Source organism: Emys orbicularis, chromosome 1 (genome assembly GCF_028017835.1).
Source record: "Emys orbicularis isolate rEmyOrb1 chromosome 1, rEmyOrb1.hap1, whole genome shotgun sequence".
Classification (NCBI taxonomy): domain Eukaryota; kingdom Metazoa; phylum Chordata; order Testudines; family Emydidae; genus Emys; species Emys orbicularis.
In genome coordinates this window covers 206,719,984-206,864,162 of record NC_088683.1, presented here as the reverse complement: position 1 = coordinate 206,864,162, position 144,179 = coordinate 206,719,984, and the positions used below count along the sequence as shown (strand labels likewise).

At 44.8% G+C, this 144,179-nt stretch overlaps 2 protein-coding genes across 2 annotated transcripts; both read right to left on the bottom strand.

Annotated features, from left to right (window-relative positions):
* Positions 1 to 64,475: 64,475 nt before the first annotated feature.
* LOC135894293 (deoxyuridine 5'-triphosphate nucleotidohydrolase-like) lies at positions 64,476 to 65,045 on the bottom strand. Its single transcript, XM_065422392.1, has one exon. It carries the CDS (start codon positions 65,043 to 65,045, stop codon positions 64,476 to 64,478), a length of 570 nt encoding a protein of 189 aa, XP_065278464.1.
* Positions 65,046 to 82,270: 17,225 nt separating this feature from the next.
* On the bottom strand, positions 82,271 to 136,293 carry IGSF5 (immunoglobulin superfamily member 5). Its single transcript, XM_065397663.1, has 9 exons — positions 136,171 to 136,293; positions 117,758 to 117,836; positions 107,011 to 107,331; positions 105,644 to 105,952; positions 96,631 to 96,756; positions 96,050 to 96,074; positions 91,488 to 91,600; positions 89,004 to 89,080; positions 82,271 to 82,774 (listed from the first exon to the last, which is right to left on the bottom strand). The coding sequence occupies exons 1-9, from the start codon at positions 136,291 to 136,293 to the stop codon at positions 82,271 to 82,273; spliced, it is 1,677 nt and encodes a 558-aa protein (XP_065253735.1).
* Positions 136,294 to 144,179: the final 7,886 nt, after the last annotated feature.

Genomic DNA, 144,179 nt, shown 5'->3' with positions numbered 1-144,179 from the left:
AGCCCAGCAAGGCAAGAGGAGGCTGGTTAGTATAAAGCCAGGAAGTTGAGAGCAAAAATGGGTTGCAGGGAGGGAGTCTGGAGTCACTCTCTGGGAACAGAGAGGTGGTGAGGAGAACACCCAGGGTGGAAAATAAGCCCTGGGATTCTAGGTCTGAAAGAAGGGTCAATCCAGAGAAGTTAAGTGGAGGAAGCCCAGGGAAATAGCAGCAAGGAGTGGGATTGGGTAGATCTTGGCTGCCAGTCATAGGGTCCCTGGGCAATGCAAAGTGGTACAGGATCTGGATTTGGAACAGAAGACTGCCTGACATGGCATATGGACAGCTTGTCTGGTGGGACCTTTGTTATCCCAGAAGGAGGGGGAGTGCAACTATATAGTGACCTGACCAGAGGGCCAAGTAACAAAGAGAGCGCACCCCATGTCACGGAGAGAGAGAAGGGTCACAGACTCAGTGAGAGTAACCAACAGAAGGGGGCACCAGATGGGGCACGAGCTAATTCACAGACCTAGCCACAAGGAGGCACACCTGTTTCACATAAACCTTTCTAAGCATATGACACATCAGCAAATAGAACAGCAACAACATGCATACTGTTGTATACTTCTGCTATGGGCCCAAAATTCATTTCCCACAAACATTGCAAGAACAAAACTTCACCCGCACCAGTGTCTGCAAACAGGGATCTGAACATGATGAATCAAAATTCCACTTCTAATTCATCAGAATGCTTGAAAGTAATTATTTCTATGGTTCACCCAGCGCTAATCTCCAGTAGCTCTTCCTGGTCCTCTTAACAGTTAGATCATTGACTGGTGGAGGAAGAAGGGCAATGACCTAAGTTCCTCTAAGCTGCGCAGCTGCGCAGCAGGCTATAAAGGGCCGTGCAGGTGCGCAGCCACATGGGCCTGGAGAGAAGAGAAGTAGGGGTTGGGTGAGGAGGGGAGCAAGCGGGGGCGTGCTGGGCTGCCACGGGCCTGTCCCCGGAGCTCCTGCCACCGGAAAAAAGCACCTCTCCCCCAGAGCTGCTGCCGGCGGAGAGAGGGCTGGGGGGGAATCCTCTGGCCCCAGGGCAGCCTGTACCCCAAACTCCTCATCCCCAGCCCCACCCCAGAGCCTGCACCCCCAACCAGAGCCCTCACCACCACCACCTCCCACACCCTAACGCTCTGCGCCAGTCCTGAGCCACCTCCCATCTCCTGAACCCCTCATCCCTGGCCCCATCTCAGACCCTGCACCCCCAGCCAAAGCCCTCACCCCCTCCTGCACCACAAGACCAACCCTCTGCCCTTGCCCTGAGCCCCCAAACCCCTCATCCCTCATCCCCCAGCCAGAGCCCTCACCCTCACCCTCTCCCCAACACCCCAACCCTCTGCCCCAGCCCTGAGCCCCCTCCCAAACTCTGAACCTCTCGGCCCTAAACCCACCACACATCACCTCCATATTGGTGCACATAACAAAATTAATTCTGCACATGCATGGGAAAAATTAGAGGGAACATTGGCAATGACTAGTTTTTAAATGCCACTTTTTGTGCTGTTTTCTTAGCATGACTCTGCAGCTGGGCAGCCTTCAATAAAGAGAAGGGGTTTCTTCCTTTAAAATGGAAAGCATCATCCTGACCCTGGAGAGAGCATCAGCAGAGATAATGGGTGGCAGCAGCAGCAATGGAAACATGCTTAGGATGTTGACGTTTTCCAGACTTCCAGCCAAAATATGTTAAGGAGGCTGTATAGCATGTGTAGATATGTATACAATATACAATATATGCACATCTTCCAAAGGAATAATTCACATTTGCTTAATTAACTAGGAGTACCTACAATACACAGTTTATGGAGCAAGATCTAAAGTTGTGGGTCCAACTTTCCTTTTCATTTATTTGCTGCCTCATTTTTGTTTAAAATTGAATTCCAAATGGGTAATCAGATTGTCCCTGACCCTCATGCAAGGGTGTGGGGTTGAGATGGCACAAAGGACTTTCACCCATCTCCCTGGGAGCCCCTGAACTTTGTTTTATAGACAGGACACTCTTTGTTATCATTACATTACACAAAAAATGTTACTGACACCGAATTTGCTTACATTGTACATAATAGATAGTCAACACAATGCATAAAAATGTCTCGTTTAACTAAAGATCTAATTTACTTTTGAACAAACCCTGCAGTCCTTATTCAGACAAAATTCCTGTTGAGATCAAAGGACGGCAGGATTTGAGTCTCTGAGTCTGTATTAATTTAGGAGATTGGACAGTTTTATTCATGATGAAACACAAGGAAAACAATCTCGGTTCACAATGTGCAGCAACAGCAAAGAAAAAGACCTCTCCAATAACCTTACCAATAACTAAAATATTTTCTCTGACGTCCTTTTAGTTAACTTGAGGACATGAATGACTTTGCTGTGTGTGTGAACTTGTGCAATGAAACAAAATCTGTGCCTAATGAGTCAACGTGTTAAAAAACCCTAGTAAAATATGTATTTCTCTTTCTTCTTTAATTTTTGTTAACTGCATAGTTTTAGAATATTTGGAATCTAGTGTACTGATTTCATTTCACTATAACTTTATATAAACAACACTGATGGGAAAGTCATCTATCCTTAATAGGAAAGTAAAACAGAAATAACATCTCAGGATGAGTTCTCAAGAGGTACCGAGGTTCATTTCAGAATAACAAAATTGATAGGCATATCCAAACCTTATCTGAACAATCCAAATCTCTCAACTCTGGGGAAAAATGGGCCTGAAATCTTGTGAGAACAGGCTTGTTCATGCCTTTTTTTCAATTCTTCCTTCCTTCAGTTAGTTCAAAAGTGGGTGAGGTAATATCTTTTATTGGACCAACTTCTGTTGGTGAAAGAGACAAGCTTTTGAGCTTATACAGAGCTGCAGGAACAGTTTCTCTTTTGATTAGACTTGGGCAAAGAATTTGAAATGGACAATTTATTTGGTAAGTTTGGTCCTTTTCCTGTTCATGAATTGTCCATAAGCTTACAGTGGCCCCATTTCTCAGCTGCGTTAAAGCAAGGATTGGTTAAAAAATGTTCTTCAAAAGTGTTTATCGATGGATAATTGGGTTTTTGAATAAGCAAAATTTTTGCTTTCTGCGGAAAATTGAGTTTTCAGCCATAAACTTTCAGGGGGTTGTTTGGTTGGTGGGTTTTTGTTTTGTTTTGTTTTATGAAAAGTCAAGTTTTCCACAGGATAAAAAGAAAAACATTTCCCAACCACCTCTACTTATAGCAGTTTTGTGCTTGTGATGGGGTGTAAATCTCTTATTGGCACTGAAAGGGGTAAGGAGAGCTGGATATTCAATTACTGCAGCTGGAGTGGGGACCAGGCCCAATTAAATAGGAGTCTTAGCTGGGCGAGGAGCTGGGTGGTTACTATAAAGAGAGGAAGCCCAGAGTAGAAGGGGACTGCAAGGGGAGAGAGACAGAATTCGGCAATCCTGCTTGTAGCACTTTAGAATGGAGAGACTGGCAGACTGAAAGAAAAGGCCCAGGGGAGAGTCTGTAGAGAAGAATCAACATTTTTTAGGATTACCTCCGTAACTGATGGCTAAATTAAGCAGCACAAAAAGACACTTTATTTAGGCCTATACTTTCAACTTAGTTATTCTCATATTGGAAGATATCTGGAAATGAAAAACAAACACAAATACAAGTCTGGTTTTAGAAAATGAAAAGAAAAAGAGATTTTGTTGTTGCAAACTGCCTCCAGAGATCCTCTAAACTATTACATTGTAAACTTCCTGATCAACCCCTGCAGTCTGAAGTAGAAAGTCAAGAACTGCATCTCAGTTCAGCAAGCATGAATCTGTTGTTGTGTCACGATTAAGTCTGGAACACTATTAGTGCAGTACCACTGAAATTTTACCTGTAATGGTAGCTGACGATATTTCCAGAGAAACTTTGCTTGAAACCAGCACAGCTGAAGTCCCTGAAGATAAGCCACAAACCAACTAAGCCAAAGATCCCACAGATGATCTTAAAACAAAAACTCAAAGACCGATAGGTGATCAGGTCAAAGCAATCTTCCTGATGAAACACGTTTGAAGTTCCCATCTGATAAAAGTCACTTTCAAGATTCAGTTTTATCAACTGAGCAACTGCTTATGCTGATATGGACTGGTCCTTGACAGCCCACTAACAGTGATATGCCAAATGAACAGTTTAATTTCTTTTCCTACAACCCACCATTTTCCTTTTCATTTTACAGAATGAAAAATGCACTGCATGAAGATTTGCATATCAAGTGGCTAGCATACTCATATCTTTCAGATTCTGCATACTGTCACTGCGTTGGATGTTTGAGGATACAGAAACTCAAAATCAACTTGGATAACAGGTTCTAATTATTGGAAGAATATACTAAAGTCAATGTCTGTTCATGGAGGAGCAGGCAACATACTCAGTCACTTGTGGCAGCTCTACAGCTCATGAAGGGTCATAGTATCAATGTATGTTTTGATAAGGAAGCATATGAAAACATCAGGAAATGGTATGTACTAAAAATATTGCTTGACACAATCAAAGCTTTAGCTATTTTGGGTCTCCCCTTCCACAGCCACAGTGAAGTGCTGGAGAGTAATAATTGTGGGATTTACTTGAGCATCAATAAACTACTTGCCAGATGTAATACAACTTTTTCCCCAACATAGTGACACCAAGATAATCAAATACTTGAGCACAACAATTACTGATGAACTTAAGTCTTTTAACGTCAAAAGCCAGGAGGCATATACTTAATAGCTGCAAATCAGCTGTTTTTCACTGTCATTGTAGATGGAACCCTGGATATTAGCTATGTTGATCAAATGTCCATTTAGCTTCACTTTGTTAGTATTGATTACATTGAAGGAAAAAAGTAGATATAAAAGAGCATTTTGTAAGCTTTGGGGCAGTAAGTGAGACAGGCACTGCATCCTTGTGTGACTAGTTAAGTAATGTTTTATTCTGGAAGTGTGGATTAGACTCCAAATACCTATCTGGACAGGGTTACGATGGGGCCAGTACAATGAACCGGAGCTTGTGAAGGATTCCAAACAAAAATGAGAGAGTTTCTTTCAGTAAAGGGAGACAAAGTATATGCAACATACATCTATTGCCCACCACATTATTTTAACTTAGTTTTGGTACATGCTGATAAAGATAAGGCCAGTTTGGACCAGAAGGCTGTCTTTTCAGCTTTGCAGGAAATACATAAATATTTTGTAAAAAGCAACAGAGGGTCCTGTGGCACCTTTAAGACTAACAGAAGTATTGGGAGCATAAGCTTTTGTGGGTAAGAACCTCACTTCTTGCATCTGAAGAAGTGAGGTTCTTACCCACGAAAGCTTATGCTCCCAATACTTCTGTTAGTCTTAAAGGTGCCACAGGACCCTCTGTTGCTTTTTACAGATTCAGACTAACACGGCTACCCCTCTGATACTATAAATATTTTGCAAACTCTTCCTGTCAATGGGAAAAACTAATGCTTAAATCTAAAAATAATTTTTATCTTCAAATTCTTGCTCAAGAGAGCAGTTTTTCAAAGAGAAGAGGAACTTGATGATGCATTTTAGACCCTTGAAGAAGTTGACAGCATTGATGCAGAAGATGAAATTGGACAGGCTTCTGAAGAATGAAGGAGACTGTGATGGGGTATATTCCCCACAGTGGCCCTGAGAGAGTGAATCAGGCCAGGTAGGGCCAATTAAACAGCAAGTAGGGGAGAGATGTAGGCTACAAGAAGGCCACTAATTAGAAGCAGGCTCAACTGGGCAGGAACAGGAGGGGCCTGTATGGTTTGTTTTTTTTTTTAACTGTTTATGTTTTAAAAAGCCTAAAGTGACGTGGCAAGGTGGGTGGGGTAATATCTTTTATTAGACCAACTTCTGTTGGTGAGAGAGACAAGCTTTCAAAACTACACACAGCTCATCTTCAGGTCATGTGACATGATGTCACATAACCATTAGGCCGCATGCTGCATGTTTGCTGATCATGCGCTGACCCTTAAATCTGCCCCGGAAGAAGCCCATACAGATATCAGGGGTGGGTCTGAATAGACCTTGCCTGCTCACTACTGGGTCTTTGGGTTGGAACCCAGAGGAGAGAGTGGGCCTAGGCTCACCTGCCAGTCACACAGGAAGGTGGCATGGAGCCCCTTGATATAAGGGGATACGGACTTTTGAAAGCCCTGAGACAACAGGGTATAAGAATCATGGAGACTAGACAGGGCCTGAAGACCTGATGTAAAAACATTGGATTTTTGTTTCTTGGACTCTGTTACCCTGGGAGAGGTGGGACTATAAATGATTTACCTGGAGAACTGAGTCACAAGAAAAGGCAAACTGCCACAGGGCTGGAATGGCTGTTGGCAGGGAGTGACAGATGAGGAAAGCTTACAATGCCATGCCCTGCCACAAGGGGGCAAGCCAGCAGTGAGTCAACTCTTGTACAGCGGCATTCAAATGGCACAAACCTATCCCTTCTTGCCTCCTTTTCAGTGTCCAGCTCCCCAGAAGGGCATGAGAACCCGCAATTACATGCTCCCCAAAATAAAAGCACACAGAGACTATTGTTGATATGAGCAGTCCTGGAACAGCTGGCTTGTCTTTACGCACTCTGCTCAGTCATATAGCAGACACTGATGACCCAGTCCATAATACTGAATCAGCTCTAATCAGGGCTGGCCCACAACATTTTGGCACCTGAGGCAGGGAGCTCAAATGACGCCCCCATACCCCCTCGCTTGGGCCAAAACTTTGAAAGGTCTCAATTCTGCCTTCTTCCTGTTCTACTCCTCTCATCGTACTGCTCTGCTACCTACCCCAATAAAGGAGAATTAACAACTTAAAATGCCTTGTTCAAAAATTTTAAATAACACTTAACTTTCAAATGCCTGAACAGCAAATGTAACTTTTCTTGTCTGCATAGTAAACACTGGCATTTTTATCTGTTTGAATAATCCAAGTCGTGTTTTCCCTGCCTTCTTGGTTGCAAAGATTTGAACTGCTTCCTGCTGAAGGTCCACAGTCTGGGCCAGCTCATGCTCTATTGAGATGGTTGCAAGGCCGACCAGCCTCTCCTGTGTCATTGTGGAATGTAGATGTGTTTTTATTAACTTCAGCTTGGAGAAGCTTCGTTCTCCACTGACAACTGTTACAGGAAGTGTTAGAAGTAGGCGCAGAGCAACAAAAGCATTTGGAAAGAGGGTGGTCATCTTATTTGTGCACGTATATTCCAGAACAGCCTTTGGAGTTGATCCTGCTGAAATGTATCTTGAAAGGGCTTTCAGTTCATCACCTAAATCACTAGCATCAATATTGCGCATGTCATCGTGTGTCAACACTGTCTCTAGTGCCCTGCATTGCTGGCGTAGGTCTTCTTCAGGTATAGTGAGGAGTTTTGGAATATCAGACAACATCCCAAATATAGTGCTGTGTTCCTTGAGCTGCATGAAACGTTCTTCAACTGACTGTATTGCACAATCTAGCAACTTGTAACAGGGCGACGACTCACCCTGCGGCGCCTCCTGCTGGTCGTCCAGGGAATTAGCTCTCCAGCCTTTGGAGCACCCTCTGCAGGCCCGAGTCTCGCCTGTCGCTGGCCCCGTGTCCCTCCCGGACCCCTGTGCTCCTTTACCCTGGGGCTGCCCCCTGGCAGTACCCCTTCAGCTCTCTGGGTCTCCCCTCTCAGGGGAACCCCCAACCCCCTATCTCCACCTCGCCTCAGTCTCTGGCTACTGCCAGTCACCATCTAGCCCCCGCTCACTGGGGTGGACTGCAGTATAATTGCCACTCATCATCGGCAAGGAGGGTTTGGACCTGCTGCCTTTGCCTACCCTGGGCTGCCCCTCTGCAACCCCAGTACCCTTCCAGTCCTTATCAAGGCCTGCAGCCTGGGGAGTTTCCAGGCTGGAGCTCCCAACCTCCTCTAGCTTTTCCCCAGCCCTGCTCCACTCAGGTACCCTGCTCAGCTCCCAGCAGCCAGGCCCTCCTTTCTCAGCAAGCTAGAGAGAGACTCTGTCTGAGCTCCTGGCCCACTGCCATCTTATAAGGGCCAGCTGGGCCCTGATTGGGGCGTGGCCCCAGCTGTGGCTGTTTTCCCCTTCCAGCCCAGGCTTGCCGCTTACCCCAGTAGCAGCCCTCTCACAGCCTCAGCCCCTTCCCTGGGCTGGTTTAACCCCTTCAGGGCCGGAGCGGGGTGACTACCCCGCTACACACCTCGTTAAAGAATTCAACTTTGAATTGTTGTTTGGGGTCTCTTGTGGGATTATCCCGTGCCACGTAATCAAAATGTCTTCTTCTTCAGTGACTCTTGTATTCTTGAATGGGTGGGAAAATAGCTTCAGTGTGAAGTTCCTCTGCCAACTTCTGTGCACAGAACGTTTTCAAATCCCTCATCTGACCAGTAAGACTGTAGGTATGACTTTGCTTTGTCCAGTTGTTCCATTGCTCCAGATATATCAAGGTCAACATCTTGGAGTCTCTTGCTTACAACATTTATTTCAAACAGTATGTCATGCCACAACACTAAACCACACAGAAATTTGAAGTTATGTATATATTTCTGGTGATTCCATTTCCCTCTGTCACTGTTCTCCCACGAACAGTTTCTGTCATAGCATTATCCTCCATAATGGCAACCATGGCATCATCTATCTTCCCAGTTTGGTGTTTGATAGGCTTTATTGCCTCCACTCGACTTTCCCATCATGTGGCACTCAGTGGTTTCAGTGTCAGAGAGGATGTTCCCAGATGTTGCTTCAAAATTTGCCATCGATGAGTTGATGCAGAGAAAACTACATAGATGCTTTGAATTACATTAAAAAATTCAGCAGCCTCACTAGAAGCTGATGCTGCATCACTGACCACCAAGTTCAATGAATGAGAACTGCATGGGACAAAAAAAGCTCAAGGGATTAACTCTTGGATCCGTGTCTGCACTCCTCTGTTCTTTCCTCTCATGTTGGCACCATTATCGTAGCCCTGACCTCTCATATCGGCTATCGCAATTCCCGTATCTTCCAGCTTTTTAAGAAGCACATTTGTCATACCAGCTCCTGTAGTATCATCAATGTCAATAAATTCTAGAAAATGCTCTCTGACAGTCACCATTGCAGGGACATTTTCACTAGTTTCTGTTGTTGTTACAAAACACACCATTAAAGTCATTTGTTCCGTATGGCTGATCTCACGTGTGAAGTCCAGAATAGTACCTTGCTGACTTCATATCTGCCACAATCTTCTGTTTGACTTTTGTTGCCAGTAATTGTATGATATCATTCTGAATTGTTTTTCCAAGGTAGTGGTGTGTGTACATTTCTTGGATGGTGACTCTTCTTAGATGCTCCTGGAGTACAGAATCAAACTCAGCCATCAGCTCCACAATTTTAAAAAAGTTTCCATCGTTTGACACATACAGCTGATCTGAAGTGCCATGCAGTGCTAGGTTTTGGGTAGCAAGCATTCTCACAGTGTCAATGAGCCTTTTCAGAACATTTTGCCAATAAAGAGACTCTGATGCAATCTTCTCTTGATGCTGATCATCTAGGGTGGCTTTTAACCTTAGTCTCATCTCAAGCTCTTTCCACCTATGAAATGCTCTCTGGTGATTTGCTGCCTTCTCATGGCATGCCAGATTTGTAGCCAGATTTTTCCAGTCCTTTGTTCCCGTAGAGTCCATGGGGGAGGGATAGCTCAGTGGTTTGAGCATTGGCCTGCTAAACCCAGGGTAGTGAGTTTAATCCTTAAGGGGCCCACTTAGGGATCTGGGACAAAAACAGTACTTGGTCCTGCTACTGAAGGCAGGGGGCTGGACTTGATGACCTTTCAAGGTCCCTTCCAGTTCTAGGAGATAGGATATCTCCGTTAATTTATTAGACTGGAAGAGTTTGCAACAAAAACAGTATACAGCATTCTGGGTTTTTGAGTACATAAGCCATGGCCTCTCCACTTTGTCACCATTGGGGATTTCACACCAGTAATGTGTTGGATGGAAACTTCTATTTTCATTGGGGAACATGAAGTTTGGGGAACATGAAGTTTTTCATTTGCTGTGGCCCATGCAGTACAAGGAAGTCCCTCAGGCTACTGCTCAAGTGGGTCCACAGTCGTGGATCATCTAGACTTAAGGAACTAAACTCAGCAGCAGCTGTTTCTTGCCCCTCCACCACACTCTTCTCTGATCTACACTTTTCTTCAGGAATGTGCATGGTTACATCCATTTGAGATGCAGATGTGGATGCTGCAGTAGCTGCCAAGTCACCTGCACTCTGACTAACTGGAAGATCAGGCATCTCCTCGCCACTCACATCCTCACTGGGGCCGGAAGGCTCACCGTGAACATTTGTGTCTATGTATCTCAGGAGAGCTCCTTCCTGCTTAGATAGAAAAGCTTCCTTTGCTTTCTTTCCTTTTCTGAATGCTGCCCCAGAGGGGCGTTTTCACTCATGACTGCTGTTCTGTGCCAGCTAGGGTGGCTCTCAACACTCAGTTGAAGGGGATAAATAAGCAGGCTGGTAGCAGGGCCTGAGTGAGAGAAGATATCAGCATCTTAAGGGCCTAACTGGCTCCTACTACTTCAGTAGACTGCCTGTTCTCCTCGAGTAGGTTCAGGGAAGCAGCAGGAAACAGAAAGCTCCCTGAGAAGCTGGTGTTAATCAGTCCAGGCTCCTGGGGGTGCTAGAGAGGTACATAAGAGGCTCCTCCTCCTCTCTCTCCCTGCAGCTCCTGCTGCTTTCTGTTATTCCCTCTCACCTTTTCTCCTGCCTGCCTGTTTTGTCTCTTGTGCCCTCCTTCCTCCAGCACAGCACTCCACCATCTCTGTGCATCTAGAGCAGAGAGAATACATATGCACCAACAGCAGATACAATTTTCTACACTCTGGGTCCTAGTGGTGCCCCTCCACAGACTGGCACCTGAGGCGGCCGCCTCAGTTCTCCTCATGGTAATGTAAGGGGACTGTTGCCCCCTTACTAACATTCAGTGGGGGTGTTTTGATTGGCTTGCTCCCAGTACTAAAAGGGGAAGGGTCGATGGCAAATCAGGAGCCTGAGACTGACAGTCCCCAGGAACAATGGGGAGAGGCCAATGCTCCAGATCAGCCTGATTGACAGGGCGGGCAGGCTAATCAGAGGGTCAGGAGGCAAGGGAGGTCCCGTCCTCCGTGTGAGCTGGAATTGCCTGGGTCAGACTGAGTGGGGCCGAGCTAAGGAGAAAGCAGGGGCCCAAGCTGAGCTGGAGAGCAGAACCGTGCCAGATCCAGAGGAGCCAGAGGCGCAGCCACAGAGCCAGAGACAAAGCCCAGGGAGAGCAGATCCTGAGCTGGGAGCAGAGCTGCAGCCCCAAAGCCAGAGCACAGCCAGGACAGAGAGGGGCCTGAGCTAAGTTGCTGGGAGCAGAGCTGCAGCCCCAAAGCCAGAGCACAGCCAGGAGACAGCAGGGGCCTGAGCTAAGTTGCTGGGAGCAGAGCTGCAGCCCCAAAGCCAGAGCACAGCCAGGAGAGAGCAGGGGCCTGAGCTAAGTTGCTGGGAGCAGAGCTGCAGCCCCAAAGCCAGAGCACAGCCAGGAGAGAGCAGGGGCCTGAGCTAAGTTGCTGGGAGCAGAGCTGCAGCCCCAAAGCCAGAGCACAGCCAGGAGAGAGCAGGGGCCTGAGCTAAGTTGCTGGGAGCAGAGCTGCAGCCCCAAAGCAGAGTTACAGAAGCAGCCTGCAGAGCAGACCTGCCCTGGGAGGAGAGCTGCAGCAACCAGAGCCAGAGGGGCCAGAGAAGCAGCCCAGGGAGCTGGAGGCAGAGCAGCAGCAGCAGCCGTGCTGAGGCAGAGTGGGGCTGGAGCAGTCCGGAGCTGGGTGCGGTGAGCAGCTGGGGAGAGTGAGGGGGACCCTGGCAGTGGGCCCAGCGCAGGGAGATACCTCAGCCAAGAGGCCTTGCAGGCCAGACTTGGAGGGGGATCGTAACCCTGACAGGGCGGGGGCGACGCTGGGAAGAAGGGTCCTGCCACCTAGAGCCTGAGAGCGTGTGGCCACCGCCAGAGCAAGTGTCCAACCCACAGCGTCCCTGCAGCACAGCCAGGGCCTGAGAAGGAGGCCCGGGACCTACAAGGAACAGACTGTGAACTGCCCTGACGTTCCAGAGACACTGCTTGTGATATTCCCTGCCTCAGAGCAGGGCGATGTGTTTCCTTTAACCTTTTCCATTTTTCCTTATTCTTTTTTAAAAGTAATTGTTAATTAAATAACTTGTATTTGCTTTAAATTGTATAAAATGATCAGTGGGTCAGGGAGGTGCCCAGTGCAAAGAGAGTACCCCGGAGTGGGGACACCCTAGCCCCTGTCCTAGGTGACCACAGCAGGGTTGGGGGTCAAGCCCCCCAGGAATCCTGGGCCCAGCCTTGTCGGGGTTTACGAGGACTCTGCCAGACAGGAGAGTGGAAGGGGAGTCCTCAAGGGCAGGGAGGCCTCTGGGTAAAGGAAGTGGGAGCGAGGACTCGGATCCTTTCGTTAGCCCACTTCACCGGGGTAGTGCAGAAGCCAGGAAAGTTCCCCACAATAGCGGAACCATTCCCCCGCTTACATAATTGGCGTCACGAACAGGATCCTATCCACAGGGTCCATCCCATTGGTTTTCTGGTTAAGTTCTAGTAGCACGGTCCGGGCCTGGTTGAGCACCCTACCATGGCTGGAATTGAAGAACTACGGGCCCAGTTTGCTGAACTTCAGCGCAGATTATCAGACCAAGCTGAGGCATTACAGCAAGCTAGAACAGAACAGAGAGAAGCCTTATCGCTGGCCAAGGCAGTAATAGACCAACAGACAGCAGAAGCTAAGAAACCCCCTACTATTTATGTCCCACGGGAGCGGAAGGTCACGGAGTTTGGTGGCTTCCCGACTAGACCAGGAGACATTACAGTAGAGGAGTGGGTCAAGTCTGTGAAGGCGGCTCTGCGTGTGCTAAGAGTACCTGAAGAAGATCATGTGGACTTCATAGAGGAGCACCTCAAGGGCCAGGCCAAGGCCACAGTAAAGTTCATGGCAGTGGCAGACAAGAAAGATGTGGAAAAGGTATTTGAACTCCTCCTAAAAGTGTATGGAGACAAGGTACCTATTGGAACCCGACTAAAGGAGTTTTTTGAGAAAAAGCAGGAGCCTGGTGAAACTGTCCGGGCATACGCATATGACCTCCAGGAGAGAATGAGCAAAGTGGAGCGGCGAGACCCTCAGCGAGTTCCAGACCCAGATACGGTTCTGAAAGAGCAGTTGGTGCTGGGGCTCCGTGATGACTCCCTCCGACGTGAAATGAAAAGGAGGTTTAAAGAAGAGCCCAGTAAGAAGTTCCATGAACTCATGCAGGCTGCCATTATGTGGTCAGAAGAAGAGGAAGTTCCTGTGGCAGAGACGGCCAAGCCTAACCCCCATACACGAAGTGGGGGCCTAGTGAATGCAGCTGCTGGGAAAAAGGCCCTGCCCCAAACAGAGCTAACATTGGAAAGCTTAAGTGAAGCTGTCCAAAAACTGGCGGTCCAACAGGGGGAGATGCTGAAAGTGATGACCGAGTTGATGAAAGAAAAAAATCCCATTAGTATGCCAAAGTATCCAAGGGCACCGGGATCCCGAAGAGCCCCACTGAAGGACGAGCTGGGAAGATACATTTGTTACACTTGTGAAAGGCCAGGACATACTAGCCGAGAATGTCCACTGAGAAGGAGAACAGAGTCCCAGGCACTCGAAACCAATGGGGCACCAGGAGCAAGTGGTCCATCTACAGTAGAAGGCCAAGCAGTGGCAGAAGGATTCCTAGGCCTGTCCTTCGTGGAAAATCCCTCTGCATACAGTGTTGAGAGGAACGTGGGCAGTGCCAGCATATCTAGCGACTTCTGTAAGCGAGCATTTGGAGACTGTCTAACTGCTGAAGTATGTATAGCAGGGGTGAAGACCAGATGTTTGTTAGATACTGGCTCAGAAGTCACCACCATTACTGAGTCGCATTTTCAAAAATATTTGAAGGACAAGAACCTGACCATGCACAGCACACGGTTTGTACGTCTAACAGCTGTTAATGGACTGGCAATCCCAGTGGTGGGGTGCCTTGAAGCAGACATAGAGTATATGGGCCAGACACTGCCAGGAAAATGCATCTTCATCCTGAAAGACAAAGCCTCAAAAGGGAGCCATATAGGAGAAGGAGTCCCAGGGATTCTAGGGATGAACATCATTAGTGAGCTGAAGGAGCTACTCTTACCAGGAAAAGGGACCAGGAGGATGAACTGTCACGAGCACTCTACGAAGAATGCTGGGCTGAGTAAAGTACTGGCTCGAGCGGAGAGGCAGAGTCTTTCCCTGGGCCCCACAAGGCATATGGGAAATGTTAAAGTGGGCAGAAAACGGAAGACCATTATTCCTCCTTGGAGAGGGAAGATCCTTGACGAACACAGCTGTGTACCAGGAAATGAGCTGCAGGTGACGAGGGAGAAGGGAGGACGAGTTACCTTTCTTCAAGAAAGATGTGATGGGAGACTGCCAGTTCCAGTTCAAGCGGCACGCCAAGGGCTGATTCCTGCACGTGTGGCTAACATAAGGGCGTTGCCAGAGAAGCATCAAGAAGTCTTTTCTAAGGATGAGGTGACCAATTATGATGACCAGGTCAAAGGTCACCATGACAGGCTGAAGACAGCCTGGAAAGTTGCTCTCAGTACAACTAAAGACATAGCCCAAAGTAGGAAAAGGACTTATGATAGCAAGTCCAGTGGGGCTCTCATCAGATCTGGTGACTGTGTACCAGTTCGTAGCCATAGAGGCCGGAGATGTAATAAAATACAGGACAAATGGAAGCCAAATCCCCACACTGTGGTCACCCACAACAATCCCGAACTGCCAGTGTACGCTAACCAGCCTGAACGAGGAGGTCCTGAGAGAGTAGTACATAGGGACCAGTTGAAACATTGCACTCTTAGTCCAGATAGGGACCATAGGAGGCATAGATCAGTACACCCCGAGGAGGCTGAAACCAATTGGGAAATGGTTCTAGTCCCACAAACCGAATACAGAGGGGGACAGAGTGGGGCAAACCCAAACCCTAACGAGAATGGCCAGATCCTTCAAACTGACCCAGTATTACCTGAGGATAGGGAAACAGAAAATATGGGTAACGAACCACCAGTCTTAAGAAGGTCGCAGAGGGCTAATAAGGGTGTACTTCCTGTTAGACTTAGAGATAATTATGTTATTGGTTCTATGTAGTGTTTTAATGAATATTGTTATGTATGGTATTAAGAAGTAGATGTGGAATGTTAAATATGTTAAATGTTCTTTTGATAATTGTTAATGGGTTGTTGATATAAAATGATGTGGGTATATGTTGTTACTATGGGGCCCGGATGTACCGGTGTGAATATTGTGGATGTGGCAGTATTTTAGCAAGGGGGAATGTAAGGGGACTGTTGCCCCCTTACTAACATTCAGTGGGGGTGTTTTGATTGGCTTGCTCCCAGTACTAAAAGGGGAAGGGTCGATGGCAAATCAGGAGCCTGAGACTGACAGTCCCCAGGAACAATGGTGAGAGGCCAATGCTCCAGATCAGCCTGATTGACAGGGCGGGCAGGCTAATCAGAGGGTCAGGAGGCAAGGGAGGTCCCGTCCTCCGTGTGAGCTGGAATTGCCTGGGTCAGACTGAGTGGGGCCGAGCTAAGGAGAAAGCAGGGGCCCAAGCTGAGCTGGAGAGCAGAACCATGCCAGATCCAGAGGAGCCAGAGGCGCAGCCACAGAGCCAGAGACAAAGCCCAGGGAGAGCAGATCCTGAGCTGGGAGCAGAGCTGCAGCCCCAAAGCCAGAGCACAGCCAGGACAGAGAGGGGCCTGAGCTAAGTTGCTGGGAGCAGAGCTGCAGCCCCAAAGCCAGAGCACAGCCAGGAGAGAGCAGGGGCCTGAGCTAAGTTGCTGGGAGCAGAGCTGCAGCCCCAAAGCCAGAGCACAGCCAGGAGAGAGCAGGGGCCTGAGCTAAGTTGCTGGGAGCAGAGCTGCAGCCCCAAAGCCAGAGCACAGCCAGGAGAGAGCAGGGGCCTGAGCTAAGTTGCTGGGAGCAGAGCTGCAGCCCCAAAGCAGAGTTACAGAAGCAGCCTGCAGAGCAGACCTGCCCTGGGAGGAGAGCTGCAGCAACCAGAGCCAGAGGGGCCAGAGAAGCAGCCCAGGGAGCTGGAGGCAGAGCAGCAGCAGCAGCCGTGCTGAGGCAGAGTGGGGCTGGAGCAGTCCGGAGCTGGGTGCGGTGAGCAGCTGGGGAGAGTGAGGGGGACCCTGGCAGTGGGCCCAGCGCAGGGAGATACCTCAGCCAAGAGGCCTTGCAGGCCAGACTTGGAGGGGGATCGTAACCCTGACAGGGCGGGGGCGATGCTGGGAAGAAGGGTCCTGCCACCTAGAGCCTGAGAGCGTGTGGCCACCGCCAGAGCAAGTGTCCAACCCACAGCGTCCCTGCAGCACAGCCAGGGCCTGAGAAGGAGGCCCAGGACCTACAAGGAACAGACTGTGAACTGCCCTGACGTTCCAGAGACACTGCTTGTGATATTCCCTGCCTCAGAGCAGGGCGATGTGTTTCCTTTAACCTTTTCCATTTTTCCTTATTCTTTTTTAAAAGTAATTGTTAATTAAATAACTTGTATTTGCTTTAAATTGTATAAAATGATCAGTGGGTCAGGGAGGTGCCCAGTGCAAAGAGAGTACCCCGGAGTGGGGACACCCTAGCCCCTGTCCTAGGTGACCACAGCAGGGTTGGGGGTCAAGCCCCCCAGGAATCCTGGGCCCAGCCTTGTCGGGGTTTACGAGGACTCTGCCAGACAGGAGAGTGGAAGGGGAGTCCTCAAGGGCAGGGAGGCCTCTGGGTAAAGGAAGTGGGAGCGAGGACTCGGATCCTTTCGTTAGCCCACTTCACCGGGGTAGTGCAGAAGCCAGGAAAGTTCCCCACAATAGCGGAACCATTCCCCCGCTTACAGTAAGGCCAGCCCTGCCTCTAATCTCCTTGTCCATGATGCCAAATATTTTGGTACTTGATTCTATTTTCACTTGTACCAGTTTATACCCATATAACCCATTGACTGCTGTAGAGTTACTCCTGTTTGACACTACTGTAAGTTCAAAATGAGGGCTCTGGTGCTCACAGTTAAATGCTAAAAACATAAATGTGAAGACAGCAAACACAAGTTTTCAAACTGATGCAAAGGGAAAGGCTGATGTATGTCAATATTGTAAATGAAACATTTTGATACAAGAAAACAACTTGGCTTGATATTCTCCAAAATGAAATAAAATTTAGTCTTACCATTCTCACCAGGTGTCTTGTCTTTTCCATTTGTTGCTCCAGTACCTTGTCTCTGAGAGAGAAATAAAAAGGATGTTATTATATGAATTCCCTGGGTTTGCAGTCTTCCATTTGAATTGCTATTAGAGCCTGGTTCTCTTGACTGCCTCACATTTGTGAAGTCATTCACCCCAGTGCAAAGTGGATTTGAAATGCTACAAAATCAGAGGGGTGAATTTTACACCACCTGTGCAGAAAGGCAAATCTCCACACAAGGTCCAAGGGAGTAAAGAATAAGGACCTATGTTTGGAGGGAAGACTCCCCTGTCCCTCCTGGTTTAACCCCCTATGGAGACAGAACATTTCCCTCTGGTTTAAATTCAGTCAAAAATAGCAGAGACTATGAGAGTCCAGTGACCATGTGTGAAAGTCATTTCAAAATGCATTTGATAGTTTTGCCTTCCATGCCATACACATACTTTGATCTGAAGAAAGTGTATTGTCTTCCAGCTAATGGCAGTGGATTCAGGAGGAAAGGGAAAAATCAATTTTACCTTAACAGGGGCATTGAAACTCTTGTAAACAAGCAGTATGCACTGCCATCAACCCCCCTGCAAAGTATTTGGCCTTAATCTAGTTCAGTCAACAGTCCTGTTTTTTTAAAAAAAATTGTACTACGCTGGCATTATTAACTCTTGGAGTCTTTGTGTTCTTCTACACTCTTTAATGATGCCATCATGGTGTGCAACACAAGGGATAGCTTTTTAATAACACGATCAAAGTATGGAAGAACACACAGCTGGAAGTAGTTAGTGTAGATATTGTCACAAATTAGTAGAACATAGCCCTGGGAAAGTAATAGCATAAATTCTCCCTGTACACAGCAGAATCAATAAAATCAACAAACTAAATGAATCACAAATTATGTTGCAGATCACAACACTGTCTTTTCATATCTAGACAAGCCCTGAACTATATACCATATTTTAAGAGACAAAAGCAGTCTTCTATTCAACATGTCACTTTTGGCCAGTTTTACTATTTATTCCTTCTGGAATTTCCCCAGGATTTTCTAAGGCAAACACCAGATATCATCAGAGGATAGAGGCATTACATAAAATATTCAAGATAAAATGAATATAAGTGCAAAACCATAATGATTATACAGTAAAACAGGATAAACAGTTTTGTTGCTAGCATGCGTAGGAGGAAACATAGTTTATGAATGCTTGGGGCCATATGAATTTTTAACGCAGTGGTTCTGCAGAATATCAAAGGCACATCATTAAATGTTCCTCCAAAATCAAAGTCACTACTCATTTGTCTGAAGAGGGGGGAAAAGGGCTACAGAATATGCCAAATATTATAAGAAAGGAATGGGTTTACTTTTCTGCCCCTGATATTTTTCTACAGAATTCTCAGTGCAATACACAAAATATCTAGTTAATATGGCATTTAAAACAGTGATAATTTAATCCCCTATATGTAGAAAATAGGGTCAGAAGTGAATTTTCAGGCAGGAGTGAGTTTTTTTGAGACTTAAATTAAAATTATAATATGAACCTTTTCAATGTATTCTTCAGCCCCAAAAAGCTTCAAGGCTTCAATTTTGCCTCTGATCTCAGATTCTTTTCCTATCTTGTATTTTACTGACCTTTGCTATTATACTGTACCAATCAGCACTGCTATGGTTAGGGATTGTGGTCAGGTGTTAATAAACATTTCGGGGGAAAGGCTTTTTTATATCACTGAGCCATAGAAATTTCCTTTGAGCTAAAATTTGGCTGATGGAAGTCTCAGCCTGAAAACCATTTTTTAAATATTTTGTAAAATTATTTCCCCTTATTTGAGTTGAATATATATTTAAACAAATTAAATGTATTACTTTCTGATCTCTTCTGTATTTATAAAAGTAAAGAAATGAGGGGGAAAATACATTTACTGGTCTACTGAATGGGGGGGGAAGCAGTAGGTGTGATATATCTTGATTTTAGTAAGACTTTTGGCATAGTCCTACATCACAGTCTCATAAGCAAACTAGGGAAACATGGTCTAGGTTGAAGTTACAGCAAGGGGGGTGCACAACGGGTTGAAAAGCCATATTCAAAAAGTAGTTATCGATGGTTTACTGCCAAACTGGGAGGCTGTATCTAGTGGGGATCCACAAGGGTCAATCCTGGGTCCCATACTATTGAATATTTTCACTAATAACTTGGATAATGGAGTGGAAAGTATGCTTATAAAATGTATTGATGACACCAAGTTGGGAGGGGTTTGGAGGACAGGATTCGAATTCAAAACAACCTTGACAAACTGGAGAATTGGTCTGAAATCCACAAAATGAAATTAAATAAAAACAAGTGCAAAGTATTGCACTTAAGAAGGAAAAATCAAATGCACAAATACAAAATGGGGAATAACTGGCTAGGCAGTAATACTGCTGAAAAGGATCTGGGGGGTATAGTGTATCACCAATTCATGAGAGTCAACATTGTGATACAGTTGCAAAAAAGGCTAATATCATTCTGGGGTGTATTAAAAGGAATATCATATGTAAGACACGGTAGGTAATTGTCCCCCTGTATTCAGCACTGGTGAGGCCTCAGCTGGAATAGAGTGTCCAGTTTGGGGTTCCACACTTTAAGAAAGATGTAATATTGGAGAGAGTCCAGAGGAGAGCAATAAAAATTATAATAGGTTTAGAAAAAACCTCACCTATGAGGAAAGGTTAAAAAAAACTGATTGGGACCTGCTAACAGTTTTCAAACATGTTAAAGGCTGTTATAAAGAAGACTGTGATCAATTATTCTCCAAGGCTACTGGATATAGGACAAGAAGTAATGGGCTTATTCTGCAGCAAAGGAAATGTAGGTTAGCTATTAGGAAAACGTTCTAATTATAAGGGTAGTTAAGCTGTGGAAAAGGCTTCCAAGGAAGGCTGTGGAATCCCCCACTGCGGGAGGATTTTAAGAACAGGATGGACAAAAACCATGTCAGGGATGGTGTAGGTTTACTGGTCCTGCATCAGTACAGAGGGCTTGACTAGATAACCTCTTAAGGTCCCTTCCAGCCCTATATTTCTATAATTTTACAGTGGGTTACAAGAGAAATCCAGCTTTTAAGCCTTGCTTCCAGTATGTCCATTTGGGTACTCCAGTTGGTACCTGGGCACCTAAAATATGTATTTGGGTACTTAACTGCAAAACTGGGGACACTAGCTGAGGCACACAAATTGGAAAATGGGACCCCATGTGTGAGCTTGTTGGGTTTTTTGGTTTGTTTAACTGATTATTTGACTCGTAGACAGGTATACTGTTATGCAATTAGATAAAGGAAGAGAAGACAGGCAGAAGTGAAGGACAGGAGGTGTTCCATGGGGTGTTCAGTGGGTAAAGAACAGGTCAAGTGGAAGTGGGATACAGGCATTTATAGGGTATAACTGGCCACTCATTGATCATCCATGTCAACATCTTCCAAATTTTGAGTTTTTGGTGATTTTATTTGTCCAAAATTCTATTTTTGATGAGAACCCCCGCAAAAAAATTTTTGGTTGAAAATGTTTGTGTTTTTGGACCAACTATAGAACTGGTCAAAATTTGTTAACATTAAAAAATAAAATTGTTGGAATTTCACCATTTTTAAAACAATTTTTGGATGTGTGTGAACTGCTATGATTTTTTAAAGGGTAGGAAGAGAAAATAAACTGTTCTTGTTTTCAAAATTAAAATCAGAAGTAATGGGAGTAGATGTGCTTGCACGGAGGACAAAAAACAGTCATATTTCATTGGCACTTAGTAAAGAGGAAATATGTTATAAGAATGTTATAAGTAGGTGGGGTGAAATTTGTCCATGTGCACAGAGGCAGAACAAAGTTTATGCACCATATAGGTCTCATCTAAGTCCTATTTTACGGCTCGATTACAAACTTCACTATCAGCAAAGAAGTTAAAAATAAATAAAATTATTTTTTTTAAATTAATGGAGATATCCTATCTCCTAGAGCTGGAAGGAACCTTGAAAGGTCATCAGGTCCAGCCCCCTGCCTTCACTAGCAAGACCAAGTACTGATTTTGCCCCAGATCTCTAAGTGACCCCCTTAAGAACTCACAACCCTGGGTTTAACAGGCCAATGCTCAAACCACTGAGCTATCCCTCTCCCCAAGTTATACACATATAATATAGGCTATGCCTTCACTGCAAAAAAAAAAAAAAGCTAACTCGTGTTAGCTAACCCTCGTTAGCTAACTTAGGTTAAAATATTTATGAATACACAGCAACCCAGCTCTTAACTGCTCAGATTAGCAGCTGTAGGAGCTTATGGTTGAAACTGAGCTGCACACTCATTTAAAAGCCGAGTTGCCATGTCTTCACTGCTATCTTAACCCGAGTTAGCAGAATTGAGAGCGAGAGAATGCATGCTGATGTGATGTGGCATAAAGGCAATAGCCTCATGAGTTTGGAGTGTCATTATTCATAGTGGTAAAAGCCATGAAGAGTTATATAGGTCATGCCAAATTGGTACCTGTAAAGCCTTTATACCACACCATTATATATTCTGTATCAACCTCATATTTTACAGAAAAACTATTGCACAAATGTCTTATGTCTATTTACTATTTTTCATCTCTCTGCCTGTAAAGCCAGTTGCCTTGGTTACCGCGTGTCCAACTGCACAGACCTGAGAGGAAGAGACAATATATAACTCATACATTTTTAAAACTTCTACAAATTGTATAATAATAGCTTTTCCATACATAAAAATGTTACTCCTTTAATGTCTAATATCTGTGGATCTTCCATGGCTTCCAAGCAAGGAAAGCTTGGGATTTCCCATTTCTACTCCTGAACGATCATGAGATACCAGACCTTAAACTTTCCCCTTGTCTGTCCAGGACTAAGTATTTCTTGTCCAGCACCTCAGAAAAATGTAATTTTGGAGGGAAATTTTTACATTTGAGTGGCAAATGAAGTACTTCTCTTGCAAGCTGATTTTTAAACATTGGTGACTTTTTGAAGCTGCTCAGAAGTTTGGAATGTTAGAATAAGCCCTGATGAAGGTAAATTAGGAATTGGGCAGGTGAGGTCAAAGTACATGATAGATGCAATTTAGCACATGACTATTGCTACCATATGCTACAGTATAAATTTAATATAGTGCTTTTTTAAAATCTTGCAATCAAAATGCCCTATATTCTATCACATTGTCTTTAATTTGTACAAAGTATTTATGGTAAAGTATAAGAGAGAAGTCTGAAATAAAAACCCAGATCTGACTACCCTGACTACCAAAATCAGGATCCAGATCTTCAACATGACCTCCTTCTCTGTTACATATATAATCTATATACACACACCCCTGCACTCCCTGACTCTGGAAAGTTTTCAAATACTCTAAATTTTTGAGTATTTTCTGAAACCAGGTGAAAGTTTTCTATTGACTACAGTTGCATTTGGTTTTAAATTGCATTTAAAAATAGGCAGCTGACACTGGAGAAAATATTGCATCTTATTGGTAGATCAAAATCCTTTCAAGTGCCATTTCAAAATTGAACTCAATGGGAGTTTTGCCATTGATTTTAGTGGGGTCAGAATTTCACCCATGGCCTATAAGTCCAGAGAACACAAGTATCTTGTTGGAATAGTAGCCATTGGACTCAAACAGCCCGCAGACAGGAAAAACAGAAAGACCAATATACAACTAAGGAACGGTAGAGCCAAGGAACTATGAGTTGGCGCCGGCAGATACATCCTGGAAAATTTAGGGTGTCAAGTACATTTGAGTATGAAAGTTGGAAGATTAAATTTTTCCTTAATGAAGGGTTCTTGTTTACTATGTTTGGCCATGCTAGCATACGTTCAGAAGTTTACCTGTAATTGTAGCAGTCAGTACTTCCATATGTAGCTAGAAAGTTTGTTAATCTTTGTCTTCTACTTACCAGATCTTTGTCTTCTCCAAGGATTATTAGAAGGTCATAATGATGTTCACTATCTTCCCCCCCCAAAAAAAATATTTTAAGAAGGGGAACACTGATGCTGATGCCCCAGCTACAGACCGAAGGACCTTCTGTTTAATGAAGACAATAAGGAACACCTGACTTTTAAAAGATGAAGCTAGAATTTATTTTAATACACCTGCTTCTTGACCATGTACTAGAGAGGATGAGGCAGAACTGAGAGACAGAGAGCAAGTACTGGCTGGTAGCTGATAACACACACATATGTGCTTTCTCTCCCTTCTCCTCTGAAAACCCCTTGCTGAAAAAAACATTGGTGTTGCCTCCCCAAAACCTGGCTGCCATGTGGCCTGCTGACATATACAAAATCAAAACCCTCCATGCCAAATCAGCTCATCTGTATGGGTGGTATTGCTCATCTGCAGAACATGTATTATGTTACTATTTTAGGATTAGCTAGAGGTCAGGGATCCTTTAGAGAATCTCTAATATAGTTAAGAAACCTTTCTTCTTCTCGTTGCTCTACTTTTATCTCCTCTTCATGTTTCTCTGCTTGTTTCCATGCTAGGGAAGTGGTGCTGAATATTAATGAGACAAAATCGTCATTCCCCATCAGTCTTTTGGGGATAATTTCATCAAACGCAGAACACCCAGCCAACACTGGATATAAATACAAGGTGAGTCAAGCTACCCAATTATTTATGTCTTACATATGGATGTAAAAAAAGTCATAAGCAATGGTGCCTGAGCACCTTACAGTAAACATAAGCTACAATAAAAAAAATATTTGAATATACAGTTACTTGGGTAGACAGATGTGTCTGAGCTGTATTCAGCACAACTCAGGGGGAGGGGGCATATGTCACTATATGCCACCTTTGTAGCTCCTAGATTCTGGGACTAACCAGAAATGACTCCAGTCTCTGACATAAGATGGAGAGGCACAAAGGCTGTTCTAACTTATACCTAGCTGATCACTGATCCAAGATCTCCTTTTTCCTGGCTATGGCCCCTATGTATGCCAGCTTTTCACCATCCCCTGACACATTGGGAATTCACAAGTACCAGTGGAGCCAATTTTCTGGTTGTTTTGTGCGATTAGAGCAGTGTAAAATAGCACGCTAGAATCTGGCCCTCAGTAACAGCATCTACCTGTCAAAATAAAAATTATCCTTGGACATTTTGGCAGTTCCTCTCAGTAGCTACATGGTCATGTAGTATGCTATTTAACCATCTCTTGATTGTACTAATTTTTGCTGGGACAGTCATTTTGATTGGGAGTCTCCTATTAGCTTTATGAGTGAGAGTGCTGCAGGTGGGCTACAATGAACTGACCTGACCCAAACTACAATGGCTGAGAAATTGCATTGCCAGTGGTAATGATTTTATGCATTTCTATAAACACCAACCATATACGCACATGATGAGATTTCAATGACAGATGTAATATTTTCAATAACCAGCAGAACTGACGGGGAGACATGGAGCAGACCTGCCTTCTAGATACAGGGGACCTGCTTCTTCTCCTGATTCTGCACCTTATGAATTCACTTACACCTATGTAAAATGAGTGCAAAGTGGGTCTAAAACATTACCAAATCAGAGGGTAGCTTCTTACACCTTTTTTGCACTAGTGTACATGTCTATAAAGGGTGGATGGGAGTGGGGAATCAGGCCACTTAAACCTCATTGGAAAAATAGCCCACCCAACATCCATAGGCTGAATACTTTAGTCTACAAACAAGCAAAACTCCCATGAAGTCAGGGCTGGCCTTACCATGAGGAGAACTGAGGTGGCCGCCTCAGGTGCCAGACTGTGTGTGGAGGGTGCCACTAGGACCCAGAGTGTAGAAAATTGTGTCTGCTGCTGGTGCATATGTATTCTCTCTGCTCTAGATGCACAGAGATGGTGGAGTGCTGTGCTGGAGGAAGGAGGGCACAAGAGGCATAAGAGGCAGGCAGGAGAAAAGGTGAGAGGGAATAACAGAAAGCAGCAGGAGCTGCAGGGAGAGAGAGGAGGAGGAGCCTCTTATGTACCTCTCTAGTACCCCCAGGAGCCTGGACTGATTAACACCAGCTTCTCAGGGAGCTTCCTGTTTCCTGCTGCTTCCCTGAACCCACTTGAGGAGAACAGGCAGTCAACTGAAGTAGTAGGAGTCAGTTAGGCCCTTAAGCCGCTGATATCTTCCCTCACTCAGGCCCTGCTACCAGCCTGCTTATTTGTCCCCTTCAATTGAGTATTGAGAGCCACTATAGCTGGCACAGAACAGCATGAAAGAAGAAAACGCCCCTCTGGGGCAGCATTCAGAAAAAGAAAGAAAGCAAAGGAAGCTTTTCTATCTAATCAGGAAGGAGCTCTCCTGAGATACATAGACACAAATGTTCACAGTGAGCCTTCCGGCCCCAGTGAGGATGTGAATGGCGAGGAAATGCCTGATCTTCCAGTTAGTCAGAGTGCAGGTGACCTGGCAGCTACTGCAGCATCCATCTCTCCATCTCAAATGGATGTAACCATGCACATTCCTGAAGAAAAGTGTAGCTCAGAGAAGAGTGTGGTGGAGGCGCAAGAAACAGCTGCTGCTCAGTTTAGTTCTTTAAGTCTAGATGATCCAGAACTGTGGACCCACTTGAGCAGTAGCCTGAGGGACTTCCTTGTAATACATGAGCCACAGCAAGTGAAAAACTTCATGTTCCCCAAAGACAATGAAAATAGAAGTTTCCATCCAACACATTACTGGTGTGAAATCCCCAATGGTGACAAAGTGGAGAGGCCATGGCTTATGTACTCAAAAACCCAGAATGCTGCATACTGTTTTTGTTGCAGACTCTTCCAGTCTAATGTTCCAGCCACATTGGGTTCTACAGGAACAAAGGACTGGAAAAATCTGGCTACAAATCTGGCATGCCATGAGAAGGCAGCAAATCACCAGAGAGCATTCCATAGGTGGAAAGAGCTTGAGATGAGACTAAGGTTAAAAGCCACCCTAGATGATCAGCATCAAGAGAAGATTGCATCAGAGTCTCTTTATTGGCAAAATGTTCTGAAAAGGCTCATTGACATTGTGAGAATGCTTGCTACCCAAAACCTAGCACTGCATGGCACTTCAGATCAGCTGTATGTGCCAAACAATGGAAACGTCCTTAAAATTGTGGAGCTGATGGCTGAGTTTGATGCTGTACTCCAGGAGCATCTAAGAAGAGTCACCACCCAAGAAATGTACACCCGCCACTACCTTGGAACACAATTCAAAATGATATCATACAAGTACTGGCAACAAAAGTCAAACAGAAGATTTTGGCAGATTTGAAGTCAGCAAGATATTACTGTGTTATTCTGGACTTCACACGTGACATCAGCCGTGTGGAACAAATTACTTTAATGGTGCATTTTGTAACAACAACAGAACCTAGTGAAAATGTCCCTGCAATGGTGACTGTCAGAGAGCATTTTCTAGAATTTATTGACATTGATGATACTACAGGAGCTGGTATGACAAATGTGCTTCTTAAAAAGCTGGGAGATACGGGAATTGCGATAGCTGACATGAGAGGTCAGGGTTATGATAATGGTGCCAACATGAGAGGAAAGAACAGAGAAGTGTAGATACGGATCAGAGAGTTAATCCCTTGAGCTTTTTTTGTCCCATGCAGTTCTCGTTCATTGAACTTGGTGGTCAGTGATGCAGCATCAGCTTCTAGTGAGGCTGCTGAATTTTTTAATGTAATTCAAAGCATCTATGTATTTTTCTCTGCATCAACTCATCGATGGCAAATTTTGAAGCAACATCTGGAAACATCCTCTCTGACACTGAAACCACTGAGTGCCACATGATGGGAAAGTCGAGGTGAGGCGATAAAGCCTATCAAACACCAAACTGGGAAGATAGATGATGCCATAGTTGCCATTATGGAGGATAATGCTATGACAGGAACTGTTCGTGGGAGAACAGTGGCAGAGGGAAATGGAATCACCAGAAACATACGTAACTTCAAATTTCTGTGTGGCTTAGTGTTGTGGCATGACATTCTGTTTGAAATAAATGTTGTAAGCAAGAGACTCCAAGGTGTTGACCTTGATATATCTGGAGCAATGGAACAACTGGACAAAGCAAAGTCATACCTACATACGGTCAGATGAGGGATTTCAAAATGTTTTGAAGAGTGCACAGAAGTTGGCAGAGGAACTTCACACTGAATCATAGAATCATGGACTTTGAGGTCAGAAGGGACCATTATGATCATCTAGTCTGACCTCCTGCACAAAGCAGGCCACAGAATCGCACCCACTCACTCCTGTATCAAATCCCTAACCTATGTCTGAGCTATTGAAGTCCTCAAATCGTGGTTTAAAGATTTCAAGGTGCAGAGAATCCTCCAGCAAGTGACCCGTGCCCCACGCTGCTGAGGAAGGCGAAAAAACCCCAGGGCCTCTGCCAATCTGCCCTGGAGGAAAATTCCTTCCTGACCCTGTCATAACTATAAAGGGAAGGGTAACAGCCCTCCTGTGTACAGTACTATAAAATCCCTCCTGGCCAGAGACTCCAAAATCCTTTTACCTGTAAAGGGTTAAGAAGCTCAGGTAACCGGGCTGACACCTGACCCAAAGGACCAATAATGGGACAAGATACTTTCAAATCTTGGTGGGGGGAAGGCTTTTATTTGTGCTCTTTGTTTTGGGGGTTGTTCGCTCTTGGGACTGAGTGGGACCAGACATCAATCCAGGCTCTCCAAATCTTTCTGAACAAGTCTCTCATATTTCAAACTTCTAAGTAAATAGCCAGGCAAGGCGTGTTAGTTTCTATCTTTGTTTTCTCAACTTGTAAATGTACCTTTTTGCTAGAGTGTTTATCTCTGTTTGCTGTACTTTGAACCTAAGGCTAGAGGGGATTCCTCTGGGCTCTTTAAGTTTGATTACTCTGTAAAGTTATTTTCCATCCTGATTTTACAGAGATGATTTTTACCTTTTTCTTTAATTAAAAGCCTTCTTTTTAAGAACCTGATTGATTTTTCCTTGTTTTTAAGATCCAAGGGGGTTGGATCTTGATCCACCAGGAGTTGGTGGGAGAAAGGAGGGGGATGGTTAATTTCTCCTTGTTTTAAGATCCAAAGGGTTCTCCTTTCATAAGACAGGTTTTCCATTCCTCACATCATCCAAGTAGCCCTTCTCTGTACCTGTTCCAGTTTGAAGCTATTTTCCCACCCATTCAAGAATACAAGAGTCACCGAAGAAGAAGACATTTTGATTACGAGGCATGGGATAATCCCATAAGAGACCCCAAACAACAATTCAAAGTTGAATTCTTTAACCAGGTGCTAGATTGTGCAATACAGTCAGTTGAAGAACGTTTCATGCAGCTCAAGGAACACAGCAGTATATTTGGGATGTTGTATGATATTCCAAAACTCCTCACTATACCTGAAGAAGACCTACGCCAGCAATACAGGGCACTAGAGACAGTGTTGACACATGATGACATGCGCAATATTGATGCTAGTGATTTAGGTGATGAACTGAAAGCCCTTTCAAGATACATTTCAGCAGGATCAACTCCAAAGGCTGTTCTGGAATATATGTGCACAAATAAGATGACCACCCTCTTTCCAAATGCTTTTGTTGCTCTGCACCTACTTCTAACATTTCCTGTAACAGTTGCCAGCGGAGAATGCAGCTTCTCCAAGCAGAAGTTAATAAAAACACATCTACATTCCACAATGACACAGGAGAGGCTGGTCGGCCTTGCAACCATCTCAATAGAGCATGAGCTGGCCCAGACTGTGGACCTTCAGCAGGAAGCAGTTCAAATCTTTGCAACCAAGAAGGCACGGAAAGCACCACTTTGATTATTGAAACAGATAAAAATGTCAGTGTTTACTATGCAGACAAGAAAAGTTACATTTGCTGTTCAGGTGTTTGAAAGTTAAGTGTTACTTAAAATTTTTGAACAAGGCATTTTAAGTTGTTAGTTCTCCTTTATTGGGGTAGGTAGCAGAGCAGTACCATGAGAGGAGTAGAACAGGAAGAAGGCAGAATTGAGACCTTTCAAAATTTTGGCCCAAGCGAGAGAGCATGGGGGCGTCATTTGAGCTCCCCGCCTCAGGTACCAAAATGTTGTAGGCAGACCCTGCTTGAAGTCAATATGGACCCTATACTTAACTGATTAACTGGCAGACATAGCTTTTAAAAATTACCAGTTTAGGTCATATTGCCACTGAAAATATGTCCTTCTTAATTTATTTTTACAATGGTGTAATTAGCAAAAGCTATTTTTGGAAATCTCAGATGGGATGAGCAGTCAACCTGTGGAACTCTTTGCCAGAGGATATTGTGAAGGCCAAGAATATAACAGGATTCAAAAAAGAACTAGATAAATTCATGGGGGATAAGTCCATCAATGGCTATTAGCCTGGATGGGCAGGGATGGTGTCCCTAGCCTCTGTTTGCCAGAAGCTGGGAATGGGCGGCGGGGATGCATCACTTGATGATTACCTGTTCTGTTTATACCCTCTGGGGCACCTGCCATTGGCCACTGTCAGAAGACAAGATACTGGGCTAGATGGACCTTTGATCTGACCCAATATGGCTGTTCTTATGTTCTTATGTCCCTTAATAGTTTACAATTGCAAATATTTGCAATAGAATTCCACAAATTGTATAAAGTATAGAACAGATTTATTCAGGGTAAGGGAAATATAATAGTCATGTTTTAAGTCTTGTAAAGGTACAGAGGGAAAAAGCTTTCTTTCTCATTCTCTTTTACCATTGCAATCCTGGAATTTATAAACCAGCACAGCGAGAAATCGCTGATTTTGTATTCAAATTCAGTGTAATTTTCTCAACAAAGAATATTTACACCAACAGCAAATATAATCAACATAATTAGCACAAACTGTAGCCTGTCTAATATTTGGTTTATTAGCATATTTTGAATTAAAACATTATTAAGCAGATATTTCTCCAAAGACATTGTAATCACATATTTTTCTGAGGGGGCAGGAATTAATGGAATCTTTGCAGTTAATTTTGAAAGCAGCTGCAAGAATGTGCTGTATTTCCCTAAATCCTGTTAATTACTGTGCAGGCCTTAAGAAGATATCCTTCATTATTCTAGTGGAGGCTGAGGGTTTGATCCTGCAAGACTTATTTATGTAGTAACCTTTACTCAGGCACGCAGTTGTATTGACTTTAATAGGATTACTTGCAAGAGTAGGAGAAGTAGGACCAAGCCCTTGGTGTGCTAATGTGAAATTCCTTTAAGCAACATATTAAATTTTGTTTAGCAAAGGGCAAACATTGTTCAGTTGGCCAAAGAACAAGCCTCACCACTCTGCTTGCCAAAAAAAAAATTACCTCCACTCCAGTCTACAGTAATACAGCCTGTACCTAATTAAAGTTGAAAAAAGATGTCAAGGTGGCCCAAGAGAAATGCTCTAAATCTTTTTAATTGATAAATCTGGTTGACAGAAATTAAAAAATGGCAAACCTCTTAAGCAAAAGGGTCTCTTCCTCTTACTACTATTTCTTATCTTAGATTTAAGACCATCAATACATATCTCCTGACCTGCAAAATGTATATAGATTGGGCCAGACCCAGAAGTCTGGATTCAGGTCCAGAGCTTTCTGTCTTCCCTGGAGAGAGGAAATTCCACAAGGAGTTTCCCTTAAACAACATTCTGAGAAGTCAGGATTGTGCACCGAAATGCCCCTAGGGACCTCTGTTTGGAGGAGAGGGATGATCTGGCTGTATTCATTTTTCTGAATAATATCCGTGGAGTTGGTGGGGAGATTAGATGCCCTCTGCCTTGTCATTTCTGAACACATCTCCACTCATTCCTTCACACTTTCTCCTCCCAGGGAAAGCCCTCTGTAGGGTCCCAGGACGCAGTAGGAAAGTGTCATATGGGCTGCTGAAGCCCAACCAAACACAAAGAAGGGATGATATCTGTCTGATGGGCCTTTCCATTGCTGGATCTCAGGGACGTAATCTAGCACTCAGTTTTCATTCAGTCATCACTCAGGCATACACTCACTGACTGCAGTGAGAGTTTTCTTTGAGGGGGGACTGAGTAATTTGGCCGAAGGAGCTGAGGAAAAAGCTGAGTACCCTAAGTCCCTCTACTTCTGACTACCAAGAAATGGCAAATGTGTCATATGAAACCAACCAGCTTTTCTTCCTTTTTGTAATTTTCTAAAGATCAAAACTCTGTACAGCACAGTGGGCACTCACCACTGCTGCTTCACAGTGATAGGAATAAGACCGTGTACCTGCTTCTAAGCATAGGAAACAGAGCTGAGGGGGAAATCGGAATTTCAGTCCGGTAATAAATTCTACTATTTCGATGTTTGAAACAGGACAAAAAGTTGAAATATTGAAACTTTATGGAGAACGACAGAGTCTGAAAATTTTTGATTCAGAAATGGCAAAGCATTCCATTTTGGCACTTTTGATTGAAACTAAACCTTGTGATACTCCTAAATCAAAATATTTTGTTTCAGTTTGTTGAACGGAACCAAAACATTTCATTTTGAGTCAGTTAAACATTAAACTGCATCTCCCTATGGGTGCTACATTGACTCAGGGCGTTGTCGTTTGGATGTCTGATGGCCCATTCTTCCCTATGGGTGGACTCCCTGGCCAGACTACATCACCCATGTCAGGTCAACAAACCAAAATATTTTGATTCACATCAAACCGACTGCTTTGGTTTTCCCAAGGGAAAATATAAAAAATTCTGTGGAAATTTTTGATTTTGCAGAAACTATATTTTCAATTGAAAGATTATTTAGAGGGAAGGTTCTCCAATAGGAAAATACCACAGCTCTGTTAAATGCCTGGAGACAAGACTGTCCAGCTTTTGATGGTATTGACTGTAATGTCCAGTGGGGAGTGGATCAGGGACTTGGGGCTGTTGGATGATGGCATGCAGATGCTGATATTTGGAGTCAGATGATAGGTTCTGATATTACCCAACTATTAGGCCCCCCAAATTGGAATAGTATCCTAATCCAAGTATAAGTATCAGACTTTTTGCCTAGTTCATGCCTAGTCCAAATGAATATTGGTGGGTTTTTGTAACAAATGTTTGCTTCATATTTCATTTTCCAAACCCCCATGAAATCCCAAGAATTTAATTTGCTAGGAAACAAACCCAGCTGTAATTTAGTTTAAGGCTGTCTTCAAGGGACAGCACAGTTATTAATGGCAGAAGTTTGCACCAACAAATTGCGCAGTATCTGAACATATTGATCCTAACATTATTAAGACAGACTTATCTCCTTCACACGCCTGAAGAGTGAAAGTGTTTTTTTCAATTGTACACTGAAAACACATTTGTCTTCTCTTTCTCCCTGGACTCCCTACATATTTCAATAGAGACAGAAATAAAACAAAAAGGCATTACTGTACATTTCAATAACTTTTGGTATATATTGCATTAGCAACTAGTAATTGACCAGTCAAAGTTTGAACAGATGATATTTGAAGAAAGTTTCAGATTGTCATACAGTGCAGCTTCCTGTTTTCATAGAAGGACAAAAACCACAGGACAAGTTATTCAATATCCAGTATAGCTCCAAGGAGAAGCAGCAAAAGTGGCTATATTTCACCTTTGCCACTCTTGATGTCCAGGCCGCCAGTCCAGTCACAAGGAGCAACTTAGAGCAGCCTCAGGGCTTGTCTAGATTATGCCAGCTGCAGTGACTCCACAGGGGCTATTCCACAAGCTGGGGATTGAGGGTGAGTGCACTGCATCCAGACCCCTTGTCCTTGGCCATGATCCTTATGCTGGCAGCTGCATGGAGACATGATGCAGAGCTGTTATTGCAGTCTCTATGCCACTGGAAGATTCCCCTATGCAAGGAGAATCTTCAACTGGCCACTTGGGTGGCTTTAAATTTGCTTTGAGACACTGGAGTGGCACAAATCAGATATAAGTGAACTGAGAATCTGCCCCTTATTGTTCAAACATATTGAAATTGAGCTGGTAAGACTTTGGAGAGCTTGAAGTTATGTACAAGTCAGAGCAAAACCCTGTTGTCTGGTTTGGCTCTGTGAGCCGAAACTGAAGCCAAGCTATTGGAAGTGACCCTACTGCATTGGAAAGAAAATAGACAGGGTGATATGTAAGGTTACAGTGACTGCCAGGAAGTAGTGTCAAGCATTTTCACTTACTCAGCTCTTTCTCATTCATAGACACAAAGCTGAAGAAAAGCCAAGAAACTAGTACCAGGCATTCAACCTTACAGTCTCTGTGTGCCTCTGGGTCCCAAAACTCACTGGGCCTCATTCTCTGCTGCCTTGTATCTAGTGTAGTCATTTGCACCTGTGCAAAGTGGATTTAAAATGCTATCAAATTATCATGATATCATTTTATACCTATGCTGCACAGGTGAAAATGACTGCTGATCGTGAACGGCAGCCAAAAAACAGTCCTATTATGTTTCTCCTTAAAATAAATGTATGTATTTAATAAGTTCATTGTTGCATTGAATGTGCAACAACAAAAAAAGTACCTTTCAGAGTTTCACAAGGAAAGCACAGTAGCCAAGTATGATGAAAGTTCACTATTTCTTGTTGCTTAGATCCACTTCTGTGTTCCATCTATTTCTAAAATTTTGTAGACACCTGGGGCGGGGGGGAGGGAAGCCTACATGGAAACCCCCCAAAGGGTACTGCCAGAATTCATATTATTTTCAATATACATTATTTTTGTAATTTTGAATCTTTAACCCAGCTCCTCAGCTGATGCGAGCTGACATTGCGCCATTGTCTTCCGTGCATCTACACCAGTTTACATCAGCTGAGGATCTGGCCGAAAAGCCCACATCCAAGATTCAAACATGTTTGAACTTTTACATGAAACAAAAAAAAATGTTCAACCCTCAAACTCAGTGAAATGATGATAGAGTGCCTCACACAATCTTACTTAAGAGGATAATTCAAACTGGCTTGGCTATTAGTACTGTCACCTGGATTGCAAAGCTGATTGGATGAACTAAAGGAAGAATAGTAATAAACAGCCAAGTATTGAATTGGAGGGACATTGGCTTGCATTTGGCTGCCCTAGCTTAACTGCAGGATGTGTACTCCTGCATATGCATTTGAAATTGTGCTATGTATCCAACAGGGCTGGCCTTACCATGAGGCGAACTGAGGCGGCCGCCTCAGGTGCCAGACTGTGGGGGGGCACCACTAGGACCCAGAGTGTAGAAAATTGTGTCTGCTGCTGGTGCATATATATTCTCTCTGCTCTAGATGCATAGAGATGGTGGACAGCTGTGCTGGAGGAAGGCAGAATTGAGACCTTTCAAAGTTTTGGCCCAAGCGAGGGGGTATGGGGGGCATCATTTGAGCTCCCCGCCTCAGGTGCCAAAATGTTATGGGCTGGCCCTGGTATCCAATGTATTTGCTCTTCCTTTTCTCTCCTTGACTGTATATCTCAGTGTCTCATTCCTCCCTCTTCCCCTCAAGTTTGTTTCTATCATGTATAACTTTTCCAACTTTCCTTCCAGCTCCCTCCTCCCTGTTATGTCCTTGAAATCCAATAAGCCAGTCCTGGCTTTTCAATTTACTAAAGATTTTATTTGACTAACAAACAATGAGAAAATAAAGCCATGCGCACACATGCATGAAGTTTGTAGTATGGGAGAGTTTCAACCAGTAAGGCTCCTTTGTTAAACTCTGCTTCCAGAACATTCCAGGCCTTAAACGCGAAGCAGGATTTAGCCCTTGGGGGAGTCTAGAGGTCTATTAAATTATTGAACATTTTTTCCATGAGGTGTAGCAAAAGACCCATTACTTGAGACATTTAAAACGAGACGGGAAAAAGCACTGGAACTAAACTGTAGGGAGCAATTCTGCACCAGCAGGGGTATGAACTAGCTGACTTATTTTGTTTTTCTATCTCTAATTCCTGTGATTAGCAGAATTAACTTTTGAGACAAATATTAAAAGAAATAAATATCCCAGATCCTCAGCTGGTGTAAATTGGCTGTGTCATATTACACCAGCTGGGGATCTGGCCCATACATATAGCTTGCCCAAACCAGAACTATGAGGAGATATGATAATCATTTTCGAGTGTTGTCTATGAAGCATACAGACATCAAGTGTGGAGATGAGTTGTGATCCTGTCATTAGACAAAACATTTGCAGTTGTAACTGTTCTGTGACTGCATAGCTTTGAGCCTTTTCCATAGATGCTGCCATCCATTTCCCTGCCTCAGCAGGAAGATGGCCTACATGATCTAATAGGTCTTTTCCATCTCTGTGATAAAGAGAAATCAGAACAGAAAGTCATTTTGCATTGGAAGTGGGGGTCGGCAACACTGGATCTCAATTTTAGGTAAGGTTCAACATCTATTTCAAGCAAATGTATGGATACATGTTGTTTGAGTTTTAACTTAACTAGCATGTTTTTTTATTTTATTGCCAAACAACGTCAAGGGAAGTGGAGAGAAAGATCAGTAGAATACTGTCAGATAAGGGGCTGCAGGTTATCCATCTTCATTAGAGCATCCTGGACAGTGTAGCCAGTGTAAGGAAATTGGGTTATGGGGGCTCAGAATGATGTGACGGCTCTGTAGTAACCAAGATAGTAGAAAGAAAAAGACAGTCTCACACATACATACACAGATGGATGCTTCTTTCTCCCAGTTTTCTTGTCTGGAAAGAAAACACCCCCCTTCCCCTTCCTGTGTTGTAGACCTGGGTCTATTCTCTATCTCAGGGATCAGCAACCTTTGGCACACAGTCCGCCAGGGTAAGCACCCTGGCGGGCCGGGCTGATTTGTTTACCTGCCGCGTCCGCAGGTTTGGCCAATCGCAGCTCCCAATGGGGGCTGCAGGAAGTGGCACGGGCTGAGGGATGTGCTGGCCGCCGCTTTCCGCCACCCCCATTGGCCAGGAGCGGCGAACCGCGGCCAGTGGGAGCTGCGATCGGCCGAACCTGCGGACGCTGCAGGTAAACAAAGATTGCCAATCCTTGCTCTATCTTTTGCCACCCACTCTGGTTCTAGTGGTATTACAGGTTCTTCTTTAGAGCAGGGGTTCTTAACCTTTTTCTTTCTGAGGCTCCCCCAACATGCTATAAAAACTCCCTGGCCCATCTGTGCCACAACAACGGTTTTCTGGCCCTCCCCCCAGATTCAGCCTTGCTGCAGTGGGACCCGGGCCTCAGCCCCACTGCAACTTGGCGCTCGGGTTTCAGTGGTGAGGCTCTGGCTTTGGCTTTCTGCCCTGGGCCCCAGCGAATCTAACACCAGCCCTGCTTGACAAACCTGCTCACAAACCCCCCAGAGGGGGTGCAGACTCCCAGTTGAGAACTGCTGCTTTAGAGTTCACAGTTATAGACCATATAGTCTAGACCGTAGAGTCCACTTGTTTTTCTGAGGGAGACAGATATTTTCCTGACCATCATAACAGCGGAACAAGAAAGCCAGGCAAATGGTGGCACAGAAACCAAATACATTTTATTCAAATCAGTAAGCAAATGACTGGTGACTTTTCCCTATGATCAAAAGACTAACCTGTTCCCATTGAAGTCAGTGGGCTTTTTGCCATAGGTTTCAGTGAGATCTGGATCAAGCCCAAGATTTAGAAACTGTGGGAGAAAAAGAACTGCTCTTTTAAATAGAGCTGATTGGGATGTTTTTATAAGCTGTTTTTCCATCAGAAAATGCCAGTTAGTCAAAACTGAAACTGTTTGCAGAAACAGATCAATGTCACCAAAGTTGTCATCTAGAAGGTTTCTCAGGTCCAGGATTGAATTTCTGATTTTGACAGGAAAGTGAGAGACACTAAGATAGTATGGGGGAGGGGACTCACCCGCGTGGTGAGAGCCCCAGCTTTGCCTGATTCAAAGTAGGGGCTTGAAGCTGGGTTTCCTATATAGCAGGTGAGGGTCCTAACCACTGGGCTATTGTGTGCTAAGTTGCTCGCTCTCATTTCAAAAGGGCTCCATTTCACTCCAATGCAGAACAAAAATAAAATTTCAAAACCTCATATTCTTTTACTAAATGGATTGCTTCTTTTCCAGAAACTTGACTACAAAATAACGTGTCTTCATGACAGTTAATCAGTTGCAACATTATAACCTACTAACCCTCATCAGACTCAGGCATGGAAGGAATCTGTTTTGAGGTTTTTTCCCCCTTTAGAGTTGCACCAGTTTGTAGTTATTCTCTCATAAGCAAATGGAAAGATATGAAACCCAGTAATAAATCTCTAATTAATTAAATGTAGTCAATAATAATACATTTATATGGTGTTGAAATGTGCAGTAATTACACACCTGGCAGGAAGACTCATGCTTTTCTTTTTAAACTACATGGTCACCAGTCTCTCAAACTTAAGCAGAACTTGACTTCCAATTTTCTAACATTTAAGGGATATTTTAAGAGATGCCTGATCATGTTCTGATGCCACGCTGAAGAAGAAAGTAGGCAAACTGACAGGGCTAACATATACGGTTCTCCCTTTTCCCTCCCCTTTTGAGCTGCAGTTTGCCACCCAGCTAATAAATGGGTGTAAGTTAAAATTAAAAAGTGCTGTGCTTTCCTTCCCCGCATCCCCAATCTATGCCAGCTGCAGAATTCCACCCTATATTACCTCTGTAGTTTGCATATTTATTTTCTCCTGATTTTGGCTACAGACAATTGGCTGCACTGAGGCAGATGTTGGGGGGGGGGATGAAGAATAAATTGCAGAAGACAATCCCCAGAGAATTTTAGCTGCTCAGCCAGATTTCCTCCTGGATCTTCACACAGTGCAAGTTCAATCATTAAAAGGGAAAGATGTAGCATGTACTCCCTCTACCCATGCACACCCAGCTTTGCTAGGCATTGTGAAGGGGTTAAGATATCATGGCCCTGCCCTTTTAATTCCTTCAGGGAGGTTAGTTTCCACTCTAGTGTTTGTATTCCATGCCTGGATTATGCTTGGAGCTGGGAAAATAATGGATTTTTTTAGTTTGCTGGCAATTCCGTAAAATTGGGGGAGGGGATCATTTTGGCTCTAACTGGGGAAAAAAATAATTTTGGGTCAAACTAAATGTTTTCTTTCAACAAAATTTAAACATTTTGTTTTGATTTTAACCACCTGTAAGCTTTTAATATTTTAAAAATAAAATTAAAGGACTTTTTGAAACAAAAAGTTGTTTTGAACAAAAAAAAAATCAAAACATTTGTTTAGAAAATGTCAAAATGAAATGTTTGTTTTTTTATGGATTGTGTGTGTGTTGTTGTGACAGAGAGAAGGGGGAGGTTAACCAAAACAATTTGGCAAAACAGACACAAATTCACAACACCCTTTGTGTCAGCAAATCTGCATTTTTCACCAAAACCATTTTGGCTGAAAAATTTCACCCAGCTCTAACCATGCTGTTGCAAGCGTATAAGAGAAGGAAGGCTCCTTGTACTCTCTCACCGTCTGTACCTGGATAGGGCCAGCCTCAGTCTGGTCCTTTATATGTCTTTTTAAAATCATCAAGACAAATGCCTGCTAAAGCTGTTTCCAAGCTGCCACACCTATTTCAGCTAACGCTTCATCACAGAAACAGCAGCAGGGCTGAATGACAGTGCTCATGTTTTTGGGGACTGCAACATCTTGCATGACCTTTAATGGGAGACTTCTGCTCATGCCTAGGTCTGGATCTCAGAGTCCTAACAACAGCCTCACATTTAATACTGGAGACAAATGTGCCCATGACTGTTGTAAAAACCGTGTAATGAACTGTCTCCAGTGAACCCTCATACCATAAGAAAATGTCGGCATGACCAGACATCGCCCATGAAGTGTCACATAATTAAATGGTCTGTGATGAGATGCTGTGATTCCACTGATGTGTGTCAAGTTTATGCCAGATTTGAGTCTAAAGGCTCAATGGTAAAGCTGTTCAGAACTCTTAGGTGTGAATAATTTATCTGATGTATTTTGGCATTTTTCAGTGAATAATTTATTCACAATATTTTGTCATTATTTGACCAGCTCTATTGAACAGTAAGGAGCTGGAAATCGCTAAGGAACTCAGACTGAAACTCTAGGGCCTGACCAAAACCCATTGGAGACAACTGACAAGCTCCCATTGATCCAAGGATCAGGCCCTCATTGAACAATTATTTTGGGGCAGATTTACAAAGGTGTTTAGGTGCCTAAAGATGCAAATAGGTGCCCAGTGGGATTCTCAAAAGTGCCTAAGCAGGTTAGGTGCTGAACTCCCATGGGAATCAATGGGGCTTAGACACCTATCCTGCTTAGGTACTTTTGAAAAATCCCACCTCCAGGGCCAGATTTCCCATTAGGCACACTAGGCATATGCCTAGGGGTGCCGGTATTCTAGGGGCCCTACAAATTCAAATTTTGCTGCTCCTGGGTCCTGGCAGGGAGTGGGGCTGGCTGAGGCGCAGATGGCCCCACGCAGCCCTGCTGGAGGGCTCCTTGCTCAGCCCAGCTGACAGCGTCACCTCCTAGCGGGGCCAGTGAGTGAGGCCGGGGGGCAAGGCTTGGGAGAATGGATCTCTGGGGGAGATTGTGGGCGGGCTCTGTGCAGAGGGGGTGGGGGACACTGGGCAGTGGAGGGGTTGTATGGGGCACTGGGAAGTTGTGGGGGGTCTGTGCTGCCTGGTGGAATCCTAAGCCCCAAATAAGATGCCCAGGCTCCCGATACAACGTATGGGGAGAGTTAGGCGCCTCCGGATGAAATGCACAAAAGCCTCCACACTGAGCAGGGAGCTGCCTAAGCTAGCCAATAAAAATGCGGCTGAATAGTGTGTGGCCTAAGCCCCACTGCTCAATGGTGCCTATCGCTGCTCAGGATTCACAGCCATGAACCTGCTCCTGGAGTTAGGTGCTTACACCAGGTCAGACCTTTCACACACACAAGAAACCTGAGGAGGCAGCACTCGAACCCCCTGTATGTGCCAGTGGTTTAAGCACGCACCCAGGCTGTGGCAGATGGGTTTAAATCCCAACCCTGCCTGCTATGGAGCAGGGACTTGAACCCAGGTCTCCCACAGGAATGCCCTAAACAGTGCCCTATGGCAAGCTCAATCCCTCCTGGTGAAGCGGTTCTACTTTGGATGATACTTAAATATTCATTGGGCCAGAGAGAACAAGCACAAGTGCTTCCATATCCCAGTGGTTAAGACACTCCTCTGGGATATGGGGGGGTCCGGTTCCAGTCTCTGCTCCACTCTATAGTTAAATATTTCCATGCAGAGTGGAGCAGCTTCAAGAACCAAGACTGAGAGAGCCCTGCCCTGGATCTCAGTGGTTAGGACTCTCCCTATAGGACAGGGGTGGGCGAACTATGGCCCAGGGGCCACATCTGGCCCTCCAGAAGTTTTAATCTGGCCCTCGAGCTCTCGCCGGGGAGCAGGGTCCAGGGCTTGCCCCGCTCTGGTGCTCCAGCCAGGGGGCAGGGTCGGGGGCTTGCCCTGCTCCGCATGGCTCCTGAAAGCAGTGGCATGTCCTCCCTCCAGCTCCTATGTTTAGGGGCAACCAGGGGACTCTGCACACTGCCCCCGCCCGAAGTGCCGCCCCCGCAGCGCCCGTTGGCCAGGAACTGCAGCCAATGGGAGCTACAGGGGTGGCGCCTGTGGACGGGGCAGTGCGCAGAGCTGCCTGGCTGCACCTCCGCATGGAAGCCGGAAGAGGGACATGTCCGCTGCTTCTGGGAGCTGCTTGAGGTAAGAGCTGCCTGGAGCCTGCACCCCTGACCACCTCCCGCACCCCAACCCCCTGCCCCAGCCCTGATCCCCCTCCCGCCCTCCAAACCCCTCGATCCCAGCCCGGAGCCCGCACCCCCAACCCCTCATCCCCAGCCCCACCCCAGAGCCCACACCCCCTGCCAGAGCCCTCACCCCCTCCCGTACCCCAACCCCCAATTTCATGAGCATTCATGGCCCGCCATACAATTTCCATACCCAGATGTGGCCCTTGGGCCAAAAAGTTTGCTCACCCCTGCCATAGAAGGTGGGAAACCTCCGTTCAAATCCCCGCTCCCCATCAGGCAGAGTGGGGATTGTGAACCCCAGTCTCACACATCCTGGGTGAATGTCATGACCAATGAGTATTAACGGGAGCACAAGCACTGCTTCCTGTGTTTTTTGTGGAGCCCAGTCCAGTAGATGTACTCACAGGGTATGTCTACACTACACTGGCTTGGGCGAAGGGGCTGTTTAATTGCAGTGTAGATGTTTGGGCTCAGGCTGCAGCCTAAGTTCTGGGAACCTCACACCTTGCAGGGTCCTAGAGCCTGGGATCCAGCCTGCACCTAAATGTCTATACAACAATTAAACAGCCCCTTAGCCCGAACCCCACAAGCCTAAGTCAGCTGGCACGGGCCAGCTGTGGGTGTCTAATTGCAGTGTAGACATACCCGGCCTAAGGTGACCTGTGAGCAAGCGAGATAGGTGGGGGAAGGCCTAGTTTGTGAATCCTATTGGTTCTTAGGCATGAACTAGGTACTGGGCATCAGTACATAGGCAGCTGGGTGCATGCTCAGTGGTGGTAATTTAGGCTGCAGCTGTGCAGGAATGTGGAGGATCTAAATTTTGGATTTAGGCACCTAAAGTGGCAGTTAGGTGCCTAAATCCTTTTGTGGATCTAGCCCTTAGTGTCATAAACAAATTTGCAGATGTCAATATTCCACAGTAAAGCCTTGTTGCTTTTTTCTTTAAAACCTCTATCTCTTCCCCCCAAAAACCAAGTTAAATGTAGAGAAATTAAAAAATGGCATGATCACATTGGTGACTATTTTATGCTCCTCAGCTTTTTTCAGGAGTTGATTTGTAATCATGTGGCCAGAAAGGGGAAACAAAACTGATGACTTTTGTGCAGCAGTAATATGAAAAATAAAACAAGGTGCAGCAAATGGGCTTTGAAGGGTCTCATTTTTGTTCAGTTATGGGGAGATGGATGGCAGGAGAAAGATCACTTGATCATCACCTGTTGGGTTCACTCCCTCTGGGGCACTTGGCAGTGGCCACTGTCAGCAGACAGGATACTGGGCTGGATGGACCTTTGGTCTGACCCAGTATGGCCATTCTTATGTTCTTATCAAGGCCGACTCCAGGCACCAGCTTACCAAGCAGGTGCTTGGGGCCGCCCACTTTGGAGAGGGGCGGCACGTCCAGCTGTTCGGCGGCAATTCGGCGGACGGTCCCTCACTCCTGCTCGGAGCGAAGGACCTCCCGCCGAATTGCCGCCGCAGATCGCGATCGTGGCTTTTTTGTTTGTTTGTTTGGCTGCTTGGGGCGGCCAAAACCCTGGAGCCGGCCCTGGTTCTTATGTCTCTAAGTCTGCATTCTAAGCTCCATTAACAGTGTGACAATGATTAGCATAAAAAAATACAATCGCTGGACCATCCTCACTGTCCTCCCTGCTTTCCCTCTCCCACTTCTGGATATTTGATAGCCATATTTGAGTCTGGCTTTTCAGTCATATTATCCTCTGATTTCATGGCGGATAACAAAATGATCTGGTGCAAATATATATCTTAAACATTTCCAGTTACTATGTTTCAGACAAAATCCATCAGGAGCCACTTCAGGAGTCTAAACACCGCACACTCAGACAACTAAAGTGATTGTCTTCTGCCAATCTTTCTTTTTGCCTCAGTTCTTTTAACCAGAGCCCTTCTAATTAAGATAACCTGGGCTGCTCCATTTGTTTTTCTGTCCTGAGAAATAAGTGCTCTGTGTGTTATCAACTTCTGTATGACAATGACAGCAGCTCTGTCCCTCGAAGCATCAATGATAGAGTTAAAAACTGTTAAATAGACACTTGGCAGGGGCTTGAGAAATGTACTGGGAAGGAAAGCAGTATCCTCTGTGATGGGGACTTGCTAGAAGTGCTATTTTGTGTGGGACAGGTAAGTATATTAATAAAAATATGGGATCCCAGTTGTTGTATAGATGTGCTGGCTTTGATGCTCATGAGAACTCTTAGCTCCTTGATTAGAGAAAAGAGAGGTTATGTCAAAGAGGGGAACCTAATGTAAACTATTGCACTGTGAACTACTGTATGAACAGCTGCTGAAACGGCAATGTAATACAAAACTGCATTGGCATGATACAGATATAGACAATAATAATCGCCTGTCATCGTTTTACGTTAGGAAAAGTTAATATTTTACCAGAATAATGATGCCATAGCAGACAAAGTATTTCTGTTAATGTATGTGACAAAGGGATACTTTGTATATAAAAGCTACAATATGAACTGTATCCAGTTTATTCAATGTAGACATCCAATCAGCAGATGAAAAGCTGTGGGGTTACTGGTGCCTTATCTCAGTATTCTATGTACATTACACATAGCAGGAACACATGACGGGGATTCCCCATTTCTTAGCCTGTTCGGGTATGCATAATGTAAACGGAAATATGCCTGCCGTATGACCCTTTTGCAAAGACCACTACACTACATCTCTCCTTATGTCTCCTCACTGTGTTTATATCACAAGTCAGTCATTTAAGATGTGGTAGAAAACATAGCAATAGCCATAGGCAGAAACATACTTTGTGTGGTTGTTAATTTTACCCTGACTGCCAAGAAAGGAACACCCATCTGTCAAAAAAGACAGTGATAGAAAAGAAGCCTCCAAAAATAAGTGCTAAGTAAGACATAATTACAACTAGCTCAATTGATTTGGGATGAGTTAAAGAGCTGAACTATAGAAATCCGGGTTCTACTAGCTGAACCTGCCCGACATTTGGAATGAATACACTTTTAAAAATAAAAATATTGGCTTGTCACTGCCAAACTCTTTCACTGCAAATAGAGTAAGTGTAGTGACTTAATTTTCAGCTTTCTTTTTCGAAATACACAAAGGTCCTTTCATGCTTGATGTTATTTGCATTTTTCCTTTGCTGGTTATAAGGACAAGTGTAGATATAATCTTTCCCAGGACAATAGCTACCCAGTTCATAGCACTGGCAAACTACAAACAAGGCATTTTTCAAATGAGGTTTATACTTTAATATCTAACTTTTACACCACTGACCTCTCAGCTCACTTCTTCTACATTGAACAAAAACATAAAATGAAACCTTAAAAGATGATAAAGCTTGTCTTATTTTATATCTCCAAAGAACCATGCACACCTATGGAGTTATACTTAGTAATAGATAACAAGAATTAATAATAATCTTTGTTAGAAACTGATGTATTTCATATTTCACAACCAGAGATCAGACGTTTCATATGTCTGCAGGCTATGCTAAGAGGTACAGTGTGATCTCATTCTGTTTTTAATTAAGTAAAAAAATAAGAACTACCTGGTCATTTCCAAACAATCTTATTTATAAGAGTAAGTATAATATTTAGTTCTGGGTGCTTTACATATTCAAACAAAGCATTATATAATCCTGTTAACTATATGTATTCATTAATTTACTCAGTTATGAATGTCTTCATTTCTCAAACTTTTCATTCCATAGTTGATTTAAATTGACTTTAAAAAAACTCATCTGATTTTCCTTAAGCTGCATTTCCCCCTGTTACTGGTGTTATTCCTGCTTCAGATACCTACATCTCTCTCTCCAGATAATAGGTTTATCCACTCACCTCACTCATGTTTGTTTTGAAATGACAGCTCACAGATTTCCACTTCCTCACAACAGGGAGACTGTACAAAAGCTCTTTCCACTGTTCCTGGCTTTTCTCTTAAAAAGGGCTGCCCAGTGGCATCACGCCGCTAGTAAACCAATAAGATGCATTCACCTGCTGAACTCCTCAGCATGCATCCGAGAGCACAAAGGGCCACCTAGTGGTACAAACTGAAAAGCAGATTCAAGCTCCAGGTTGGGTCATTCCAACTAAATGGAATGTTCATAGTTCAGGATCATTGATAAGGGGGAAATATGGGATGAGAACTGAAAACATAGTGAGTATGAAATGTTTCTTTTAATTGTAAGATGCAACTATTTCACCTAGTGACAAATGAAAATATTCAAAAACATATCATCTGTAGCAAAAGGAGCGAGGAGACAGCAAACCAGTTTATAAATCAGTATTCCTGAAAACAAGAGTGTCTGTGCTGTCCCGTATTTGTATATGCCTATATTCATTACAATCTCATACTTCCTGCATATACCCAGCTTTTCTGTGTGTTTCTTGGAAGAATGAATTAGGCACCTACCTCACTGCACACAAAGAGGTTAGTGGTGGTGCCCATCTTATAACTTTTATAGCCCAATGGTTAGAACACTCATATGGGATGTGGGAAACCTAGAAGGGAATTGACTGAGAGGGAGAAAGGATTTGAAGAGGAGTCTCCTACAGCTCTCAGGAAAGTGCTCTAACCACTGAGCTATGGGATATTCTGATGTGGGGCTCCCACAAGCTGTCCTGTTGAAACTTTTCCACTGTGGATAAGTAATTAAAAAGTCATTAGCGCAGGGGGCTAGACACTGGGTCTCTCACCTGCTCCGAACCCTCCCGCTGTGGTAATAGGTAACCGTTATGCTCTTCTTGATACAGGAAAGAAGGCATCACCCCCTACAATAAAGGAGGAGAAGCCTCGTACCCCTAAGGCTGGGAGGTCTGCTGCCACCACTGCGAATAGGAAACGTAGGGTAGTGGTGGTCGGAGACTCTCTGCTGAGGGGGACGGAGGCGCCCATCTGTCGCCCTGACATTTCATCTCGGGAGGTATGCTGCCTGCCGGGAGCCCGTATCCGAGACGTTACGGAGGCATTGTCGAGGATTATCCAGCCCTCTGACTACTACCCCATGCTACTCATCCATGTGGGCACAAATGATACTGCGCGGTGTGACACTGAGCGGATCAAGAGTGACTACAGGGCTCTGGGAGTACGGGTGAAGGAGTTTGGAGTGCAGGTGGTATTCTCTTCGATTCTTCCTGTCAAAGGTAGGGGCCCGGGCAGAGACAGATGCATCATGGAGGTGAATGCCTGGCTGCGAAGATGGTGTCGCCAGGAGGGCTTTGGCTTCCTAGACCACGGGATGCTATTTGAGGAAGGACTGCTAGGCAGAGATGGCGTTCACCTTTCGAGGAGGGGAAAGACCCTATTTGGACACAGACTGGCTAACCTAGTGAGGAGGGCTTTAAACTAGGTTCGACGGGGACAGGTGAGCAAAGCCCGCAGGTAAGTGGGGAACATGGAGACCTGGGAGATGGGTCGGAAACGAGAGGGAGTGTGGGCTATATTGGCAGAGAGAAAGGAGGGTCAGGACAAAACTGGGAGGAAAGATCAAACCAGTATCTTAGATGCCTATATACAAATGCGAGAAGTATGGGTAATAAGCAGGAAGAACTGGAAGTGCTAATAAATAAATACAACTATGACATTGTTGGCATCACTGAAACTTGGTGGGATAATACACATGATTGGAATGTTGGTGTGGATGGATACAGCTTGCTCAGGAAGGATAGACAGGGGAAAAAGGGAGGAGGTGTTGCCTTATATATTAAAAATGTACACACTTGGACTGAGGTAGAGATGGACATAGGAGATGGAAGTGTTGAGAGTCTCTGGGTTAGGCTAAAAGGGGTAAAAAACAAGGGTGATGTCATGCTAGGAGTCTACTACAGGCCACCTAACCAGGTGGAAGAGGTGGATGAGGCTTTTTTTAAACAACTAACAAAATCATCCAAAGCCCAAGATTTGGTGGTGATGGGGGACTTCAACTATCCGGATATATGTTGGGAAAATAACACAGCGGGGCACAGACTATCCAACAAATTCTTGGACTGCATTGTAGACAACTTTTTATTTCAGAAGGTTGAAAAAGCTACTAGGGGGGAAGCTGTTCTAGACTTGATTTTAACAAATAGGGAGGAACTCGTTGAGAATTTGAAAGTAGAAGGCAGCTTGGGTGAAAGTGATCATGAAATCATAGAGTTTGCAATTCTAAGGAAGGGTAGAAGGGAGAACAGCAAAATAGAGACAATGGATTTCAGGAAGGCGGATTTTGGTAAGCTCAGAGAGCTGATAGGTAAGGTCCCATGGGAATCAAGACTGAGGGGAAAAACAACTGAGGAGAGTTGGCAGTTTTTCAAAGGGACACTATTAAGGGCCCAAAAGCAAGCTATTCCGCTGGTTAGGAAAGATAGAAAATGTGGCAAAAGACCACCTTGGCTTAACCACGAGATCTTGCATGATCTAAAAAATAAAAAGGAGTCATATAAAAAATGGAAACTAGGACAGATTACAAAGGATGAATATAGGCAAACAACACAGGAATGCAGGGGCAAGATTAGAAAGGCAAAGGCACAAAATGAGCTCAAACTAGCTACGGGAATAAAGGGGAACAAGAAGACTTTTTATCAATACATTAGAAGCAAGAGGAAGACCAAAGACAGGGTAGGCCCACTGCTTAGTGAAGAGGGAGAAACAGTAACAGGAAACTTGGAAATGGCAGAGATGCTTAATGACTTCTTTGTTTCGGTCTTCACCGAGAAGTCTGAAGGAATGCCTAATATAGTGAATGCTAATGGGAAGGGGGTAGGTTTAGCAGATAAAATAAAAAAAGAACAAGTTAAAAATCACTTAGAAAAGTTAGATGCCTGCAAGTCACCAGGGCCTGATGAAATGCATCCTAGAATACTCAAGGAGCTAATAGAGGAGGTATCTGAGCCTCTAGCTATTATCTTTGGAAAATCATGGGAGACGGGAGAGATTCCAGAAGACTGGAAAAGGGCAAATATAGTGCCCATCTATAAAAAGGGAAATAAAAACAACCCAGGAAACTACAGACCAGTTAGTTTAACTTCTGTGCCAGGGAAGATAATGGAGCAAGTAATTAAGGAAATCATCTGCAAACACTTGGAAGGTGGTAAGGTGATAGGGAACAGCCAGCATGGATTTGTAAAGAACAAATCATGTCAAACCAATCTGATAGCTTTCTTCGATAGGATAACGAGTCTTGTGGATAAGGGAGAAGCTGTGGATGTGGTATACCTAGACTTTAGTAAGGCATTTGATACGGTCTCGCATGATATTCTTATCGATAAACTAGGCAAATACAATTTAGATGGGGCTACTATAAGGTGGGTGCATAACTGGCTGGATAACCGTACTCAGAGAGTTGTTATTAATGGTTCCCAATCCTGCTGGAAAGGCATAACGAGTGGGGTTCCGCAGGGGTCTGTTTTGGGACCGCCTCTGTTCAATATCTTCATTAACGACTTAGATATTGGCATAGAAAGTACGCTTATTAAGTTTGCGGATGATACCAAACTGGGAGGGATTGCAACTGCTTTGGAGGACAGGGTCATAATTCAAAATGATCTGGACAAATTGGAGAAATGGTCTGAGTTAAACAGGATGAAGTTTAACAAAGACAAATGCAAAGTGCTCCACTTAGGAAGAAAAAATCAGTTTCACACATACAGAATGGGAAGAGACTGTCTAGGAAGGAGTACGGCAGAAAGGGATCTAGGGGTTATAGTGGACCACAAGCTAAATATGAGTCAACAGTGTGATGCTGTTGCAAAAAAAGCAAACATGATTCTGGGATGTATTAACAGGTGTGTTGTGAGCAAGACACGAGAAGTCATTCTTCCGCTCTACTCTGCTCTGGTTAGGCCTCAGCTGGAGTATTGTGTCCAGTTCTGGGCACCGCATTTCAAGAAAGATGTGGAGAAATTGGAAAGGGTCCAGAGAAGAGCAACAAGAATGATTAAAGGTCTTGAGAACATGACCTATGAAGGAAGGCTGAAAGAATTGGGTTTGTTTAGTTTGGAAAAGAGAATACTGAGAGGAGACATGATAGCAGTTTTCAGGTATCTAAAAGGGTGTCATAAGGAGGAGGGAGAAAACTTGTTCACCTTAGCCTCTGAGGATAGAACAAGAAGCAATGGGCTTAAACTGCAGCAAGGGAGGTCTAGGTTGGACATTAGGAAAAAGTTCCTAACTGTCAGGGTGGTTAAACACTGGAATAAATTGCCTAGGGAGGTTGTGGAATCTCCATCTCTGGAGATATTTAAGAGTAGGTTAGATAAATGTCTATCAGGGATGGTCTAGACAGTATTTGGTCCTGCCATGTGGGCAGGGGACTGGACTCGATGACCTCTCGAGGTCCCTTCCAGTCCTAGAATCTATGAATCTATGAATCTATAAGTGCCCTAAGCACCAGGCTACACAAGTCATTCTTACCCTCTTTCTGGTCCAATGACTCTCTAAGTATTTATCCAGCGCGCTCTAACCACTGGGCTAAATATTATAAGTTAGACATCACCACCTCATCCTCCTCCTGTCAGATTTTGAATGGGCCCCAATCCAGTAGGCATGGTCAGAGACTTCCTACCAGATAGGCCCCACATGCCAGTTAGGCAGCCAAGCCAAACAACTATCTTCCCCCGGTTTGTGGCTCATGCTTGGAGGCAGGCACCCGGATGCCTAAAGTGTGGCAGCAGTGCACGTGCTCAGAGGCAGAAACGTAGGCAGTGAGGGAATGTGGGCACCTACAGGGTACAGTGGGAGTTTTGTGGATCACAGTGGAGCCTAAAACTGCGACTTAGTTGCCTACGTATTTTTGTGGCTCTGGACCTTACTGCTTTTTATTCCCATTAATCCTGTAAGCCCAACGCAGCTAAGAGAGCGTGAGCTGTATTCTGTTCCATTTTGTCCATCATCAATAGTAGAGTTCACCAACTTCCAATGACTTTCACATGTGCAACAGTGTGAAGTCAATTATATTATGCACATGTGGCTAGGGGTTAATTGGAAGACAATACGTTACACGTGCAACTAAAGGGCTCACTGGTCTGCAGCACTTTTATAACTCGTGATGATATGTAAGTTGGCTGGAATCTTGTTTGATTTTCAGAACCTAGGTGGAATTTGCAGGGCTAGTAACTGAGTGCATTTTAACTGGAAGTCACTGAGAGACAATAGCTATCAAACTCCACATGCTGTTTTTTATAGTCACTTTTCAGCGTAGAACTGTATTTTAATGGTAACTGAGAAACAAGACAGAAGAGTTATCCAAGCCCAGCACAAAATTTCAGATTGGCACATATAGGGAAAACATTCTTCTTTGCATTTTCATGTTTTCTTGCTAAATAAACTCAAGAGCAGCTGAACCAATTTTGCTCAAACTTTCTTTAAAAAAAAAAAAATCACTTTGGGGCTGAAACCAAACATGGGAACTTCAGACAGGAAGGCTTTTGTTTGAGGAAGGTATGTGTCTCAGAAAAGGGAAGGGGTATAGAATGGAATTTGGAGCTCAGCCTTAATTACCCTGTGCATGCTATAATTATAGGCTTTAATTAATTCCTTAATAGTGAGGGGTTTAACACGCATATCCCCAATCACTGTATGATTTGAGACTGGTCATCCAGACTTACCTGGTAGCTTACCCAATTAAAACATGAAAAATATAAAAATAAACCAAATTTCAAAGGCGTGAATGGTTTAAAATATAAAATACGTTTTAATCACTTGGGACCTTAAGTTGCAGTCTAACCTCTGGGCCCATGCAAAGGAAATGAGTCAATGGTTACAGCAGAGTCCCACAGCTGTCAATGTCACAAAAGAATCAGACGTAATTTGGAAAAATTGACAGTCTAACATCAGGAGACATGTGGGATAGAGCTTATTGTATAATATGAATCATCTCTCCTTCCTAAAAAAACCCAAAATATAAAACTCTGTTTCTAGGTCAGCCTAGAAAATAGTGATTCACGTAATGAGTAGATGTCTGCTCTCTGATAACCTGTATATCCCTCAGCCTTGGAGTAAAGAAAACATTGTCCAGCTTCAGTCACTATAAGTCCCCTAAACCTTTAGAAGCATAAATAATGCTTCCTTGTCTCAACTCTGACTGGTTGCTTATTGCAGAAGAGAGTATTTGAAAATACCCAGCATTCAAATATTACCTGGCACTTATCCATGGCAGTTAACTTTTTAATTAAAAGGTAAAAGGCATATTAATTATCAGTTTAGAATATTCAATCTCTGTTCAGGCAAAGGAATTAATGTGTTTAAAAAGATGCTCGGCAGTTATTCTTTGAAGTTTGGGAAGAGGATGAAGTTAAAAGTATACCCCTTTCCCTACTTCATTTTACTGGTACTGGGAAAGTTAAGGACAAAGTCTTCATGCTCAGTGTTTGTTTCTTTCTACTCTGGATTTAAAAAAAAAAAAGCATCAGGTTGTCAACAACATGTAGAAATGAAGGATTTCTCCTCAACCTCATCTGAGAACCTTCACCGTTTAACTGCTCATGAAAGTGTGTTTTCGAATAAGAAGACATTTAGGACAAGATCATCATGATTGTTGGTGCACAAGAGAGGAACAGGGGGCAAATGTGTCTCTTTCCCTACCACATACACCCTGTGCAAAGGATGGTCACCAAGTTGAGTCTCAGCAGTCAGGGTGTTGAAGTACACTGTCGAGCTGCCAGTGTTCACCTCTCCATAGAGGGAAAGGGTCAGAATCCTTTTTCTCCCCACCCCTGACAAGCTGATTTGGCCAGGAACAAGGGGAGGTGATGCTGCATAATTATGGTGGCACAGTAGTTGCATTCCCCCTGGACAGTCTAGTGTCTTTAATGTGGTGGCTGTAGCTATTATCATTCTTCCTCCTGATCTCAATAAAGTGAAGTCTTGGTCTGGTTACTGTTCTGCTCGCTCTTCCTCCTCAGATGGGCAGTGGCTTCAGAAGAGCTGCTGCTGCCCATGCCATAGAGCTCCTTCATTTTGTCTGAAGCTGTTCACGGGACAAAAATAGAAAGGCAAGGCACAAGAACCTTGCCATTCAATTTGTCCTGGGAAGTACCTAGTATATTTGGTGCTGTATAAATAATAATTACATACAAGAAAACTACATTAAAAAAATGTTAAGGTTGCAAAGCCAAACACTCAAAAGTTAGGAAATCCCAGAATTATCCCTGGGCAACCTTAATTCCTCCCCCCCCCCCCTTTGTGTGTATGCATTATAATAGTCTTTAATTACATGATCATATACTATTTTCCCATGGGACCCCTGTGCCTGGGGATGAATTAGCGCATTGCAGGAAGACAGAGGATGGTCAAGGAAGTTTCTAACCCCCGTGGTTGTGGAGAAAAGCTTGAAAACATGACCTGGGGGCACCATAAAGGCTCAGACACCCGAAAGAAAATAAAAAGAATATGACTTTTTTTTTTTAAATCTTCTGACTTTCTGAGGCCTGACTCATGATATGAATACTTGGGACTGGAAAGCCTGGAAACTGCTATTCTTTTTTATTTTAGCCTCTCTGGGGACTGTGCAGCTTATCAAGGGAAGTGTAGCCACTGAGAAATCAGGCTGTTTGAAAAGAAGCACAGACAGTGCTTTTATAATCTGCACCAATCAGTTTGAGATGAATTAGTCTGGGTCTGCTCAGGCTTCTAGAATTAGCTATTCCATAGCGGACGTACTCAGAGGCCCATCACAGCCATAGCCACACTAGCATTACATCATCTCATTAGCATGGCCACTCCCATATTTGTAACATAATATCTCTCTTCACAAGGAGGAATGGTGGGGAAAGGGAGACCAGGGAGCCAGGAGAGGGTGGTCAACAGGAAAGTGGTATATTTACTAGCACAAAGGAAACAAGGCCTGAAATGATATAGTACCATCAGAACAGCTCCTGTTGGTATGATTTTTTAATATTAAAATATTTTAATTACTGGTACAGTTTTTTAAATTAGAAAGCAGAGCAGAAAATAAAAGCAGCCCTCATCTGACTAATGGAAATTACTGGTTTTTCACAAACACCACCTCACTTGCCACACAGGGGAAAAAATGCTTTTGTTTTCTTCAAGCATTATGTTATAATGATTATTAGTAGCAATAATGCTGTCTAGTTGGGTATTTCCTTTCATTTAATGATGATATTGTGGTTTAAGAGTCCATTACCTTAACTTAGACCAAGGTTAGGCAACCTATGGTACGCGTGCTGAAGGCAGCACTCGAGCTGATTTTCAGTGGCACTCACACTGCCCAGGTCCTGGCCACCGGTCCGGGGGGCTCTGCATTTTAATTTGGTTTTAAATGAAACTTCTTAAGCATTTTAAAAACCTTATTTACTTTACATACAACAATAGTTTAGTTATATATTATAGACTTATAGAAAGAGACCTTCTAAAACGTTAAAATGTATTACTGGCACGCGAAACCTTAAATTAGAGTGAATAAATGAAGACTCGGCACACCACTTCTGAAAGGTTGCCGACCCCAGCCTTAGAGCCTGATTTCCCACAGCCTGTGCTAGAATATCCTCTCCCTGTAACCCATTAGTACTTTTTTAAAGATATTAAGAAAATAATACCCGTAACAGATTAATATAACCCGCACACCTCCTGGGTGTGGTATTCTGTCCCATCTTGTGACACTGAGACCACATAGAGAGAGATTAATGAGTCTGCTCTACAGCCTTGGCTAAAGGCCCATATGGCTTTTAGCTCATGCAGTAGAGGCTCATGCACTAAGCTCCAGAGGCCCCAGATTTAAGCCCACCCGCCGACAACCAGGATCTGTCAGTGTTACAAGTGGTGGCTCGTCCAGGATTTCAACTGGGAAGACTCTGAAGCTCGGGACGTGTTTCCTCAGCTAGGGGAAGTATGTAACTCACACACTTCCTGGGTGTGGTGCTCTGTCCCATCTAGGGACACTGAGACCACTTAGAGAGAGATTAATGAATCTACTAGAGCCTTAGCTAACAGCCATATGGCTTTCGGTTCATGCACAAAATTCCAGAGGCCCCAGGTTCAATACTGCCTGCCGACGACCGGGATCTGTCGGTGTTACAGTAACACAAACTGTGAATTATGTATATGACAGAGACATAGTTCCCTATTTTGAATCATTGCAATGAAACCATCTACAGTATTTTGTATATTCTGGGAAGGGTTTTCCAAGGCACTAAGAACACTATTTGTTCCCATTCAAGACAGTAGTAGCCCGAATTATCAAACACATAGATGAAAATAATTTGTTGGGGAAGAGTCAACATGTTTTTTGTAAAGAGAGATCATGCCTCACCAATCTACTTTGGGGATCCAGGGAATATACTGTACTTAAATTTTGAGAAAGCCTTTGACAAGGTCCCTCACCAACGGCTCTTAAGCAAAGTAAGCTGTCATGGGATAAGAAGGAAGGTGCTCTCATGGATTGGTAACTGGTTAAAAGATAAGAAACAAAGGGTAGGAATCAATGGTCAGTTTTCAGAATGGAGAGAGGTAAATAGTTGTGTCCCCCAGGGGTCTGTACTGGGACCGGTCCTATTCAACATATTCATAAATGATTTGGAAAAAGGGGTAAACAGTGAGGTGGCAAAATTTGCAGTTGATACAAAGCTACTTGAGATAGTTAAGTCCAAAGCAGACTGCAAAGAGTTACAGAGGGATCTCATAAAATTGGGTGGCTGGGCAACAAAATGGCAGATGAAATTCAATGTTGATAAATGCAAAGTAATGCACATTGGAAAACATAATCCCAAGTATACATATAAAATGATGGGGTCTAAATTAGCTGTTACCACTCAAAAAAGCCATCTTGGAGTATTTGTGGATAGTTCTCTGAAAACATCCACTCAATGTGCATCAGCAATCAAAAAAGCGAACAAGATGTTGGGAATCATTAAGAAAGGGATAGAGAATAAGCCAGAAAATATCATATTGTCTCTATATAAATCCCAGGTACGCCCAAATCTTGAATACTGCATGCAGAAGTGGCCGCCCCATCTCAAAAAAGATATATTGGAATTGGAAAAGGTACAGAAAAGGGCAACAAAAAAGGGTATGGAATAGCTTCCATATGAGAAGAGATTAATAAAACTGGGACTTTTCAGCTTGAAAAAGAGATGAGTAAGGGGGGATATGACAGAAATCTATAAAATCATGACTGGTGTGGAGAAAGTAAATAAGGAAGTGCTATTTACTCCTTCTCATACCACAAGGACTAGGGTCACCAAATGAAATTAATAGGCAGCAGATTTAAAACAAACAAAAGGAAGTATTTCTTCACACAATGCACAGTCAACCTGTGGAACTCTTTGCCAGAGGATGTTGTGAAGGCCAAGACTATAACAGAGTTCAAAAAAGAATTTGATAAATGTATGGAGGATAGATCCATCAATGGCTATTTGTCAAGATGGGCAGGGACAGTGTCCCTAGCCTACGTTTGCTAGAGGCTGGGAGTGGGCAGCAGGGGATTGATCACTTGGTGATTGCCTGTTCTGTTCATGTCCTCTGGGGTACCTGGCATTGGCCGCTGTCGGAAGACAGGATACTGGGCTAGATGCATCTTTGAGCTGACCCAGTATGGACATTCTTATGTTCTTAGTCTCCCACTGACTGTAATGGGAGCAGAGAATGCCAGCAGTAATTCCCTCTGAAAATCCCATCCCTTAAATCCAGAGTCATTGGATATGTAATTTGTACCATAAAGCCTTATGTGATATATGACACTGTGATCTGGTTGAACCAAAAATACAACATTCATAGAAATAATCATCAAAAGTCAGGTAAATTTAGCTCGGAGTAAAGTAGAAACTCTCTTTTAGAACAAACTTTGCAGGTTAATGAAATATGGATCATGGTTGGTTAACAAATAGTTTTATTCTCAAATATAAAACTAATTAACCCTGATTTGTATGTGTTTTTCTTTTTCAAGTAGTAAGTAAGCTCATCTATTATAAATTACTAGGAAGAGTTCCTGAAGGTCAGAGGAATTTAATCCTAGCCTCTCTTAAATATTTAGCTTACCGTCTCTTTGTATTTAAAGTTTCAGAAGCTAAAACTTTAATGGTGTTATGAAATAGTACACAGATGATTTCACCTGATATGCTGTATGAGTGTTGGATAACATACATTTGATTCATGTAAGGCCAGTAATTTGCTGGCTGCTCTTTTAGAACATATCACTATGAATAAAATAGGAATTGCTAATGAGCATTAATTTATCCCTTTTGTATTGTGTTTTACAGGTGGGTTGTTACATTGCCCCAAGAAATGGCTGTAGAGTGGAGCCTTGACTTCTGATTAGACCACAAAAGGTATCTTAGTCCAGCCTTTCAAATTAGATTGCAGAGAGCATCACACCAATGATTCTTGTCTAGAGACAGGGTATATTGTATTTTATTAGTATTTACCCAATCTATGAATTTATTATAGCATTGTCATATGGCATGCAATTAGGGATGTGACCACACCTTTCTATAGACTTGAGGTGAGTGTATCCCCTTCCTCTATCCTTCATATGTTTGTGTTATTAAATTGCAAGCCCTCCAGCACAGGGATCTTTTCCTTTCTGTGTTTGCACATGGCCCAGCACAACAGGTTCAGGCCTTGGGTTGCTATCGTAATATAAATAATTACTACTGCTAATAATTATACTAAGAGTAAGAAATTTCCCAAACCTCAAACCAAACTCACATGCTTTTCTGTCTGTAAAAGTTAAGGTAAATATATCTCCCTCTCTCACCCTGCATCCCAAACAGGCCTGATATTTTTGCAGAAATCCATTGTAGCGTCTCAGCAGGTCTAGCAGACATTATTGAGCTGCTAGCTTCTCATTAGTCTCAGGAATTCTGGAACTTCCTCATGGTGGGGTTGGCCTACACGCACACACTCATGTATAGAATCAGGCTGAGATAAGCCCAGCTAGCAGGCTATACCAGCCTTTCTCTGCAGGGCAGGTTTACACAACGGGGCACAGTCAACCTAAGTTAAGCAACTCCAGCTACCTGAATAACGTAGCTGGAGTCGCCGTAGCTTAGGTCGACCTTTTGTGGTGACTACACCGCATTGGGTTGATGGGAGAAACTCTCCCATCAATTTACCTTATGCTTCTCGTTCCGGTGGAGTACCGGAGTCGATGGGAGAGCGATCAGTGGTCTATTTAGCAGGTCTTCACTAGACCTGCTACAGTGGTTCTCAAACTTTTGTACTGTTGACCCCTTTCACATACCAAGCCTTTGAGTGCGACCTGCCCTTATAAATTAAAAACTCTTTTTTATAAATGTAACACCATTATAAATGCTGGAGGTAAAGCGGGGTTTTGGGTGGAGGTTGACATCTCGCGACTCCCCATGTAATAACCTCACGACCCCCTGAGGGGTCCCAACCCCCAGTTTGAGAACCCCTGCACTATATCAACCCTCAGTGGATCGATCGCCAAGCATCGATCCCTCAGTAAGTGGAGACAAGCCCCTGGTAGCCAGTGGGATCTCTGAGAGACATTGTGTCTCAACAAGTCACAATGTCTCTTAAGTTTTGAGGTGTGCAGGAGAAGTGAGCTGCTATACCACTCTTGGAGAGCGGTCAGCACTGCCTCTTCATCTGGCGAGCTCTGCTGGCCAGTACAGATGAGGCAGGGCCCTGGCTGTGGGCACAAATCCTATGTAGTGTCCCCTGTACAGGTCCAGGTACAATCTGAACCGTATTGTAGGGGAGTGGCTACTAACTACTGTGGAATAGAGCTGTGCAAAAAATGTACGGTGACTCTGAACTTACTTGAACTGAGCCTTGGTTTGGGGTTCTTCTGTACTTTGTGAACCTTATGGCTAGGAATTTCACACAATTAGGAAAATTTGCAGACATCTTCCCCTCAGCCAGCTTCCCTCAACTTTCTCACCCTATCGGCGGTCATCACCGCCACCTCCCTGCAAGACCTGGGACACTTCTGGTGTCTCCTCATTCTAGCTATCTCCTGGTTCCTCCATTTCTGAAGTCTTTGGGAAGGGGGAGAATGGTCACCAGATTCCAAAAGACTTCTGAGGAGAAAAGGGCCAGGAAGGAGTCTGATCTTGCTACATATAGACCTTGTCTATGTGTTTAGAGGGGGAGGGATAGCTCAGGAATAGCTTGTCTGGGGGGGAGGATCTGGGGCAAAATCAGTACTTGGTCCTGCTAGTGAAGGCAGGGGGCTGGACTTAATGACCTTTCAAGGTCCCTTCCAGTTCTATAAGATAGGTATATCTCCATATATTATTATTTGTCTACACTGGTGGTGACATGTAAGGTATATGCAGCTCCACGCTGCAGCAAAAAGCAAGCTGCATCCACACTCCAGTGTGTAGCCACATTCAGTAGTGAAAGGCTCAGGCAGGGGGGATGCAGCAGGACACTACAGTACTAAAAATAGCCATGTAGACAGGGGAGGCACAGCTTCAGCATGTAGAGAACCAGGTAGGATATATTCCCTAAGGTTCTGGCATGTCTTTACTCACCTAAGCAGTGCCTCACCATCTACACTGCTATTTAAACCTGTGCTGGAGTGGGTGTAGTGTATGTACTCTACACACCACCATAAGTGTAGACATAGCCCTAATAGGAAATTAATCTTTTTACCTGGTACAGCCAGTTCTTCTCTAACCGGTAAGATTAACCTACAATCAATGAACTAAGTAGTATGGGGGCTTCACTGGCTGGCATGTGGTTTCTGTTCATCCTTGAGAGTTCAAGGCACTGAACCCATAATCAGTATAAGGACTGAGAATTAGAGGATATTACACATACTTTCAGGCAATCGGGTGACACCCAGTATTACCTAGTTAGATCAAGTATTTAATTATGCTTCTAGTTCTACATTTGTTTTCAGTTTGATACTGATTTAATTATACCAAATTTGAATTCACTATAAAATATCAAAATACTATTACTAATATATATATACACACTATATGGACCATGATCAAATAAGGAAAGCTAATGATGAGCAGAGAACTTAAGTGCAGAACTTGGAAAAAAGCAACTTTTATACCCTAAAGCATATTTTCATTTGTTTTTGAGATTGTTAAAATAATGGGCCAGAATCTCATCTCAGCTACTCTGAAGTACATCTGGAGTTACTCTGTTGGACAAAGTGGCCTCAGTGGAGTTATTCTGGATTTAGAGAAGCAAAACAAAGATGAGAATTTATCCCAAAACTGCTGCTGTCATTTTATTCTGTGAAGTCATATGCATTTATCTCCCCCGAAACTGTGGCACTATTTTTGTGCATTTCCAAAAGCTTTGTCAGAATGTTTTTCTTATTTTTGACTAATATTACCAGAAACTGATGTGCAAGTACAACCAGAATCTACCCCATCCCCCTAATAAATCTATTCTACTATATTAAAAAATATATATGACTGATCCGAGTACAAAGTAACTAGTGTGTTCTTTTGAGTTTTTTTATTATAAATTACCTTGGCAGTAATGCACACTCAGAAGCATACCTGACTGTTGGGAAAAGTCATTCCACTAGCACTGAAATGCCAATTCTAACCCCGGGGAAGGAGTCATTAGCTGAGGTAATGAAACTGAAAGAATGATAATAGATTTATTACTTAAATTGTTGATTATGCCAATTGACCTTTCAGTCAGATCTTTAAACCATCATAAAGTTCGCTTGCTCCTTGACAGGAAAAAAACCATATCCCGGTGCTAGCAATTATTTGAGAACGGTGTTTGCAAAGCAGAAAACAGAGCTAGAGGAGCAAGCTGAGTTCAATGCACTATTACCTCTGAGCTCTGCAGCTCCAGCTGACTCTCTACTCTGGACTGCAGCTTATGCTACCATATATGCATAGAAGGGGAAAATACAGTAACTGCCACTTTAGGACCTTTCATATAAATTGCTATAATTATAGCCACTTTAGCCATTGCTTTGGATCATCACCGGCAGTAACCCACCAGCGTGTGAGAAGCGTGCTGCAGACCAAGAGAACTATGAGGATCGAAGTTTAAATGTATTACCTTTCAGATGCAGTTCGTCTAGCTACATTATAATAACTGTTCCGTGTGTAAAACAAGAGTGGAAAAATATGTTTGGTGTCTGCTGAGCAATTCTTATCCAGTTGTAAAATTAACAAACACAAGCAGGTGCATATCTCAGTCATGTAACATTGGTAATTGTAGCTCCTGGGATCTTCTTACAGTTTCTGTTCTAGAGCACCCCTAACGACCTCAGAATGCATCTGCTGTTAATTCTATCTTCCCCCACCCCATGGAAAGGGATTAACTGATGAATTTAAGGAGTCTAAGGTTTATTAATTATGAAGTTGCTGAGTGTAGTGGTATAAGAGGGTGGAAAAAAACTGAGTTTGGTGGACAACCTATCAATACCCATTAGAAGTTCTTCATTAATTATTTCTGATTGAGTTCATTGTGATAAATGAACAGCCTCTGCAACGCAGGGCAAAACTTGTCAGCAGTCTGGTCAAGGAGGGTCAAGTGATATAGATTTCATTACTTATGCTTATTATTTCTGTAGTTCCACATTGCTGTGTGCAGCACTTTGCAGCCCAGTAGGAAGACCAGACGCCTGCTCTGAGTGCTTATACTAATGAGAAGTGACAATAGACCAAGGATGGAGGGAAAGAGGAGAAGCATCAGCAAACAAGGGATAAGGGAACACTGCTCTAGAAAGGGGCATTTTTTACAATGACCCACATGCTTATGGATGCATAGTTCAGAGAAAGGCTCAAGGAGACTGCTCAGCAGAAGGGCATAATTGCAGTCCCTGTCCTTCCTGGAGCACAGAGACTGCTTCCTGCAAGCAGCCCTCGGAAGCACACTCTAGTAAGATGGGAACTAGTGGGGCCATGATTCTTCTACCCCTTCTGCATTGACCCAAAAGAGCTGGCCCAGTGCAGCAGAGGAGGCTTGTTGCAACCCAGAAGAGTATAGCACCAGGCCTGTGCTACCGCTGTGTTCTGGAGAGCTCTAGGAGGAAGTCTTGAAGCAGAATTGCACTAAGGTTATGCAGCGCCACACCACATCAGTTTGGGGCTGAGCTTAAATAGCATGAAAAAGCCTAAATTAATTCAATTTCCATATGCTGATAGGAGCTCTTTGTAGATATATGCAACCATGGGGGAAACTTAAAACGATGTATCCAGATAATTAGTTTATGGGATTTCCAAAAAGCAAGCTTTAAACCTGTTACAAAAACTGACCTTTTAATTATCTTCCTGGGGGGTTGAAAAATCTATGCTCCCATTCTAGGGTTACCATTCGTCCGGATTCTCCCAGACATGTCCGGCTTTTCTGAGTTAAAAATAGCGTCCGGGGGGAATTTGTAAATGTCCGGATTTCCCCCCCATGCAGAGCGCGCGCGGCTGACAGGGCAGCCGGCCGGATCGTGCCACTCGCACGGGGCTCCGGCAGCCAGAGCCCCTCCTCCGCTTCCCCCTCCTCTCCCCTGCAACTTGAGATAACTCCCCTCCTCTCGCTCTCTCCCTCCCCCTCCCTGCATTCGCAGATCGCCGGACGTTCGCATCGGGCCTCCAGCAGTCTGGAGCTCCTCCCCCTGCTCCCCCCCCCCACCGCTGCCCAGCGCGCCGCTCAGCAGCACTCTGCGAGGGCGGGAACCGGGCTATGCACTCCGCTGGGGAGCGCGGCAGCGTGTCGGGCTCCGCGTGGAGCCCGACACGCTGTTTTGAGCGGCACGGTAAGGGGGCCAGGGGGTCGGAGAAGGGGCAGAGAGGTTCTGGAGGGGGCAGTCAAGAGACAGGGAGCAGGGCTGGATGGGTTGGGAGTTCTGGGGGGGGGGTCTGTCTGGGGGCGGGGGTGTGGATAAGGTTTTGGGCAGTCAGGGTACAGGTAGGGGGTAGGGTCTCAGGAGGGGGAAGTTAGGGGACAAGGAACAGGGAGGCTTAGGTAGGGGGTGGGGTTCTGGAGGGCAGTTAGGAGCAGGGGTCCCAGGAGGGGGCAGTCAGGGGACAAGGATCGGGGGGGTTGGGGGTTCTGAGGGGGGCAGTCAGGGGGCAGGGGTGGGGAGAGGGATCGGAGCAGTCAGGGGACATGGAGCAGAGGGGTTTAGATGGGTCGGGAGTTCTGGGGGGGGCTGTCAGGGGGTGGGGAGTGGTTGGACGGGGCGTGGGAGTCCCGGGGGTCTGTCTGGGGGTGGGGGGGTGTATAAGGGTTGGGGCAGTCAGGGGACAGGTAAGGGGTAGATTCCTAGGGGGACAGTTAGGGTGGGGGGAGGGTCTCAGGAGGGGGCAGTCAGGGGACAAGGAGCAGGGAGGCTTAGGTAGGGGGTGGAGTCCTGGGGGGAAGTTAGAGGCAGGGGTCCCAGGAGGGGGCAGTCAGGGGACAAGGAGCGGGGGGAGGGTTGCGGGTTGTGCCCGCAAGGGGGCCGTGATACCGGCGAAAGAATGACACTCAATGCCTGAGAGTAAAAAGCAAGGCTTTACTGAAGGAAGAACTTACACTCCAAGCGGTGCGGGGAGTCCCTGAGGTGCGCGGAGGGGCTGCGGGGGATTCTGACCGTCCGGGACAGCTGGCCAGGCAGGACTCCACTGAAGGGAGTCCGCTGCAATGCTATATCCCCCCGCGCTTATCTCAAGGTTACATGGGGTCAACAGCTGGCTACATTCATTTCATTCATAAATCGTACTCATATAAGCTAACTTGTTTACAGACAAAAACATGCTGAACTATACTAAACTACATTTTGGCAGGGTCTGCCGAACAAAGTTCATTGCATGGCCTTCAACTGCTTCCGCCTGCATTCAGTCACATACTCGGTCCGCCACTTAGCTCCTCGCCAAGCTTCCGCAACCTGTCCCCTACACTCCACCCCTTGGCGGACTGAGGTGTGTTAGTTTAGTCACTGCCACCAGCGCACGGTGAGCGCGCGCACCAGTTTGGGTGTTGCCATCCGGGGCAGGAGGGTGGAGAAGCAGTTTATGCAGCATTGTAGGAGGACAAATACACATACAAATCCCAGTAGTCCCATTAATAACAGGAGTCCAATGCGTCTCCCCCAGGCGCCGAGATCCGGAAGCCAGGAGGTTAGCCATTGCCAAGAGTCATTCCATGCAGAGGCCTCAGAGCCTACATCATGTAACACTTTCAAGTGGTCCATCATATTGTGAACATCAGTTTCAATGCGCTTATCCTGATTTGAATAAAAACAACAACTTTCATTAATCAAGGCACAAACACCACCTTGGGCAGCTAGTAAATAATCCAATGCCATGCGATTTTGCAATACTACTTGCGATAGAGAAGTTACCTCTAATTGCATAGCGTGGATTGCATCTATGGTATCATTTTCTATAATCTCTAACGTGGCTGAAATATTTACAATAGCACGCTCTAATTCGGCCACCCCTAGCCCGGGGAGAAAAGCGCGGACGAATTGATGAAAGCCTGTGGGTCTCTGCACAGTGGGGTTTGTGCTCCGTCGTGAACGTGTCACCAATATATAATTGTGCACTGCACAAGCGTGCATAGTGTGCATTCCATACGAATAGGGGAGAAGCCGTCCCAGTGTGCACCATCCGTACCATTGGTTGGGTAGGGTTTTATACGCCCAGCGGCCACATAGCCAGTACAACCCTAGCAACCTTGCTGTGGGGAGCCATATGCTGCTGCCTGAGGTGTTGGACACCAGCTGTCGGAGCTCTGGTTACATTGAGGCCAATAATGGGTGCGTGGGATATGCCCGCGTCTAATCGTATTGAGGGGCGTTTTCCATACGGGCGTGCTGGTGTTGAAATAGTACAAAAACCCACGGGTATGTAGTCCCCACTCACCCCAACACCACCACCGATGGCAGAGGGTGGTGCCATTCAAATAGGTCAAATTAGTTCCAGAAGAACCAGAACAATTGTCACTTGAGACCCACATCTCCCCAGCCATCCATTCACTGTACAATCCCGGTAGGCTGGCGGTGACATTAAATTGCCCAGTGCCTGGCAAGTATTCTACTACTACTGCACACGAGGACAGGGGAAGTTCTCCAACAGGATGAACAGCGTCCATTGCTGGAAATCGCTGCACACACCAATGCGCATTCCCCAATACCACCACCGGTGTCCCTTGGCGCCGGTAGGGGGGTGTTTCATTATACTTGGTGAGAAAGGTGGTATCGTTAAGGGCCCAGGATTCATTCCACGGCACTGCAGCCCACGGGATGCCAGTGCTTGCCAATTTGGGGGCGTGTGCGCAGTACCAGCAGTCCGACTTGTTACCTGCTAGTGCCACTGACTGCAACCACTGGACAGCGGAATTGTGGTGCCATGTGGCTTGGGCACCAGTCGCAATCAAACCTAGTTCAAGGATTAGGCTGTAGAGCGCATGTCGCAGAAACATCACACAGGTTTTGGTCTTCGGGTGGCGCTCCCGGGGTGCTCCACAGGGTTGTGCAAACTGCAGTGCAGCGGTCATGGTCGCCTGGAAGAAAGACGCTTAGAGGGCACATAAATTGGGGCGTCTTCCCCTTTTAGCAATACGAGGTGAGTATCCCCGGGGCCATCGGCTAGGATTTCCCCTTCAAGCGGGTTATGCTTGGTGGGGTCATGGACCCAAACTGCACGCCCAGTCTAGCCAAACCCCCCTGCTCGAGTAGTGGGCATAAGTGCCTCCACTTCCTGCACATCAGGCAATCCAATGCGCTCGCAAATCAGCTGTGCAACCCGCTCGCCTTGGGAGAGGGTTATTGCCTGCGGGCCATTGTGCACCAAAAAAACCTTAACCTCCCCCGTGTAGTCAGCGTCGATCACTCCCGCCGCCACATCTATGCCCTTGAGGGCCAGGCTACTGCATAGGGCAATGAGCCCATAATAGCCTTGTGGGAGCCCAATGGCTAAGCCAATACTCACGAGGTTTTGGCTATTAGACTGCAGGGTGAGGCTCTCTTGAGGGACCCGTAGATCAAGACCAGCACTTCCCGGGGTGGCCCGAATGGGGAGGTGGGCTTGCGGGTGCAAACGCTGCACTCGCAGCACACGGGGCCGCTCGATGACCTCCCCCTTAAACCTGGCATACGGGGTGGAGCCATACAGCGGACAGTCATTGAGCGCGGCTGCAGCCTGGCGGAGGTTACGACTCCATCCGGCCAGGGATTCAGTGGGGGACAGTTTGCGTAGCTGCTCTTTAAGCAAACCGTTCATGCGCTCAATGAGCCTGGCGCCTTGCGGGTGGTATGTGATGTGAAACACCACACAATTCCTCGCCCCCTAGCCCATTCTCTTACTTCCATCCCCGTGAAATGGGTTCCCTGATCACTCTGCACTTCAAGGGGGGATCCGTAATAGCGGATAAGTTCTTCTAACCCCTTTATAGTCTGCTCCTGTGTAGCACTTGCGCACGGGTATACGAAGAGCAGGCCAGAATACGTGTCTACTGCAGTCAGCGAGTACTTATGCCGCTGACTTTCAGGCAGCGGGCCAATGTAGTCCACCTGCCATACCTCCCCAGGTCTTTGGCCTTGCTTCAAGTACCCCTTCTCTGTTTTCAAGCGCTGGGGGGAGAGCCTCGTACACTGGGGGCAGTGCTGACGAGCGTCCCGCTGCGCACCGATCATAGTCTGCAACCCACGATCGGTGGCCCATTGCATTGCCTTTTCCCCCACCCCAGGTGACTGCTCTTTTGGTGTATCCACTCGGCCAGGCCGGGGGCAGCTACTGCGTAGACTGTGACCATGTCATCTACCTCTCTGTTGAACCGGGCCTCGTCTGCTTCCCCTATCAGGTGGGCGTCTACATGACGAACAGCAACGGGCCTCTGACTACAGGCATCCCAGATTGCAGGCCACATGTCGTACCCACAAAGGGGTCTGTCATGTACCTTCCAGCGAGCCGCATGCCAGACAGCCATCCACTGTGTCATGCCTTTGTAGACTGCCCAGCTATCTGTATATATAAAGAGGGGCCCTGGGTTCTCGGTGATGGTTATAAACGCTGCCCGTAGCTCAGCCCACTGGCTAGACAGGCCGGGGCTGGTCTCAAACAGTACTTCCTCAAGGCAGGGGTTGTACGCGGCCGCTCGCCACCAGCGTTCTGCTCCCCTATATGAAGCCGATCCATCAGTAAACCACGCAGCTTCTTGTTGTTGTTCGGTTAAGGAGGCGTAGGGAGGGGCCTCCACACAGGGCGGCTGAGGTACCTCGACTTGGGGAGCATAGGCTTCAGAGGGCAGTTCCTCAAAGGTGACAGCACCGAGGAGCCGTGCGTGCGTATCGGTAATGTTCGCCTGGGTCATTTGCATACGGAGCTGCAGGTAGTGTTTCCACTTCCATAGGGTTTGGGCCTGGGCTACTCCAGTCCGCGTAAGCGGGCTCTCGTCCCGGACCCAACCCATAATTGGAAGCGAAGTATGCACCTTCACAGGCTCCGCGCCTGTTATGGGCTCAGTTTGCTGGAGGGCCCATACTACTGCAAGCAGCTGCTGTTCGAGGGACATATACCGTTCAGCCGAGCCTCGTAGGGATCGCGACCACTACCCTATGGGCTCCTTCCGAGACGAGGCTTGCTGCCATAGCCCCCACGAGGCCACGTGGTCAACCACCGTTACCTCAAGTTCAAAGGGGGTGCCCAGTTTACCTGGGCTCAGTACTGCATGCTGGCTGAACGCCTCTTTAGCCTGTTGAAATGCGGCATGCTGTTTGGCTCCCCAACTAAATGTGGCTTTCTTCCGGACTACTGCTTGTATAGGCTGCAGGATATACCCTAGATGGGGAATAAACGTGCGCCAGTATCCTAAAAGGCCCAAGAAAGTTTGGGCTTGGCTTACGTTAGTGGGCTCTGGGAAGTGGGTAATCGTTTCAATGGCCTTCTGTGGGATTTTACGCTGGGGTCCTGACCAAAGTATGCCCAGGAATATCACCTCCTGGCTGGGTCCCTGGATTTTACTGGGGTTGACGGCCCATCCCCTGGCCGCCAAGACCTGCAAAACATTGTTCTTGGCCTCGGAAAGTGCCGTCTCATGGGGCCCACTCAGTAGGACATCATCAATATAGTGTTCCAAAACCACCCCCTCTGGGAGAGCCATCTGCTCCAGGTCTCGGCTAACCAACTGGTGACAGGTGGTAGGACTAGGTTTGTACCCCTGGGGCAGTACAGTGAACGTGTACTGCCAATCCTCCCACGTAAAGGTGAATTGATCTTGGCTCTGCGGGGCAATGGCGATGGAAAAGAAGGAATTTGCCAAGTCCACCACCACATGACACTGCCCTACTCGCGTTGCGAGGCGCTCCATGATGGAGACCATATCGGGAACTGCCGCCGTTAGGGTTGGGGTGACCCTGTTCAGATTGCGGTAGTCGACCGTCATGCGCCAGGTTCCGTCCTTTTTGCGGACTGGCCAAATTGGGCTGTTGAACGCGCTCATGGCAGGACGGATGATGTCCGCCTGGAGCAATCCTTTAACGGTGGCGATTATCTCCTCGTGCCCACCAGGTATCCGATACTGTTTGGTATTGGCTACCGTGGTAGGGGTCGGAAGCACCACGGGGTCCCACCACGGATGCCCTCGCAGCATGGTTACGACCGCTCGGACATACAGCGGACGCCCAAAGGAAAAGGGTCCCCACTGGGTGTCTATGGTCTGCCCTCGGAGGAGATCTATGCCCACTATGTACTCATGGATGGGGGCGATCAGAACGGTGACCCACATGGGAGGGGCTTTCCCGATGGCCAGCCTTAACTGAATTGGCGTGGCCTGAACATCCGCCCCTCCGAGGCCGCTCACCATTACTGACCGGCCCCGACAGGGCGGAGTGCCATGCAGTATAGTCACCTCCGCTCCTGTAGCCACGAGGGCCATTACTCGTTGCCGCCCCCCACTAGGCCAGTAGATCTCTACTGGGACATAAGGGCGGTGGTCCCCCACTACAAACCGCCTCACTTCCAAAGGAGGGGGCGGGGGGGACCTACCACCCCGTCAGTATTGGGCGGGCAGCTTCCACTCAACATAGTCCGCGGGTGGGGCAGACGGTTGTGCCCACTGAGGGGTGCCATCTGCCTTGTTTTGGGGCCCCCCTTTGTCCTTGGTGCGCTGTTCCGGCTTGAGCTGTAACCAGCGCCTTAACAGCTCAGCGTTGGTTTTTCCATCTACCTCCTCTAAGGGGGTCCCCGCTTTCAATAAGTCTTTGAACATAGTGTTGCGGCTAACCCTCTCCTTTTGCTTTACGTTCACCTGCCGCGGCTTGGTGGTTTTCATCATACCAACAATCTTTGTCAATTGCATCATGAGCTGTGCCGCGTCACCCACCGACCCTATGGCCCCTCCAACCATCGGGAGGATCATTGCCTTCAGGTGTGTGGGGGGGGCATTCCTCAGGAGTCGGGTACGAATGGTGCGGGTCAGCTCCACAGCGTCAGGCCCTTCAAAGTCCTCGGCAAATATGCCGGTGAGCATTCCCAGCTGTCGGAGCTGGCTAACCCCCTCTGGGATGGAAGCCCACTGCTCTAACCCGTCATCCATGTCTGCGGGTGAACTCCAAATGGTCTTAATAGCCATGGTTAACCATGACATAAGGGAAGGATATGGAAAGTCTGTCCTCGTGGCGGCCTCTGCCTTAAGACTCCTACGAAGGAGGGGGTCTGTGGTCAGCGAGCCCATCCTGCCTAGCTCAGCGGGGGTAAGGATAATCGCGTCCGCCCCCTCATCCCACAATCGGAGCAGCCACGCCAGCATCGATTCTTTGGGGCGCTGCTTGAAACGCTGCACAAAGTCCTGTATCTCAGAGGATTTAAATTCCCGGATAGTATCGCTTCCCACCATATTATCATTATCCCTGTGCGGCCCCTCGTACCACGTCTCGAAGTGTAAGAAGTGTAAGGTGATGCATTTAGGGATGACTAACAAGAATTTTAGTTATAAGCTGGGAACGCATAGGTTGGAAGTGACGGAGGAGGAGAAGGACCTCGGAGTCCTGGTTGATCGCAGGATGACTATGAGTCGGCAATGTGACGTGGCTGTGAAAAAAGCTAATGCGATCTTGGGATGCGTTAGGCGAGGTATTTCTAGTAAGGACAAGGAGGTGCTGCTTCCGTTATACAAGGCGCTGGTGAGACCTCATTTGGAGTACTGTGTGCAGTTCTGGTCTCCTATGTTTAAAAAGGACGAACTCAAACTGGAACGGGTACAGAGAAGGGCCACTAGGATGATCCGAGGAATGGAAAACCTTTCCTATGAAAGGAGACTCGAGGAGCTCGGTTTGTTTAGCCTAACCAAAAGAAGGCTGAGGGGGGATATGATTGCTCTCTTTAAATATATCAGAGGGATAAATACCAGGGAGGGAGAGGAATTATTTCAGCTCAGTACTAATGTGGACAGGAGAACGAATGGATATAAACTGGCCGTGGGGAAGTTTAGGCTTGAAATTAGACGAAAGTTTCTAACCGTCAGAGGGGTGAAATTTTGGAACAGCCTTCCGAGGGAAATGGTGGGGGCGAAAGACCTCCCTGGCTTCAAGATTAGGCTAGATAAGTTCATGGAGGGAATGGTTTGATGGGATAACGTGATTTTAGTCAATTAGGCAATAACGTGCCATCGCTGGTAAAATGAGGGTCCGGCTGGAGATTCTTGCCTGTATGCTCGGGGTTCTACTGATCGCCATATTTGGGGTCGGGAAGGAATTTTCCTCCAGGGTAGATTGGCAGAGGCCCTGGAGGTTTTTCGCCTTCCTCCGCAGCATAGGGCAGGGGTCACAAGCTGGAGGATTCTCTGTGACTTGAAGTCTTTATATCACGATCTGGAGACTTCAACAGCTGAGTTAAGGGAAAGTGGGTGGGTCAGCTTTTGTGGCCTGCATCATGCGGGAGGTCAGACTAGATGACCACAATGGTCCCTTCTTACCTTAAAATCTATGAGTCTATGAGTCTCAACAACAGGCCGCAGTTGCGGGTGGAGCCCCGTCTTCCCGCCATCCCCCTCCCCAGGGGACTCATCTTCACTTGTCTCCCAGATGTCCCCATCCCAGATCTCTGGGTCCCAATTGGTTTTGCGCACCAGTGCCTGTACGGCGAGGGGGCGCACATCCCGCCGCCCTCCCTTTCGCCGCCAGCGGTTCGCAATGCGAGCCGCCATGACCGTGCATCGGTGCTCCAACCGCTCGGCCCGTTCAGCTGTACCAGTGATGACCTCCTGGGTCAGTGAACGTGCCTCATTTGCTTGCTGCAAATCAGCCTCTAACCGTCCTATCCTATGGCGCTGAACCAGCAGCGCCTTGTCCACCACGCGGAGCGCAGTCAGGAAAACCCATCCCAGGTCTCCCGCTGCTTTACGCTCTGCGGGTCCTGCTTTATCCAGCCGGAGCTTGGATATCAGCTCCTCCAGCCTAACTGGGGTAACCCCCAGCTCCTGCTCAAGCTCCGGCCATGCGGCGGGGGCAACCATCCCCGCCAGCTTACGAGCCACTGGTGCCCACTGTCCCGTGGCGGGCCACCCGGGGATGCGGCTGTCTCCCTCCCCCTTATCCTTCCTCCCCCAAAGAGGCATTCTCAGGCCGGTATCCTGTTCGTGACGCCAATTGTGCCCACAAAGGGGGCCGTGATACCAGCGAAAGAATGACACTCAATGCCTGAGAGTAAAAAGCAAGGCTTTACTGAAAGAAGAACTTACACTCCAAAGAATCCATATGCATCCGAAGAAGTGGGTTGTAGCCCACGAAAGCTTATGCTCTAATAAATTTGTTAGTCTCTAAGGTGCCACAAGTACTCCTGTTATTTTTACACTCCAAGCGGCGCGGGGAGTCCCTGAGGTGCGCGGAGGGGCTGCGGGGGATTCTGACTGTCCGGGAAGAGCTGGCCAGGCAGGACTCCACTGAAGGGAGTCCGCTGCAATGCTATATCCCCCCGTGCTTATCTCAAGGTTACATGGGGTCAACAGCTGGCTACATTCATTTCATTCATAAATCGTACTCATTATATAAGCTAACTTGTTTACAGACAAAAACATGCTGAACTATACTAAACTACATTTTGGCAGGGTCTGCCGAACAAAGTTCATTGCATGGCCTTCAACTGCTTCCGCCTGCATTCAGTCACATACTCGGTCCGCCACTTAGCTCCTCGCCAAGCTTCCGCAACCTGTCCCCTACAGGGGTTCTGAGGGGGGCGGGAAGTGGGAGGGAGTGGAAGGGGCAGGGGCGGGGCTAGGGCAGGATGGGGGCGGGGCTAGGGTGGGGCTCCTCCCATCCTCTTTTTTGATTGTTGAAATATGGTAACCCTACCATTCACCAGTTGCAGTTTTATGAAGCAAATGCCAGTTATACTAGTCTAGTAGTTACTCAGAAAGAGCCGGATCCAAAGTCCGCTGAAGTAAATTGAAAGAAATTCTTTGATGTCAATGAGCTTTGAATCAAGCCCAAAATCTGGGTTCGCATTCATGAAAAAAAATCATTCTGTGGAATCTCTTCAACCCCCAGCTGAATCTACCATGTCTGAATTAAATGCACTGAAATTTTGTATTTCAGTTACTTCTTTCTTCCTCCACTCCCTCCTTCTATAACCTCCACTGCCTGTGGTATTGTTGTGAGTAATAAATGTAAATAATCTTTATACGTTTGAAAGCATTGAAAAATCCTGGATGCAGTCTATTTTGGCCCGATCTTGTAATAGCTGTAAATTCAACCAGCTTATATCTCTTTAAATTATTTTTCAGTATGATCAGTTTTACTCAGTGTGGTAGATTTTCAAAGGTACAAATGGCTCTTATGTATGTGCCTTTGAAAATCTACCTGATTTGACTAGATCTATACCAGCCTTTGAGCTATATCCTGCTGCTCTTACTTACTCTAAACTTCCACTGAAGTCAAAGGAACAAAAGGAGCAGGATCTGGCCCTTTGCTATGTCCCAAAATGAGTATGAGATTATACATTCTTCTCACATTAAGTTTACATAATGCAACATGGAGCGTCATACACTTTTAAGGCTTCTAAGGCAAAATGTATTCAGTGAACTCTGTGTTATGTTTAAATTACTGAGGTTGCTCAGTACATTATGTTCAGGTGTTATTTTTCCTATGGCTTTCACTCAAACATTTGCTGCCTTGGCAACTAAGTGCTGTGGTAAAGCACTATCTCACCCTTTCAACTCTCCTACAATTCAACTGTAGCCTCAATACCCTGAAGCTCTTCATCAGATGCAACTCTTACAAAGACAAGGTATATATTAAAAAAAGACTTTCACTAGCTGAATTCTGTTTGATAACCAAGTACCATACACCCCATTTCATAAATGTTTGAGACTAAGTATAACTGAAAGCTCTATGCCATCTTATTAGGTGGGAAATAAATATTTAGTCAATAAGGTGCAGGGCCGGCTCCAGGGTTTTGGTCGCCCCAAGCAGCCAAAAAAAAAAAAAAAAAAAAAAAGCAGATCGTGATCTGCAGCGGCAATTTGGCAGGAGGTCCTTCGCTTCGAGCGGGAGTGAAGGACCGTCCGCCAAATTGCCGCCAAATAGCTGGGCGTGCCGCCCCCCTCCGGAGTGGCCGCCCCAAGCACCTGCTTGCCAGGCTGGTGCCTGGAGCCGGCCCTGATAAGGTGAATACCTTTCGTGGGCAATGCTGAGAGTTTGCATCTGTTACTTCTACCCAGCCCACTCAAATGTGAGATGCTTTCTTGTTGTAAAGAGAAACCGCTGCAAGAAGTCAAGGCTATTTTTAAATAGCTATGACTAGGTGGGTTCAGGTAGCTTATTCCGAATACCCTGTGAAATACAAAACTGAACGAGACAACCTTAAGAAACCTTACTCTGGAATGAAATACTGTATGTCCATGAAGTACTTCTTTCCAGGCCCATGCGTAAAGAATTCAAATCAGAACACTTAATAATGGAACATGGAGTGGTTTTACCAGGTTGGCAACCCTAGCCAATGTCCTTGAGAATTTTCATTTTACCAGTTAATACTTTTAAAAGATATTGTTGGCATTAATGAACCTTACACTAATGCTATGTAAAAACCTACCATAGCTGCATGATTGAACTTCTGACACCAAAGCAAATAGATGCAGTCTGTCAGCACATACAGTTTGTGGTTGCACTACACAGTTCTGAAAAAAGTCAATTTTTTTTAGTTTGTGACATTTACAATATCATGTAAACATCATGTTATGTAGGCATAATTCATATTGCTGTGTCCTGCCATCTACTGCAGAATGAAAAGAAAACTGCAGAATCTGCTTCTGGGGATGGCTGTGTTTTTAGGGCTGGAGCTCAGCAAATAAATGAAAGGATTCCTTTGTATTGCTCATTTGCTACAAATGGAGAGGCTCTTGGAATCATAGAATATCAGGGTTGGAAGGGACCTCAGGAGATCATCTAGTCCAACCCCCTGCTCAAAGGAGGACCAATCCCCAGATTGATTTTTGCCCCAGATCTCTAACTGGCCCCCTCAAGGATTGAACTCACAACCCTGGGTTTAGCAGGCCAATGCTCAAACCACTTGACCTAGAGTTGACCAAAAAATGTAATTTCCATCCTGCCTGAAATCTGGAAATTTGGTTTTGTCCCAGACTGGGGTGAAAAGTCAAAATCTTGGCATTTTGTACAAAATGAAAACATTCCAAAAATATTTTATTTCAATCTCAAAATGTTTCTTTTCAGCTTTTATGTTACATAATAATATAATATAATATTCAAAACGATAAAGATGAAACGTTTTGACCTTATTGAAATGAAACATTTTGATAATTGCCCATTGAAACTGTCTACCATGCTGCTATTTTTGCATGAAACATTTCAGTTTTGTCATAACATTTTCTAGTGGAGAACCTGAACTGGTCTAATGTCATAATTTCTGTTCCACGGGAACTTGTGACATTTCAAAATTTCCTTTCACTGGAACAAAAAATCAAAATTTCCCATGAACTGAAAATTCTGAACATATTTTGTTTCAGAAATATCAAAGTGTCCATATCAAAGTGCCTTTTGAGTGTTTTATATATTATATTAAGGTAATATAAAAGTCTAAACATTAAAGTTGAAATGAGGTTCTTCTACCTTATCAAAACAAAATGTCTGATAATTTTTCATCAAATCAGCATTTTCTGTTCTGTTAGAAATTTTTCAACCAGTTCTAAATGTTAAATAAAATTTCTTCTCAGTACAATTTTCATATTTGTACCACAATACAATGATGCAGGAGAGCTTGTTACTCATTCACTTGTACTGGAAGCCTTACCAAAGCTATATTTTTCTATTCTGTGATACAGTTCAGTTTGAATATTGGTGTAACTTTAGGTCTGATCATGGCATTAAATGGGAATTCCCCCTAGCAGAACTCTCGTAGATTTGGGCCCTACATTTTGTTGCAAATGGATTTTATCTTTAGGTTTGTTACAGATTTACTTTAGCCTACACTAATATTAAAGGATATCAGATATAATAATACTAATACCAATACGATATTGATTTTTCTCAATTCATTGTTAATACAAAGGAAGGACACATAGACTCTTAGATATAAATTATTTATGTTATCTCTGTATAATGTCAATGTTTTGGGTCCCATTGAGGTCAATGAGAGTTCATTTGAAAAATCCCATCCTAAATAGACAAGACAGACAAAAGGTGGGGGAGTATTCCAGAATTTGAAATATCTTTGTAGATAACTGGATGTGTCAAAATATGAATTGGCCTCAGCATTTGATCTGACTGACAGTAAAATGCTACTAATAATGCAGAATCTGGATTCAGTAGTCACAATTTAATGAAATTGAAAATGCTCAGAGTGCAAAACAAAATTTTCCCACAATTCAGGATCTGGATTTATTCTCTTTGTTGCATAGAATATCATTGTAGAGATAATTCTGATGCCATCACTTCTTTCCAACATTCAAAAGTACTGATCCTTACGAAATATCAATATATAAATTACAGGATAACTTAGAAAGTTATGAGTATATGGCAGCTAGATCAGTTAGAAAATGGTTTTTTTCCATGGAAAATTTTAACTTTTTGGTGAAAAATCATAAACTGAAAATTTTCAGCTGAAAATTGAAAAAGTTTCAGCCCATAATTTTTGGCTGAAAACCAAAACTTTGTACTTGGTAATGCCACTTTAGTGCCTCATGTGAGTTGTAGTTCAGGTGCATCATGCCCCCATTCTCCTCTATAGGCCAAGCTCCCTGGTCAGACTACATCTCCCATGATGCACCACAGTCTCCCATCTTGATGAGCCACTGTGATGCATCATGAGAGAATCTGGCCAGAGTAAGCCAAGAGAGATGTTTGGCTAGAGAACTCAGCATATAGAGAAGAACAGGGAAATGACACATCCAACTTCAGCTCTCATGAGGCATTGCTACATGAATTCTGAATCAACATTTTTCATTTTTCAGCTGACATTCTGTTTTTCAATCAAAAACTGATTTTTTTTTTGTTTTTATGTGTTCACTTTTCTGACAAACAGTTGAATTTTTCTTTAGAAAACAGACACTTTTTGCAAAAAAAAGATTTGATTGAAAATCCTCAACCAGCCCTATTGGAAATAAGAAATGGAAAAGTTTGTTGATGATGGAGCTTGGGATGATCAGAAAGTATAAATTAAGTAATATAAAAGCAATATTATACTATCCAGCAATAGATTTTGCTGTTCCGGACTAATAAATCTCCAGCTTATATAGTCTCTGATCTTTCAGTTGGATCTGGGTGAGCAAACCTTTGTGCCCACGTGGAGCCTTACTGACTTCCATGGGACTCCACTGCATGGCCCCTTGCCATTGGGAAGTCCCCTGGGAGTCAGTGGAGCTCTGCAAGGTGCACCTGCCTGGATCCTATTACAGGATCAGGTCCATCATTTGTATACAGAATTTTGTTGAAAATGTGTATGTTAAAGTCAAGATTGTTAGTTCTTCTTGGTAGAAATTGTTCATTATATGAAAAATAGATAAATCTATGGTCCTGTTTTCAAATATAAGTGAAATTATGGTGATCTTTCTGTGTTGCAGGAAGTCATCCAAAAGTGTAAATTTCAGCGATACAGGAACCTCAAAGAGCAGTAACTCCTATACAAGTGTCACGTTTCTGATTTTCCTTGGGTTGACTGGATAATCAGTAAGTCTTCGAGGTGATACTCTGTTCTGCTGCACCTTATAAGGTACCTATGGATAATTAACAAACAATTACGTATTAGATTATATCAGAATGAAATCCATCCAGTGTCCCACTCAAAACCCAAGTATAAAGAAAAACAGGATCAGGAAGAAAGAATACACTTATGTAAGTTTCACATGTGACACACTGATTGTAGGACTGACAATTCTGGCATTTGTTAATTAATAATTTGCAGTCTGAGAGCTGCTAGTACACCCTTGTAATCTGTACCCCTTTCAGCAAAAGATGGTTGAAATACCTCTTCTCTGATCTTTTTTACTGAAGCTATTCAACAAGCTGAAATAAAAGTAGGACTTCTGGCATTGTTCTCTTAATACTAAAATTAAAAATGTTAAACATGTCAACCAAAGGGAAGCAATATTTTAGAAGTAGGTCACCTGACTTTGCATTGTTGATTTAGGGTGGGATTTTCAAAAGGCATTGGCCTACCTCTGCTCCCATCATAGGCAATGGGAATTTTACAATTGATCACAGTGGGGCCAGAGTTAGGTCTACGCTGAGCACTTTTGGAAATCCTCCCCTAGAAGATTTGTGGTTAGTATAACAGACTTCCATCCTTAATTACGTATGAGTCTGTGCAAAATATCATATGAAAGAGAAAAGACAAGGTAGAATAAGACTCAAAATCCTCAGCTACTGCAACCAAGAAATATATACTTCAGATTGTTAAACCTCAAAAAAATACTGAGGTTTAAGAAAAATAGTTACTTATTGAGGAGCTCCAAAGACAAGAAATTACTGCAAAATTATAATTGTGCAACTTCACAAATGTAGTTTCACAATTGTAAACCATCAGGGAATTATAGCCAATGACCCAGGTCCTCGACTATGGCTGAGGAGCATACAGTGCAAATCAGGACATATGGAACAAAATAAAATTGCTTTGGGCTCCCCAAACCCTGGACAATCTGTGTGCTAGTATAGTCCCCAGTGTGACTAGCAATGATTGACTCATAATAGGCCTGACCATAAGTCCACTGAAGTCAATGGGAGTCTCTCCATTCACTTCAGTGGGGCTTTGGATCATACCCAAGATGAGAAAACTGGATCTCAGCTACTGAATAGTCTTCCTGTGGTTTGCCTGAGTCTAAAGTGTAAGTGCTGAAATCTATGTTCTCTTGGTATTCTGCCTGTATTTAACATCTTAAATAATGCATCTGGTACATATGAATTATTTAATAGGTCATAGAAGAAAATGTTAGATAACAAATGTGGACAATATTGCTCCATTTTTGCTTTGGATTTAATGGCTCCCGGCACCTCAAAGAAAACCACAGGATAAATATAATTATTCCAGGAACATGTCATAAGACAGCTGTCTTCTGTTTCAAACATGAGTCTGTTTCTTTTTTCTTCTGCATCACTGAAACATATGTTAGCTGCCAAATTTACCCACGTTTATTAACTATTTATTTCAACAGAGAGTGAGTAGTGCTTTCAGAAGTGACCAGGTGGCCCATCTCTGCTTAAGAGACCCTTTCAGGGACCTTTCTGCTGGTCCCTGCTGATCTTAGCCTCTTGCAATTTAGCAACAGTCTGAGGACTTTGCCTATCTCCCTCAGCAGAGTCATTGCTCACTTGTAATTTCCAGAGCACAGGTGATCTTTCCTTTGGTCTGTGGTACCTATGGGAAGAATAGCTGACAGCAATTGTTCAGGTTATGGCCAAACAATATTGGGCATTTCTTGATACTTCAGTTATAGGTATGGTCATTATGTCAGACCATCTGAGACAAGTCACATAAATAAAAGTGCAGGATCGCTACCTGCAGAAAAATTTACAGATTTATAAAAGAAATGGTGCAGATATCAGCTGAAAAAATCGGAAGGCAAATGTTATGTTTGCGGAAAGCAGCCACCTGCTTCTCAGATATTCTGGACTGCCCATCTAACATAAATCATATTGAAAAGATTAAACTAATAGTGGGAAGGTTCAGTTTGTTTGTTGCACTTAATAACCATGAAGTCTCAAATAAAGACAAAGCAGAATTGCATAGTTCAGAACTGGCTCTGAACTTTCCCAACCTATGGAATTTTTTTAAATCTGATGTTTAGCAAAGTGTAGACCCATGCCATTTCCATAGTTTTGTTGCACCAAAATATTTCACTGTGTTTGACTTTATTAAAAAAGTCAATTGCACCAAACACTACTGTAGTGTTATTGTGAGATATAGGGTTTGGGACCATTATTAGACAATGCCATAGTAGGGTCAGTTTTTGCTGGTGGTGGTGGTTGTTTTAATAAGGGTGAACTGACAGAGGCAGTCTTGAATAATGTTATGGCTCGTAGATAGGGAAGGGGAAGGGGAGTCTTCTATTGCCTTGGAAATCCCATCCAAAGGTATGGACAATTGCAGTTCCCCCCTCTCCACCCAGAAAGGGCTGAGGCAGTATGTGCACTCCCACTGCAGGCACTATAGAAAGGGATTATGCCCCTAAAAGCACAACAGGCATGCTTCACTATTGCCATGCATCTTGTGTATATATTTACACCAGTTCCAAGTGAATGAAAAGTGCGTGTAAAAGGCTATCACCCTGCTCTGGCTGAGTTTTACACCCACACTGCACTGGTGTAAATGCCTACACACGGTGCAGTGAATTAGGCCTAGTGTCTGCGAGATCCCCCTGCAGCCATGCGGCTCTACTCAGTCTGTGGCTAACTGGTACCATCTAGCCCCTGGCAATTTAGCATTCCCTAATGAAGATTTAAAAAGATCAGATGCATTATACGGTTTCATACGTGAAATTCAGATACTTAGGAGCACAATCGTAACTTCTTGATTTCTATCATTGTGTTATGGATGCCATGCCCTCAGCTTGGTTTGATTCAAAGCTTTTTCTTCTTTGGAATAATTCAGCACATATGTGTTTCCAGTCTTCACAGGATCACTCTCGGACCTCATGAAGATTAATGGTTTCATTGTCAATTATGTCTAATGTGCTGGGGGGAGAAGTAGCAACAGTGAGGCTTGATTCGTTTAATGAAGTATCTGATGCTGTATTATCAATGTTCTTAGATGGTCACAATGATCCCCTCTGTCAAATATGAAGCAAAATGGTAGCATTCCTTCTTCATAGCTTTAAATCTCTCTGCAGTCATAGCATGAAATTCTTTATCCATTGACGATTGTCAGTAAAAAGCTTAAAACCCCACATGCTGATTTCTCAACTGCCCTCAAGGTTATTGAAAGCATAAAGTCTTTCTTATCACATTGGCTTGGTTGGGAGGAACTGGATACCAAATCAATCTTTCTGTCTATTACAGCTCTTCAGCCACACAAAAGGAAGTAGTAGTCCATGGATGAAGCTGAGGATAAAACTGGTGCATGCAGTAGCTCACTTCAGGGTTGAATTCTTTAACTGTGTTTCTTTAATCAGTGAAAGAAAGATTTCAGCTAGTACAAGCACAGTGTAGTCATTTTAATTCCTATATGACATCAAGTAGATGAATGATGTGCACACATCTGCTATTAGGAAACAGAGGTTTGATCTTCAAATTGACTTGACAGATGGCAGTGCCTCAGACACGGATGCTATGGAAATGTGAGATGAGCTGAAGGTCCTGCCTATTGTTACCCAGCCAAAGCTCCACCTCCAACAGCATTAGAACAAATTGCTGAAATTAATATAGTAGGCGTGTTTCCAAGCATGTCTGTTTGCTCGACGCACTCTACTGTACTCACAGCTGGAGCTACGGGGCAGCACACAGCTTAGAGGCCCGGTCCCTACTCAAGCAAAACTCTGCCTGAAATCAGTGGGAGTTTAACCTGCAGGTTCAGGCCTTTGTTATGGCTTGGCTTACAGTGAGAGGAGTCTGTGTGCTTGTATGCGTGGTGTGTCTTTAAAGAGGCTGACTCTCTTACTGGGGGACCTCTTTGGAAGCTCTTCCAATCAGGTGCATTCCAGAGGTAGGACTGAGTATCAGCCAGCTGGTAGGTCAGGGGACATCTCCTGTTTGTTTTAGGTTTCAAGGTTGCTTACCCACATTTGTTTCTTTTAATTCCAAATTTTATTTTAGTTATTTATTTCAATGGATAAATGAGCAAACAAGCACCCATCCCAAAGCCTGGATACCCTAACAATAATTCAAATGCACCATATCACAACATCCACTGTGACAAAAATCATGTCACAGAACAGACTGCCTCCATACCCTCAGTTGTGTAACACCATCAGCCATACTCTCCTGCTCACCCAAAGTCACTCCCCGCACATGCCCAAAACAAGATCATAACCTTGCTCCCCTGCCTGGGCATCTGGAAAAAATAATCATCATTGTGTCTATTAACTGGAACTGCCTTTTCTTCAAAAGTGTCATGTCCATTTCTTGTCCTATTAATCAAGATTCACTGGCCAATGAACATCATAACAGGACATACTCAATGGTACATTTCACCCTTAAATGTGAAGTTACTTGCTGTCATGGTTTGTATTTCTGTTTTATTGGCCTTTTAATTCAGTTTTGATAGTGCAGTTTTTCTTCTCAAACAATCCACAGAGTCCCCATGTGGTTATATGTAATGCAATAAATGTGGCCACTACCCCAGCCTCATTCCATCATAAAACCATAACTGCAACTAACTAATATTTCTAATTTATATGCTGTCATTTGTAGTAGTTAGAATGAAAACCAGATCCCTCCCCATTACTGGAACTATGACTCGCGTTAGATTAAAAAATAAGGACTGCAGATATTATGCCAAATCCAAGCCTGGTGTAGCTCTACTGAAGGCAATTGACTTACGCTGAGGATGGATTTGGTCCACTATACATATACAGATGATTTTACAAAATGATCATCTTGTCTATCAGAGGCATTTATGGTATATTAAGTGGGCCAGTTATGGAACTTGCTTACTAGAGCACCCAGTCCTGCAAGGTTCTGAGTGCTTTCAATGCCTGTTGAAATCAAGGGGAATTGAAGGAGCTCAGTACCTCACCGAGAGTGCTCAGCACCTTTACAGTTGGTCCTCATAGCTCTTACTGGGGCAAAAAAAAACCTGTGGTCCTGACCCAACGTGCACTGATGTCAATGTAAAAACTTCAATTCAGTGGACTTTGCATCATGCCATGTAGGACTGAAATCAGTGCTTCAAAGAAAGTGAAACAACCCTAAGGACCAAAGCTAAATGCATTGAGAGTATCTTACTCCCAGAGCATAAATTTAGTCCACAGCTTACCCCTGTGACTGGGAACAAGAAGCACACTTCATTATCATCACTGACAGTAACAAAATATGCAATTAAACAGAATTCTGCAACTCTCATCTTCCTGTGGCTTTTCCTTAGCTAATGCATTCACAGTGGAGACTTTCCAGTACCTCTGCACAGATGCCTTGGCCTCGTCTTCTGCTTGCTGGCAATTTTCTCCTTAGCTCAATATTTATATCATATCGTTTTTAAACTGATAAATGCTACAGCATTAGTTTTCCCTATGATGATTTGCCAAATCTTTTGCTTATGGTATGAACTGATCAGTGCAGTTGCTGTGCAAAAGAACCAGTATTCATAGTCTATGAACGTTTTACATTAGTTTCTATTCTGATGAGATTAATTCATGACAGCTGTTGTCTGTGTTGTTCCATGTTGCCAGTTTATATAAAGAGACACTGTATGTTCCTGAGCGCTTTACTCCAAGGAGTAGGGAGCAAGGATTTCTATGTAAACAAAATCTTTGGTGCCAAATCCCATCTAGTAATTTAAAATAGCACCTTGTTAAGCATGGAAAAGTAAATGCCAAATTTGATGTCAACATGGTTTAAGATCCTAATCAGAAGCCTGATCCAAAGCCTATTGAAGTCAATAGGAGTTTTTCTACTGGCTGCATTGTGTGCTAGATTAGGCCCTAAATGCCTAACACTTTGCATCTAATTTTCATGTAGGCTGGGGAATGTACTGTACAGAAGAAATGTTTAAATCAATCAGTACAGAATGTTACAATATGCTAAACACATGGAATTTATTTTAAACAAGGGAAATAAGACACAAACATGGAACTCAATAATGGAGGAAATGAAAAAAAAGAAGACCCAACCAAAACCTTCCTGATTATAATGGAGGAAAGGGGAGCCAAAACCAACAATTTCTAAATCTGAAAGGAGGAGCAAAACAAAAGGTAGAAGGTTTGTAAAAACAAAAGTAATGCTGCTGCACTTGATAGTATGGAAGATCAAAGGGGCAGCTCTTAGATTGATGGATCTAAGGTTCAGGTGAGGGCTTCAGGTTTGTTCAGTCTTGAGTTGCTGGTGCTGGCCCCTGGATTGATGATTCCTGGATTACAGATGAGGATCCTTTGGTTTCTGAGTCACTAGCTGGGGGTTCTGGCCTGTGGATTTCTGGTTCCTTGACTGGGGTTGCTGACCCCCAAATTGTTTGGTCCTGGCAGGAGGGTTCTGGTTCTTGATTTGCTGCCCCTGGGGCTGGTGGATCCTAGGTTGTGGGTGCTGACTTCTGAGTTGTTGTTTGTTTGTTTGTAGGTGCTGACCCTTTAGTTGCTGAGTTCTGGGATGCCGGGCCGTAGTGTGTGGGTGCTGATGTCTGTGTTGGTATTTGTGGCGGTACAGGGTCCTGGTATGTGGATGCTGGCTTCTGGATTGCAGGGTCCTGGGGTAAATGATCCTTAAGTGAGGGGTCCTTATTTGCTGCCTCTTGTAGTTTTGTGTCTTAGGTTGCTGCCTATGATGATTAAGGTGATGCACAGGTGAAATGGAAGTGTGGTATGGAAGAGAACGTGATGATCTGGGGACCTGAGATGACTGCCACCTTACATGTGTTGAGATCTGTATGAGAAAAGGAAGCAGGTTATGATCAGAATGCACGTTGAATAATCACATGATGATAGATACCCAACATGTTTGTGGCTAGATCGGTACATGTGAATCCACAAGGAGTTGAAGACAAACATAAAGGTCAGAGCAATCCTATTTGTGGCACTATAGGGCCTGAATGTACAAGACCTCCTCTCAGTCCTCCTAAGATGTCAGTACTATGGGTATGATATTTCTGATGTCTGCACACTACTTTATTTGCACTGCAGTGAGTACATTATGAACATAATAGTACTCACAATACTATCAGAGCACACATATAGTTTTGACTAGGAAAAATGCTAATATTTGGATTCAGAATCTATTCATTCTCAGTGACTGTGTTTGCATTATAGTCAATTGCTCCAGGCATGAATGCCATTTGAAAATGAAGCCCTGTTGTCAAACCCTGCCCATCTCCTGCTGCCACTGCTGCTTCTGTTCTTCTTTCTGCTGATTCCTCGAGGTGTCAAGGAAGCCAAGCACAGAGATCTCAATCCCTTCCTCCATCATCCAGGGATGGAGAGACAAGTGCTTGGGTCTTCACTTCCCATTCTCTTTCCTTCAATGGGGGGGAGCAAGTGTGTTCATTTCCTCTTCCTTCTCCTCCAGGGAGGAAGAGCTAGAAGCTAGGTTCTTCACTCCCCTCACCTGTCCTCCATGGAAGGACTGCCAAAAGCCCAGATGTTTACTCATCCTTCCTTATCATCCAGGGACCGTGAGCCAGGTGCTGGGGTCTTCACTCCCATATCCTCCTGGAATGTGGAAACAATTCTTCACATAATTCCTCTCCCTCTCCTTTTTTCATTTCTATTAAAATACCCAGAAGAGCAATAGGGTAAGGAAGAAGAAGAGCCACTGGTAGTGTCTGCTGTACCTGGACAGAGAGAGACAAGCAAGAAGCATAGATGCCTGTGCCAGGGATTGCAGTGGCAGGAGTGTAGATGGCTACTGAACATGCTGTTTGGTTGAACAGTAATCACCAACCAAGAACAAATAACAGGCAGTTATATGGCTGTGGCCATCTGATTTTTTTCCTGGTTGACAAGACATTTAATATCTTCAATGAGCAGCTCAGTGTTTAACATGTGTGACATATTGGCAGCTGCCGTAATTGATCAGTCAGTGTTCAAATGTGGCCAATCTTTTGGCAGGAAGCCTTGTTTCTGAATCTGTAGGGGAAGACTACAAGAAAGCAGTTTTTTGGGGGGGAATCTTTCACCATGTTTGAGAATAATGTCATAGATTCAGTCCACAAATTGCAAAACCACCGTCTCTTCTGGAAAGGCTTCCTTACAGAATATTAAAGTAATCAACCATGTGTGAGTTAGACATGCAGAGGTGTACTGAGAAGCCAAAGAGCTAACGGGGAAATCTGCTGTGTTCAGATTGAGAATCTATGGCCACCGTGCTCGGAAGAGACAGTGGAAAGTGGAATTTCTGGAGTTTGTAAAAATACACAAAGTGTCTTGTTGGGACACTTATACATCATGTGAAACCATATTCTACTGTGGAGGACCAAAACGTTGGTTAGATTGCTAAAACTTTCTCTCACCATATTGTAAAATACCATTGCAAAAAGTTTTCACCCTCAGAGTAATTCTTGACCTCTGTAAAAGAACGTGCCTGCAGTTACTGATGTAGATGTAAACCACCGTAACTTTGCCCTGTCTTCCTCTCTGATGTGAGAAATCAGAGATAGACAACACAGCCCTTCCATGGTGTGCCTGCACACTGGACTGACAGCTAGTTTAAGAGAAATGCTTCATCTTTATATTGCAAGACCATCCAGGGTTCCAAAAATTCCAAAGCTTATCAGACAATGGTGAGAAAATGGGAGATAATGAAAGACAGCTGTCAAACTGTTCATGATAATGTTGCAACAATTAAAAGAGCTAGTGATGATTTTGATGTTGCATCTTCAACTGCTTTGAACATATCTCACACCTTTGCATTAGTGATATTTTTGTTAGCTATCAGTCCATCTGAAATATAATGGCTACCCAGAAAGATTTTTGATTATTTTAAGTAGTTATCCTGAGAAGTTTCTAAATTGAATAATATAGAGAAAGATCTAGGTTCACTCTTCAGAGAATTAATACAAGATATCATCAGAAGATAGATCTCAGCTTTCGATATGTTGAAACATCTCATTCAAAATAAACAAGAGTTCAGTGTGTTGTATAAACTCATAAATGTTCATAGAATATCAGGGTCGGAAGGGACCTCAGGAGGTCATCTAGTCTAACCCTCTGCTCAAAGCAGGATCAATCCCCAGATGGCTCCCTCAAGGACTGAGCTCACAACCCTGGGTTTAGCAAGCCAATGCACAAACCACTGAGCTATCCCTCCCTCCAAAGCATTGTTCCCACAGCAGGAAATGAACCTGGGCGAAAACTAGGAATCCTGACCACTAGACCATATGGGACTGGTACAGAGACTGGTACATGTTCCTGTCCACATAAATCTTTAGGAAAGATGAAAGATTTATACAATCTGAAGAGAAACCAGAGTATATAGGAACTGAATGCCACATCACTGACTCTTTCCTGACAGACTATTGGTGAGATGTTAGTTGGCATACTAAAGCTCTTTTACAAATTTACAAGATAAATTAATGTAGAGCAGACCAGCATTTCCTGCCTGTGTTATCAGCTGTTAGAGCTTGAAACTACACTTAAGTGAGGAGGTAGCAGAGAAGGGCACAAACAAGAGAATAAATACTGAACTCTGCTTCTTCATGCTTCAGCCATATTGAATGGGCACAAGGTTCTACATTCACTTGTGTGGCACATACATGCTTTAAGTTGTATCTTTCATTTTAGATGCCAAATATTGTGAGTCAAAGGACTTGTAAAATTCGTGAGAATGTCAGTATCTGTAATGGTGACATGAAATCTGAAAATAAAGAAAATGTTGTCACATGGCCCAGCAAGAAATCATGCAGGGAAAATGCAAATCTGTGTTGTTACTGTGATTATGAAGGAGTCGCAATCCCCAGCTTCCACTACTACAGTGGCTAGAGAATTGATGTTTCATCTTAGGTTATGTCAACACTGCAACAAAAAGAGCCGCAACTGCGAGTCTCGGTGCCCAGGTCAAGTGTCTTGGTCTCGCAGGGCTCAGGATCTGGGACTAAAAGTGCCAATGTAGGTGCTCAGGATGGAGCACAGGCTCTGAAAACTGTTGTGGGGGGTGGGTCTCAGAGCCCAGGTTCCAGCCTGAGCCCAAAGGGCTACACTACTATTTTTTAGCCCCATCGCACATGCCCTGTGAGCCCGAGTCAGACGACCTGAGCTCTGAGACTCGCTATTGCAGGTCTTTTTTTGCAGTGTTGACACATCCTCAGACAACCAGGCCTCTTGGCCCTTTAAGAATGGTGGAAGCAAAAGACTATGAGGCCTCCAAGTTTTGATGGTATTGCAAGGCTTAGAGCTGTACCTAGTAATGCCCCTTCTCAGACAGTTCAGTACTGCTTAGCATATTTATGCTGATTATCAACATAGTCTTCCTGAGAATGTCCAGAGGTTTTGTTTTTTAATGTGTGAGCCTGGGCAGGTGGGGCTCAGCAGTCCAGCCAGGAGAAGGAAAATACTGATTTCAAACCAAGAACATCGGGCCTGGCTAGCTGGTTTATAAAAGCTGTGCAAATCACACATGCTCTATAAACCACCGATCCCAATTTACAGTACAAGGCAAAGGCCAAGCAAGCAACGTGTGAGTCTGTCTCTGCTGCAAATGGATAGCTTCAATTAATACAAAAGTGGGAGAGTTTAAATAATAGACTAGCTAGCTGTCCTGAAAGCTAACTTTTCTTAAACAAGTTTTATTTGAAAATGAGTCTTGTACTACAACTATTCATTCAACTTCAATTAAAAGTAACAGTAAATAGTAATCCACATGAATCTACATGGAAACCATTATTTGGTCGTATTTCATTTCAGTTGTTTTGTAACACCACAGAAAAAACACTTGCATATGTGTAGCATTTTAGAGCATGTGCAGTGGAACCAGTATCAAGTAACCATCCAAGATAGCAAAGGAAGTGATGCTGTGTGTGTCTAAAGTCACAATCTCACCCTTAGACTGTAGTCAGCAATGCAAGGCCTCAGCACCTCATTCTGAGCATGTAACATCATTTGTGCCTATTTTAAACACATATTAGGCACCTAGTACTGGGCACTTAAACACATAAATACACCTATTCTTCTCATTGTGCATAGCTTCATGCAATAGCAAAATGTTCTAAAATAGTCCACAAAGAACTCTAAGTGTAATGGCCTATCCTTGTGAGCAGGTATGTGTGTCTATGTACTGGTGTACTTGTAACTTCTAGCACCAACAGTGGTTTCAGATGCCAAATCTGACAAGCCTGAAAATCTAGAATAGCAAAGGGCTGACAAAATGGACAAAACTCCCTTTCACTTCAGTAGGGCCAGGATTTCACCCTTGGAGAGGAGGAAGATGCAGGCATAAAAGGTCTTTTCTGAGTTATTTTAGAAAAATAAATACATAAACCAGAAAGATTTTGTTGTATGGCTAAGTACTTACTAAATCCTGCAATATCAATATTCCAAAGTGAACAAGGAAACGCTAGGGGCATTTGTGAAATTATCGAGTTAGCACTCTGACAAAAACACTGCATCGTGAGTTTCACAGACCAGCTTGCTAGGCTCTGTCTACAAAAGAACCTTAGATGGAGAAAGGTGGTTGGTCAAGTAGTCAAAGCCTTCTCAGGAGAGAGTAACACAAGAGAGGCCAGGGAGACACCTGTGTATAGAAGTTAGCTTTTTAAGTCCCTATAGTGACCGAGGGACTGCAGTTTTGCCATACTATTACTTTGTGGTAACCTATATCTTTCTTCTGTACTATACAGGGGAGATCATTATGGAATTGAGCTACACCATTCTTCATGTCACTTTGTTGTTCCTACATTCACCTGAGTCTGTCACTCAGTGTCATCCTGGTGCTTTCTTGTAACAGCTATTGTTCTCAGCTCCAAATCAAATAGACCAAGAGACTTATGTGTTGAGAAGAACAAAAATCATAGAGGAAATGAACTTCCATATTATCCTGATCATGAATTACAGAGGGCAGAGAAGCCAGCTCAGCTAAATGTGTGAGAAGATAGTCTTGTGAATGATACACTGCCATCTTTTATGCCACAAAGTATGCTCACATTTCTTTCCTAACCAATGTCACTTTGATAATGGTCCATCCCCTTCTTCCCACCTCCACTGAAATGAAACAGGAAAGTTTCCTGAGAGAAGTTCCGGTAAAATAGCCATCGCATTAAAGCATGTTCCAAGGGCATGCCCCGTAGTGTACTTTATACCTATATCACCATGTCATCTCAAAACATTTTACGAAGTATGGGCCTGATCCAAACCCTGCTGAAATGAATGGAAACTCACCCAATGAGTTCACGGTGGTTTGGATCAGGCCCTATGTACATACAGTGCTACTGAATTGCAGCATCTTATGAGCTGGAGAACACTAGCATACAAAAGCAGGGAAATGTTGCACATTGAAAGCAGGGCAAAAAACTCCATAATCTAATGGGACTGGGTGGTTGGGAATAGAAAAGAGCATATGATAGGGAGCCTAGATCTTGTGTAGTTATAGCCCAGGCTGGTAAGAAGGTGCAACGTCATTGTAATAAAAACAAAAATCTTTTAAACCAAATTTTAGATTTTTAATTTTAGATGCAAATCTAAGGCTACATCTACACTACAGGGGGGGGTCGATTTAAGATACGCAAATTCAGCTACGCGAATAGCGTAGCTGAATTCAACGTATCGCAGCCGACGTACCCCGCTGTGAGGACGGCAGCAAAATCGACCTCCGCGGCTTCCCGTCGACGGCTCTTACTCCCACCTTCGCTGGTGGAATAAGAGCGTCGATTCGGGGATCGATTGTCGCGTCCTGATGGGACGCGATAAATCGATCCCCGAGAGGTCGATTTCTACCCGCCGATTCAGGCGGGTAGTGTAGACCTAGCCTAAGAAACTAGCATTAGCATCCAGTGTATGTCCTGAAAAGCAGGCGTTTCATAGAAACTAAAAGGAGATAATGTTGAAGGCCAGAATGGAGCCCGACTTGGCTTTTAAATGTCAGAGTCCTTTAGAAATCCATGATCTAAGTATAGTACATATTTGCTATATGAAAATGTCAAGATCTCAGTGGGTTATTTGCCAATTACCTCTGATGGGGAACTGACTTCTAAATCTTCTTCTGTGCGATAAAAGTTGGAGGCCATTGGGGGAAGAGGAGCGATTCCTGTAACAGAAGAATATATAAGATCATTGTTATTCACTGTCCAACATGGCATGAACCATAAATCATTCTGGGATAAAAATAAAATATGATTTGTTACTGTAGGTGTTTTGCACAGTTACTTCTGCCAAATGAATTTTCAAGGAACTCATCTAGGAGACTGTTGAATCTTCTTGCTGAAGTTTATCTAAACTTGTCTAAGTTTATACTTTATGAAATAGCAAAATATTGCTTCTGCGTACCCCTGCAATCTTCGTAGTAGATGCACTTCTTTATATTTAATTGTTTTTTTTAGGAAAAAGTGTGCATAGTTGGATTATACACTGTGTACAATCATTTTACATCCTTTAAATGTTTGCTACAGAAAAAGAATCTGATTATAAATACAAGTGGCAAGCAAGGATTTGGTTGAGATTTACATTTACTGTTTGTTTATATATGTTCAAGAACAGGCCTCCTGTCTGGGAGCTGGAATTTGCATTACATTAGTCATTTATTGCTAAAAACTTACCTCTCGAGTATATTTTCATACATATATTCAGCAACATGGAGAAAAGGATTGCAAAGGACAATTGTTTTTCCCTGTATTTCTGTGAGGAAACCTAAGCTGTTCAAAGAATTGGGCTCTTTCCAACTTTTGTACCTCCACCTATATCTTCCAGATGTGGTACAGCAGTCAGTGGTCTACCAAGTCCCTAGCCACCACTCTGTGGTCACCATCGGTGAATGCAAACATTATAAAAATCACCACCAACAAATGTAATTGTTGGGTTTTTTATCTCCCCCACCCCCAGGATTATATAGTCTATACAGTTAAGAATAGAGCTGAGTGAATAATTAATTTTTTGGTTCGGTGGCCAAACCGAAAAAGCAGGAGGAAAAGTCAGTTATTTTAGAACTGAAATTGTATTTTGATATTTCTCACTGCGAAAAAATTATTTGGGTTGAACTAAAGGGTTCAAATGTCAGTTTGAAGTGGCTTTTTTTCTAGAAAATGTGCCTTTGGAACAAAACGTCAAAACAGTTCATTTTGAAAATGTCAAAACTAAATATTTCAAAAAAATCAGCCTATTTTGGCTGAACTAGTCACCAAATTTGTCCTGAATTCTTGAATATTTTTAGTGTTCCCAAAAATGTATTTGTGGGGTAATTTACTATTCCCTCCCCCCCCCCCACACACACACACACAAATAAATTGCCCAGATCTAATTAAGAGTTCTACTACATGGTAACCGAATGTACTGTGGTGGGAAGCTGAACATGTCAGTGGGGTTCACCATTCCATAAGTATATCATCCGTAAATATATCATCCTCTAAGAATATCTCTGTGCTATTGTATAAGATAATAAACCAAAGAAATACCCACCCATGCCTGAAAAACTATGAGGATATTGAAATGTTACCCTGAGATATCATTCCTAGAGTAGTACTTTTGTGGGTCACACTGTATGAATGAACAATACAACATTTATTGCATGAATTAACTAAAAACATATGGTTGTACCAACTGCAATTATTATTAAGTAACATGGGTAGCAAAATAATAGTGATGGGACGAGCCATAAAACAATCATAGGTGTGGTTGTATTCAGAAAAGCATCCAACATTGCTAGAGTTAGCTAAACTATTGGAATTTCTGCAAAACTGGATTGGAAATCTCATGCCCACAGGCTCTGTTGTGATGTTTCTTGCATTTTCTGCTTTCTGTCAAACTGTAAATCACTGCAAGATCAGCCTTCCTTGTGGGATTCTGGTACCTCCGTCTTTGGCCCTCGCAGGAATTTGGAAATGAAAAGGCACACGGAAGATTTTTTTTTTAATAACCAAAGTTTTTACAACTTCACAAACGCTCAGTTCACACGTTCACTTAGATTTTTGGGCAAAGATCCACCCAGGAGCGGTGCCAGGGTTTTTGCCACCCTAGGCGGCAGCGCTCCTCCTCTGAGCATTCAGGGGGCCTGGGGTCCTCGGCGGTGGGGGTCCTTCTGCTCTACGTCTTTGGGGCACTTCGGCAGCGGGTCCCGGAGCGAGTGAAGGACCCGCTGCCGAATTTCTGCCGAAGATCCGGAGGGGAAGGACCCCCCGCCGCCGAATTACCGCTGAGGGCGGCAAAATGCAGCCCCCCAAATCCTGCCACCCTAGGCGACCACCTAGGTTCGCCTAGTGGAAGCGCTGGCCTTGTGTCCACCCCTACAACTACAACTGTGTTTGGAAGCCTCCAAACACCCTAGCATTCTGAGAGATCAGAACTTTCCTGAATAGGGTCAGGCACACATTGTGTTTTCCATAATGTATTGGGTATTCTAAGACTTTATTTAAGTAGCACGGAGTAAAAAATGCACATTTCTTGGAAATCGGTGAGCCAACTCTATTGCGCTTGCTTCATTATCACTGACATATTTGACTCACTTGGCATTTGTTTTGTGTACACTGGGTCCTCTGGACTGTATCCAGAATTTTCATTACCACTGCTTCTCCTGGTCTTCACACTACCATCATTGGTTTTCTTAGTTGAAACTTTTCTGGAAATAAAAATTCCAATCATTAAAACCTACATTCTATGAGCATTCTTAGGCAGTATCCAACAGAGAGAGAGGCACAAATTCTCAAAGGTATTTCAGCACCAACTCTCATTGATTTTCATGGAAGTTAGGTACCTAAATACCTTTGAGGATCTGGGTCAAAGGACTTGCAGATGTATCCAACTTCCAAAAAAGTGAAGAAAAATAATGTATAATCCTTGAAAGAATTTACCCACTGCATGCACGGTCTTGTATAAATCCTAACTAGGCTTTGCTTAAAAAGTTCTGATCAGCTGCTTAATAACATTTGGGAAATTAAGATGATTAACATCTTAAGACTTCAAGTCTGTGACCCAGTTCAAAATTTTTGTAAAAACTAAAGCACAACCCCATATTCTGACCTCGACTGTGTAATTTAACCACAGCCCTGCATTGGGAGCAATAGGGAGAGTACCCCTGTGCGCAGGAGGACTATGCAGTCTGTCCCTCTGCCTCCCCACACCATAGAGGAGGGTGCAAGCTGCTTCCGGTGGTTCAGTGGGCCAGTTTGGTGGGGAGGCCAGGCTATGACTCTGCCTCTGCCTCCCACCCTCCAAGCTCCCCTTTGGGGTGAGATGCACACCTGGAGTTAAATGGAGGGGGTACAACTGACAGGTCTTTTTGCAAGCTGTGCAAAGCAACAGGAGGCTTCTTGTGTGCACCCTCCCAAACACAGCGTGTAAGGCTCCGTCACAATCTGACCTATGGCCCTGATCCTGCAAACATTTACACACATGCTCAACCTCAAGCAGGTGTGTCGTCCCACTGAAGTCAATAGGACTACTCCTCCGTTAAGCACCTATGTAAGCATTTGCAGGGTGGGGGCCTACATTTGTAGCCAGTGGGATACAGATAATACATCTCTATTTATCACTCTGTTGCGCTACAAGGGATTTTACTCGTCATTTATTTCAAATAGCTCAAGTCTGGGGTCCTCCAGGGCACGCTGCAAGGCCCATCTCTTTGCCCAGGCTTTTGGGGAGAGACAAGCCAGCTAAGGGCAGGGGTATGCAGAAGAAGGGCTGGGATTTGTAGCTGGAGTGGGATTTTTTTCTTTGTTCCCGTTATGTGGGGAAATTGCTGCATTTACTTCTATACTTTTAACATAATATACAAGGTGCCTAGACTGTCAGACAGGGGCATTTTCAATGCTTCTATAGATCTAAATAAATAGATGTTAGGATCAGATGAGTAGACTGCAATGAGTTTTTTAAAACCCTATATGAAACCAGAGTCGTTCCAATGCAGTATTTGGGGATAGAGAGCACTCATTCATAGATATAATTAGAAAAAAAACGCACCTGCAAACACTTATGCTCGTGTGTAACTTTAAACACATGAGTAGCCCCTTTGTCTTCATTGGGACCATTCACATGAGTACAGTTGCACATGTACTTAAAGTCTTTGTTTTGCTGAGTTCCTAAATTCAATCTAAACCCTAAGGCCCTGAGCCAGCAAAGTACTTAAGCATGTGATTAATTTTAATCATGTGAGTAGTCCCACTGAAATCAACAGGACTTCTTGTGTTAGACTAGGGACTAAAAAGCATGTACCATTTCATGAAGCTCCAACTTAATTTACCATGGGCCAAATTCAAGCTTCTTTTTATTTTAATAATATGTGTACACAGGAAAGAGGCAACCAGACATAACTGTTATGCCCTGCCTTGCACTCCTTCAAAACCTGTGGAAAAAACACTCTGTGGGCCCTCCGTGAATAGAGACAAGCAGGTGTGTACCTGGATGAGGGCAAGAGATTCGAACATTGTGTTTTAGCATGTACACTCCCTGAACTACTGATTTCATCTGTTGTGTAGATTCCCTCTTCAGAGAATCATATGGTATGTCTACACTGCAATTAAAAATCCATGGCTGACCCATGCCAGGTGACTTGGGCTCGTAGGGCTCAAGCTAAGGGGCTTTAGAATTGCAGGGTAGACATTCAAGATCAGGTTGGTGCCTGGGCTCTAAGACCCTGTGGTGTGGGAGGATCCCAGAGCTCAAGCTGCAGCCTGAGCCCAAATATCTACCCAATGATTAAACAGCCCCTTCGTCCAAACCCTGTGTGCCCGAGTAAGCTGGCACGGACCAGTGTCAAACTGCAGTGTAGACATACCAATAGGTTCAGCCCTAGCAGAATTAATCTATACAGTGAGTCTGGTCAGGACTCAGAACACGAGCCACAATGACAGATACTTTTGCAGCAGTTTTATTTGAATCAAAAATACAAATTGACTTGGACCTGCATTTGGCCTCAGATGCTTTGTTGATTTAGTCCAACCAATTTATACATCTGTACCTGATAAATTGGTTGAAACAATAATTACAAACAGAAAAACAAAACACCTGGAAGATCATGATATGATCGGGACTATTCAGCATGGTTTCTTCACAGGGAAACCTTATTTCACTAATCTCTCAGAATTCTTTGAATGGGTCAATAAAACAGTGGATAAAGGAGAACGAAATGACAAAATGTATTTATGTAGTGTTGTTGTAGTTGTGTTGATAAATTTTCAAGCGGCTGTTGACCAGGTTTCACACAAGATGTTACTAAAGAAGTTAAGTGTCATGGGGTGAGAGGCAAAGTAATCAAAAATAGCTAGGAGACAGAAAACAAAGTAGGGTTAACTATCCCAGAAGCATATAATAACTATAGTTGGATTCACAGTGTACACCTAAAAAATTACACAAAGTAACCCCACTGAAAAAGTTTTTCTGTTCACATTAGTACTGACAAATAGGATCTTAATATTGATTAACAGGATCCTACATTTTACAGTGTTTCAACCTAATGCAAAAACAATTTGTTTGCTTTGTATTCAGATGCGTCTGATACTAAGTAGGAAGTGCTGACAGGTATCACTGGCCGCTTTTTATATACTATAACTTATGATCCTTAAAAAAGCAGGGGACATCATCTAATTTGTCTGCCAATCTGTCTCATTTAATTTGCATCAATCTGTCTCAGTTTCAACCTTTCTTCTGTACCACAGACATTCTAGTTGGGTTACACTCTGTGCAAGTTGTAAATCTACTGTTATCTTGACTGAAACTTGGAAGAGAGAGCTGTTTTGGTGCACAGTGACCTCTTGTGGAATTTGTTGCAAATGCTAAGTGTTGAGGCTGGAGGAAATCTGGTGCAAAATAGGAATATCTAGAAGTATAGGATCAAATCTAAACCCATATTCAGTAAAGAACTTGAGCATATGCTTAATTTTTGGGTACCTGAGTATTCTCATTGGCTTTATTGGGACTGCTCACATGCTTATAAGTTAAGCACATGCTTAGATATATTGCTGAATCTGGAACTCAATAACTAGATAAAATTTTAAAAAATGGAGATATACCTATCTCATAGAGCTGGAAGGGACCCCACAAGGTCATTGACTCCAGCCCCCTGCCTTCACTAGCAGGACCAAGTACTGATTTTGCCCCAGATCCCGAAGTGGCCCTCTCAAGGATTGATTTCACAACCCTCAGTTTAACAGGCCAATGCTCAAACCACTGAGCTATCCCTCCCGCATTTTGATTGTTTTCAAAAGAAGTTTTATGGGAACATCAGTTACAGTTTTCAGTAATATGGTGTTGCTGATTCACTCCAATGAGTGTAATGGGCAATTTTCTGATGTGGGGGGGGTTATTTTTTTTAAAGGTAGTGATTTACAGTATCTGTTATAACTTCCAATTATGTAGCCTTGATTGTATAATCATTTTGGGGAGAAAACTAAAAGTGGAATGAGATTTTGGGCTGTACCTCTAAGGCTATGTCTGCACTGCAAACAAGGGGTATAATTCCCATATAGCTCACACTAACTTGATGAGAACGGGCACGAGCATAAATAATAGCATAGCCACAGCAGCACCGCGGTATGGCTTAGCCGTGCCGAGTGCATACCCACAAGGATCGGGCAGGTTTGTACTCAACACAGCTAAGCTGCTGCTGCTGCCTATGCAACCCTGGTATGCTGCTATTTATACTCGCTAGAGCGAGCATATGTACACAAGCAGGGAATCACACCCGTAGCTTGCAGTGTAGCCTAAGAGGCTCAGCATAAAACTTGCATCCCAGGGTGGGGGAGGGTGATGCTGGTGGCTTTGAGCCACTTTTGCTTCCTTAGGGTTCTGGGCTGCTGAGGGGAGCCAGTGAGGCCCCAGAATAATTTAGAAGGGCAGCCTGTGGGTGACAGCACTGCCCAGAATTCCCACAGTGCTATAGGCTGTGGCCCTCCCCCACCTCTCCTGGCACACCCCTTATGCCTAGGCTTGCGATGGGGGCCTTATAGGGCTGTGTAAAGCTGCCTTGCACAGTTCTCTCCTGGACAGATCTGGGGCTCTAATGGCTCTTTTATGGTGCCGCAGAAACATACAAGGGGCATAGCAGAGGGGGAATCCATGGTATTCAACTTACCTCAACTCCTTTTGATAGGTGGACTCTGAAAGAAAGGAAGAAATGGCTTTAAAATACAGCAAAATAAAATAAGGCTTGCTACTGAGGTTCTCCCACTTTCTCACAGTTCAGACTGTATTTTAATACAGAAATTATCCCATAGCCCCCTTCCCCTCCCGTCTGCAGTCACATAACATCCTGGTGCACTTACTTACATGGAAAATTAATGCTAGGAAAGAAATTACTGAATGCATTTGTAGCTGGTGTACACTGTATAGCTGTACAAATCTAGGTGTAGATGTACACTGACTTTCAATGAGATTTGTATTCTGAGTCATTTAGCCACTTTTGAAAATCTTACCCTTCCTTTTCACTATTGACAGAAATACTAACGAGCCACCAATTCCACTGGAAACAAGTTATATCGGAAGAAGTCAGCAGGCAACTATTTGTAGTATCTACAAGCCACTGGTTATCAGAATCACCTCTCTGCCCTGAACAATCCTTACTAAACTGTGCACTGTGCTTTAACTGAAATAGTAATAGATTAAATCTAATCTAAGGTTTAAAAAATGCAGATCCAGTAGCAAAAATCCATTTACCTTTGTTTTTTAGGCAGCAGTATATTATTATAAAAATAATAATGATCAGAAGAAGAAAACCAATTGACAATGTGACTGCAAGTATAATAGTCCGTGTCCGCGTGCTGTCTTCTTGGTTACCATTTTCTATTAAATGAAATAAAGAAGCATTACAGTAGCAGAGCTGCGACCTTTCTTTTTCTGAAGAGCATGACCAACTTTCTGGAAGCATTATTAAATTACTTGTTGATTATTTAAAACAAGAGATGGATTGTGTTCCTCATTTGTGTTCAGAATGACTTTACCCTATATTGATGATACCCAGTACCACAAAATGCCTTGATCACGATAATTCTTTGTTACAATTATTCTACTTTAGCTGCTAGTTATATTTCTGACAAACCTAGGCTGCTAATTTTCTTCATTCTTCCCACTTAAATGTATTTTGTAGACATTCTGAGCCCAATCTAAACCCCACTGAAAGCAAATGGGAGCCTTTCCATTGGCTTCAACAGGTATTAGATCACACTCATTGTGAATAATTCAAAAAAACCTCAGTTGTCCACTGTAAAGGACAAGCATGTTAACAACACATCTATTGAGTTTGAGATTGCTAACCTTAACACATTCCTGCATCCTGGACTATAACATATAATATTGCATAGTGATGTACAATATGCATTTATGGTGTTTTCACATAACTATGATTCGATTATTTTTTTTTTACCTATAATGCTAAATCGGGTGATTTCAAAATCATTCAATGTATCCCTGTTTCTGGTTGCCACAAACAAAAGGTGCTCACCATATATCCCTCAAAATAATCAACATTAAATTGATAGCTTTTACCCTTTAACTAGTTGTCAACATACAATAGACCAGAGGTGGGCAAACTATGGCCCATGGGCCACATCCGGCCTGTGGGACCTTCCTGCCCAGCCCCTGAGCTCCTACCCTGGGAGGCTAGCCCCCAGCCCCTCCCCTGCTGTTCCCCCTCCCCCGAAGCCTCAGCTCACTCCACCGATGGTCTGAGCGGCGGGGCTGTGAGCTCCTGGGGCAGCGCAGCTGCAGAGCCGGGGCCTGACCCGGTGCTTTGTGACTGGCTCCAGCCGGGCAGCACGGCTGTAGCGCCGCCAGCCACCAGTGCTCCAGGCAGCGCAGTAAGGGGGCAGGGAGCAGGGGGGTTGGATAGCGGGCAGAGGAGTATGGGGGGGTGGTCAGGGGCGGGGATGTAGGTAGGGGTGAGGGCAGTCTGAGGGTGGGGAACAGGGGGGTTGAATGGGGGCAGGGGTCCCCGGGGGGCAGTCAGGAATGAGAGGGGGGGTTGGATAGGCTGGCGGGGGGCAGTTGGGGCAGGGGTTCCTAGGGAAGTCAAGGGACAGGGAGAAGGGGCGGTTGGATGGGGCAGGAGTCCCAGGGGGCTGTCAGGAATGAGAGGAGGGGTTGGATGGGGTGGCGGGGGGCAGTCAGGGGCAGGGGTTCTGGGGGCGGTCAGGGGACAGGGAGTGGGGGGGGTGGATGGGGCAGGGGTCCCGGGGGGTCAGATAGGGGGTGGGGGCCGGGCTACTACTCCCTCCCCTAAGCGGCCCTCCATACAATTTCCGAAACCCGATGCGGCTCTCAGGCCAAAAAGTTTGCCCGCCCCTGCAATAGACACTTCTTCTGATGGTAATATGGCCCTGTCCATCAGGCTGATCCAATATCTGTGGTGCTCTTTACTAACTGGACCAATCTTTGATCTTCCTAACTGCAGTGAGCAGCCTCAGCCCAAAAGCTAAGGCCGGCTCCAAAAGCAGTCCAAAATATAGCCCTGGTAGCTATATTAAAAACAAACTTCAAATCCAACCCAAAAGCACAAGGTTTGTACAGACTTGACAATACTGCCTCTGTTGCACTGGATTTGTGTGTGTCATGTCCTTTTTAGTGTTCCTAATTAAAGATGGGCCTGAATGGCAAAATTTGGATACAGGTTTCAGACTCACCAAAGTTTGCAGATGTTCTTCTGGGGTTTTGGATTGGCCCCTTACAGCATAATAGCCCAGCTGCAAAATTTGGACTTGAATTTGGATTCTGAACACTCCAAAGATTGGATGGTTCACAAATTATTCAGTTTAGTCTCTTCTCTAATCCTTATGAACTATCAGCACGTAAATTGATCGTGCAAATTAACCAAATTAAGCATTGAGGGGCTGCTCCTGGATTTAATTGTAAACTACTACCCAAAATGTTCCTGGATTCCAACTTTAATACATATCCTTACCCATCTAGAGCACTTCAAGAATGTATTGTCTCCATTTCAATAGTTATTATTAATTCTCTCTCCTAAGAGGATATTTTGCCCTTATGTGTGTGAACATTAATTCCATGGAGAGTAATGGAAATCCTGTGTATGAATGCAGCCATCCTCCTCCTCCGGCCACACACAACACACCTAATTCCCCCCAATACTTTCCGTTCACTTCATTCTCTACACACCTCAAACAGCAGATTTTCCCCCCCTTCATCCCAGTTTATTTGAACAACCAATCCTTCTCCCATTCTGTGCTCAACCTCTGAAACACCTTCCTTCTCTGTGCATCTTTCTGAATCCTGTCCGCCTTCAAACCTCATCACAACAAGTTTCATCCCTCTTTCTGGTCTAGGGCTCTTAATGCACTCTCTGAGAAAACTAACCATCCAGATCCTGCTACCATTTAAATAAGTGGCAAACTCCCATTTTACATTAAGGGAAGCAGAATCAAGCCCTTAATTTTCCATGTCTCTGTCTTCAATCATTCTTCCTAAGATTGGCCTTGTATAGCTTTTGTTCTGCCTCACCATAACTTCTGAGGTTACCAGTATATTATAATCTGCAGCCTCGTAGTTAATATGTATAAATCAATTGTGAAGTGTTTTGTGATTTTTTTGCACGCAAGAAATAAATCTACAGCATAAATCTGCATTTTATTTTATTTTATTTTGTGCCATACAAAATGCTATGGGGATTTTAAGGTAGTTAAAATATGAAATTAATATTAATCTTGCCTGTATGTTTAATGATGTTTTTAATAAGTTATTGCTACCAAATATCAGTTATTTTGAGTACTCCTATTTTAAGATCTTGTTTTTATATTTAGCTTCTTGCAATACCTTTCTCAGTTAACTTTAATACAGATTTGTGATAAGACACATGCAGAAAATAATGTGTTGTGCTAAGTCATATCAAGGTTAGATATAAGCAGTATATAGATTAATAGAGGTATGTTAGTCAATATTTTTTTAGTGAGTCCTAGAAACAGATCTCCATATGTGATAGCCTAAGATTTCTGTTTATTAGCTGCAATGTTATACTTTGGCAAACACTACACTCTCATTAGTTTCACATTTCTTGGTAAATTCAGCAACTGGGATGCTAAGATTTGAGGAATAGTTCTTACAACAGCTTCATTTGTTCTTGTGATTTTCATTTAACCAGCCTTTGAGCCTTCATGGCCTATTCATTTGCCAAAGTAAGATGGCTGCTCAGGTCAAATTCAGGAATAGTCTGCTTTTCAGGCAGCACAGAGCAGAAAGAGGGAGCAAGGGAAGGTGTTTGTTCAGTGCCTGCCCTTGAGCTTTGACATAGATGGATCACTAAGACTTGCCAGCACAGAAGCAGGAAGATGCCAATGGCACTGCTCCTGTGCTCTGTACCAGCTCTTCTCCAATGTATTTGTCACTCAAAATGATCACTCTGTTCAGGAGGAGTGTTTTTAACATTTGTGATTCCCAAGAACTATGTTGATTTAAAAGCAGAAGACTCTAATTATCATTAGAAATTCAATATTAATTGATAGGAAAAGCTAAGCACAAGAAACCTGCACTGCATAATAATCATATACTTGGAGTTCTAAAAGTGTCCTTAATTCTTTCCCTTACTTTATCCATACTCTATAACCTCAGGTTAATATACGTCTAATAAGTCTCCTGTCAGCATATTCTCTAATAGCATCTTTCACATTAATTCTAAGTTATTTCCATACTGTGGGAACTCCTTCAGCATGCATACTTTAACCAGTCCCATTCACTGTCATTCTGTTGAGATCAAGGGCTACAAAAAGCCTGCACATTGATGTCAGGAAACTTTACATGCTTGAAACAAGTCTTACAAGTAAAGTGCCCAGGATAATTTCAGATATTTCAATAAACCTAAAAAAGTGCATTGCTTAAGGAATCATCTTCCTTCATTTCTTTTTCACCTGAATCTTCTGTTTAAGATGAGATTTGTGTGGAATTTTCACTGCAGTGGAGCACAGCCATCTTTCAGGATTGAAAGGGAACTAGCAGGAAAGGTACTTCCTACTGTGTATCACTAGAATCCATTACAAGAGATCTTCTGTATAATCTAGCGGAGGGGGAAATGAGATTGTTGTGTGCAAAACACAGCAGATTTTCTTTTTATAACATGGATGGGAACAGACTGACTGTAGTATTCTTGAAGAAGCAGGGAGTCTCTTAGGTTTCAGTAAAAAGCTGTTACATGACGTCAACAACGTAATGGATGAGACTGCATCCAGTGTCTGGCTCAGAGAACTCTATGGGTACATCTACCCAGCAGCGGCGTAAATCCCAGTGGGGGTAGATGTACATGCACTAGCTCTGCTCGTGCTAGTGCACTAAAAATAGCAGTGTGGCCACAGTGGCACACGCAGCTGCTTGGGCTAGCCATCTGAGTACAATCCCGCCTGATCCCTTGGATACGTACTCAAGCGGCTAGCCCAAGCCACTGCCCGTGGCCACATTGCTATTTTTAGGTGTTAGCTTGAGCAAAACTAGTGTATGTTTGTCTACCTGTGCTGCAAATTAGACCTCCCTCCCAGCTACTGTGAAGACATACCCTCTGACTGTGTCTAGCCTAGCCTACTTCCTACTAGTTACCTGCGGTGTCTGCAAGATGGCATTGTACCACATTGTCCCTCATAGTTCAGTATGTTATGGACACCATGAATGTGCCTGTAAGGAACTGGAGCAGCTGCTGCCGGTATGGTTTAACACTTCCATATAAATCAGTGTGAAAAATAAACACCCACAGACTTCCCAGTTTTCCTTTCCATCCCCCTCCCCATCTCAACTGCTGTCATCATTATCATCTGCTTTTCCCAGTTTGGCAGTTTAATTAATCTCTTCCCTGTTTGATCTTTCTGCTTGTCCCAGGGACTGCAGCCCCAGGAGAACTATAGTATTTTGCTAAATTGTGCGTGAGGAAGCCCTCACCTTAGTCTCTCTAATGTCTACACTACCACTTATACAACAAGGAGTCCAGTGGCACCTTAAAGACTAACAGATTTCAGATGCATGTGAAGAAGTGGGTTTTTTACCCACGAAAGCTTATGCCCAAATAAATCTATTAGTCTTTAAGGTGCCACCGGACTCCTTGTTGTTTTTGTGGATACAGACTAACACGGCTATCCCTTGATACTTGACTACCACTTATGTTGGCAAAACTTATGTCACTCAGGGGTGTGAAAAAAACACCACCCTGAGCAACATAATTTTTGCCAGCATAAGTGGCAGTGTGCACAGAGCTATGTCAGTGGGAGAGCTTCTCCTGCCGACATAGCCACCACCGCTCGTTGGGGTGGTTTAATTATGTTGACAGAAGAGCTCTCTGCCATCAGCATAGAGCGGCTATACAAGAGATCTTACAGCACCGCAGCTGCATCGGTATAGCTGTGCCAGTGTAAGGCCTCTAGTGTAGACATAGCCTAACTGACAGATTAGTTAAGTCCCTGTGGGCCAGGCCCAATGTAACATTATGTGATGCCTTGCCTCGGACATTAAATAAAACACTAGGAAATTCAACTAGCAAGCCTTACTTTGGCCATCTCTCCTTTCAGATGTTACAAGTGAAATAAAGGATCAAATGACCTCATCTGGAATATCGTGTGCAATTCTGATCTCCCATGTTTCAGAAAGATGAAATCAAACTGGAACTGGTGCAGAGAAGGACTACTAGGATGATCTGAGGAATGGACTCAAAGAGCTTGGCTTGTTTAGTCTAACGAATAGAAGGCTGAGGGGAGATATGACTGCGCTCTATAAATACATCAAAGGGATAAATATCAGAGAGGGAGAGGAGTTATTTAAGTTAAGCAGCAATGTGGACCCCAGAACAAATACATATAAATTGACCATCAACAAGTTTAGGCTCGAAATTAGGCAAAGGTTTCTAACCAGCAGAGGAGTGAAGTTCTGGAGCAGCCTCCCAAGGAGAGCAGTGGGGGCAAAAAACTTAACTGGCTTCAAGATTGAGCTTAATAAGTTTATGGAGGGGATGGTATGACAGGACTCCCCACAATGGCATGTGGCCCATCAGTGACTGCCTGTAGCAAAAATCCCCAATGGCTGGAGACGAGACACTAGATGGGTAGGGCTCTGAGTTACTACAGAGAATTCTTTCCCAGGTATCTGCCTGGTGGGTCAGATTGGCAGAGACCATGGGGGTTTTCACCTTTTTCTACAGCATGGGGCATAGTAGTCACTTGCAGGTTTAAACTAGTGTAAATGGTGAATTCTCTGTAACTGGAAATCTTTAAACCATGACCTGAGGACTTCAGTAACTCAGCCAGAGGCTAGGGGTCTATTACAGGAGTGGGTGGGTGAGGTTCTGTGGCCTGCAATGTGCAGGAGGTCAGGCTAGATGATCACGATGGTCCCTTCTGACTTTAGTAAGGGTATCTGAGTAGGAATATACATTACAATTTTAAACCTAACCAGTGTCCCATAAGCGACTTGCCACAAGATGTCAGAACATGTTAGTATTAGAGCTGAATGGGTCTAATATTTATTTAATTTTCTTTCTTGATACAGGAATTCAATACAGTGCTCCTATCAGATATTTCTAAATTATTATCTGCAAAAACATTAGAGTTTTCAGTTCCCTAAGTAGTCCCTGAAATCATGGTAAAAGTTGCGGACCCCCCAAATCAGAGTTTGCCCGCCCCCGCCCCCACCCCCACGCGCGGTCCCATTGGCTTGACTGGAGCCACCCCTCCAAATGTAGACATCAAACTATGCCTATGCTGAGAAATCTTGAGTGTGTTACTGCATAATCATTTTCCCAAAGAGGAATGCATGATGGTCCTATATGATCGCTAATTATGTACTAATTGTGTCTGTGACATCTGTTTTTCTCCTCTTTTAATGTACAGCATGTAACTATGGAAACTGTGAGTGGATGCCTCAATAGCTCTAGAATGAGTAGGCCGGGGAATGTAATCATTTTATTAAGTCCTCAGGACAGATCTCTTTTGTTTAGTCAGTAATTAGAAGCAATTTAACTTAGAGGAAGTCTTATTAAAACTAGTAAAATGGCCTTTTTCAATTGCATTACAAAGTAGATGGTCCTGAGAAACTTGCTAACAATGTCTCACACTAAAGTAAAAGGCCCAGCCAATCTGCCTATCTATTTATCTAGGTTTTTATACCACACCCGTCATTGTAGTATCTGAATGCCTTTTATACATCATGCCAGCGCCACCCATTTCAAAACACGGAATGGGTCACATATCACATAACACTCCGAGGGGTGCCAACTCAGTCAAAGAGCTGTCAGTTTGATGTTAAAAGCTCAGCTCCTTTTTTCCACGCTCACCCAATCAGTAAAAGAAACATGGATTTAAGGACCTCCTCTGCCTAGGGGAAACTCTGGGTGGCACAGAGTCACCATAAGGGCTTCTACACCACTCCTCCAGCTCCCACCATAGGAAGGGTGAAAAAAGTGTCCTTGTGCCCCAGTAATCTCACCTTTTGTAACAGCCCCTAGAGACCATGAGCAGCTGGTGTTAATTCCAGCAGCCTTGAAACTCCTCTGCTTTACAGCACTGGGAACAAACGGCTAGATAATTCCCAAGATTGAAGGGCCAAAAAGGGCATTTTCATGCCTCCTCCCTCTGTTTCACCAAGCGCTGCTTAGCCCCAGTTGAGGATCTAGTCCTGTTTGTTCTTATTGTGCTAGCGCTTGGAAAAGAAAACCATCCATCACGACCTCAAAAACAGGTTTGCAGATCCTGGCCCCTAGCTCCACTGGCTTTGTGCTACTCAGGCAGCACAATGCAGGTGGCAGCTCAGCTTATCCAGCTGGTTGGTGATTCCCCTGGCATCGTGGTCATATTAAGATGTGGGATTAATTGACACAGGTTGCTGGTGAGGCCAGGAACTTAGCAATATGTTTGGGTGCTGGCCACTATCTGGAACATGACACTGGACGAGATGGGCCACTGGTCTGATCGAGCATGGCAATTTCTGAGTTGGAGTGAAGCTTGGGAAAGTGCATGCGGCTGGAATGCCACTGTTCTACAGTCATCCATGGCTGATGGAACAGCCAGCACCCCGCAGGAGGAAGCACGGTGGGTACCACACACAGTATGGTTCCTAGGCCGTAACTGCAATGGCAGAACAGCTTCATGCCTGCTGTGTAACCTTGTGGGGTGCATTCTGTTGTGCACAAGTGTTTACTTTGGGTTGAGTGTAGGGGTGAGATCCTACTTCTGTTGAAGTCAATGGCAAAACTTTCAGAGTTCAGTAGAGCCAGGATTTCACATTAGGATTTAGTCCTGCGCAAACAAGACATAGCAAAAGATGTTTATGCGACTGACAGATAGAAATCTATTGTTATTTCATCGCCTGAATCAATTTTTTTCAGTGCCTAAATTCATGGGGTGAGATCATGCAAAAGGCAGAAAATCCAATTTTGTATGCAATGAAGCCCTTAATAAGCATTAGGGAGAGTTCTGCTTCCCTTGTGCTGCTCCAAATAAAGAGAATTTAGTGATGCTCAGGACTTGTGCTGGTGCTCGGCACAGGAGTCAACGGTGGCTCCAGGCACCAGCACCATGCTTGGGGCGGCAAAAAAGCTAGAGTCGCCCCTGACAGGAGTGAATTTAACACTATGTGATGTTTGTACTGTTTCCTGGAGTTTTATTCTGTTACATTTGCAGGTGTCATGTTGCTTAAACTGGAACAAAAGATTTTCAAAATAAAACAAAAAGGCATAGTATAGAGAATGTTCACTTACCTGCAAGAGAATCCTGCACAATAAGAGTTACAGTTGCATTCTGGGGCTTAGGGAGTGCCTCTATATAAGCTAAACAAGTCAGCGTCTCATTGGCCATCGGAGTCAAAGTTAAGGTGCTCACTTCATTGTGAAGATCATTAGATCCTTGACTGTGGTTAGTAACATACCTGGACTTATCTACAAAAGAGTTGTTTATCATCCAGGTCATGTTTGGAGCTGGAGCCCATCCTAAGGCTTCACAAACAATTTCAATTGTTTCGTTCTTTCCTACTGCCGAGTTGTGATCTTTGATGAACAAAGATCCATTAACTGTGGGGGGAAAAGATGATTTGTTCCTTCAGAATATTTAACTGCAATGGTGTCTTATTGCCAGTTTTAAATAATCTTTTGCTACCAAAAATCAATCATATTTTGAAATTTGCAAGTTAAAAAAATAATTAAAATAAAATAGAAGACCTAAAACATAGGGATGTTATTTACATGAGATAAATGTGGAGCCATTGCAGCTTCTTGGCCATGTTATAGTCCATTTTGGCTTTACAACTAGACTTAGTTTTCCACCATCTGTTCAATGAAAGCTTTGGAAGTGTCACTCTTTGGCCATACTGAAATATCTCCTGCACCAGCTAAAGGACCATGTGTCATCAGGATTTTATTTCTCTGTTACCTCTTAGAGATGTTCTTCAGGTTTATCACGGAAAGTTTATAGAAAGGTGATGCTCTGGGCATCAGGCTTCTTCTTTTTTGGACAAATGAATAGTAGATGGAGGGAAGATTCCATTTTATTGGATGCACTTTCTTAATAATGATGCTTGAGGAAACCTACAGAGAGGATGTCTGATATACATGAAAGGTTTACTGTATCCTGGAAGCTGCAGTGTACAGCAGCAGTCACATGAAGGATATCACCTTGTGACTCAGAGGCTAAACCCCAACACAAACTGGGTGGAGACTGACTATTCCTAGGTCAGACAGTAGGAAGAAGCTCTACTTTAAATGCAAAAGAAGTTTTATGTACAAAAATGAGAAAAAAATCCATAAGACTTTGGCCAAAAGAGATTGTTTTTGACTGATGGCTGGCAGCACTGATACAGGCTTCTGGCACTTTCACACAACCCAAAACAGAGTAAGAGCTGCTACAGGAAAAAGTGAGCACAACTGAAGTCTTTTGCAGTGGCAGCCTCTGGAATGCCAATCTGTACATGAAATTACTGATCCACCTTTCAAGATGAGAAATATAGCAGGCGTAGGGCATTCATTGAAAGTCGGTACACATACAGACTGGTAATTTTGGCATTGTGCCACAGGATTTCTGTTAAGTATAATTTAATAAAAATTCTGTGACAAAAATGAAAAGGCATACACACCTTGCACAGAAAGAAAGGCATAGCTGTTGGAGACACCAGTTTGGATGCTGCATTCTATTTTACCAGAATCGTTCTGTTGGACGTTGTGGATGATCAGCTCTGAGATAAAATTCTCACCACTGGTATAATTTTGCTGAGTGAAGCGATCCATTGTTACAACAGCTCCTCCAGGGTGAGTTGTTGTGAGAACAGCATTCCCGTTTAAAAGCCAAATGATAATTCGCCATCCTTGTGACACAGTACAGTTAAACCGGGCCTCTGAACCAGCTAGGACTGTTGCATTAGCTGGGCCATTTATAACAGAATAACCAAAGCCAAAACCTGGAAAGAAAAAAACAAGAATTGTAAATATACCAGCACCAATGTCAATGAGGTGCCTTTGGCTTACCTTGAATATTCAGCAAGATAAGACTACAAAACAAAAATACTTGGCTCTGAGTGACAGCACTTTTTCACATGAATATTTTGTGTATTTGACATCTGAAGAACATATCAGAAAAGACCACTGAGTCCTCTAATCTGGCAACATATCTCTAACAATGAGTGATACCAGATGCTTTCAGAGAAAGCTTAAAATCCCCATTATCATTTAATAATTCCCAGTAAAAAAATTGATGTTAAAATGGAGTTAAAGATAAGGAAGGTTGACTTTATATCAGTAGTTTTAAGGTCGAATACATTGCAAGGATATTGTATTATCCCCAAACCAAGTGTTATAAACCCAGGAAATACACAATTAGAGTAAAACTTAAAAGAAACCAAAAAAACTTACCATATGGAAATGCATAGTTAGGGCACTCAACAACCTGAACCCTGCTCTGTAGTGACAACGTGCAAAAACAATGTGATTATGACTTAGTCATTTTAAGTGTTTGTGATCCCAGATAAGATTAAACTGATTTTTAAAGACACATTAGATTTTTTTCCCTTTCATGGTGTCACTACAGAGCAGAGTTAAGGCTTTTGTTGGAGGAGAACTTTCAATTATGAAGACTAATGGGTGGGGAATTAAATATATGTTCAAATGTGCCTATGCACAAGATTTCAGTTAATTTTAACTTATTTATCATTTGAAAATTTACATTATACCTCAAATTCTTAAACTGTTATTTCCTTAGGGGGGGAAATACACTTTTCCTTCAACCCTCCAGGAGGAGGACAGTAGAAATAGTCATGGGAATAAAAGATTCAGTACAGACAGATTTGCTTTATGTTCATGGAAGACTGTTATAGAGATTTGCTGCCTTCACAGGTTTCCATTAAAAACATTGTGCCTTTCCACTGCATTGCAGTCTCCTAAATATCTCTGTATATGAGCGACAGAATAGCCAATCAAATGCAAACTTCACTTCTACTGTTAGTTATCAAAATCATAAAATACATTGTAAAGCACTCTCCTTTCAACAGAAATAGCCCATTTTTCCTTGTATAGTTGCAGCTATCCTTAGCATGCATCATTATCTTAAAGGTGAACTGGAGTGCTTTAAAACTTACAGTTGCTTCAAGTCCTGAAACACAATTATATGTAAACACTTAACATGTTTTATTAACAGTTGTTAAAACAAAATATGTGAAAGACAGTTCTTCCTCTTTCTACCTGCCAATTCCTAAACTGAGGGCATCCTAGCCTACAACCTCTGATGACATGACTAAAACAGCAGTGGCTTTTGTGATGTCGGTACAATAGCTAGGAATCAGACTGAAACCACTAACCAGTTTTACATGCTCCATTTACAGCAACAGTCATCAGATTATCATGATTTCTGGTCATTACTGACCACTGCCAGTTGTGAACCACTGACTTGAGTGAAAAAGACTCTGTATCCTTAACAATTCTCTGAGCCATCAAACATTCTGACCCAGGGTTTTTCTTGTGGATTGCGACCTCACAAACATATGTGACAGAACTAGTCTGCTTATTAGTTAGCCTTTGAAATATGAAAAATCTTTACCCTTTTTTTTCTCTCTGTCCCGTGGGGCTATACAATTTCAATATATTGAATTCTGAGCGTTAAATTTTCAAGGCTTTGTGTGAACTTTAGATGATTGATTGCAACTGACTTTAATAGCTATCATGAGGTTCAAACTGTACACAACCATTTTTAGAATTCACTACAGAAACGTGATTTTTCCTGAACCCTGAGTTATATAACAGTCCAAAAAAACCCAAAGGGTTTTCAACACAGTGCGCAGGGACTTAGCAACACAATTCCCATTAATGCAAATAGATCCCTGTACACCCATACTCCCTTGTTATAGCAGCAGTAGCGGGGGGAGGGGGGGGGCAATTAAAATTTGGAAAGGATACCTGGAAAATCGGCTTGTTGGATAAACTGGAGAAATAGTTTATAGAATAATACCCCATGGATCCAAACTCAGCACAGCTTTATTCAGCACATTCCTAGGTTACAGTGCCTCTGGCTTAAGTACTGCACAATTACAGGTTCATTCAGATTTAACAGAAACTTCAGCTCTTCAACCCTCACCTACAGCTGGAGCTTATACAACAAAAAGTACATTTTAGAACTCACTGGACTCCATTCAGAATGGCAAAAGTAGAGATCCAAGTCAATTATATGTGCTGGAGCAATGGAGTGTTGAATACTAATCTATCTGATTTTTGAATGTCCATTGTGCACATATTTGGGCATGAAATATTTCACAGAACTGATATGACTTTCTATTGTTTTGGATCCTAAAATAATCAGTATTCCCTCCAATCTTAATTTACCTCACACTGGGAAGTATTTTTGTTTTGTAGTCTTATCTGGTTGAATAGGCATGTAGGTTCCCTATTCAATGTATGGCACCAGTTAGGTGCCTAAGAATGGAATCGACAAAAGCCAGAAAGCTGAACAGGGAGCCACCTAAGGCAATCAATCATAGGCAGCGGCTTCCTCTGGGCCTGGGGGTGGTGCTCAACCCCCCCGCTCCACCCCAGGCCCTGCCCCCACCTGACTCCTTCCCCCAGTTAAACCAGCAAATACAGAGCCATGCCATTAAAAAAACTGGAGGGAACTATGGTTTTTATGTGTGGTTTTGTAATCTTCTTGTACAGTATTTTGTGCATCACTTACAAATGTATTACGTTTTAAATTTAAAAAATAAAATGGAAATAAATGCATTCATAATGTTCCCCATGCCATCACACCTATCAGATTCCACATTAGTCACTTAACTTCAGCATGCACAGCCTATCTTTTCTCTACTTTCTCCTCAATGCTTCAGCTTTGACATTTACAGACACTGTCTTTTTGCTGTCTAGGAAGATTCATAAAATCAGTCTTCATTCAGTAAATATTTTGTGTTATTAAAGAAGTTAATGGTTTACCATCCCTGTGAATAAATCACCTGGGTTTCTGTATCTCATCTATGGTTATGAGATCATGTTTATGAGTGCCACTGAATCATAGACTAAAAATTCATCCCTTGATTCTCTGGTCTATGGCAAGATTGTGCCCTTGTCTTACTCAGCCGAGCAGGGCAGTAAGAGGAAGTAAGCATGATTTATTCCTCCCTTTAACTAACACAATTATATTTTAACAGTCCATGAGCCAGACAAAGCCCAGGATCTACGCTGCCTTACGCACACAAGGCCTGATCCAGTGCCTATTGAAGTCAATAGAATGCTTCCTGTTCTAACCCAGAGAACCTGCTTCAGGTCCCTACAGATGGAAAGTCCACTAAGGAGGGAGGATGCCACAAAAGTGAAAGTGGGAAGTGGTCACAACTGCCCCTCCACTGGGAGCCCATAAGACACCAGCACAGCTCAGAAAGTGTCCAGTGCTACTCAGAGTGGAGATGTGGTCACATCCACTGGGGGAAGTGTTGATTTAACCTATCCCCACAGTAACTTAAAGCTGCCCTTCCTTGACAGAAAATCCCAAAACAGAGTGTAGATCGGGGTGAGCAAACTACGGCCCGGGGGCAGCATCCAGCCCTTCAGACATTTTAATCCGACCCTCAAGCTCCAGCCAGGGAGCGGGGTCGGGGCCTTGCCCCACTCCACACATGCCAGGGCTCTGTGCAGCTCCCGGAAGCAGCAGCATGTCCCCCGTTTCCCTCCTACACCTAGGGGCAGCCAGGGGGCTCTGCACATTGCCCCTGCAGCTCCCATTGGCCAGTAACCGCAGCCAATGGGAGCTGCAGGGGCAGCACCTGCGGGCGGGGCAGTGCACAGAGTCGCCTGGCCGCGCCTCCACATAGGAGCCGGAGGGAGGACATGCCGCTGCTTCCGCCCAGAGCTTGGACCCCTTACCCTCCGGTGCCCCAACCCCCTTCCCCAGCCCTGATTCCCCTCCTGCCCTCTGAACCCCTCATCCCCAGCCCCTCCCCAGAACCCACACCCCTAGCCAAAGCCCTCACTCCTTCCAACACCCCAACACCCAATTTCATGAGCATTCATGGCCCATCATACAATTTCCATACCCAGATGTGGCCCTTGGGCCCTGGTGTAGATGGTACCACTGCCTGCCCACCCACATTGTATTGCTTAGGGGAATCATTTCCCTACCCCTGGGCTCCTGAGTCTAGGGACTAGTTAGACAGTAAAATGCCTTCTCCTGTATCTTCTGCCAAAACATTTTCAGTCATTTACCTGTTGTTTCAAAGAGAAACTTCATCTCTTTGTTTTTTTAATTTTTATTATTTATTTTACAGGAGGACATAGGCCTAAATCAATATTAGCTCCCATTGTGCCAGGCAATGTAGAAACATCATAAGAAACAGCCCTGCCATGAACTCTGAACCTAAATAGAAAAGGAGGTATTCTTACCCCTATTTTTCCAATTGGGAACAAAGGACGTCTGTGGAAGAACCAGGAACTAAGCCCAGCTCTTCTGAGTCTAAGACTAATGCTTTAACCACAGGATTAGTATTCCTCTCTAAGGTACAGTGTTCCCTAATTCAGCAAATACACTTCAATACCAATTTCATCACCTTACTGTCTGAAAAATATCTTACATGTTCATTGAGAAAAACTGAGACCTCAAACTAAATTCTCGTTGCTTTTTTCAGGGAGTTATATGTTCAATTCTTATTAACACAAGTTCAGCACCTAGCTTCTCCCATACACCTGATGAAAATTCTTGCCCTGACAACTAGCCCCACTTTATTACTCTCCACTGGAGAAAACTCTAAACCATGCACAATGCTCCATGAAATCATATTGTTCATTTGCTTTTGCGTGATAAGGTGTGGGTTAGTAAAGCTTTACATTGCCTTGGGCATATCAGTAGATGTTTGTTAAAGGATCAATCCTGATGAAAGTTCATAACAAGAATATTTCACTTAAGCCTAAGGGTGCAGTTCTGTCCCTGGTGTTTCAGCCATCCAACCTTATCCAAAGGTGTTCATAGTGCGCATCAATTGTTCTATGAATGGTTATTCCCCACTCTGTCACACTAACTTACTGGAACAGGTATTATGGTTCCTTCAGAAATAAATGCTTTTCTTGTTTGCAGTTACTCAGTGCCAGTGGCAAATGGTGCACAAGTTAATGAGACATTTATCTGAAAACCATCCCTTCCTACTATCATTTTCCTGTCCTCACCTGCTCTTCCTCTCATAGAAGGGGATCAGATTTTCAAATGGGTGCTTTGGCATCTGGAAAGGATTGAGAAGAAAGTGCCCATTTCTCCTTCTGCTCCCTCCACCACCGACTACACTCCTTGTCCTTGATAAATAACACATTAGAACACATTACAGCAAGGGATGGGGTGGGAAAAATGTGTTTACTCTCAAGTCCTCCTCATTAATCATTTTTTCTATCTCTGTTATGGTATTTTTAAAGCATTCCCACAGAGCCACGTCCTTTTTCATTTTATCTCCCACTGCAGATTCTCCCACATGCTGAGTCTTCCTTTCATCTGCCATATAAGAGGTAAGAGATGGAAAGGAAGGGGAATACTCCCTCTTTTTAGCAGAGGAGGGAGAGCTATACTCTCTCTCCCCCGCCCCCTGTACACACATTCTCTCTCTCTCTCTCACTCTCTCACACACACACACACACACACACACACACACACACACACACACACACACACACACAGGCACGCACTCCTCTTTAATTTATCTCCTGCTCAGCAACTCTTGCTTTCTGGACTGATGTCAAAGCATTTGTGGCCTCACTGGCGCGACCCCGCTAGTTGCTGGTTGGCTGGTAAGAGACAGGTCTCTGTGATGTCACTGGCTCAGCGCTTACAGCTTGCTTGATGGATGCCAGGATACAGACCTTTGTGAGCTCACTAATTCATCCCTTGTAATTGGCTAGAGGCCTCTGGCTCAACATCTCTAGCTTGCTATGCTGGTGTCAAGGGCTATGCCACTTTGACATTACTGACTCATCTCTAGCTTTCTGGTATGATTTCAAGGCAGATGTTGATTAAGCATCTCTTATCTGCTGGGCTGATGTGAAGGAACATATTTTTCTGAGGTCACTGGGTCAGCATCACTAGTTTAGTGGGATGATGCCCAGTTACCGGCTTTTGTGAATTACTGACTCAGCTAGGGTCACCAGATGTCCTGCTTTACTAAGATTGTGCCAGTTTGAAGGGATAGTCCCATCATTCTGTTAGCACCGCGGATTTGTTCCACCTTCACTAGAACACCGAGACATCAGGTCACCTCCTCCACCCCAATGAGAACAGGAGGTGGACACAGGGAGCATTCCTAGTGCTGTGTCTTGTGTAAAGGTGAGAGAGGGGAAGAAGGGATCTGAGAGGGGTGGCTCAGGCACTGCTAGTGCTTTTTCAGGATAGGAAGCAAAATGAGAAACTGAGTAGATGGAGACGTGGCTTTTTTCAGAGGAGAGGGAGAAGAGCAGGCTCTGAGCCACTGCTTCTTTAAGAATAGAGGAGGGAGAAACAGAAGTAAAAGGACCAGATGCAGAAGGAGGATTGGCTGGGGGCTGAGGGTTTCTACAAACCCAGGAGAGGAGCAGAGATGGGCCACCCATAGCATAGGGGCCTGCAGACAGGTAGTGGGGCAGCAGACATAGATTTGGGGAAGGAGGGCAGCATTAGTTGCTTTCCAGAATAATTGATGTGTGGGGATTCATTGCTTTATTGGGGCAGAGCTTATTTATTGGATGGGGAGGAAAGGAGAGGGGAACGAGCGCTGGAGCCAGCTGATTGGATGTGGCTGCTTGAGGTGGGGTTGAAAGAAGAGAGAGGGAGGGAGTAAGCTGAGAGAGGAAAAGGAGCATGTTGCTCTGCTGGCCCAGGCTGGAAGCTGGTGATGACAAGTGAGGAGGAGCCAGACTCACCTGTTCTGGACCTGGACCTGGACCTTTCACGATGAGTGAGTGAGCGGGGCAGTAGGAGGGAGTGGGAATGTCAAGGGCCCAGGAGTTGGGAGGACTGAGGATGTGGGGGTAACAGTAGAGGAATCAAAGCAGCAGATGGGAGGAAGATCCTGGCAGAGGGAAGGCATCAGTTTTAGTGAGGTGAGGATGGTTTTTGTATTTTATCAACTGGTCACCTAGCAGGGGAAAGTGCCTTATTTTCTCCCCTATCTCCTTCCTGCTGCTGTGTAACTGTTCTTGGTTTTCACTTTGTAAGCCTGGTCATGCTAGCCCAGCACTCCTAGCTGGCTGGGCTCCTGGGGAAGCTCAAGTCTCTATGAGATAACTGAGTGAGGTAACCAGAGGTTAAAGCAGATCAAAGTGGAAGGGAGGTGCTCCACAATTCTGGTGGCTTTATGTCATCACAGAGAGTGACATGTGGTGAAATGACACTGTAGTGTCTTGTGTGAGAGACAGGACATAGAGATCATAAGGGAATAAATGGGCGTGAAAGGTGTCTATGTCCCCAAGCAGCTGTCAAACAAAGTGAGTGTGAGCATGTAAATGTGGTGCTGTGGGAACAACCCGTGTGCGCCTTATCTTCTCCCCACTGACACACACCCTACTATGGAAAGCTCGGAGGGCAGAGGGACCTGACAGGGCCATTCTCTTTCTCCTAGATTCAGTCAAGGAGCAGGGAAGGGTTTCCCATTTCCCCTGGAGGGGAGGGAGAGTTTAAAGTAGCAAGGTCTGCCTCTTTCCCTCTCAGTCCCCTAGGGAGAACCAGCAGGGAGACATATCGTCCTGTAGAAAATAATCCAGTAGAGGTAGCTAGGAGATTCCCAGCTTGGACAATTCTTCTTCTCCCCTCAGGTATTGGTGCTGCTTCACCTGCTGGTGGAAAGGCCTGGAGCCTCATAAATTCCCCAGACAGATACAGTTCCCCCTGTTGCTCCCAAGTGAAATTCTGCTCCCTGATGTGTCGTTTCCAGGGCCAGCCCACAACATTTTGGCACCTGAGGCAGGGAGCTCAAATGACGCCCACATGCCCCCTCGCTTGAGCCAAAACTTTCAAAGGTCTCAGTTCTGCCGTCTTCCTGTTCTACTCCTCTCATGGTACTGCTCTGCTACCTACCCCAATAAAGGAGAACTAACAACTTAAAATGCCTTGTTCAAAAATTTTAAGTAACACTTAACTTTCAAGCGCCTGAACAGCAAATGTAACTTTTCTTCTCTGCAGAGTAAACACTGGCATTTTTATCTGTTTCAATAATCAAAGTAGTGTTTTCCGTGCCTTCTTGGTTGCAAAGATTTGAACTGCTTCCTGCTGAAGGTCCATAGTCTGGTCCAGCTCATGCTCTATCTATTGAGATGGTTGCAAGGCCGACCAGCCTCTCCTATGTCATTGTGGAACGTAGATGTGTTTTTATTAACTTCAGCTTGGAGAAGCTGTGTTCTCCACTGGCAACTGTTACAGGAAGTGTTAGAAGTATGCACTGAGCAACAAAAGCATTTGGAAAGAGGGTGGTCAACTTATTTGTGCACATATATTCCAGAACAGCCTTTGGAGTTGATCCTGCTGAAATGTATCTTGAAAGGACTTTCAGTTCATCACCTAAATCACTTGCATCAATATCGCACATGTCATCATGTGTCAACACTGTCTCTAGTGCCCTGCATTGCTGGCGTAGGTCTTCTTCAGGTATAGTGAGGAGTTTTGGAATATCATACAACATCCCAAATATACTGCCATGTTCCTTGAGCTGCATGAAATGTTCTTCAACTGACTGTATTGCACAATCTAGCACCTGGTTAAAGAATTCAACTTTGAATTGTTGTTTGGGGTCTCTTTTCATTGGCTTTGGGGAACATGAAGTTTTTCACTTGCTGTGGCCCATGCAGTACAAGGAAGTCCCTCAGGCTACTGCTCAAGTGGGTCCACAGTCCCGGATCATCTAGACTTAAGGAACTAAATTCAGCAGCAGCTGTTTCTTGCGCCTCTACCACACCCCTCTCTGATCTACACTTTTCTTCAGGAATGTGCATGGTTACATCCATTTGAGATGGAGATATGGATGCTGCAGTAGCTGCCAGGTCACTTGCACTCTGACTAACTGGAAAATCAGGCATCTCCTCACCACTCACATCCTCACTGGGGCCGGAAGGCTCACCGTGAACATTTGTGTCTATGTATCTCAGGAGAGCTCCTTCCTGCTTAGATAGAAAAGCTTCCTTTGCTTTCTTTCTTTTTCTGAATGCTGCCCCAGAGGGGCGTTTTCACTCATGACTGCTGTTCTGTGCCAGCTATAGTGGCTCTCAGCACTCAATTGAAGGGGACAAATAAGCAGGCTGGTAGCAGGGCCTGAGTGAGAGAAGATATCAGCATCGTAAGGCCCTAACTGGCTCCTACTACTTCAGTTGACTGCCTGTTCTCCTCAAGTGGGTTCAGGGAAGCAGCAGGAAACAGGAAGCTCCCTAAGAAGCTGGTGTTCGGGGCGGCTCTAGCTTTTTTGCCACCCCAAGCACGGCAGGCAGGCTGCCTTCGGCGGCTTGCCTGCAGGAGGTCCCCGGTCCCGTGGATTCGGCGTACCCGCCGCCGAATCCGCGGGACCGGTGGACCTCCCGCAGGCGTGCCGCCGAAGGCAGCCGGGCTGCCGCCCTCGCAGGAACCGGCAGGGCGCCCCCCCGTGGCTTGCCGCCCCAGGCACACATTTGGAGCGCTGGTGCCTGGAGCCGCCGCTGCTGGTGTTAATCAGTTCAGGCTCCTGGGGCTGCTAGAAAGGTACATAAGAGGCTCCTCCTCCTCTCTCTCCCTGCAGCTCCTGCTGCTTTCTGTTATTCCCTCTCACCTTTTCTCCTGCCTGCCTGTTATGTCTCTTGTGCCCTCCTTCCTCCAGCACAGCACTCCACCATCTCTGTGCATCTAGAGCAGAGAGAATACATATGCACCAGCAGCAGACACAATTTTCTACACTCTGGGTCCTAGTGGCACCCCTCCACAGTCTGGCACCTGAGACGGCCGACTCAGTTCACCTCATGGTAAGGCCAGCCCTGGATTTCCCCAGGCAGTGCAGACATAGGAGGAGGGGGAAGTCTCTGAGGAGCTGAGCATCCTCAACCTCTGGAGAGGGCATGGAGGGGGAACATTCTGCTTTCTGAGGAACTAATGCCTTCCCTCTGCCACGATCTTCCTTGCATCTGCTTCCCTGACTCCTCTAGGCCTTCTCCCTCTTCCCTCTCCCCACTGTATCCCTTTCTAACACCTTCATACTGTGGTCCAGCCAAATTCATGATGCATTTTCAGGCTTGAAAGGTAAAGCAATCCCTTCTAAGAAGATTTAATAAATTCATTCACTATTTGAAACATACATTTGATGCTGCCTGTAATAGATATTTACAGTGCTTTGAAATTAGTTTATAAATGGTGTCCATTATAAGTCATTTCATGAATTAGAAGTGTCCTACCTGTTAGTGAGGCAAATAGGATAAAAGTGACTGGGATAAATTTCTGGAGGTTATCCATTGGAGCATTTTCTCCTGAAACCTAGGACAAAAAGGCATGCAATTATCATTGGATAGTTATAAGGAAGCTACACAACATAGAATTGTTGAGGAAATCAGTAATGTATTGCTGCTGGTTTTTATAACGCTCTAGCATTTAAACATTTGTCCCTTTGTGTCCTGTACCACACACATGTTGAGAAGATTAAACGTGTCAGGGAGACCCTTTAATATAATGAAAATGGATCATGGGCAGCTGGGAGAAATAATTCTGAGTTGTCTGCAATCAAATGTGTACTCGGAGTACATCGTCCTTGCTGCTGCTAGTGTTCTGGCAAACTAAAGAACTCTATGGTCACTCATGTAACTGTCCACTCTAAAGTAATTGGACGGGGTTTGATTCATGCCTGAGGCTACCCATGGGATGTGTTTAATCAGTACAGCTCCAGGCTCCCTCAGTACATTTCCGCTCTGGCCAGCACCACACACTTTTAAAGCTATTCTGGCTGGCTCTGGGACCCCCAGCATAGTGGGTTTTGTGGGAATAGTGCTCCTCTGAAATCCCTTCTGTGTGGGCTTTGTGCCCCTGCGTGTTCTCTGCTAGAATCCACACTGGTTTCAAGCCCATTTTATTTCCTCACAACAAGGCTTGGCAGAATTTGAGTTTTGGTGTTGGTTTTGTAATTTTCATGGCTAATATCAATGTTTATTTTTAAGCATTTTTATTTGTATCAATTTAAATTTTCACAGTTGCACAAATTTAAATGTAAATTTTCAGAGTTCTGGGAAATTATGGGGGTGGGGTAACAACAGGGAGGGGCAGACAATAAGTATTTAATGACAGTAGACATTGAGATTCAAAAAGTTAAAGCTTTATAACCATTACTACACAGATTGTCAGTATCAGCTGTCAAAATATACAAAGTAAAGATCCTGAAACCAAACTCTAATAAGTTCCCAAGCAGCATTTTTCTTACTTTGCCTATTGGTAAATTTTGCTTATTACCAATGGAAATATTGTTTTTCTTTGGTTTGTGTGTATCCGGTGAAATCAACATTTATTGATATTTACCAAATAAAAATCTGTGGCTTCCTAACCTACGCATATTGGTTCTGTTTCCAGAGAATTACTGACCATGCAAAATACAATGAATCGTGGTTAAAACATGATTTTTGAAAGCACTGATATTAGTCTTATTACTGCACAATACAGCTGCACACAAATCCCATTCACCTGTCAGTTATATATTAATAGTTTTGTTTCCCTGCAGTAACAATATCATCTACATTTCTTATATTCCCAGCTGTGACAGGGCTACAATATGGCTGATATTTGCATCTGTGCAGATAAGGTGACACTTGGCACACAAGGCAGCTACACAACCCTATCTCTATCCCTGCAGAGAACCACGAGGAACTGGGAATACATCACGGTACTTTACTTCCCCCTACAAAAAATTGCTATTTTCTCTGTGCCCAATACAGCTCCTACTCAGAAGTTTTATTCACACAGTTCAACAAGACTCTCAGTATGCTCTGTGTGGTGCCATTGATCCTGAGACTACCAACTGCTGACTGACAGAGACAACAGGACACATTGAGCTGCGTTTCCTGGTTTCCATTTGTGCAGTCACAATAAAAGAGGCTATCCGTACATTAGGGTATGTCCTAATTTAATTTTTCTGCACTTTACTCAGGTCAGAAAAGACAAATAGCCCCACTCCCGAAAGCAAACTTCTGCTGGCATCCCAAAGAGGGCAGAGTTAAGGCTGTATGGATTGTCCTGTGTGAGAGTACCACCTTAGCACTGCATTTCCCAGGTCACATCTCCATGTGAGTCTGTGAGGCTCAACTCACAGAGACATACTTATGCTAGCTCTCATCAAGCTAACCTACTAAAATAGTAGCGTAGGTGCAGTGGCACAGGCTAGCCACCTGAGCATAAACCTGTCCAGACCCCATGAGTACATACTCAGGGCAGCTAGCCCATGCCACTACTTGCTGTTGCCCATGTTACCACGGCTACACTACTATTTTTAGTGCACTAGTTCAATGAGAGCTAGTGCAAGTATGTCTACTTCAGCTGGGAATCACACCCCAGCTCCAAGTAGAGATGCTGCACAATCCCAGTTTCCTAATAGTTGTAGTTTGTTTTATTGTAACCCTAACATTTATAAGGTGTACAGTAACTCCTCACTTTAAGTCATCCTGGTTAACGTTATTTCGTTGTTACGTTGCTGATCAATTAGGGAATATGCTCATTTAAAGTTGTGCAATGCTCCACTCTTTTGTTGTTTGGCTGCCAGCTTTCTCCACAGCTGGCAGCCTCCCTACGCCCCGCCCCCCCCCGCCCCACAGCGCCTCCCGCCCACCAGCAGACCCCATGGATCAGCGCCTTCCCCCTCCTCCCCCACCTCCTGCCCCCGGCAATCAGCAGGCTTGCGGCGTTTTGGAGGCAGGAGGAAGGGGAGAGGAGCAAGGACTTGGCACGCAGGCTCCCCCTCCCTCACCTGTCTCCCAAACACCGCAAGCCAGCTGATTGCCCCAGGCAGGAGGCGGGGGGGAGGGAGGGGAAGCCTGCGCACCGAGTCCTCGCTCCTCTCCCCTCCCTCCTGCCCCCTAAACGCCGCAAGCCAACTGATTTCCCCGGCAGGAGGGAGGGGGGAGGAGTGAGGACTTGGCGTGCAGGTTTCCCCCTCCAACCCTGCCTCCTGCCCAGGGCCAGCTCCAGGCACCAGCAAACCAAGTACCTGCTTGGGGCGGTATGTTTTCAGGGGCGGCATTCCAGACAGCCTTTTTTTTTTTCTTTCTTTCTTTTTGCGCTTGGGGCCGCAAAAGCCTAAAGCAGGCCCTGGCAGCAGCAGCGCATCCTGCATGGGGGGCACCGTGGGGCCGCTGCGGTTCGCGTCGGGGAGCAGCGCCCACACCTTATGGCCGGGCAGGCTCAGAGCGCGGGACACTCGGGCTGGGGGCCACCCTGCGGGGCTCACGGAGCCGCCAGCGGGTGCCGCAGGGCGGCCGCCCCCCAGTACCGCAACTGGGGCTGGGCGAAGTGGACTGAGCCACCCAGGGACTGCAGCAGGGCAGCCAGGAGCAGCAGCAGCAGCAGGGCCATAGTGGGGACCGGTGCCCGGGGCGCTGCCGTGCAGGACCCACGTCCCGCTCTCCGGGGCTCCGCTCCCTCTGGGGCTGCCCTGCCCCGGCTCCTCAGCCCCCTGCCAGGCAGTGCCCCGGCTCTGCCCTCCCGGGTCCCGGCCGGTCCTGGAGGCGGAAGCCCCGGCTGGAGGGACCCTGAGCTGAGGCGCGGCCCGGGAGCCCCGCTGCTTACCCTGACCCTGCCAGCGCCAGACCGGCTGGAGGCGAGGGGGGAGCGGGCGGAGTCAGCACTGGTGTGGGGGAGCCCAGGGCTGGGGCAGCAGGGAGTGCGGGTGAGGGGGAGAGCCCAGGGTTGGGGCGGCAGGGGGTGCAGGTGGGGTGGAGAGCCCAGCTCTGGGGCGACAGGGGGTGCGGGTAGGGGGGAGATCCCAGGGCTGGGGCGGCAGGGGGATGCAGGGGGAGCCCAGGGCTGGGGTGGGGGGCAGCCAAAACATTTTTTGCTTGGGGCGGCAAAAAACCTAGAGCCGGCCCTGCTCCTGCCCCAGGCAATCAGCTGGCTTGCGGCATTTAGAAGGGAGGGAGGGGGGAGGAGGGAGGATGCAGTGTGGGAAGTAAAGGGGGAGGAGGTGGGGGGGAAGAAGAGGCGGGTTAAGGATGGGGGCTTGGGGGAAGAGGGGGAGTGGGTGGGCTGAGGGTTGAGCCCCCGCCCCTGGTGCTTGCAGAGTAGGGGAAGCTGCCGCTGCTGTACAACATGCTTCTCCTAGCCTACAGCACCTTCAGCCTCCTTGCCTGCCTCATCTCCAGTGCCAGTGGGCTGTGCCTGTGTGGGGTAAGGCAGGGGCACTATACTAACTATAGTACAGTACCTGTATTAAATTGCTTGCTTAAAATTGTTTAAAACTTATACCTGTATTAAATTACTTGTTTAAAATGTATATAATGCTTTTTGTCTGGCAAAAAAAATGTTCCCTGGAACCTAATCCCCCCTATTTACATTAATTCTTATGGGGAAATTGGATTCGCTTAACATCGTTTCACTTAAAGTCGCATTTTTCAGGAACATAACTACAACGTTAAGCGAGGAGTTACTGTATGCAGGAGGGACCTAGATTGCCTGTCGTGGCTTGCACACTTTTCACTTTAGGGAATTAAACTCATGCATTCAGGAAGAGGATGAGAATGAAAGGACACTGTTTTGTGGCCACAACCTTTACTCCCTGTAACAAACTTCTGTTGCCTTTAAATAGACCGTGCTTTGTGACACCCAGATCCTTACTCTGGAACCTGTACAAATTAATAGCACAGCAGTGACATTGTGGGTTCCCTATAAAAATGGTTTATTTCTCCTTGCTTTTAAAAGCAATACTACATGGGGAAAAAAGCTGGCATGACCATTTTATTTCTCTTGAACAAATCCAGTACCTTGCTATGTTACAGTAAGAGCCTGTATTTAAGGGACTGTATTAATAACCAATAGGGATTTAGTCATTATAGCTGTGTGGAAAAGGCAAACTTCTGCCTCAGTTGAATTTGTAGCACTTCCTAGGATCAAGACCCTTAAAGGAATGTGCAGAATGTATGTGGCTCCCTCCCCCACTGGAACTATTTGTGCTGTGGTTGCCTCTTGCAAAATAGCTAGAACCCTGAAATCAGGTCCTGGCAGGTGAAATAAACAAACAAACAACAGAAACGCCTTTTCAGTTCATTTAATTGTAATTTAAAGGCTAGCTCGTTCTCACATTTTGTGTGGTGAAAAGTCCGTTATTAAGCAGTTGAAAAAGACAGGATCCAATTCCTAATAAAATGGAACTTTTCTCTTTCATTTGCAGCATTTATTCTCACCACACAAAATCTGGCAATGTTTGCATGTAATTAGCTCCAGTATTAATAGAAATAATAGAGGTAAATCTCCAGGCCAGGAAGCAAATCCAAAGTTATTAACTTGCACTATCTGTTGTACCCATGCAACTAGAGAAAATTCCATGATTTCAGATTTTGTTTTTCTTCTGAATTGGAATAGAAACAAAATTATAATTTCCTGATTAATTAAATTTTCAAAAATGAAAATTCATTTCTGGTCAATCAAAATATTTTGTTTCAATAAAATCAAAGTGTTTCATTACAGTTTTGACATTTAAAAAATTTTCTATTTTATTGCCATTTATAATAGAATATAAAATATTGAAATGAAAAATCATTTTGAAATTAAAAATCAAGATGTTCTGTTCTGATAGGGGTGAACAAAATGTTTTGCCATTATTCAAATGCTTCCTTTCATTTTTTTTCTATATGAAATGTCCATGAAATTAATACATTCCCACAGAAAGTCTCAATTTTGATAAAACAGCATTTTCAGCCAGCATACCAAATAGCTGGAAAAATATCAACCGGCTACTTGTATAAACTTAATATTGCATAGTCGTTAAGACTAAATTTTGCTTTAAATCTCTTGTACTGGCAGATCCTGGGCCTGCTCCTGCACCTATTAAACTCAGTGTCAAAGATGAACACTTTTAAATAAATAGGAGCAGGATCTGGCCCCCTACATTCATGTGGGGCCTGAGTCTCCATTGCTGCGAAATTTGTGTAGTCGTTTACACCAGTGCTGACTGGGTGTAAAATGACAGGTTTCAGATTAGCAGCCGTGTTAGTCTGTATCCGCAAAAAGAACAGGAGTACTTGTGGCACCTTAGAGACTAACAAATTTATTAGAGCATAAGCTTTCGTGGGCTACAACCCTCTTCTATATGCATCCGAAGAAGTGGGTTGTAGCCCACGAAAGCTTATGCTCTAATAAATTTGTTAGTCTCTAAGGTGCCACAAGTACTCCTGTTCTTTTTGGGTGTAAAATGTGCCTATTCCATTCTGGCAGCATTTTACACCCACTTTGCACCCACCATGTACTGAGGTAAATGACCCCATGTGGTGCAGAACAATGGAGAATCAAGGCTGACACACACAAATGAGTATGAATTGAAAATAAACATGGAGTTTAAAGCTTAGCTCAAGCTCCATACTAGCAACTGAGTGTAACATAAGGTTAGCTTTTGGTATTCTAGGAGCTTCTTAGTTGCTCCATGAATAAAGACTGAAGACATGTAAAGAGAGGTTACACAATGAATACTAAGGCTCTGATCCTGCACTGAGCCCTGTACGGGAGGACCCATGTGCTCACAAGAGCCTTACTGAAGTCAGTGGGGCTCTGCGTGTTCTGTTCTGTTTTATTCTATAAAGGTTGTTGTGCCACACTCATCACCATAGTATTTGAGTGCCTTCCGGTAGTGCATTAAGTGGCGTTACTAACTTCTGTGGACATGACAACACACCCAAGCAGCACTCATTGCAGGCTCAGGGCCTAAGTTACAGCTGAAAAGTGAACACAAGAACAACATGTTACCATACTCACTGTTCCCAGTGTTAGTGTTTTTTTAAAGCTGTATTTCAGACCCAATTCCTTATGCCAGAATATTTAGCAGTTAACTGGTAACACAGTTGGAAAATCGAAAGCCTTTTTCAAATGCCATTTCTAACCCCAGGAAATATTTTTAAAACTAACTCCAATTTAGATTGATTCTGATTAAATTATTTGATTTATTTATAAAAATACATTATAAAATCATTAATCCGTTTTAAACTAATAAATACAGATGATGTTTTCTTACCTTCGCTGTGAAGATTGTCTTTTAAAAGTCTTGGATAAATTCTCAGATATTCTCACATGAACAAAAATCTACTATCAGTGGCACCTGGATGCGCATAACTCCTCATACACACATACACACTGAATGACTCTCAAAAGTGTTGATTTCTCTTTGCCAGTCTGCTGGACAATCTTAAAGAAACTGTTTCAGTGTAGTATCTGTTCCCTGCTTTTCATGGCTGTGCTTTGCAGTGACAATGTAGTTGTGATAAGATAAGGTTAGATTCCAAAACCAATGTGCATATTCCTTTATTAATCATTAACAAGCACTGCGAAGAGAATTAAGTAAACGCCTATGATGTGGATCCAGGAACAAACTGCACATAAATCTGACCTGAGGGTGATGATACTGACTGCCATTACTAAGGCTTGCTCAGCAACATTGCCTAGGATGAACTATCAGATCATTCCAGTGTGAGCACTAATAATTATTAGTAACTCCAGAGTTACCCCCAGGGATTTGTTGAGGTTTATTGCATTTACATCAGAGTAAAGTAGAGCAGAAATTAGCCTTTACTTTGAAGTATATTTTTCAAAAAAGATAGTCAGAAAATTTCCCCTTTAAAATGTTTCTGATAGAAAATACAGTTTCTGTAAAATCAAAATTTTCCCTGGGAAAAATTTCAATTTTCCTGATTTTGTAAAAAATTTTACATTGGGAAAACCTAAACAAAATCTAAACAGTAGGGCAGGGTGACCTAAATCAAAATATTTCTCACAAACTTTCAGGCCAGAGGGGACCATCATGATCATCTGGTCTGACCTCCTGCACATTGCAGGCCACAGAACCTCACCCACCCACTGCTGTAATAGACCCATAACCTCTGGCTGAGTTACTGAAGTCCTCAAATCATGGTTTAAAGACTTCAAGTTACAGAGAATCCACCATTTACACTAGTTTAAACCAGCAAGTGACTCGTGCCCCATGCTGCAGAGGAAGGTGAAAAGCCCTAGAGTCTCTGCCAATCTGACCTGAGGGAAAATTCCTTCCTGACCACTAATATGAGGATCAGTTAGACCCTGAGCATGTGGGCAAGACCCACTTGCCAGACATCTGGGAAAGAATTCTCTGTAGTAACTCAGAGCCCTCCCCATTTAGTGTCCCATCACCTGCCATTGGAGATATTTGCTGCTAGTAGTTGCAGATCAGCTACATGCCATTGTAGGCAGTCCTGTCATACCATCCCCTCCATAAACTTATCGAGCTTAGTCTTGAAGCCAGTTAGGTTTTTTACCCCCACTGCTCCCCTTTCAGTTTGTTAAACCAAAACCTTTCTGGTCAGTTTGACATTAATCTGTTTTCTGAGCTATCATGGTGCCTCATGGGAGTTGTAGTTTGGGTGCATCATGCTCCCATTCTCTGCTATGGGCTGGGCTCCCTGGCTTTTCCTACATTTCCTATGCTCACCATGATCTCCTATCTGGTTGAATCAATGCAGTGCATCACGGGAGTCACGTGATCACAGGAGATATAATCCAGGAGGAGACGCTGTCCATAAGAAAGAATGGATGTATGAGGAACCTGAACTACAACTCCCATAAGGCACTGCAGTAGCTCAGATAAACACAGATTAATGTCAAATTTACCTGAAATGAACTGAAACATTTTGATTCAGGAATGTTAAAACATTGCATTTCAATATTTCCACATCAAAGTTTTTTGGAACTTCCATGAAAAAAAATCAATATTTCAATATTTGATGAAATATTTGTTTGAAATATAATTTCACATGGTACACAAATTCAGATTTTTTACTAGCTCTCATTTTTTACTTTTCTTCACTTTTCCAAACACCTTTGTTGCTGTGCCTCTGATATCATAGTAGAAAAGTTGAGGTTTAAAAAAAAAAAAAAAAAAGTGTTATCCTCTCAGCCAATAAGCCTAATTAACTCCATAAAAGTATCAAATGTGTACGTTTATGAACAAGTATGTTTCTAACTGTCTGAAGCCAGAGGAGGAGTGTGGAAGTCACAGAGACCAGCTACCATCCTGGATTGCCTCAGTAGAGAAGGACACCTGGACAACTTAATTGATTTATTTAGATGTTGGTTGGAAGGAAATTCCATTCCAAAGGGAGTCTGTCCAAAGCTCTCAGAGCCCTTGACAAACACTTAAAAACACAATGTAGCAGCTGCAAAGCATAAATTAGGCCGAACGGCAGCGCTGCTTCTTTCCACTCTACCATACCTCGAGTAATCACCGCTGGTGTGATTAGTGGAGCTTCACACCTCCACCATACTGTCCCATGAGACAAATACCCCACCTCAGCCAATGCCACAGAGCCGTAACTAGCTATATTTGCGCCCGAGGCAAGAATATAAAATTGCGCCCCCCCCCACAGCGCTGCCCAGCCTCCCCCCCCCCCCCCCCCGAAACACACCCCCACACCCAGCGCCGCCCGGCCCCGCGGAAACAATCCCCCCCAGAGTCGCCCGCCCCGCGGAAACAAGCCCATCTTCCACTATCCTTGCCTTCCCAAACTGCTGACTAGATAAAGCCATCAGCTCACAAGGCTGCCTAGGCTCATCCAGACTTTCCTTACCAGGCACATTGCCACTCCCAACAGATAAACTGCTGCTCTTCTCACTGCCCTGAGCTACTTCCAGCAAATCACAGTTACCCTTTTCAGGTTCACTTTTACAAGCTGTACTAGCCAACAATCCATTACCCATCCAAAATCTACCCTTTCCTTCCTCAGTTAGGGCTTTCACCTGACCATCCACTTTAATCTGCTCCTGAGAAACATTTTCCTGACCAATGAGATCTTTCTGCTCTTGATCTACCTCCAGATTTACTTCTGAGACATTAGACAGACATTCAGAAACTTCATTTATAGACAAGCAGCTCTTCTCCTCAGACAAACCTTTGGAGAAACCCTCCCCAGGCAAATCATTGCCCACAATAGACACAGGTTTAAGATCATTCCTGTCCTGTGACTGGCTACCTGGACTGAACAAAGCTTTAACATTTTCCCCAATCAAAAGATCCTTAGGCAATAACTTCCTTACACCAGCTATAACTTCATGCGGAGTACCATTCCATTCAAGGTGGATTCTGGCTAAAGGCACACTTACAGTAAACTCATAGAGGATTACAACATTCACACTCTGATTTGGTAAGTAATCTTCCTCTTTGACAAGATCTGCTTTAACAAGAGTGATGTTAGAAGCCATAATTTGCCCTAAACAGCTTTTACCATTGACTTTTACACACTCTATGCATTTTTCATTACCACTCCCATACATAGCATTGGCACAAGTTATGGAGCCACCCTCTACTGAACACACAGTAACAGCATTTACATAAAAGGTGGCAGAGTTGGGGTACGTTTGGTTACACCCAGACAACTGCTCAGAGTTATACAACATACCAACATTGTTAGAAACTGGACTTTCAAGAGGATACAGTTTCTGCTGTTCTTCCCTTGCATTTTTGACTTGAAGCTGAAGTCTTTCCACTTTTGCCTTAGCTTCTAGTTCCTGCAATCGAATTTCTGCCAGTCTTTGTTCATGCTCAAGTTGCAGTTTACTTGCTGCCTTTTGCATTCCAATTGCTTCTGCAGCTTCTATAGCATCAGGTAAGGGCTGTGCTCCTGCCTTCTGATTACTGGCCATTAACAGATTTCTCAGTTCTTGATTTGTAGCTTTCTTTCTAAACCTTATCCCCTTTTCTGAACACAAATCTTTCAGGGCTTTTTTGTCAAAGCCCTCATATGCTCTTTGCTCACCCATTGCAACTGCTCTTTAACCAACCAAACTGTCAATCCCAAAATTCAAATTTGGATAGCGTGAGGTTCTGACCCAAAGCTTAATTGACCCAGTTCTGTGGATCCTAGCACAACTACGCCACTGTAACGATGCTGGTTCTGGCAGGACCCAACTGAGAGTATCAATTCAGGACAAATTGCTTAAAACAGGGCAGTTACAGCCCAAGGCTGGGGTTTTTCCACCTCTAAAGGCAAACCAAACCAGCCAGACAAAGAGGACTTTGGTCTCACCCCACTGGCTAACCACAAGTCACACAAGCAATTCCCTTAGACACTCCAGTGTCCCAGGATCACCACCAGTGCCACTTGTTATGGGGACAAATGGTTATGAAAACCAATACCCCAGTAAAAGAAAAAGGGTTCTCCCAATCCCAAAGGACCAAGCTCCAGACCCAGGCCAATATACAAACCAGATCTTACCCACAAATCACGCCATTGCCAATCCTTTAGAATCTAAAATCTAAAGGTTTATTCATAAGAGGAAAAAATATATATATGAGAGCTAGAATTGGTTAAATGGAATCAATTACATACAGTAATGGCAAAGTTCTTGGTTCAGGCTTGTAGCAGTGATAGAATAAACTGCAGGTTTAAATAAGTCTCTGGAGTACATCCACAGTTGGGATGGGTCATTCAGTCCTTTGTTCAGAGCTTCAGTTTGTAGCAAAGTCCCTCCAGAGGTAAGAAGCAGGATTGAAGACAAGATGGAGATGAGGCATCAGCCTTTTATAGTCTTTTCCAGGTGTAAGAACACCTCTTTGTTCTCACTGTGGAATATTACAGCAAAATGGAGTCTGGAGTCACATGGGCAAGTCCCTGCATACTTTGCTGAGTTACAAGGTGTATTTGCCTTCTCTCAATGGGTCAATTGTAATAGGCCATCAAGCAGGCTAGGAAGAGCTAACACCAACTTGTCTGGGATGTTACCCAGAAGCATAGCATAAGTTTGAAATACAGACAGTATAGAGCCAACCTTCATAACTTCAACTACAAAAATGATACATACATAAAGAGAGCATAATCATAACCAGCAAACCATAACCTTGTCTTAGACACCTCATTTGACCCCCTTTATACAAGATTTGGTGCCACTACAGGACTTTGGTTGCACCCATGTTCTATACGGTCCCAGATTATGTCAATAACGTCACAGCCGAAAAGGAAGGTTTGAGGGGGGGAAGAAACAGCACGCATAGGGTGACCAGATCACAGCAGTAAAATAGGACCCGCCCCTCCCTGCTCGGCCCCACCATCACAACCCTCTTCACCCCCTAGCGTCCCTCCTAGTCAGTCCCTCACCCACCACTCACCTCCTTTCACCTTCTCCCTCCCCTGCCAGAAACCCCCATGCCCACCCCTAGAACTCCTGCTGGCTCACTGCTCGCCACTTTGCCCACCCACCGCTTGCCCACCCGCTCGCTCACCCGCTCACCCCCAACTCGCCGCTCGCCCCCCCCCCCAAGTATAAAGCCTCATTCAAAGACCCAAGGGGTCACTATATTAAGCACACACCAGTCAATCAATGAAGTACCAAAAATTAAAATACTAAAAATGGATGCCCCCCTCCATCCACCGACTCACCTCCTCACCCCCCCAACCAAGTATCAGGGGCAGCAGGTTTGTAGAAATTTTGGTGGTGCCCAGAACACTCAGAGCCTGCCCCCCCCCAAACTCTGCCCCCCACCTGCCTAAGGCTCTGCGAGGGAGTTTGGGTGGGGGGAGGAGGTCTGGGGTGCAGACCCTGGGTTGGGGCAGGGGATTGGGGTGTAGGACGGTTGGGAGGTTGGGCTCTGGGATGGAGTCTGGGGTGCAGGCTCTAGGACAGAGTTTGGGGGCCGGAGAGGGGGTGTGGGCTCTGGGAGGGGGTGGTGGGTGCTGGGGTGGAGGGACTGCCATCACATCTGGCTTCCTTCCTCCTCTGCTGCCTCTCGCCATAGCCTCACTGGGGGTGGGGGATGGGGCTGCCCCTTGCCCAGTTTGCAGGAGTGGTAGCTGGGGGGGGTGGCGGATCACAGGGTCAAACATTCACCAAAGCTCCAGCAGCTGCTCAGGTGAGTGAGGTCCACTGCCAATGATCCTGTCTCCCACCGGAAGCCCCCTCAGCATCTCCTCCAGGTGGGTGCCGGGGGAGGGGAGGGCTGCGTCTGAGAAGCACGTGTGTGCCTCTGTTCTCCCCCCTCCCCTTCCTGACTTGCAGCAGCCGGCTGCTCGCCCTCAGCCCTCTGCCGGCCGGCGTCTCTGGTTGCCATAGAGGCAGCAGCAGCCGGGAGAGCCGCAGCTTTCGGTCCAGCAGGGACACTTGCGCCCCTCGGCTCTGAGTGCCCGAGGCAAGTGCCTCACTCGCCTCGCCCTCGTTACGGCACTGCAATGCCAGCTCAAACAGATGAGCTTTGCAGCATGCCAGGAAGGTCAAAAAATGTAGTCTGTTTCTGACATTGGGGTGAGGGACAGCATTCCGAAAAAGAACTGCCTGTATGGAGAGCCCTCTGCCAGCATCCCTCGTCTTTTGTAACATTCATCTCGATTTACCCACCCACTAAACCAGATAGTGGATAAAATTTTCAAAAGTACCTAAGTCACTCCAGACATTTCCAGAAGTGACTCAGGCACTTGAGGCCAGATTCTTAAAGGTGTTCAGATAGGTGCTAGAACTAGGGGTGCTGCCACACCCCCTGGCTTGAAGCAGTTTCCATCATATACAGGGTTACAGTTTGGGTCAATGGCTCTCAGCACCCCCACTATACACATTGTTCCAGCCCCCCTGGATATTTAGCTGCCTAAAGATGCAGATAGCCACCTGGTAGAGCTTTCAAAATGGCTGTGTCCAACTCTCACTGAAACTACTGCAAGTTAGGTGTTCAGATTATGTGAAAATCCCATTGGTTACCTACTTGCACCTTTAGATACCTTTACAAATATCTTCGTAAATCTGACCCGCAGAAGCGTAAATACCATTGACTTGCAATGATGCCTAGGCCCCCAAGGCCCAGATGCTCAGGAGGTATGTAGGCACCTAACTCCCATTCATTTCCATGGGAATTACATGCAGAAATATCTGTGAAGGGCAGGGCCCCAGTATCTAAGTCACTTTTGAAAATGGAACTTAGCCTCCTAACTCCCTGTCTACACTTTGATCTTTAGGCATAAATTCCAGTTTGAGGAGCCATACCCTTGCTAGCTCTGATGGAGCGAGAGTGCAACAGAAGGAGCTAGCCGCCCTGAGTATGAGCCCTTCGAAGACGCTGGGCACGTACTCAAAGCAGTTACCCCTTCCCACCACTCACACTGCTACAGCTACACTCGATTTTTAACATGCTTGATCAGAGTGAGTGCAGGTATGTCTCCTCGAGCTGGGAATTACAGCTCCAGGGTAGACATACTTTTAGATGCTTTTGAAAACTGTACCCAGTTTCCCCATGAATGAGGCAGATGTGTATGAGTGACACAAAGATGAAGCAAGATTTTTTTAATAAGGAAAGCGTATTTTTCCCCACTCTGCTTCCACTCAGATATGGCTGACCATTTTTAGCTCACGTATTACAAAAAAAATCTCCTTCAGGTTGGAAGCAAATTACTCCCTTCCCTCACCCTGCTGATCTTAGCTACTCTCCACAGAGCGGCTAAGGCCTTGGCTACACTGGCACTGTACAGCGCTGCAACTTGCTGCACTCAGGGGTGTGAAAAAACACACCCCTGAGAGAAGCGAGTACAGCGCTGTAAAGCGCCAGTGTAATCAGTGCCTGCAGCGCTGCACGCTCACTCGCAGCGCTGCAAGCTACTCCTCTCAGACAGGTGGAGTACATACAGTGCTGCGAGAGCTCTCTCGCAGCGCTGGCAGCGCGACTACACTCGCGCTTCACAGTGTCCTGAGTGTAGCCAAGGCCTATGCAGGAGAGTAACCCAACATGTCCAAACCCATAGTCCCAGGAGAGCACCAGTTCTCAAACTGTGGGTCGAGACCCCAAACTGTGGGTCGCAACCCCTTTTTAATGGGGTTGCCAGAGCTGGCGTTAGACTGGCTGGGGCTTGGGGTAGAGGGGCGCAGGTTACAGGCCTCCCACCTGGGACTGAAGCCCTTGGGCTTTGGCCTCCCTGCCTTTGGCAGTGGGGTGCAGACTTTGGCTTTGGTTCCCCACACACACACACACACTCGGGGTGGGGGGCTCAGGTGGGTTCTGGCTTCAGTCCCTTCTCCTGGGGTCATGTAGTAATTTTGTTGCCAGAAGGGGGTCGCGGTGCAATGAAGTTTGAGAACCTGTGTTGTAGATCCATAAGGGCCTAAGTGGCCTTTCCAACGCTCCCATGTGGGCATCTAGTCTGAGTCACAATCTAGAAAAGAGAAACCTTTGTTTAAGTTTTATCCCTAAAAAACCCCTAATTTACAAGTATCAGGATTATAATAATTAAGGTCCTAACACTGCAAACACTTAATGCCAAATATAGTGATGCATTTGCTACCATAATTAGTCCCACTTTTTTTGCAGTAGGCTTGGTGTTAAGGGTTTGCTAGATCAGGCCCTGAATGTCAAATTGTTTATACCTCTTCCGGGCATGTACTGTTTAAAAATCTTAAAATTGTATTCGGCTATTGATATGCACGTGTATTCATGCTAACAGGAGTTATTAATGCTGATAGCAGCGTAGTCTCATAATTGCTTTTCCTGTGGCTGCTGTTTGAAGTGTAATCCTGCTCTTCTTATCCACTAAAGGGCACTGAAGGGAGACAAGCTGCCCTAAGAACTGCTATTTATAGTACGTTTTCAAAAGTTTGTTCACATTTCAGTCATGTCGTTTAAAGCAACGTTTCTCAAATGCGGCCACTGTGGCCTCATGCAGCCACCAGGGGCTTTTCATGCAGCCATGACATCCTCCTGGGCGGTGATGGGAGGAGCAAAGCATCGGCCCCTCCCTCCTTGTTGCTCCTGGATGCGTCACCCTGTACCGCCTCTGGAGAGAGGAGCAAGGTGAGTTTTGACCCACGTTGGGGAGGGCAGGGGGTTGGGTGGCAGGCTCCAGCAGTGGGACTTCAGGAAGCTGGCCATGCGGCCCCGCGTTCCAACTGTGGGGCAGCAGGTACTGACACACACACACCCCGGCTCCAGTAGGGTTGCCAGGTGTTCGGTTTTTACCAGAACACCTAGTCGAAAAGGGACCCTGGTGGCTCCGGTCAGCAAAGCCCGGTCGGTGGTGCTGCAGGACTAAGGTAAACTAGTCCCTGCCTGTCCTGGCACCACACTGCACCCCGGAAGCGGCCAGCAGGTCTGGCTCCTAGGTAGGGGGGCCACAGGGCTCCACGTGCTGCCTCTGCCCCAAGCACTGGCTCCGCACTCCCATTGGCCAGGAACTGCGGCCAATGGGAGCTGGGGGGCTGGTGCTTCTGGGTGAGAGAACCACGCGGAGCCTCCTGGCCCCCCCGCCTAGGAGCCGCACTTGCTGGCTGCTTCCGGGACGCAGCGCGGTGCCAGGACAGGCAGGGAGCCTGCCTTAGCTTCGCTGCACCAGTGACCGGGAGCCGCCCAAGGTAAGCCCACATCCCAACCCCCTGCCCCAGCCCTGAACCCCCTCCCATACTCTGACCCCCTCGGCTCCACCCCCCAGCCCAGAGCACCCTCCTGCACCCCAAATCCCTCATCCCTGGGTCCACCCAGAGCCCAGACCCCTAGCCAGAGCCTTCACCTTCCCACACCCCAACCCTTTGCCCCAGCCTGAAGCTCACTCCTGCACTCCAACCCCCTCACCCCTGGCCCCACACCAGAGTCTGCACCTCCAGCTGGAGCCCTCACCTCCACACACACCCCCCAACCCCCTGCCCCAGCCCAGAGCTCCCTCCCATACCCTGAACCCCTCATATCTAGCCCCATCCCGGAACCCACAGCCCCAGCCCAGAGCCCATACTCTCTCCCGCCCCCCTCCCTCAGCCCAGAGTCCCCTCCCATACTTTGAACCCCTTGGATCCACCCCCCAGCCCGGAGCCCCCTCCTACACCCCAAACCTCTCATCTCTGGCCCCACCCCAGAGCCCGGACCCCTAGCCAGAGCCCTCACCCCTTCCCACATCCCAACCAACTGCCTCATCCTGGAGCCCCCTCCTGCATCCTTAATGCCTCATTTCTCATCCCTCCCTAGAGCCAGCACCTCCAGCCAGAGCCCTCGTCCTCTCCTGCACCCCAACCCCCTGAGCCAGCCTGGTGAAAATGAGCAAGTGAGTGAGGGTGGAGAGAGCCAGCAATGGGGGGGGGGGGCACTTCTGAGATGGGGCGGGGCATGGGTGGGGCCTCGGATGAGGGGCAGGGCAGGGCCCAGGCAAAGGTGTTTGGTTTTGTGCTAGTAGAAAGTTGGCAACCCTAGGCTCCAGCCACATGGCCCTGGCCTCTAGCTGTGGGGCTTCAACCTCCGGCCCCTGGTTCCAGCTGTGTGGCAGCAGGCACTGGCTCCTGGCTCCAGTCCCAGGCTCTGGCCACAGGGCAGCAGATGCTGACCCCCAGCTCCGGCCGCGGAGCTTCAGTCGGCCTCTGGCCCCCAGATCCGGCCGTGCGGTGACAGGCACTGGCCCTGGGCTCCAGCAACGTGGCCCTAGCCCCTGGTGCTGATCCTCTGCCCCAGCTGCATGGCAGCAGGCGCTGACCCACAGCTCTGTTCCCGGGCTCCGGCCATGTGATGGTGGGAGCTGGCCCCAGGTGCCAGCCCCTGGCCCTGGCCCTGGCCCTGGCGGCACAGCAGCAAGCACTGGCGCCAGCCACACAACAGCAGACACTGGCTCCTGGATCCAGCCACACAGCACCCAGCTCCGGGCTCTGGCCGTGCAGCGGCGGGCACTGGCCCCAGACGCTGACCCACAGCTCTGTCTGCGCAGTAGCAGGCTCCCATCCCTGGCTCTGGCCATGCAGTTCCTGTCCCCAGCTCTGGGTTCTGGCTGCAGGCACTGAGCCCCAGCCCTGGCAGCATGGCAGCAGGCACCAGTTTTACCGACAAAAGTGCTAGTGCAGACATAGGTTTGCAAGCCTGATGAAGATGGAAAATCATTTTGTAAGTAACTGGCTTGTCCTCCTCCACCTCCAAATTCTCCTCTCAAACCCTCCATTTTTCTTGTGTTTATAGGAGTTTTTCCTCCTCTTTCTCATGTTCCTTTGAACCCTTTAGAAATCACTTTTACAAGCCATGTAATTTTTTCTGTAGGTACCTACACTTGCAAACTGAAGGGGGAGCCTCCATATAGTTCACCACAGGGCTCAGTTTAATGGATGTGTAACATTTTAAAATGCACATTCTAATGCGCAGTCTCTTTCTGAGAAGAGTTGAATAAAAGCTTTTTTGCCACAAGTGTAATTTTTTCTAAGCGCCTGTTTTTCCCCCCCAGGAGAGATGGGCAAATTGTCATGATAGAAACTGAAAAGCATGTAGGCTCCCTCGTTTGTAAAACACTTCTAATGAGAGGGAGCACAGGAGGGGAAGTAGGCACTTACCACTCTTTAATACTGTACATTAGTTTAATTAGCTCAGTGAGAGAAGAACCAGTCTGAGAAGTCATGCACTGAAATGTCAGGGACACTACTTCTCCGTCAAATTAAGGAAACGTCATTAGCAAACGCATAGTTGAAACTGCATTGAGATTTGCCCTAGAAGCAGGATTAAAATCCCTCAGTTTCCTATGTGGAATTTGGTTTGGAAATGTCAACTGCACACTTAAGTGATGGGAGCATTAGAAATGTCTCCGATGGACAGCTCCACATTTGGAAATGTACTAGTCTCCAATAGGAAATAGGAGAAAGTAGAGAGCACATTAAAGAGTATGAGCTAAAAGATATGCAGACCTACCAGTTTTATAGGCTCTGTACCATGATGTCTACGCAGCCCTGCCTGCTGATATGCTAATAGCTGATCAGGGTTAGGCAGAGCCATGACTGTTCCTCTTCCCCTTCTTTCCTTCTTCAGCTCCATTACTCCTTACCTCTATCCCTAACTAAAAGTAGTAACACATGTAACAAAGCTACCCCCATTCTTCACCATATTCATTTGCTTGTATTTGTATACCCTTATCCACTACCCTTCGTCTGTCTGCATCTTTTAGCTCTGTAAGTACTGCAGAGTAGAGACTGTCTCTTTTCTGTTTGTACACCACCCAGCACAATGAAGTGTCAGTCCCAAGTAGGCCTTCGAGTGCTATTATCTCATAAGTAATGGCTGGAACATTTTAAAATGTCCTACTCACTGTTGCACAAGAAAGGGCAAAATATTTGGCTACATTTCTACATGGATCCCAGATTTTAAAATAGCTGGTTTCCTGATTGAGGCAAGAGGTATTTGCTGTCTAGAAAACAATCTTTTTTTTCATGTCACATTCCAGTCAAGAATCTGCATATATGCAAATGGGCTGGAGAAGCACTTCTGGGACAGGGTTAAGTTCACAAATACCAGTATGTGGATAGATAATAACTGTATTCCATGGTTAACAGGAGCAATGGTGGTCTTGTGGTAAAGGAACTGCCCAGGATATTGAGAGAGCTGATTTCTGTTACCAACTATGCCTGTGTGACTTTGGGCAAGTCTCATGAAACCATATTTTCAGAGTGCTCGCAAATTTTGCATGCCTTAATTTTGGGTGCCTGTAAGGCATTCGTGGTGGTCCCTCCGTCCATCTGGGAGGGAGGCCACGCCCCCTCATTACACGTCCTCTGAAAAAGCACAATTCAGGGGGGAATTAGCATCAGGTTCTCTGCCACTGGGCAGGGTAATCCAGTACTGGATCTAGGGGCCCCGGTCCTCCAACTGGACTGGGCATCAAACAGTTAGAGGGCTCTAGCCTACAGTCAGGGTAGAGCAGGAGTGTCCACAAGCCCCGGGCCTCTGGCAGGGAAAGGTAGCAAGCAGTTAGGCAGCCTTGGCTGCTGGTATTCAGGACAGAGCAAATAAGGGATCTATTAGCCCAGGCCCTACAGGGTGGGCAGCAAAGTCAGAAAGCTCAAGCCTGGACTCAGGACAGTGTTGTAACCAGTCTATTCGCCCAGGCCCTCAAACACGGCGGGGCAGCAAGCAGTCGGGGTCCTGGCTCTGGTGGACTGCCAACAAACACAGGCTTCTTGGCTTGTGGTGGCAAGCCCACCCGACTCCACTGCATCCCAGCCCAGTGCCCTAACCATGGCAGAGTGGTCTGCCACTGGGTCAGCGGGGAAATCCAGCCGCAACCTGCTGGCCAGCTGTCAGTCAGCAACACAGTCAAACTATATTTGTCTCCCCTGGGCTACTTCCTACACTCCCGTTCAAAGGGGGGTCCCTGGGTCGTCATCCGCCTCGCTGCGGTAAACGGTGAACAGCAGCCCCAGCAACTCCTCAAGGTCTCCAGTGACCGGCAGCTCTGGCAGTCCCTCCAGTTCTTGGGCGCTGCAGTAGTTGCTGTCAAGTCCGAGCTCCAGCAGCAGATGAGAGACGTCCTTCTCCTCCGGCAGCTCCTCTCTAACTGAGCCGGAGGGCTGGCGTTTTATATGTCTGGTTCATGTCCCGCCCCTCTGCTTCCAGCTGGGTGGGCCTGGGTGTCCTGGCTCTTCCCATCGGGGGGGGCTCGCGGCTGTCCGTCCATTCATCTCCAAGGGAGGCCACGCCTCCTCGCTACAGTGCCCAAATTGACAAACATGGGGCTAGATTTCCAAGGGGGGCTTAAGCACCCTGCTGCCACTTTAAGTGTCCAAATCAAACATTTAGCGCCACTGGCATTCACAAACTACCTGCCCAGCTGTCACCTAACACCATAGGCCTCTAGAGCCCTTGGGCACCTATGTTTCCACTGGTAAAGTTCCCTAGGCACCTAATTATCTGCATCTAGGCATGCACACAGCCACCTAAATCCTGACATCACTGAGCAGCATGGCACCTATTTCACACTTAAGCCCCAGTGAGATTTATAAACTAGTCATACCTGTGCCTATCTCACTTGTGAGACCAATGCAGTAGGCATGCCCAGAGACTGCCTAGCAGCACTCCTACCAGATCGGGTCCTGCATAAAACACAGCTGAGGAGAAGGTAATGGTGTTGTCCTATAGGGATATAAAAGAAGGTACTAACAGTGATTCCCCCAAGTGACAGTGACCCCCTCATAATTTGTCCCCCACACTTTAAAATCCAACAGTTTCACCAAGTACAAAAATCTCTTGGGTCTTCTGTTAAAACTTGTAAGCTACTGTCTGTAGAAACCATTAATTATAGCTATCCTCTGAAAGATACTTTATTACTATGTAAAACTTACAAACAAGTTAATTGACTTTGTTCTTGAAGTAATTGATACAATGTAAACAAACACTATAAGCTGTTAAGTGACTTTCACTTCATTCAACGGCTCCTAGGACAGACCCCCACCCTCTGTGATTAAAGGGCCGGGAGTCTCAAATGAATTAGCACACACCCCGAAAGTGGTGGAGACAGTAAATTAAAATATGGTTAAGATATGGAATGTATGTTGATAAATGCTTGATGTACATAAATGGTTAGGGAGGTGCCAGCCTAGAAAGGGAGTATCCATCGGCCGAAAAATGTGTCAAGTAGGACCACCAGACAACCCCCTGAGGGTAAACTGGGATCCTCCCCATCACCTGGAAGGATGAGAAACACAAACTTCGGACAATGTGGAGCCACTAGAAATGTGCCACTTTGGACAGGAATGTGCCATCTGCTGATTGAGTCAGCAACAGCAGGATGAAACAGTTCCCATAGACTAACATAGGAATTAATTCCTATAAGAATGGACTCTAAAGACTGATGACTTTGAGTCTCTGGTTCTGCTGCCAACCTCCAGGAGCATCAGGTGCACCTGACACAGACTCGGCTCCATCCTCATGACCAAGATACCTGGCCAGTAACTTGGCATGAGCAACTTCTAGGCTGGTAACTATAACACCTATACAGAACTTGAATGAATGATTCTGTGAATGAACCTCTCTCTCTCTCTCTCTCTCCATATATATATATATATGTGTGTGTGTGTGTGTGTGTGTGTGTGTGTATAAGAAATAAGTAGTCAAACAACGTTGTTTACTTTTATCTTTTGCTTTATCAGTATATTTACAATAAATGTGGCATCTTTGCCTTATCCCTCTTTATAAGATCCTGCTGGTTTTTATTCTATTGGTATAACAGTCCCCCTGCCCCATAGCCAGTGGTTGGAGCACTCATGGAGGAGACCGGGGCTCAGACCCCCCACTCTGCCTGATACAGAGCAGGGACTGGAACTGAGACTACCTCTGAGCCTGTTTTCCCTGCCAGATTGGGACTTCGGTACCCTGTCTTGTTGAGCCAGACACCCTAGCCTGCTGCAAACACAGACCCAGGCATGAACCATGTCCCCCAAAAGCTGCAGACTTAACTGAAAACAGCTTAAGAAGTGCTCCTGTCTCTAGCACCCAGACACCGAGCTCCCAATGGGATCCAAACCCCAAATAAATCTGTTTTACTCTGAATAAATCTTATACAGGGTAAACTCATAAATTGTCCGCCCTCTGATAACACTGATAGAGAGAGATGCACAGCTGTTTGCTCCCCCAGGTATTAGTCACTAACTCTGGGTTCAATAATAAGCAAACGTGATTTTATTAAATATAAAAAGTAGGATTTAAGTGGTTCCAAGTAATAACAGACAGAACAAAATAAGTTACCAAGTAAAATAAAACAAAAACACGCAAGTCTAAGCCTAATACATTAAGAAACTGAATACAGATAAATCTCACCCTCAGAGATGTTCCAATAAGCTTCTTTCACAGACTAGACTCCTTTCTAGTCTGGGCCCAATCCTTTCTCCTGGTACAGTCCTTGTTTCAGCTCAGGTGGTAGCTAGGGGATTTCTCATGACTGCAGCCTCCTTTGTTCTGTTCCACTCCCTTATATAGCTTTGGCACAAGGCGGGAATCTTTTGTCTCTCTGAGTCCCCATCCCTCCTTCTAAATGGAAAAGCCCCAGATTTTAGATGGATTCCAGTACCAGGTGACATGGTCACATGTCTTGTGAGACCCCAAGCCTTCATTCTTCCTGGCCTGACTCACAGGAAGGCTTGCAAGTAAGCAGAGCCATTTACAACCAATTGTCCAAATTGATGGGAGCCATCAAGATTCTAAACCACCATTAGTGGCCCACACTTTGCATAATTACAGTAGGACCTCAGAGTTATATTTCATCTTTCTAGTTTCAGATACAAGAGTGATACATTCATACAAATAGGATGAACACACTCAGTAGATTATAAGCTTTGTAATGATACCTTACAAGAGACCTTTTGCATGAAGCATATTCTAGTTACATTATATTCACACTCATTAGCATATTTTTATAAAATCATATGGAGTGCAATGTCACAACCCGTGCCTATCTCACCTGTGAGACCAATGCAGTAGGCATGCCCAGAGACTGCCTAGCAGCACGCCTAACAGATCGGGTCCTGCTTAAAACAGCTGAGGAGAAGGCAATGGTGTTCTCCCCCGGCCCTATAGTCATTGGTTGGAGCACTCATGCAGGAGACCAAGGCTCAGACCCCCACTCTGCCTGATTCAGAGCAGGGACTGGAACACAGGTCTCCCACCTGAATACCTTAATCCATGAGCTGTAGGATCAGCTAGAGTGAGGTGCTCTCAGTCACTTCTGTTGAAGCTGTTCCACTTTATATAAAATACTTAAATAGTCTTTGGAGAAGGGTTTGGAACCCGGGTCTCCCAAAAGAGTATGATAACTACTAGGCTACAGAATCACTCATTCTCTCTCTCTCTGGCCCAAAGGCTATTTAAGTATTTTATACAAAATGACCTGGCTTAAACACCTAATTCCTTTTGAGTGGTGCGGGTTTAGGTCATACCCTTCTCCGCGACATTTCCTTCTGGCTGGTTTAGGCAGCTACACACTCAGCTGGCTGGCTTCTGTGAATCACTTGCTTAGCTACCTAACTACCCATGCATTATACGGGGAACCTGGGTACCTAACTCCAGACTGTGAATTCCACTAAGTGGCAGCATGCCTGAAAGTTAGGCGTTGCACTGCGTGTGTCCTCCTTGTGAACCTAGCCTCTGGTGCCTTATTTTCAAAGGACCCAAAGTTCCCGTTGAAGTCAACTAGAGCTGTGAATTCTCAGTACATCTGAAAGTCGGGCACTAGTGATCTAGATCTACAAAGGTATTTAGGCTCCATGGAGGTTAGGTCCTAAATACCTTTGAGGATCTGGGCCTACGTGTCTCAAATTGGGCACCCAAAAATTTCAGAACACAAAATTAGCCCAAATCTTATTTCTTGGTTCAAGTCTTTTTCCCAATTTTCTCTTGATTGTTAGCACAAAGTCATCAATTTATGAAAATTGCAATGGGCCTCCATTTAATGGCAGAGTGTAGCTCTATTCTAGAATCATTATTCATTCCGACTTTCACAGAGGAAGTCATGGAATTAAACCTCATTTTAATAAAAAGCCTTCCAGATCATATAGTTTTTATCTGGCCTAAATAAATCTGCATGCCTGAAAGTAGTTGTCTGCTACCTTACTCCCAAGACAACTTCTTAACTGCATTCCATGTCTTCCCTTTGGTCAGTGCATTCAGTCTTCCAATGGCATTAATTTTGCCAGCTAAATCTCATTACAATTTTTTAAAGTGTCATAATTCAGGGGATATGAAAAAGATTATTTCAGCAGTGAGTCATCCAACTGTAAATAAAGAATAATATCTATCACAGAATCAAAGAGGAAGCAATTTTGTTGGGTGTAGAAGGCATGTAAATCGAAGAAGGACATTGTTAGTGCACTTCCGATGCACTGATTTCCCTGAGCAATGTACTCTTTAGCTTTAAATTTAAAAAGTGTTATCTAAATTAGATAAAAATATTTATCTCAGCACTGTCAAGTTTCCCAGTTGCTAGTCTGGATATCAGTCAATGTCTTCTAGGGAGATTTTGTAGCTGTCAGCGTATTGCAGTCTGCTATGACAGTGTAAACATCATGATCCATAACTTGTTTTTCCTAAGGGTTGGGGCCTCGGAACTCATCTTGGGCTTCCCATTTACCCCCTATTTCTTCAAAGGGCTCAAGTGGAGAGCAGATGTTACATCCACCGGAAAGCTGATACGATAAGATATGAAGTCATACTCTCTCTAAATGGTCAGTTCTTTTGCAAGGTTGCCAATCATGAAAGCTATAAATACCTGTACCTTTTGAAAACCGAAGACTCTTATTCGAATTAATTGTGAATGACCCACAGGGCACTGATTGTAGAGCATGATGTTGTCATATGATCAGACAGTGTGTCTGAAAATGTGTGTTTCAATCTATCTTCGTGCAGTTTCCATGAAATGCAGCCTCATGACTGACGCCTTTTTGCTCCACTGAGGGGTCCAACTAGTCAAGGGTAGGATCATAAGTTAGAAATGGACAGCACCTGTGCTTGGAAATCCATGTATGAAAGGCACTATGTTCATGCCAAGGATTTTATGACTGAATCAGATCCACCTGCAAGAGGATGGCATAGTCCCCTGGGAGAGGACGTTGCTGATACTCAACTGATATTTTGGTTAAGGTCAAGCAGAAGCACCTAGGATCAATGTTGAGTCTTGCACTCCTCTGATGGGGGAATATGGTAAGTTTGTTTATTTCAATATTCAGCGGTTTGCTTTTTGTACAAAATAAGAATCCCAGGAAGCTGAGAGAATTGCTTTTAAAAATTGAAAATCCACAGGCATCACTCCAGATCTAGTGAGCATTTTTAAAACATTGGTGAAAGTGTCCCTCTCTTGACAAACATTGCAGAAGGAGATCCTTCTCAGTTACGCCTGTACACCTGGGAAAAATTCATCGGTCACTGATGAGGTGTAGGCATATTGGGGGGGTGATGAAGGGCCTGGCCAAGGCTTTCCTCTCCCTTGGCTATCCTGAGCCCTTGCAAAAAGCAATAGGGACCAATGCAGCAATGATACACCAATTTAGGGCAGCAATCAACTGTGCCAGGAGCATCACTGGCCCCTACAGTCTCTGATTGGATGAGGCACAAACTCCTTTCCCTCTCCCTACATCAGCATAGGGATGTACATGAACGAAAAGTAATTGGCTCTGAATCCAAATACAAGTAAGGGGATCTGATGTGTAAGAAGGTGCTATTTCACATAATGACTTTGCAGAGCAGAGCTGCACAGAAAGTGCCAAAGTAACGTTATGCTGCTTCTCCTCTTCCTACCACAGAAGAAAGCCGCATTACTCATGAGCCAGACGAATGCCTCCTACTAGTGCATGAAGGCTCAATTTATTCTTTTTATTTTTTTATTCTCTTGATGAAACTGTACTAACAAACCACATGTAAAAGCTGCAGGTCCCTTACGGGTGAGCGTCAAACATTTACTTACACAGCTTTTCCAGTGATGGCAATTAAATTAAACATGAAGAGAACACTGCTGCTTGGAAGTTTTACAACCCGAAGGTGTAAATCACACCACATAACTAATTTATGACATTTCCTGCCTTACAACTCCTCGCTGGTGTTTTGTAAAGATTAGGAGGGATCTGGTTTCTATGTCCTTTTTGGGACAACAGAGTAGGAAGCTGATGTCTGTAGTCTTGGGTTGTGATCCCTGACCAAAGTCACAAATGAAACAGGATCAGGCTAGGTCAAGACTCAGATGCAACGAAGGACGTAGCTGATTCACTTGGTGACACTCTGTGTCAGCATCAAAAGGAGCCTGCTGAAATATTCGTATGAAAGGGGGTTTTCGGTTGTTGTTTTTTGACAAAACGTACCCAGTTTTGAGTTTGTGAAACAATCTAACAGCCAGATTTTATGAAAATCTGAGCTTGTCCAATTAAATTCTTCAGTGAAAAATTGTG

Bases quoted from the DNA above. Each gene is read 5' to 3' on its own strand.
- LOC135894293 (XM_065422392.1), bottom strand. From the start codon at position 65,045: ATGAACGGTTTGCTTAAAGAGCAGCTACGCAAACTGTCCCCCACTGAA.
- IGSF5 (XM_065397663.1), bottom strand. From the start codon at position 136,293: ATGGAGCTGAAGAAGGAAAGAAGGGGAAGAGGAACAGTCATGGCTCTG. The intron at 107,332-117,757 runs GTAGGACACTTC...TTTTCTTTCCAG, and splicing joins CCTATTTGCCTCACTAACAG to GTTTTGGCTTTGGTTATTCT. The intron at 96,757-105,643 runs GTAAGTGAACAT...TTCATTTAATAG, and splicing joins TGTGCAGGATTCTCTTGCAG to AAAATGGTAACCAAGAAGAC.